This window comes from Vigna angularis, chromosome 7, assembly GCF_016808095.1.
Source record: "Vigna angularis cultivar LongXiaoDou No.4 chromosome 7, ASM1680809v1, whole genome shotgun sequence".
Lineage (NCBI taxonomy): Eukaryota > Viridiplantae > Streptophyta > Magnoliopsida > Fabales > Fabaceae > Vigna > Vigna angularis.
Window position 1 is genome coordinate 32,451,975 of NC_068976.1, and position 144,179 is coordinate 32,596,153.

Here is a 144,179-nt window from a genome sequence, read left to right on the forward strand (position 1 = left end):
GGAGTTACTATTCTTGAGTTAAGGGAAAATTATTTGAGTTTATTTTCTTGCATTAAAGATAGACTCTAAGTATATTATTACAAAAAATGGTTATCATAAAACACTTATATTTATTGAATGGATATTCATAGATTTTTTTTTCTTCATTGGTCAATTTAAGTATATATGGTAGAAAGTACGTTTTCCTGAAACCATAAACGTGAAACAGAACAAAAAAGTAAAATAAAAAGCATAGAAAAAGCCAGTCAACATTTTTGCTACTTTTCACATGTATTATTATTATATTGAAAGGAAATAAAATGACAGAAATAAATAAATAAATAATTATTTACAATTGTAGTCATAAAAACGTTAAGGAATTTAATGATTCCACAATATAATAACTGCATTAGCATGTTTAAAAAATTCTATAATATCAAGAGTCGTGACAAACTGAAACCGCATATTGAAACCTGAATTTGACAAGGTTCTATAATTCTAATCAATCACTTAAGTATATCAATTATTTTGACTAATGCGCCAATCAGACACCATAAATTAAAAGCAGGTGGGTTCTGCTTCTTTGTTTTTTTGTTCATAATTACATTTTTCAATACTTATTATTATTAATTATTTATTTTAATATTCCTTGGACACTGTAATTTATTTTATTATTATTATTAAGATAATAAACTTAAATCTACCTTAATTTTATAAATTATTAATTTAATAAAGTGTAATTTGTAATCTTGTGGGTTCCAAAATGTTTTCGAAAGTGAAGTCGAGAACTACTTTTCTACATTTAGTTATTGGTTTTCCTTCGTTATCTTCTATTATTTGTGAAAGTGGAGTAGATGTAAAATTCACCCCAACACTCAAGTTAGTCACAGAATATAATCGGTTATCATTATTAATTTCACAATAAATACAATCACCTACCTCCTTATTTTACTTTTGTATTTATAGGTTTGTGTTTTTGATTAAGGTTGGCCAAGACCCAATAGTTCATAAGTATGTTTTCACTAGTGCAAAAACAACGTATAACGTCATGCGTTTAACATCGAACCACTAAATAGTCAACGTTAAAAATGACTGGTGACATTTTATAAATGCAATTATTAAACGTCGTTTATAATTGTAATTCGACGTAAAAAGATATAAAACGTCGAATGTCCTAGCGTTAGACCTTAAAAGGTTAGTGAATTCAATAAAAATTTGAGCGGGAGACTGAAAATTCATTCACTTTATCTTAGCGCGCGAGACCCTCTTCTCTTCTCAAACTTTTCTCGAACGAAGTTTGACGACCATCACATGTAATCTTTCTTTCATTTGATACAAATGCATGTTAATTAACTACTTCATGTATGATTTTCGTTTGTTTTAACCGATTATTTTCGTGTTCTTGTCCTTCATAGATGCATTCTTCTTTCTCTCTCATGGGTGACGACACTTTATTCCGATGAACCCACCTTTTGAAGGTTAGTTTTTGTTTTCGTTTTGAAGAACTTGTTTGTTGAACTTGTTTGTTGAACTTGTTTGTTGTTTTTTTCTAACTTGTTTATGGTTGTTGTTTGGTTGAACTTGTTTGTCGTTATTGTTTGGTTGAACTTGCTTGTTGTTGTTTGATTGGACTTGTTTGTTGTTGGTTATTGTTGTTTGTTGTTGATCAAAGTTCATCTTTTATAAAATACCAAAAACTTGAAATTTGTTGTTTTTCTGTTTTTCAGATCTCGTAGAGTTGTTAAAAATGATCACAATTAATTAAAAAAAATAAAAAAAAATTGATTAACATCGAATATTGACAAAATTCGACGTCGTATATTGACAAAATTCGACGTTAATTTAACGTCTCCTGATATGACGTCGTTCGCGAATTCGCCGTTAAAAGCCCAAAATATTCGATGTTGTACACGATTTTTGTACTAGTGTTTGTCCTTTTAATCATGTTGTATTTATGAAGAATAATTTACTTTGCACTCACTAATTGGTCAAGTCTAGGACAAAGACCAACCGATTGTATGATATGTTAAAAATAAACAAAACAGAAGTGTATTCTGTTACTGTGTGTGCTTTGTGTATAAATAGACTTTGTATCATTCTTTTACCGTTAATAAAATTTTGAAGAGTTATACAGTTTACTTGAGAGCATTTGCAACCTTTTGATTGGTCTGATTCTGAGTGTGGTGGTCCTCTGCCGTGTGTGGTGGTGGCTGGCTGTTGAAGAGGGTTGAACCCTAGCAGAGCTTCGAGTGCTCCTCTCTCTCTCTCTGATTCTCGAATTCTCTTTCTACATTTTGCTTTCTCTCACTAACACGTGCACACCTTATGTTTTAAGGGAAATAATATCTGAGTATGGGCTTTTACTTTTCTGCCCTTTTATTCTAATATGTTATCAAGAGCATAGGTTGCTGTCCTGAGGTGTGTGGAAAGTGAGTACTGTATTATGGAGGTGTGTGTATCCAGAACTGCAGAAAAGGAGGTTTCTTTGACTGGGTATAGATCAAAGATTCAGAAAGAGTGTAGCAAGAAAGGATGGCTGGAATAGGATGGATTCAGGGGTCACTACCCGTGTTTGATGGCAAGCATTTTGTAGATTGGCGGATCAAGATGTGGGCTGTGTTTGGTTTTCAAGATGTGTTGGAAATCATTGAAGAAGGAGTGCCTGTGTTGAGTGAAAAGGCAACCCAAGAATAGAAGAAAGAACACAAGATGCTGGAGAAACTGGACAGCAAGGCCAGGTTCTTGATGTATCAATGTGTAAGTCAGAAAATTTTCAACAAAATCTCTAATGCAGCCACTACAAAGGAGATTTGGGGAATGCTGATGAAAACCTACGGTGATGGAGACAGAAATGCAAAGGTTAAACTGCAAGCTTTAAGGAGGAAATTTGAAACTCTGATCATGGAGGAAAGTGAAACCGTGGCTGAGTATTTTGATAAGGTCCAGGAGTTGGTGAATAAAATGAGAGCTTGTGGTGAAAAGGTAATAGATGAGTACATAGTAGATAAAGTTCTGAGAACCCTAACTCCCAGATTTGACTATGTGGTGACTACTATTGAAGAAACCCGGAGAAGAGAGAATATTGACAGTGAGGAGTTGCTGCATTCACTAGAGGCTCATGAGTTACGTCTCAATGAACGCAGGCAATGTCAGGAGTAGGCCCTACAGGCCAGATCACAATGGAGAGGTAAAAAAGGTTTCAAGAAAGGTGAAAAAGGAGGAAAGAAAGGAAAAGATTCTCTGGATCAGCAAGGAGAAGAGTTCACTGAATCTGGAAAAGAGAAGAAAACAAAGAATGCTGATGGAGAATGGAAATTTGATAACAAAAAGGTGAAATGCTATAACTGCCAGAAGCTGGGTCACTATGCAAAGGAGTGCTGGAAAGGTGAAGGGGCCAAGAATAAACCTAAGAGGGCTAATCTGGTCCAAGAAGAATCAGATTCAGAGGCAGTAATTTTGATGGCCTATGATGATGAGAAGCAACCAGAAAGCACTGTGTGGTATCTTGACTCTGGCTGCTCAACTCACATGACTGGGAGAAAAGACTAGTTTGTGAGAGTGTAGAGAGTGAAGAATAAAAAGATCAAATTTGCTTATAATAGCAGTTTGGAGGCAGAATGCTCTGGCAGAGTAGCTTTGAGGGGTGAAGATGGTAGAAAAGTGGTCATTGAAGAGGTACTGTATGTACCTGGGTTAAAGACTAATTTACTTAGTCTTGGACAACTACTTCAAAAGGGCTATGTGATGAAGATGGAAAACAATGGCCTGAGCATCTTCAACCAAGAGGGAAAAGAGGTGATACAGGCTGAACTTTCGCAGAACAGAACGTTTAAATTGGTGATAGAGGCAGTAAACCATCACTGTTTTACTACAACAAAAGAGGAAAATGAGTGGCTGTGGCATCTCAGATTTGGACATCTGAATTTTAAAGATCTATCAATGCTAAGTCAGAAGAATTTGGTGACTGGCTTATCAAAGGTGGACATTCCAAGAACTGTTTGCAGGGAATGTGTCCAATGCAAGCAGACCCGTGGCAGTTTTCAAAGGTTTTTACCCCAGAAATCTGCAGAGAAAATAGGAGTGGTGTACTCAGATGTTTGTGGCCCTATGCAAGTAGAGACACTTGGTGGCAGCAGGTACTTTCTACTATTTTTAGATGACTGGACCAGAAAATGTTGGGTTTATCTCTTAAAGAGAAAAGGGGAAGTGCTGCAACATTTTCAGTAGTTCAAAAATATGGTTGAAAGGCATAGTGGGAACAAATTGAAGACACTGAGAACAGATGGAGGAGGAGAATATATCTCCACTGATTTCAGAGATTATTGTGAAAAAGAAGGAATTGTTCATGAGGTTACTCCTCCCTACACGCCTCAACACAATGGGACAGTAGAGAGGAAAAATAGAACAATTCTAAACATGGTAAGGTGCATGTTGAAAAGCAAGGGGCTACCTAGTTTCTTATGGGGTGAGGCTGTGTTGACAACCACTTATGTATTAAATTTGTCTCCAACAAAGAGACTTAATGATGTCACACCAGAGGAAGCTTGGTCAGGAGTGAAGCCAGATGTGAAGCATCTGAAAGTGTTTGGGTCCCTATGCTACAAGCATGTTCCAGAACAATTGAGGAAAAAGCTGGATGATAGAGGAATTCCATTAGTGATGATTGGGTATCATGTTACAGGAGGATACAAATTGTATGATCCTGTAACAGGTACTGCTTCAGTCAGCAGGGATGTGAAAGTTGATGAAACTGGAGAATGGTAGTGGGAAGTTAAAGAAAAAGAGAACCCAACCATTGAGTTGGAGAGTGAACCTGCAGCAAAATCAGAAGCATGCAGGAGGGAGGAGAGTGTTAGGAGGTCTTCTCGGGTTACTCAATTGCCAACCCATTTGAGAGACTATGACCTAGCATATGATGCAACAATCTCATTAGAAGGCAACTTTGTTCACTTTGCCTTAATAGCAGAAGCTGAACCTGTTAATTTTGAGCAGGCAGTGAAGGATGAGAGATGGAACAGGGCTATGCAAGAGGAAATTGGGTCAATTGTGAAAAATCAGACTTGGGAACTGACTGAATTACCTCCTAACAAGAGACCCATAGCTCTAAAATGGATTTATAAGTCTAAAATAAATCCACAAGGGGTTGTGACTAGATACAAAGCCAGATTGGTGGCAAAAGGGTTTCTGCAGAAAGCTGGAATTGATTACGGAGAGGTGTTTGCACTTGTGGCCAGATTGGAGACAGTAAGATTGGTTGTTTCAATGGTTGTACAGAACAACTGGGCTTTACATCAATTGGATGTAAAGTCTGCCTTTTTAAATGGAGACCTGGAAGAGGAAGTCTATGTGGTTCAACCTCAAGGTTTTGAAGTCAAGAGGCACATTGACAAGGTATACAAGTTAAAGAAAGCCTTATATGGGCTTAAGCAAGCTCCAAGGGCTTGGAACCAGAAGATAGATGGATTCATGGGAAGCATTGGCTTTGAAAAATGTGTGTCTGAACATGGAGTATATGTTCAGTGTTATGAGAAGAATGACAGGAAGGATATGGTAATTGTGTGCCTGTATGTAGATGATATGTTGGTTACGGGCAGCAGTGATGAGAGAATTAACAAGTTCAAAGCCCAGATGCTACAGGAGTTTGAGATGAGTGACTTGGGTAAACTTAGTTACTTTCTTGGGATTGAGTTCACTACAACTGATACAGGTATGATGATGCATCAGTCTAGATACATTATAGACATGTTAACTAAGTTTAACATGGAGCAATGCAACTCTGCCATTAGTCCAGCAGAGGTTGGCATAAAACTCGAGAAAGATCCTGAAGAAGAAGCTGTTGACCCTACTGAGTATAGAAGAATGGTTGGGAGCCTAAGGTACTTGTGCAATACAAGACCTGATATTAGCTACAGTGTGGGTTTGGTCAACAGATTTATGCAAAATCCCAGAGTGTCTCATCTGAATGTTGTAAAGCGGATCCTAAGGTATCTAAAAGCTACCACTGAGTATGGAATTCGACTGCCTAAGTATGGATCAGGAGGAGAGGTAAGAGTAATTGCTTACTCTGACTCTGATTGGTGTGGGGACAAGCGTGACAGGAAGAGTACAGCAGGATATGTGTTCTACTCTGATGGGGCACCTATCTCCTGGAGCTCTACTAAGGAACCTGTTGTAGCTTTGTCTTCATGTGAAGCAGAGTACATTGCGGCATGTGAAGCCACTTGTCAAGCAGCCTGGCTTAACTCACTGATGAAGGAGCTGAAGATTGAAGGGATAGGGAAGGTCAGACTGCTTGTTGACAACAAGTCAGCCATTGACCTGACTAAGCATCCTACATCACATGGTAGGAGCAAACACATTGAGACACAATTTCATTTTATCAGAGAGCAAGTCAGCAAAAAGAAACTAGAGGTGGTGTTCTGCAGATCTGAAGACCATATTGCAGACATTCTCACCAAAGCACTGAAAGGGGAACGCTTTCTAAAACTTAGAAAGCAGATCAGAGTTGAAAAATTGGAACTTTCACCGATCAATCGGTGAAAAGGGTTGAAAATTTTGGTTTTCTTCAGAATCATGTTATCTTTACCGTTTTGTTTAGGAGGAGTGTTAAAAATAAACAAAACAGAAGTGTATTTTGTTACTGTGTGTGCTTTGTGTATAAATAGACTTTGTATCATTCTTTTACCGTTAATAAAATTTTGAAGAGTTGTACAGTTTACCTGAGAGCATTTGCAACCTTTTGATCGGTCTGATTCTGAGTGTGGTGGTCCTCTGCCGTGTGTGGTGGTGGCTGGCTGTTGAAGAGGGTTGAACCCTAGCAGAGCTTCGAGTGCTCTTCTCTCTCTCTCTCTGATTCTCGACTTCTCTTTCTACATTTTGCTTTCTCTCACTAACACGTGCACACCTTACGTTTTAAGGGAAATAATATCTGAGTATGGGTTTTACTTTTCTGCCCTTTTATTCTAATATGATATAGGATCTCTCAAGCTTGTTTAGGAAGATCGACCAATTATATGGTACAATAGTTTTATCATATATTTAAGTCAATGTGAAATTACCGTACATTTATCAAGTCATGCATTCATGAACACCTCATGTAAAAATTTAAGAGATAAAAGAAGTCTAATAATAAATGACATGTTCAAATTTTAATAGATATTTATAATTTTGATATCATATTAAATCAATGACTTTAAACATATGAGTCAATAAGAGAGTTACATCTTTATGTGTAAAATAGTGAGTATAAGTTTTAGAGTGTTTATATAAAAGAAATATGATATGTATTTATAGGGTTTAGGATCCTATGTTATTTATGTGATTTAAATAGAGAATATGTTTCTTAGATACATGCTATTAAAAGACATTTAAAGACTATTTAAAGATATAATAAAACTGTCGAGATTTTAGTAATGGATCTTTGTTGAGTCATGCCACTTGACATATTTGGGTTAGGTATATGCATAAGCTCCTCTAGTCTCAAAAATTTGATTTAGCATTAGTGATGCTCTTGATCGTCCTTACGGTCAAGTTATGCCAACTTATAAAGTTTTCAGGTGGATTGGCTATTCAGTCGAGCTTGTAGGTGGATTAGTCATTCAACCAAGCACTTATATCGTTTGACCATTCGGTCAAGCTCTTATATCGTTTGACCATTCGGTCGAGCTCTTAAATCGTTTGACAATTCAATTGAACTTGTAGGTGTTTTGGCCATTTGACCGAACTCATATATCGTTTGGCTATTCAACCAAGCTTGCATGTAAATTGATCATTTGGCTATACTTGCTTGTAAATTGGTCTTTCGAAAGCCATTGTGTAAGAATAAAATTTCCATCTTATGTTGTTGACTTTAAGCAAGCTTAATGCTAGATAGTCGGCTTGGACAGGTTCAATTAGGTGTTGCCAACTTTGAGCAACTTTTATTAGTTGATGATGGTTTGGATATATCCTTGATGTTCATTTTTTGCTAAATTGATGATGACATTTTTAACTTGCTTTTATACTATATCTCTTTATCGTTGCTTCACTTTGAGCACCCTCTTCTAGTATTTTTCACATCATTCATTCTCAATCTTTCTCAAGCTTGTTCTTACGTTTTTGTCCTCTCTTGAAATTGCCTACTATAGACAGAAGTGAACGTGATTAAGGTTAAGACTGATCGACCAGGCTGACCTGTGTTCAAAGATTGGCCAAAAACTAATGAGCAAAAACTTGGAGATGTGCCAACTAAAAGGGATGAAAGAAAAATCTTCAAATAAATCTTCAAGTGAAAGCAGTCATGGTGAAGATTGATATGGATGGCCTTGTCGGCTTGTAACCAAAGATTGGTCAAAAACCTGATGAGTTCAATTCAAAATTCCAACAAGCAAAGGAAGAAAATGACTTTGACGCCAAAAAGACCAACAAGTTTGGGATTTCCAAGAAGAGGTGATCCAGGTATTGTAATGTCAATTTGCTCTTGTTTTTGTGCTAGGATATTGGAATGTCGAGTTCTTCTTATTTTTGTACTCATATTTGAGATGCTGAGTTCCTCTTATTTTTGTACTTAGATGTTGGAATGTCGAGTTACTCTGTTTTCGGTCTAGTGCTTTGTTTGATTGACTTGGTGACTTGCCTCGCTTGGAGGGCTTTTTGCACTTTATTAGGAAATCTTTTCTCAGTATTAAGTAATTTGAGTATCAACTCCATTATCGGTGTCAACTTTGTGATCTTTTTTTATGTTACAATCTAGTAAATTGAGTGTTAACTCTAATTTTTTCTTATATTGCAATTATTTTCATTTTATATAATATAATTTGATTTTATATCTAATTAATCCTAATTTTATAATGAAAAAAAACAATTTTATAAAAATAAAAAGCTCTAAATTATCGTTTATTTTAAACTTAAATAAAATTTTCAGTTTAAAAAAAAGATAGTTAGAAGGTCAAAAGTTCATTATTTTTGCCAAGAGATAACCTACCTCTGATTTGGATGTATTAGGCCCGTGTGACTGACCAGAATATTAGAATGTGTTGTTGGTGGGGATTCATGTTTCTTTAGAAAAATGTCTATATAAGTATTGATGAAAAAGAAAGAACTGTGTTTATGAAATAAAATTTATAGAGATATTTTAATATTTATTGTTTTTAAGTTTTAAAACTGATTTTTTTGTCATGCTTTCTTCAATTTTTTTCATTAAAACTTTTGAATGTACATTTTAATAAAAATATTATATACTATTAAAATTTACAAATAAATAAAAGTAAAATTCTCCAAAAATTCAACAATCATATAAAAGAAAATCAGATTTAAGTTCAAGTTTCTTTTTTTGAGGAAAAAACTCATGTTAATAACTTTTTTTTTTCTTTTACATTACACGTTAATAACTTCAGTGAATTAAAGTTAGCTAATGTAATCGATTACCTTTTCTAATATATGTCAAGTGAAAGAAAGCTAATCTTTTTATTGATTATAAAATGATTCTACATTAATGGTTAAAAGTTTTTAGTGCGCTGTCATTATATAAATTTTTTTATTAAGAAATAAAAAGTGAAAAAGGAAAAGAAAAATATGAAGAAATCATACTAAATTCTTGCTAAAATTACATTGCATTTATACAGAAAAAAAGAACCATTTATGAAAAATAAACATGATTTCCTACACCAAAATCATTTTATATTTTGAATTTCATATACCATGAAAAAGGAAAATTCCTCCACACATTAAGAAGTTGATCATATTTGGAAAATGACATTTAATTTTTACAATTTTTCTTTGAAGGATTTATTATTAATCTTCTTTGACTTATTCCAACTAGATTTTTTTTAGTTTGAACTGATTCATCATTCTCCTCAATATTAGAATTTATCAGGAGTTGCAAAATGGGTCAAGTAGATTTGTTTAAGCCCGACTTGAAAAATAGGTATGGTTAGGTTGGCCTACCAATTGAAAATGGATTGAAAGGGTTGTCATCCGATTGTTTCAAATCTTGGTTGAACTGTATCAAACATTGGTTGAGCTGTATCAGACCTTGGTCAAACTGTACTCGACTTTGGCTGAGTTGTATCAGACCTCAATCGAGCTATCTGAGACTTGGACTTGACTGTTATACTGTGTTAATATAAAATGTCGTAGTGCGAGTTTCAATTTCTTTTAATGAAGTTGGACTAGTGTGTTGGGTTAACTAACGCAAGATTTATATGTCCAATGGTTAGATTTGACGAATCAAATTGATTTAGGATTTTGAGTTGGAAATATTATACGAGCCTACTTATTAGACAAGACTAACATACTCATCCGTCAAACTTAATTCTTTTTACCATCTTAGAATTTTCTTCCTCATCCAACATATCAGTCTAACTTAAAAATTATTTTTAATTACTCCACAAAAATAGTTTCTTTAAATATAAAAATACTATAAAATGTGTTTACTGCGTCTATAGGATAATCTCAATATACTTTATCAAGTATTTTCTATAAGATACATTTGCATTCTAATAGGTGTTATTTAAATTTGTTTTCTATGCATATCATATGTAACAATAAATATGTTACTTATTGAAATTATTTTAACAGTAATTTTACTCTCAGTAAATATATTACTCTTACATGTTACTAATTACAAACATCATGCAGTTTATTTACTCAAAGACACATTTAAAAAAGAAAACGTTAAAAAATATTCTGTATTCTGCAATCAATAAATTGTAAATATTGATTATGGACTAAACCAATCAGAAATTGTAAAATAATAAGGAGACGGTGTTCTGCATGTTTATTTGATCCACAATTACATTTCTAAATTATCATTCTGCAGAACACATATCACAGGGAACAATATTCCGTATACATGTGTTCAAACTTGCTTGATCTAACATTTGTATCTAAATTATTATGATTATGTTTTGATTTGCATATAGGTTACGGAAATGATATGGTTGATCCAGAAAAGCAAAACTGAGTGGACCAGCAATTTTGAGCAACCAATTCTTCACCTCATATATCTCCAATGTCATATCAGACCCCACATAGCAGGTTGTGCTGCTTCCGTAATATGAGTGATATTAATCAAACTTTCTTTCATCACCCTTCATCATTTTCCTCTTCAAAATTATTTACATCACATAATTTCAATTACTTAATATCTTTTCAACTTGAGTCCAATTCATAGTCTAATCAGATTTGTTTTCTTCTGTTCTGGTTTATTAACCTTTGACACCTAATTCAACTATCTTTGCTTTATCCGTTGCATTACTACCACAATTATTAGCTCTGCCTCAAACCATATCATCCAGCTGAATTATTGGAACATCCTTTGTTCTATGCATTCAATGGCTTCTTCCTTATGCAACATCTTCCTCGTACTTTGTTTGCTTAAGGTTCTGGCCTCCATAGGGCCATACCCAGTTGCAGTTCATTCAGCTGGTGATGCTCCAATTAATGTGACAAAGCACTTTTCCTTCTACAATTTCAGCTTCAGCAACAACCCCAGACTAGTCCATGATGTGAAGCTTCTTGGCAGTGCTAAGTTCTCAGATGAAAAGGGTTCTCTTCAAATCCCAGATGAGTCACAATACGCAGACATAAGACACCAAGCTGGTAGAGGGATCTATTCCTTCCCAATTCGCCTGCTAGATCCAACCACCAAGACCCCAGCTTCCTTTCAAACAACTTTCTCTTTTCAACTCAACAATTCCACTGCCTCTGAGCAAGCTGCATATGGGGGTAGTGGCCTCACTTTCATCATTGTCCCTGATGAGTTCACTGTGGGAAGGCCCGGGCCATGGCTTGGCATGCTCAATGATGCTTGTGAAAATGACTACAAGGCAGTGGCCGTGGAGTTTGACACAAGACAGAACCCAGAGTTTGGAGATCCTAATGACAACCATGTTGGCATCAACTTAGGTACCATAGTATCTTCCAAAGTTATCAATGTTTCTGACGTTGGTGTTTCCCTTAAGGATGGTTTTGTTCACCGCGCTTGGATCACCTATGATGGTCCTCAGAGGAGAATGGACATTCGTCTTGGAAGAGCCAATGAAGAGGATTATCCTTCCACGCCTATCTTCTCAGAATCTGTGGATCTCTCTCCTTATCTGAACGAGTACATGTTTGTGGGGTTCTCAGCTTCCACTGGTAACCATACACAAATCCACAACATACTCTCTTGGAACTTCACTTCTGTAAGCCAAGCTTTTCTGCGCTTCCCTTCATCTGAAACCTGCCAGGGTAAGATCTTACTTGAGAATAGTACAGCAGCACCAACTACTGAGAAGTCTTCTAAGAATGAACCACCAAGAAGCTTTTTGATTTTTATGGCATCTGTGGCATTGGCTCTGGCTCTTTTCCTTGGCTTTTACTTCATCAGCAGGCACAGGAGAAATGCTTCCAAGATAAAGACTTCAGTGGAGACAGAGATTCACTTGCCAAGGCCTCCAAACAAACCACGCCGCTTCACATTTTCTCAACTTTCATCTTCAACTCGGTCATTCAGTGAGATAGAGTTGCTTGGCAGTGATTCTAGAGGAGAATACTACAGAGGAAAGCTTTCTAATGGAAGCCAGGTGGCTGTGAAAAGGTTCTCAACTCAGTTTCTCCACACACATGGATCAGACAAGAAGCGTTTGCTGAAGGAAATCAAAGTCATTGGCCATGTTCGCCACCCGAATTTGCTTCCTGTCAGAGGGTGGTGTCAAGACAACCATGAAATCATGGTGGTCTATGACTTTGTTCCCAATGGCAGCCTAGACAAATGGTTATTTGGGGCTGGTGTTCTTCCATGGACTAGGAGATTCAAAGTTATTAAGGATGTAGCTGATGGCTTGAGCTTCCTCCACACTAAGCACCTAGCCCACAAGAACTTGAAATGCAGCAGTGTGTTTCTAGATGTCAACTTCAGAGCTGTTTTGGGTGATTTTGGCTTTGTGCTGTTGGGGGCAGAATCAAAACAGTTTGAGTCAGCAGTGTGCCATGGTGCAGACGTGTTTGAGTTTGGTGTCCTTGTGTTGGAAGTGATAGCTGGAAGGGTAAGGGATGAGAAAGAGGAGGGAAATCCAGAAGAGAGGAACCTATTGGATTATGCTTGGAACTTGCATCAGATTGATGAGAAAGTTAAGCTTGTGGACAGAAGGATGGGATCATTGATCAACTTGGAGCAGGCAATTCGTGTTCTCGAAATCGGGTTGCTTTGCACCTTAAATGAGAACAAAGGAAGACCCTCAATGGAGCAAGTGGTGGAGTTTTTTCTGAACATGGATAAGCCCATTCCTGAACTGCCAAGAACTCGCCCTGTTTCCTTGTTCCCCTATAATAGCGCCAACACAGGACTTTGCAATACATATTCTTGCACTTTTTAGGCAAGTCATGATCTTGGTGAATGATTATGTGGGAGATGTAAGAATAAATGTTGAAGGGACCATTCTTAAGCCTGCAACAATGGATTGGATTGATTTTCCAAATGCTGCAAGTGCTTAAAGTTTGTGTGTTTGTGACATGCTACATAAATAGTGTTGTATTTAGCCTGGGGTATTCAATTTCAGCATGCTTTGGCATTTCTCTACAAGATTCAAAGCTCGAGGTTAGGAGGATTTGTGCCTCCGTTTAGAGTCCATCTAGCTACATGGCAAGTGAAAGATGGTTGATAATGGTAAAAAGGGAAAACATAATCAATACTATTTTTATGAAGAAATGTTAAATTGTATGAATCAAAGCTCAAGTGTACTTTGTTTTACCCCGACCAGTTCTTTAGCCCCAAGGCCATTACTCTGATTATTTTGTTTTTGGTTTGTGCATGAAATTATGATTGGGCTATTGTGTTTTTATGTCAAGGTAACACTGAAAAAGGCAATGAGAATTCTTCTTCTTAGCCTTTTAGTGATGTCTGTCTATCATTTTTGTACAAATTACTACCAATAAAGGGCCTAATATTCAAATCACAATGCATTATGCTTGTATTGATAATTTTCCAACAAGATTGAAGGTACTTTTGTAACAACGAAAATATATTAATTTTAGTGGATAGTTGGTTGTTCCATATAGCATGTAAATCGCATGTAGTTTACAATATGTTTTTTTTCGGTTATGGAATTAAAGTTAGTTGTTTACTAAGTCACATTTGTCTTGAAAGTCTGAAGTCTTCACTTCGTCATTCGTCCTAGCAGACTGTTTGGTTGAACTTGGAGGTTACCTGCAAAAGATATTTCGATGTCAAAGTCAATAAAAGTTCGACAATTCTAACAATTAACGTGTATTAAATACAATCACCTACTTCTTTATCTGAAACTTGTATTTATAAATTTGGAATGAGCTTTAGATTAGCAATAGCCTAGTTACAGTCCAATTAATTATAATCATTATTTGTCTTAAACTGATTTGTGTTAGACCTAATTCTTTTGTAGGTTGATTGTTCGATCTTATCTTATCTACTCGGTCAATGTACAATTGTGAGGTCATACGATACATCTTCGATTTTTAATTGATATAATGATGATTTTATTTAGCTTTTTTATGGTCATATCTATAATATCTTATTGGTGAAGGAGTAGGGATTATGAAGGTGCAATGGAAATTGCTAAAGTAACGAAACAAATTGGAAATTTTTTAGATTAGTGAAACATCTTGCAATGATAAAAATGGGAGATGATTCCTTTTAAAATTATGTTTACACCAATTCAAGAATTACAATGAAACTCCAAATACTAAAGAATCAAGATGTTATGAAATAAGTTTGTACAGGGTGAGACTGCCAGCAGTCAATACAATAACTATATAAACACCAGTTAGCTACTTACAATGTAAACTTAAAAGGAAATAGAAAATAACAGTAACCTCTAGTCATTTAACCTCCAATTATTATTACGATTGCAAGTCTTCTATTAAATGTGCTTGTAGGGTTTCAAGTCGTCATTGTCACAAACTTTGATGGTGTAGTATATTCTAGGCTTAATTACCTACTTAGTTCCCATGTTAGGAGGTAATTTTCTGTTTAGTACCCGGTTTTAAAAATGTAGGCATTTGGTACTTATGTTTTGAAATTTGTATCAATTCAATCTTATCCAGTTAACGGCGTTATAATTGATGCGAGAAATTAAGGACGTTAATGAAGATGCATTCAAACATTTGATAGCTATTCCACCCAGGCTATCATTAACGTCCTTAATTTCTCGCATCAATTATAACGCCGTTAACTGGATAGGATTGAATTGATACAAATTTCAAAACATAGGTACCAAATGCCTACATTTTTAAAACCGGGTACTAAACAGAAAATTACCTCCTAACATGGGGACTAAGTAGGTAATTAAGCCTATATTCTAAAAGAGAATAGATTTGACGACACAAGGCACAAAACATTTGTGATATTTATAATCCTTTATCCATCATAGAGTTACAAAATTGTGGGAACATGGTACCAAACTTTCCACAAAACTCCTCTAATAATCGATTGCAAAACGGACCATATTTTTGGGCAATATTTTTGAACGTGAATATCTCATATTATACTCGTATTCCTATAAATTAGGAGTTGAACATGGGGAATTGCCAACATTCTTTTACTTGGTCCATTTATCCCATTATCAACCAAAACAAGAAGCTAAATATATGAACCATGGTGATAGGTCCTCTGAATTTAACTATTATCTCCCATATATTACAATATATCAAGTCTCTCATCAAAGACCCTGTCTAGTCTAGTCTAAATTAAATGAAATTTTTTAAAGTAAACAAATATGTGCACAACAAATGAGAAAATTTTAATGATTGTCACGACATGGAACCAAGTCCCATTTGCACTATACATGATGCTTAAAATTCTTTGGTGGCACGCCTTTAGTAAAAGGGTCGACAATCATCAATTTAATACTAACGTGTTCAATGATCACTTTCTTTTCTTTAACATGTTCTCTTATAGTTAGATATTTAATTTCAATGTCCTTCAACTTCTACTTCTATTATTCTTAGCTATGAATACCGCAACAAAGTTATTACAATATAACTTCAATGGCCAGCAATTTAGTCCACAACTCTAAGTCCAAATAAAAACTCTTCAACCAAACATTATGTGAGGTAGTCTCAAAACAAGAAATGAACTCAATCTCTATAGTGGAAGTAGCAATCAAGGTTTGCTTTTTGCTACTCCAAGATACAACTCCACAAGTTAGCATAAAAAAAATAATCAAATGTATATTTTCTAGTATCAATGCAACCAACAAAATCTGAATCAAAATAGCCTATCACCTCCAAATTATTAGTTCGTCTATAGATGAGCATGATATCCTTTGTTCCTTTATTACTCTAATATCTTCCCTAAAATTCCAATTGCGGATGCAATGTCAGGTGCAAACTTGAGCATACATCATACTTCTGACAATTAAAGCATATGAAATATTTTTCATATGATCCCTTTCAAGATTAATTTTTGCGCTAACCTAATTCAAGCTTATCACCCTTCACAATAGGAGCTACACTCGATGAATAATTTTTCATATTAAACCTCTCTAAATAACCTTGATGATATAGGTCTTTTGAGACAAACACTAAATACCTTGAGATCTTTCTCTAGGGATCTTAATGTCTATGACATAAGATGCCTCACCTATATCTTTTATATCAAAGTTCTTTAAGAGAAACTATTTCACCTCATATAACATTCCATTATCATTATTTGCAAGAAAAATGTCATCCACATATAGAACAAGAAAGCAATGTTTGCTATTATTAACCTTTTGGTATATTCATTGATCCATGATGTTTTCTTCAAAACCAAATGAAGAAATAACTTCATGAATTTTAAATAGCATTAACGTGAAGCTTGTTTTAAATCATAGATGGATTTATTAAGCTTACAAACTAAATGCTCTCCACCACTAGAGGAGAATCCTTTAAGTTGTTTCATGTAAAACTTTTCCTCTAAGACAATATTAAGGAAGGTCATTTTCATATCCATATGATGTAACTAAAAATTAAAATGAGCTACTAATGCCATGATTACACATAAAGAATATTTTTGAGATACAAGAGAGAAAGTTTCCTTGTAATTGATTCCTTTGAGTGAACCGTTTGACAACAAGTCTTGTTTTATGTTTCTCAATATTACCTTGTTCAGCCTTTCTAAGTTTTAAAGACTCATATATGCATCCAATGAAAATTACACCATTAGATAACTCAACAAGATCCCATACTTGATTAGATGTCATTGAATCCATCTCATCTTTCATAGCATTATACAACAAATTCAAGTTATTAGAACTTTGTCTTGTGAGAACGTTTTAGGATCATTTTTTGCTCCAACGTTATAATTTGATTCTTGTAGATAAACCTCATAATCATTAGCAGTTCTTGATCTTTTGATTCTTGTAGATATTCTTAGTGTTGCTTCACTATCTTGATGAGAAACTTGTTGTTCAATTGGTTCTCCAACATTTATATTTTGTTCCTCATCAACTTGATCTACATTATCATCTTCAACAACTTGTGGAACTCGAATAATTGGTTGTCTAATATGCTCTTGAACTCGAAGAGCATTGTTGACCTACTTGTTTTAATCCCAGCAAGTGCACAAGATCAATTGTAGTACAACAAGTATCGTATCCACAACGACTTATGTGAATATTCAAGTAATCTAAACATGTATGATTTGCTATAATTGTTTCAATGGTGATGTTGTGAATTGTTGAAATGTGGCTCTAAAAAGAGGGGGGCGAGGGGTGAATAGAGTCTGGAAATAAATTCAAAATCTACGTGCACAAATATACAAAGACAAGCGAACTAACCATTAAAAGTAAAAGTGTAAGGAAAGAGAAAATGGACACAAGAGATTTATATGGGTTCACCTCCATACGAGGCCATGTCTACACTCTTAAGCAATCTACTTAAGAAATTTTATAATCAACACCTTTGACTAGAAATGAGTATCACCCTCTTAAGGTACACAAATACAAACTTCTTTAGGCTACCCCAAGTATCGATCTCTCAAGGTATCATGTCTCAATCTTCTCATGTGAACAATAACTCTCAATTATAATGAATAATTAGAAAACACTCTCACAACAAGAGTGTACAATATAGCTCACAGGTTATAGCTTCACTAAGTGAACGATATATTGTTTGCTCTCAACCTAATTCATTAACTATTAATGACATGACAATTTCTCAACACTTTTATCTTTTTCAATTCTCTTTGTTAATCTTCTCATAAGTCTTTGCATTCTTTATATAGTTGCTACATTTGATAGTCGTTGACAATTCAAATTACAACTTTTATCACAATCTTTTTGATATAAAATGATTTAATCAATTTTTTAATTTGATTTTTTAACTTAAATCTTCAACGTCATTTTTCAAGACTTCAATTATAAATATGTTGATGTTCTTCAAGTTCACAATTATTGTGTTAAGGAAACTTTGTGCAATATGTTTCTACATTTGAATTGTTAGAGCATTACTATTTTATATTGAATTAAATAATTTGTTCATAAATATTTTCTAATACTCATTTGATTTGAATGTTTGATTAAAATACTTTCTTCTTTTTAGAATGTAATTATCACAAGATAACTTTCTTGAATGTTATAGCTGATATCATCAATTCTTTGTTTCAAATACTTAGATCATATCAATTCATATTATAATTTAGAAAATAAAGCATTAAAGATAAGAAAGTGGCTTGTAATTCACTCTTCTGATTAAACCATCAAATACCTTAGTGGTCTAATGCTTTGTGTTATTTAGGAACCAAAACTATAACACCCTGATTATGTAGCAATCTTGTGTTTGGTCATAATGACGAGTGAGAAAGAATATTGTGTTTAGTGTGGTATTTACACCTAATTTAGGAAAGTTTTTGGAAAATGAAATACTTGGGTAAGAAGATGCATTAACGTTTATCCTTTATTTAAAATCTTTGAAGATAGAAGGAAATTTTCGGTGCAGGCTAAGGTGTGTGGTTGAAGGGGTATGTAGGATCTTCACGTGGTGCAGTTCTTGCATGTGGGGTTTGTTGCAATTGTGTCGGTACTTTTTCAAGTATTGGTCCAAAATCTACGTCACGTTTGGAACGCTGAACCTTGCAGGCTTTGCCAGGGTTTGCAGTTTGGCAGCAGTGTTTGCAGGGTTTGCGGCTGGAGGTAGTTTAATGCGTGGTTTGGGCTTTTACGTGGCTGGAGAGCGGCTTTGTTCAGGTTTTATTTCATGGGCCAGCTATTGCGATGGTCTTTTTGGAACACCAAGGTCTGCAGCAAATACGTTTGAGGGTTTGGAGAAGTATAACTTCTTTTGAGGTTTTATAATTTTTGGGGCTGGTTTCAGGATTATTATGATTGGGGAAACTATCTTCCTCTCAATCTTTCAAATGTATGAACAGTTATATTTGTCCATCTTTAATAAAGCGTGTAACATTCCTTTATCATAATTATTATTTTTATAAAAGAGATAGGATTTCTGTACTAATTTTTGAAGAAGTTTGGAAGAGTGTAAAATCATTTGTATGGACGTGTTTTATTGACAAAAAAGATAAACCGTTTACACATTTAATTTTTTTTTGTAATAGACTTTATGTGATTTTGAAACATTTGGATTAATGGAAAACTATTTTACTTGGTAAAGGTTTTGGGAATTTGTTTTTCCTCTCTTAAAAGACATATAAAAGGTTTTGACTATTGACACTTTAAAATTTATCTTGTGACATTATGTGTGTTTTTTCTTGGACGTCTCAATCAAGCTCACAAAAATTCAATATTGGAGTATTGAACCTTTTTTAGAGTATTGACAATTGAAAATGATTTTTTCAATAGTACATTGACATTTGTCTTTAGATGATTATACTAAGAATAAGTCTCGAGGTTTGTATACATGTGTATTGGTTTGACATTGATTTATTATCTGATTTACTTAATAAAATTTTGGTGAAAATGTCAGGATTTACGTTTATTTTTTACGTGAAGTATGAAAAATTGTCTCTATTTTGTTCAAATTAAAAATGAGTAGTCATTATCTATTTAATTGTAGACAATTACAACAAGATGATAATGATACTTATGGTGAGAAACAAATAGTGGTGAAATCTTTGGTGGAGCCTAAAGGGCAACATACTATTCAGTCACAGTTATATTTGTGTTGTGAATAAATCTTCTCTTAGTAAGAATCTAGATGTTAGTCTTTGGAGGATGTTAATGGAGTCTGATTTTTTACTTGATATGCCTTTTTTGGAGTATGTCACTTGCATTACTTTATCGAGTTTATGTTATGTGTCAATTACCGTTCTAAATTTTCCAACAAGTGCCATGGTTCGATTGTAGTACAATAAGGTCGTATCCACATGAATTTGGTTTGATAAAACAATAACTTATGATCTATTCAAGTTTGTCAATAAAACAATGATAAAAGTTTGACATATTTAAACAATTTTATTAAATAATGAAAATAAGTTATGCTAATTAAGATACTGGAACTGAACTTGGTTACTCTTCCTCCATTGCACTGCTTTAACTTACTATAAATTATATTTTTTATTTTAGTGTTCTAAAAGTTATCTATAAGGTCATTCTAAATTTATCCTTGGCATTTAGAACATAAGGTTATTAGACCCAATGTGATTCCTCACCCTTTTTTATAACTTATTTACTCTTCATTATGTAATTAAAGGCAAAATGCGTTGTTTTACTAAAATTCACATCAAATTCAAACAAGATAAGTGTCTAAATGATATGCAATTATAAGTAAACTTGACACTAATCGGTTTACCATGATACATTCACCACATAGTAGTTTTGAAACATTCTTAATTCTTTGATGTGTAAGGAAATTCATTTTATAGAGGAATTGAAATTAGCTACTAAATAGATGTTTGATGAGAGAAAAGATTTTAATATTGAAGATCATGATGAGTCTGTTTAAACTATAAGAAAACCAGACAGTGGTCAACCAAATAAAGTTAATATTAAATCCTCCAAAACAAGGACTTCGAAAAAGTAAGTTTTTTAAAAACTTTTTCATATTTTTACTTAGTATATCAAAAATAGATTTTTTTTGCCTGTCATAATATAATTTTATTATGAATTTGATAGGGTACCTGTTTTTTCTTTAATTAAATTTTCATGTACCTGTTTTTTCTTTAATTAAATTTTCATGTAATGATAATAATGTTTAACATAAACATATGTTTTATAGTTGTGTAATTAATTGGTTTATATTAAAATGTGAAAATATATTATAGATTAAATTTAAATTTTTTATCATAATTTTTGTTATGTATGCATATAAAATTGAAATAATGTAATTGACCTATTTAGTTTAAATTTAAGTTATATTTTTGTATTTTCATATTGTGGACTATTTTGCCTTTTAGTATGTAGTCAGAGTAATTAGTCTTCAATCTTTCCAAAATTAAGAAACTTTTATATTTTTAAATAAAAGTTAAATATATTTTTAGTTACTTTGTTGCGAAAATGAAATTCGTCCTTGTCTCAAATTTTAGTATATTTTAATTCTGAAACTTAAAAAATGAATGAATATAATTCTTTTAATTCAATTACATTATTTTTTATTGGCTTATTATACGGAAAGTTGATATTAAAGCGAGAACTTGTTAAACAGTGTTGTCAAACAGTATAAACAATTCAAATGTTAGTTTGAAACATGTTTAACACATAAAGTAAAATTAAAATAGTTGGATTAAAATGACTATATTAATTATTTAAAATAAGTTTGAAGACTAAAATATATCAAAATTTAAATAAAAATACAAAATTCTAATTTTACATCAAAAGTTCATAAATTAAAAATATACTTAACCCTTTAAATATTATTTACAATACAACTAAAAAATAAATTACACTCATTGTTTTATCTGAATTTATCAAACTCCAACACACTCTTTATTGATTTCAACAAATGAAACTAAAAAGAAATTTACAAGACAAACATATGAAGAGGACATTGTTATATCATCATCTGCTGCTGATAGAACAAACTTGATCCATGACAGGTTCCTCAGCCTTGTATATATATATATATATTCTCCCTATTGATCTTTCACAGCAAACATGACCAAAACAAAGAGTAATGGATAGCTTATTGTTGTGAGCACCCAATTCACTACCAACTGGGACATCAAACACACATTGTGTTCATCTACTTGCCATGCAACAGCAATCCCTGCACTTTGTATTCCTTTAAACAAACCACTGTACCTGTATACATATTTACATAACTCATTTACTACCTCTTTTAATTCAACAACTAAGGCACATAGAAGAATTAAGCACTGTTTAATGATGAACTTTTTATTCAACTCACAAGTTATTAACATCACTTTCAATTCAAAATCTCAAAATTTTAAGTTAAAAATAATGTCGATTCTTATGTTAATTAAACTCAAATTATATATATATATATATATATATATATATATATATATATATATGATTTTTTTAATGAGTATTCTCTCTAAAGAAAACCCATCAGATGATAACCTGATGCAGAACCTCTGCTCAATAATTTGACTAAAATAGTGTATATTAATGATGATCATCAATCCATGAACTAGCTCCTAGAATTTATTCAAGTGTCAAACAAAGTTCTAGAAAGCATATTTGGTAAGTCTATAATTGCATTTGTTGTGAAACACTATTATCGGATATGTGAATGTTCAGTTATCAGAAGCTATGTTTAGAGATTTAGCATGATAGGAGTAAAATATGTATAGGGATTACACTAATATACTCTTGTATTAAACGATGTTAATAACTTTATTAACACAATTCTCAATAATATTTCATGGGAATTACGTTATTAATCTACCCGCAGACACTACTATAATTAGTCTGAACTAATTTACCTGCTGAGGATCTCAGAATCATCAGCCAGGGCTCCAATAACCCAATAGACCAAGCTCTGGAACATGGCATCTAGCAATCCAAAACTAAAGTACAAGACAAAAGGTTCAGCAAATCCTGAGTGCTTAAAATCCAACTTTTCTGGCAAAACATTGGAGTTGTACCTAAGCTGATTAGCAAGTGCACCACCCCAAATTGCAGTCCCAAGAACACCAACCACCACAACTCCCAGCAACCCTCTCACCCTTCTCCTCTCAAAGCTGAAATCCAGCAGATAACCAATTCCAACAGAACCCAGCATCTGAGCCCCCCAATAGAACACACTGCTGAACCCTCTAGTCCTCAAATTAAACAGTGCTCCATTCACATCATTGAACTGGTAAGGGTAAAAGAAGTTGCTGGACCAAGCTGCGGGAACCATAAGAAGAACCTTCCAATTGGAAAACAACTTGCGAATTTCCACACACTCGGTGGACACATTGGAGTACACCATGCTGGTGCACCTACTCCCATCATCACGAACCACTTTGCTTGCAGGCAAGATGGCCAACGACAAGAGGGTCCCCACTGACATAAAGCACATGAAACCTATGTAGGTTCCATCATTCACAGAAGCAGCCTCACTACGATGGTAGTTCAAGATGAAAGGAATCATGCCACCAATTACTCCACCCATGTTGAAGATGCTCCAGAAAATAGATATGTAAGTGCCTTTCATCGGTAACAGTTGTGATAATCAGTATCTTCAGAATATTAGTCAAAAAATCAATATAAAACATTTTACTTTTTATTTCGTAACTGGTAACATAAACATGTTTTCTGACATTTTCCTAAGATAGACGACGACAGATTCTCCTATTTATAGATCTGATGTAATGAAACTAGCATCTTAAGGAGTGTTTGAATCATCCTTTGAAGCACTTCAAGCATACATTCTCACTTTTTAAGGCAGTAAACACAAAAGCAGCTGTCATACCATATCAAGAAATAAATTTTAAGTCTAATCCAATCCTACAAGATCAATTATTTACAAAGTTTCAAACACATATAATTGAGTCAAACCATAAAGCGAAGATTTCTTTCTACCTTTTCTATTGGTTGGAGGGTAAGATGTCATGATTGCACCTTGTGCTGCCCACAAGAGGCCTGCTCCTACACCAAGGAGAGCACCGGAAAGAATGGCAAAGGCTTGGTGGTGGTGATGGTTGTAGTAGAGTAAGGAGGATGTGTAGAGGACGTAGGTGGAACATCCTGCGAGAAGGGTAAGGTGAGGTCCTAGGATGTTGTAGATGGCGCCGCCAAGGGTGCCAAACAAGGAAAAAGTGGTGTAGAGGGCAGTGAGGGAGTTGTTGGAGGCAGTGTGGTTCAGTTGGCCTCCACCACCCATTCCTGAGAGAGCGTTGAACATGCCCGGGCAGCAAAAGCAGACAACACCAACGAGGATCACTTGAACTAGTGGCGAGTTGTACCTTAAAAAGGGTAATCGTGAACTTTTACAGGTTTCAGATTGTTGGACTTGGTTGCTTGATTCTTCATCTCCATTGGAAACCATTAAGAAATGAGTTGAATTTGGTGCCTCAGTGTGCAGTGTTATGTGTAAGTGTGTGAGAAAGATAATGGAGTTTTAGACACATGCTGATATATATACAAAGGAAATAGAGTATAAGGTGTAACTAAACAATGTAACTCAAATTATGTAAGTTGTTCTACTCCTACTAATTTCAATGTTTGATTAAAGACTTCTATTACAACTTAGTAGACTTTCTTTGTCGATCTATAACCATTATGTAAGTTATTACAACATAGAATGTGGTCTTTTTATATTTATGATGGTTCAAAAACTGATATAAATCTTTTTTTAACGGATATAAAAAAGTCTTATTCGAATTAGTGTTTGTAATTCTAGTTTAGAAGGAAACAAGAATACTAAGAATAGAATTAACAGAAGATAGAAAAACATAAAGTAATGTCATCAGAAACTTGATAAATTAAATCAACATCAGTACCTTATTCCCTTCTCTAAAAGCATTCCATTGCATGCATTATCTTCCTTACAAAGTTTGCAAAAGGAATAAAAAACTCGATATCTGTCACGGAATCTAATTCTATAACAGTAAGATTGTAACCTCAATTAATACCCAACCCAAATGTTGAAGAATATAATCAATAACTCTACTTTGGAAAATTGGAAAATTTGATTGACCATGCCCCTAACCTACAGAAGAATGTGTACCGCATATTCCCTCTTTCCTCTGCATTTCTTAACTTCACATATTTATCCAATGAAATGTGAACAGATTATCATCTATTTGTGAAAATTTTCTTCTTACTATTTAAATATAAGATAAGAAATATAACTGATTTCAAGAAGAGTATTGGTATACTTTATAATATACCTTTTCGAAGTCTTATTTGACTCTGTAAAACAGTCTTGTGCCATCTAAATATAAATATAGTAATATTATTTGAATGTCATGTTGGTAACATAATAGCTAAACTTAAATATGAAGATTAATTTAATGAATTTTTCAGTCTGTAATTAAGAATGCCTAACACATACACACTTACAAATTCTAGGCGAATCTTATATTGGGTAAAAGTGATTAAAGTGAACAGTAAATAAATAAAAAAAATCATAAATATATTATCTTAAAAGTTTTGAGTGAAAATAAGTTTTATTTTTTTACATTAATTTTGTCCCTAATATATTGATGTCAAATATTCTTTTTTATTATACATATATTAAAATAAATTATTTAATATAATAATAATTTTTTATCTCAAAAAACTAGAACATCTATTTTTTCTTTAAGGTACATTTTAATTAACATGTCTCTAGAATTAGTTTTTGACCTTAAAATCTTATTTATGAATTTATTTTCTGCCATTTACTTTTTCTTTGTTTCAATTGAAGAAATTAAAATAATTCTCTTGTCATTTTGTCTTTATTTTAAAAAATATATAATTAAAAACTGACATACCAGTTTTCTAATTATAATATTATATTTTTAAATTAGGATAAAGTATCCTTTGTTTTTTTCTTTTTAATTTTTCCAAAGTTCAAGTTTCGTCTTCCATTTTTTTCAAAAGTATTATACTTTTGTCCACAGACATGTTTTACAACTATTTATCATTGTCATCAAATCTTAACTATAGTAATTTTGAAGACTAAAAAAAAATTCTGAATTAAAAGAAAATATTAGGGTAATTTTTTCATCGAACGAAAACCAAATTTAATTTTTTTAGAGAAACAAAACCATGTTTTATCTTTTTAAATCATTAATAATTTTTGGTAGTATTATATTTTATTCTCAAAGCTGGTTCACCAGCGAAAGTTGTTGTAATGAGTAATCCTGCTCTAACTGTTGTGGTGTTGCTTCCTCTGCTCATCCTCTCAGCACCATTGCTGTGCAATCTTTAGAACCCAATTGTTCGAAGAAATACCCTTGACATAAAAATGCTATCTTTCGCAATAACCATACCTGTTGTTCCAGTAATCACCATTAACAAATGGAAGCAGAGACATCTGCAAAGGCTAAGGCAAAGGGTTTCAGCTTCTATTCACCATGACAGCCTCAGAGTCCTCGAATGGGACAAGCTTTGCGATGTAGTCGCTTCCTTCGCCACCACTTCTTTGGGTCGTCAGGCCCTCAAGGTCCCTTTTTTCAGCCTTTTTTCCTATGTTTGGTTGGGTTGAGTTGAGTCCATTGAAATTTATGCAAATGGATGAATGAAATAATATTATATTTAATTGGTTGGAGTTCAAGACCGAGTATTCGTTTAATTTCTTATGCCTGTTGAGCTTTTTGGAAAAAGTTTGATATTGAATGAATTTGGTTTTGATTAGAATTGATTTTAGAGGGAAGAAGCAAGGGAATAGAAAAAGCTCAATATACGATCTCTGATTAAACACAAAAGCTACTTAAAGTTACTTCAACTCAAAATCAATTTTGGATTCATTAACAATTCTTCAACATGGGACTGATTTTGTGAACATTTACTTAAAATTACGATAGCTGATATTTTCATCGTGATTTTGAATGACTCAACATGAAACCAAACATTTAAAGTTGGGATAGAATTCATTTTGCTCAAATAGATTATGCATGTGAAATGTGTGTTAAATTAACCTCAAGAACGTATTTAACGTTGAAATGTGAGCACGGTGTAAAAATAATAATTGCTGGTGTAAAACAAATAGGCTATCTAAACTAAATAATGAAATTACAACTTTTTCCTATTTTATTCCAAATTTTCCCATTCAATTACATTCCACTTTCCGTTATGTTTATGTTTAAAGGGGGTCCGAGGTCTCTGCTCCACTTGCTTGCTCTCTTCCTGTGTAAAATGATTCAGATCTCCTTCCCTGATCGGTTCATCGGAGTGACCTCGGCGGAGTGACCTGCAAGGAAACACTCTGACACTCAAGTTAGTGGGGGTGTCTTCCAAGGTCTCCTATCAAATTAGAAAAAATCAAATGTACCTGGTCATTAGTGCTGTATTTATAGGCTTTGTAATCATCCGGCCCATTGGACGTCATTTAATGCCCTTTAATGCAATAAATCTTGTGCCTAATCATTCGCTAACGTCTTTATATCCGGCATAATGGGCCTGATATTACCCATTAATTAGCTATAAATGCCTTTCGCACGATATAGGGGTTACTCACCTTTAATACACATTAATGCCATTAACTGCCTTCCGATCGGTTATTCACTGCTGCGTTGGTCACCTCCGGTGGATCGCCCTCAACGCCCAGTACCGATCGTCCACCTTATATAGTACACGTTAGATATGTAAACATGTCTTATTCCATATTATGATGTCGTGTGTTCATGTGACAGGACCAGCTATGGTCTCTGAATCAAACTTTCGAAGAAAGTCTTGCCCTTCTCGAGGAAACCAATGCTGCTGTTGAAATGCACAGGCATGGCACTCTCAGATTGCACTTGGGGCACCTTGATGCTATGCTGGTCAGTAACCAATGTGTATAAATTGGTTCCTTTTATAGTTATTATATTTAATATTTGCAATTAAACACAAAACAGTTCTTCATATTTCTGTTTTCTTTTCTGCCAAGTTGCTAATCAAGGTTCCTGTAGGTCAAAACCGCCATTCAACATGCCCGGAGAAGTACACCAGTGAGTGGCAGTGAGGCACGGGCCATTGTCACTCTTCTGCAGTGTGCTGAAATTTTGCAGGGTGATCTCAAGGCTGCAATTAAGGAAGACAAAGATTGGCATGGTCGTTTCATGCCTCTTACAGAACTGGTAAATTGAGATTTTGAACGTGTCATTCATGTATAATTAATGTTTCTGGCTTTTTTCACTCACCTAAACATGCTTGCAGATATTGGAATTTGTCATCAATCGGTCCTTAATTAAAGTGATAGAGCAAGTTGTTGATGAAGATGGATCTATTAAGGACTCTGCGGTTTGTTTCATGTCTTCTTCAAGTTTCCCCTTTTGTAGTTCTGCATATTGTGACAGTGGTTAGCCACTCATTTTATTTGGTTTGAGGTGGCATAGATTTTCATAAAATTTTTTTAGCATTCTTTTGTAAACATTTTCAAAGAAGAGAATACTTTAGCTATGCATCTTTCTTTTCTTGTCATACAGCTGACTGTCAGTTTTACATTGTTCACTTTATGCAAAAGAATTTGTAACATAAACACATATTCTTCTTAGAGTCCAGCCCTTAAACATTCGCGACAACAAGTGCAAGTGATAGAGAGAAAGGTAACTCTTGTTTATTTTTACTATTTTTATTACTGTTGGTTCTGTACATACTGGCTCCACCAAAGATGTATATAGTTTAAAAGTTTTTAGTTGAGATTTAGATTTGAATGTTTGACAAAGAAATTAGTCAACAGAAAGATTTATTTATGGCTATCTCAGGTATTTAGATAAAAAATAGAATAGAGAAAAAAAATTAGCACTCTGTTATAGGTAAACTTACACTACTGGTCTATGTGGATGTCATGATTATTGTAGGAGTCGATGAAACAATAATTTGCTTTAAATGAAAATTTGGTGGCCTAATTTGAAATGAAAGATCAAGTAAAACTTCAGTATTTCCTAGGAGTAGAGGTTACTTTTCAAAAAATGGAATTCTCATCTCCCAAAAGAGAATTTGTACTTTATCTCCTCAAAGAAATAGGTAAGTTGGGATGTTAAACCTCAAAAGATGAAATATTACTTATGCAGTTAGTGTGGTAAACTAATTTATGCATGGTCCAAGAGAAAGACACATGCAAACAGTTGACAAAATTCTTCATTACTTGAAGTTAAACCTAAGAAAGGGAATACTCTTTAGGAAAAGACAACACTTTGACCCGAAGATATTTACTGATGCAGACTATGTAGGTTCTCTTATTGGCAAAAAAATCTACCTCTAGGTGTTGTAGATTTCTAGGAGAAGTTTGGTGACATGGGGAAGCAAAAAAATAGAATAGGGTATCCTGTTCTAGTGTAGAAGCTGAATTTGGATCCCATGCTCAAGGTGTGTATGAAGTACTCTAGATGAAGATCATATTAGATAACCTTAAAATAAATGTTGACATACCTATGCAATTGTGCTATGATAACAATTCAGCCATGAACATTGCTCACAATCAAGTACAACATTACAGGACCAAAAATATTGGAATTGATAAGCACTTCATCAACAAAGATAATCTTGACAGAGGTATGATGGTTACAACCCATGTTCCTATAGGACTAGATTTTAGTTAGCAAACATCTTTGCTATAGGACTCGCTCAGGCAGATTCTAATATCTTGTAGATAAGTTGGAAATTATCTATATTCATTTATCAACTTTAGGGGGAGTGTGGTATATATGGGATCAGTAGGATAAAAATATTCTAATATCTCTGTATAATAATATGAAAAAATATTCCTAGAATCTGCACATTCATTCCAACAAATTTTATTTATTTTTTTAAGAAAATGTGATTGTTGCATATAGAGTTGAGGATGTAACTAGCTGGATTGTATTAATAAAATATTTCTTCATTCCCTCCTACTATTTAAGTGTTTTTGAAAATTTCCTTAAATGATCCAAACCCAGTTTCAAGTCGACATTCAAGTCCTTAGAACTAACAATGGTAAGGAGTACCTCCATAATGCTCTCTGTTAGAGATATAAATGTAAACATTCAGTTACTCAGCTGGAAGTTAGTAAGTTATTTGTTTTTCTGTCTGGGGGTAAAGAAACCAGATCTCACGTGTTGTTATGAATTAAAGCACTATACTCCTGTTTCATAGTTGGAACACAATTTGGATTATTCATTGCCTTTTAACACTACAAGGCTGATTAAAAACACTGAAGGATGAATTTTAGGATTATGAAGACTGGATTTAGATCGTGTTTGCATAGAGTAACTATTAGGAGGCTTTGGTAGAGACTTAGATTCTGATTCATTAGATAGGGTATCCAAATTTTAGGTGAGAGAAAACAGAGAAAGGGTTAGCAGGAAGAGAATGGATAATAATTGCATTGAATGAGAAAGAAGATACAAGCTGAGCATATATAGGCTCAACAAGAGGCTGCAACAGTAACTAACTGATCATAGCACTAAAACAGATATCTAACTAACATCCAGTTAAATAACTGAATGTTTATATTTATATCTCTAATGCTCTCAAAGATAAAGAACTAACAGTCCACTCAAGGAAAAAGAAAACTAAAACTGAGGCAGAAATGTGCACACTTATGAGGCAAAACCTAGATTCTGATCAATATTCAGAACCTAAAAATAATCACTAGGTAACACATTTTCTCGGTTCTCCTTCAAATTTAATGTTGATGAATTGGACTTAATGATGAGTTCATAAATGGAAATCAATAAAATGAGCAAGAGTAAGCAATTCCAAGAAAAATAACATGACAAAATACTTACTCCCAAAAATAGTTTTTAGTTTTTTATTTCTGATTTTGTATATCTTGGGTTCGTAATTAAGTGATGCTTTTATTTTATTTTCTTGGTGTAATTAGTAGTTAGTAGAGTAGATGTTTACGGGCTAATCCAAGCAAATGCAAAATTTCGACCAAAGAAGAGAGGCGTGTACTTGGAGGTTCATGGTGTAAAGAGAAGGCAAGGAAAACGTGACTACTTGGAGAAATAATGACTACTTGGATCAAAGAAAGAATAGCCCAAGCGTCACACATACCTCTCTAATTTTCGGTGCAACCAAAGGGGAATTTGAATTTTTAAAATTCAAATTTCCCTCCATACATTTTCCTCCAAGGATTATTAGTTTAGGATTTGCACTTACATTTAGATTTGATTTGAAAGATAGCTTCTCCTATAAGTATCCATGTTTCTTCTCTTGTAAAACACTTTTGATATATTGAATTGAGAGAGAATTCTTGACAATAAGCGTGAAGGAAGTTCTTTGAGTTTTATCCTGATTCTTAGGAGTCAAGTGGTGATTCTTCACATGGAGCTTGTCTTGGAGAAGCATGAAGTCCTTTTCCTCTTCTACAAGTGGTGCTCCATTCTCCATCTCTTAAGTGTTCTCATCTTTTCTATTTGTTTTCTCATTTCCATTTCCACCATTATCTTGTTCATTCTTGTCATGTTGAAGTTCTTTTGTTCTTGCTCTACTCATAGATGCAAACTTTCACACGTACATAATTCTATGGATTAAATTCGTGTTTAGTGGTGGACATCTTTGAGTTACTTTGCTTTTCTTAAATCCTTAAACAAGGTTAAATAAATCAAGTTCTCATGCCATTTCTAGCTAATTCATAAGTAGATTCATATCACTTACATATTGCCTTAAGGAAAGGGGTGAGGTCATGCACCCAACACCCAATTGAAAATCGTGAGTATTTTGAGAGGGTTGTCACAAAAATATAGGGTTTTTTGTCACCACCTTGGATTGCACCTATACACCTATGGAATTATATGTGAAAATTGGAGTTGAAGAGAGTCCACCCCTGGACAAGCGATAATACTAAAGACTGGTTCAAAGACTTGTCAATCTAACATACACTTAGATTGTCATTGGTCAGTCTATTAGCACGGTAAGACCATACATGAATGGCCCAACAAGGCACACATGAGAGGGGTAAACCGTTTCTGACAATACCTTAATAAAGCACCGAGAAGAGGGCTCATATCAAGAACTCGACTGCTAACGTAGAAAAATTTTCTGATGCAAATTGGGCTGGGTCGGTGACTGACAGAAAGACAACTTGTGGGTACTGCTCATTTGTTTGGGAGAAACTAGTTACTTGAAGATGTAAGACACAATTTTTTGTTGCTAGGAGTATTGCAGAAGCTGTGTTCAGAGCTATGTCCCGTGGAATTTGTGAAGGAATATAGATACAAAGAATGCTTTAAGAGCTTAACGTCCATATACTAATTATACAATGAGTTTATTATGCAATAATAGAGCTGCCAGTAGCACTGCAAAAGGTTTTGTGCATCTTGATAGAATAAAACATGTGGAAATTGATTAGGAGAACGTTGAATTCAGATTTGGAGTTAATACTGATATAATATTGTTGAAAATTAAGGAAAGAAACCAGAATCAAGGTATTTTTGTATATGGAAATCAATCAAGATTAATACAGTCTGATTTATGCTGTTAATGCTGGATGTAATTAGAATGTCTTTCCTTCTTTATAGCTACAGCAGTTATATGAATAATTATTTTCCTGATTTTTAGGCCAAATTAGTGTACAGAATTATTCTCCTCTTCCAATTTATACCTCACCATTGAACCCGTTCTATATCTGTTAAATATATTCTCTTCTCCACATTGTTGTTATTTTGCAGTGAATTCTTTCGCACACTTAATATGTAATATGGTGTATTAGTATATCTATATTGTCAGACATGCAATATATGTATGTTTATTTTACTTTATAAGAGTTCATTTTATACATTCCATTATGATTATTTAATTCCTATGTTCAGGTAAAACAGCTAATAGAGAACATAATCAGGAGTGAAAGGAGTGAAACCTCAATTCTTGTAAGATTCACTTGACTCTACATGTATTTCTTTTCCGTATAATTGTTTCTTTCTGTGTTGATTTTGTAACAAATCAAACAGGAAATGAATAATGTAGATGGCAGGTGGTGCATAAAAGTTGATTCTAGACAAAAGACAAGTTTTAAGGGTCTATTATTGTCCAGGTGCACAAAATTTTATCAACATAACTTTGATCATTTATTGTTCATGAAATAATGTTTGTTAATAAAGCTAGTATGTACACGTAAATTCCATTCCTTAAGATAGTATTTGTTGGCAGTGGATCAGGAATTGGAAGTACTATAGAGCCACTTTCTGTTGTGCCTTTAAATGATGAGTTGCAGCGAGCAAGAAGTTCAGTGGAAAAGGCTGAAGCAGATGTGCTTTTGACATTAACCAAAAAGGTTATGAATGTCATATTATAAAGATTTTAATGGTCACGTTCTTTTCTTCTCATATGATGTCTTAATTTGTGTACAGATGCAGTTGGACGTTGAAGATATTGAAAAGATATTGAACAGTTTGGTTCAACTAGATGTGGTAAATACCTAGTGGTTTTTTTAAAGTGAAGTGGATCACTACTTTTCATTTTCTCTCTTTATAATCCACCATATGCACTTATTCACCTATGAGATTCATTTTGTTTATGTTACAAATATGATTTGATTACATTAAATAGGGAGATATATTTGATTACATTAAATAGGGAGATATGATATAATTTGATGGGAAATATCTTACCACATATTTTCCATTATTAGATATTGAATTTTGTTTATTATTATTGTACTTCTTCTTCGTTATAAATAAGAAAACTCGTGTATAAACAACACAAGGAATTCATTATATTTCTTATTGGTTTGTTTCTTCTTGCTGGAAGTTCTCGCGTTGACTAGAAAGAAATAAGGTAGATTCACATTATATTAGTAGGTGCAAACCTCACCTTACAAGTTGGTTTTGTAAGGTTGAGTTAAACTTAAAATCTACTTCTTAACAGTCCCTTAAGCCACAGGTCCTAGGATCTGAACTTGAATATGATATCATGTTAAGAAGTGGACTTTAAGCCTAAGTTAATGTCTAGTCACCCATTAATATCTAATTCTACGCACGAGATGTATATGTCTCGGTGTGAGGGGGGTGTGTTGGAAGTCCCATGTCAGCTAGAAATAAGGCAGATTCACAGTATATAAGTAAGTGCAAACCTTACCTGACAACCGATTATGAGATTGAGTTAGGTGACATTGTATTAGAGCGATACCATCTTCCGCCACTTCATTTGTTACTAATCCTTTCAACATAATATCAAAAGCCTAAAATGAAAGGAACTAAAATCCGAGCTTTACCTATGGGTCACCAGCTCTAGGATCCAATGTCCTACAAAACTAACTATTTACATAGACAAAGACAAAGACAACACGACCAAAAACAAGACTTAGGAGACTAGACAACTTCTGTGCAATTTTTTAAGCTTCAATTTTTTATACTAGGCTTAGTTTCCACATATGCTTTTAGGATTCCACAATATTTTTCTTTTGAACAAATTTTGTGTTTGTTCTGATCACTTTTTATTGCATCTGACATTAAGAGGTCCAATGGAGTTGACTATACTTATGACTGCCCTTAAAATTACTTATGACTATACTTAAAATAATAGTGTTAGTGTAAGTGTAAACTTAGAATTTACTGCCCCCATGGCTACCCCACTTAATTGCTTACAGACTAAAGAGCTTGCTTTGGTAGGTATATTTGATGACATGATAATCTTTCTTATTGTTGGAAAAGACAGTCATTAATGTGGATCCTATTATGCAGATTAATGCTCGTGCTACTTATGGACTTTCATTTGGAGGGTCAAGTCCGCATATATTTTTGCCAGACAGGAGCAGCGCTTCTACTACAGATGCCTTCTCAAGGAGGAATGAAAATTCCTATGGACCATTACCCAAAAAAAGGGAATGGAAGTTGTATCTTTTAAAAGCTTATCATCCTCTTTTGCTCCATAGGCATAGGGAGAATTTGCGGAAGACCAAAAAGGACGTCAATCTTGCTACATCAGTTAAGTCAAAGATGCCACATGTTAAGTTTAAAGAAAAGGGGCTGGGGGACTTGAGAGGAGATAAACACTACATACTAATTTATACTCTCTTGATAGACTTAGTGAAGACTACTATCTCCCTAGGATTATATGTGATGCAACTAACGCCTATGAACACTAAACGTGTTTAAACATGTGACACATGAAAAATATATTTCGTTAGTGCTTTATTGGGGGATGCATTTAAGAAAATGTATTTTGAAAAACAGAAAACCACTGTTTTGTTCATATTAATTTGTGTCCCCTATTTATCGTTTTATTGATGAATGGATGGGAGAGTGGTTTCTATTCCTTGGTCGGAAATCTTTGATAAAAGGCATTCGTGTTGATTGTCTGTAATATTGCACGCTTTTCAATCTAGGTAGGCTTAAAAAACAAGGTCTTCCTGATTGTTGCTTATATTGATCAATTACTTCCATTTACCTCTTATTTTCTTCCCAAGAGAAAATTTCAGGAAAATTTTTGACAAAAGGAATACATCATAAAGAGGAGAAATGTAACTTGGGGTTTTAGGAAATTGCCTTAGGGTTCTTCCACTGAAAACAATGTATATGATATTTTATTTTGTTTTTCTGGACATTTGATATGCTGTTTGAAACTTTGAATGTTTTTATTTTATGTGCTTATCATGCATTTGGTGATTACTCATGATAAAGTACTTCTGCTAGTCAGGATGGCACAGACAATGCCCTACCAGTAGCAGTTGATTTTTTGGTGTCTAAGAAAACTCGTGTTATAGTTATAACTGGTCCTAATACTGGTGGTAAAACCATATGTTTGAAGACTGTAGGATTGGCTGCTATGATGGCAAAATCAGGTATGTTCATTTAATTTAAATTATTGAGAGCCTATTGATATTTAACCTTTGGTTTCTTGACATGGTTTGGTTTTTTTGCTGGACATGAATATCCTGTGACATCTTCCTCAAACCTGGACATGATAATTTGGAGGGGGAGTGAATCATTTGATTTGTGATCTAATTTCAATTAATTCACTGTCTTCTCATTCATGAAATATACATCATAATAACTTACAACCTCTTATATTTTAAAAGGAATAAGTTAACTATTTATGTACTAGGTGTATTTTAAGAAATTTGTAGTTATAGCTTGCTAACATATTCCTTCTAAAAGAATAAGTGTATGCTAGCAAACTCTATACGCCCACCTGTTTTTTAGGAGTATTCTTGATATAAACTCATGACCTACTATTCACCAAGGTACAACTTTACCATTGCAATAGGAAGCAGATGCTCACAAAGATGTTGTTGAGTTTAATGTTGGCAACATGGGAATGGCTAATATTTATTCCCAAGGTTGAGGGGGAGTATTAGAAATCAACCCCTAATAAATTATAGGAGAATCACTATTGTAGTTCTTCAGAGAGAGAGAAAGGAAACAGAAAAAGGTTGTCTTTCAACTTGTCTTAGTCTCAGACCTAGTTGTCAATGTCTCAGAAAAGGGCTACCTACGGAGGGTTCTGATCAGTGGAAAGTTCTGACTAACAGGAAGTTGAGTGAAGTGTCACCAAGTAAAAAGTTGTCAGGACATCACCTCTTAGAGACGAGGCTCTAATAGGAAGTTCGGTATTATGTGGTGCTTAAGTCTCACATCGAGTAGTATGGAATGTTTGGTAAAATATTTAAGTGTTTGGTTCTTCCCCTTTAATAGTTAGGGTAAGTTCCTCAAGTATTGGTGTACTTATCAGTATACCATTGTTATTCATGAATACGTTATGTAGGATTAATTTGTGAAATCATATATTTGAATCAAATAAGTGTTGTGTTTGTTCTGTTTAAATATTTGAATTTTATGCTCAGAATCTGCAATGTTGCAGGTCTCTATGTTCTTGCTTCAGAATCTGCAAAAATTCCTTGGTTTGATTCTGTTTTTGCTGACATTGGTGATGAGCAGTCCTTATCACAATCTTTGTCTACGTTCTCTGGCCATTTAAAGCAGATAAGTGTAAGTAATAATGTTTTAATTATGTATAACTTAAATGCTGAAGACCCTTTCGTTATGTTTTTCAATTTCTGTTATTGCTTATATATTTCATACCTCTATGCATAATAACAGAGCTATGATTAAATTGATTGACTTAAAAACATTTCAGTTTAGTGTTATCAGTAAATTTTGAATGTTGATATTTTCAGGTTATGGTAACGAGTGACAATTTTCCTTAATTATTTTCAAAATTTGAAAGAAAATCTTATTTCGCCTTCTAATTTTATCTTGCAGCATATTAAATTACAGGCAACGAGCCAATCGCTAGTGCTACTTGATGAGGCATGTATTTTTTGAGTTTAATTAACAGTTCGAATTGGTAATGTCATATACGTATGTGATGGATAGTACTTTGTTTGCAATTGTTAGGTTGGTGCAGGAACAAACCCTCTTGAAGGAGCAGCGCTAGGAATGTCATTGTTGGAATCTTTTGCTCATGATAGTTGTTTGTTAACTATGGCAACGACTCATCATGGTGAATTAAAAACTCTAAAATACAGGTAGTCATTACAAATGAGAACAGCTTAAAAATATTGATTTTGGATATACTACATAGAATTTTCTTCGCCTGTAAAATAGAGAAAGATAAACAAAGAAATAGAATCAAAATCATTGGAAACAAATTTTAGTCTAATTGGGATGTACCCATCTTTTCAAGGGTGCAAATACCTAAATTCGACTCATTGCCATTGCAACTTTACCCAACCAACAAATAAGAAATTTCACATCATTAAACAACTAAGGTCAATAATAATGAAATTCTTTTATTCTTTTTAAATGATTGGCACCATTATAATACTTGAACTATTGATGAAAATAAAGAATTATTTTATTGATAATCATTACACCAATTACATTCCCTTAATCTCTATCTAGAATAATCAAAACCTCTAATAAAGGAAATAAAAATGTGCTGAATTGAATAGGAATATTTTTTAAGATATGTTTTCCTAATTACTATGGTGATATTAAAAATACTTTCTCTCCTAATAGTCTTCTAGTTACAACACTTTCCCACAAGTTGGTAGATGAACATCAACCATGTCCAACTTGCCTAAAAGATCCTAGAATTTACACGGAAGAAGCCCTTTGCTGAAAATGTTTGTTATTTGCAATCTACAGGAACATGATTTGTAACTACTAGGCCCCTGTCAAGATTATCTTTGATGAAATGCTTGTCAATTTCAATATATTTGGTCTTATCATATTGGACTGAACTATGGACAATGCTCTTGGTTGACTTGTTATTCATAATACAATTACATAGGATGTCAATCCTTATTTTAAGGTCATCAAATATGATCTTCATTTGAAATCTTTCACACACCTTGAGCAAGGGCTTGAAATTCAGCTTTTGCATTAGAAGAATATAGTTTATCCTGCTTTGGAAGATGAATCCCTTATTTTTAATACACAACCTATATTCCAAGGAAATACTTAGATTTTCCTAGGTCTTTCATATTAAATTGGGCTGCCAATTTCTCCTTTAAAGCCAGTTTCTATGTTTCATTATCTTTTGCAATAATCATGTCATCAACATAGACCAATAGTAGTGTAAGTTTACATGTAATGGAGTGCTTTGTGAATATAGTATGAACTCCTTGGTTTTGTTTATATCATAAGGAAACCATTGCTTTTTGTGAATCTCCCAAATCATGCTCCTGGAGTTGTTCAAGATCGTGTAAGGAATTGTTTAGGTGGCACACTTTTTTCCTTCCACTGTAAGCTTCCGATTTGGGAGAGATTCCCAAGTCTTTTATGATGAAGCCATATTTGGGAATTTTCCCATGTTTTTTATGTTCCTTGTTGGCTTATGACATATGTTTTGTTTTGGACCTTGGATTCCAACAGATATAACACACTCTATATAGTGCACACTGCTCCTTATTCAAGAATTCAAATCTTATGTAAGCTTTTTGTGTAGAGATAAGACTATTGGTCAGGTGTGGGATATATAAAACATCCTTTAATACAATAGACTATCACCATTTGCAACTATAATAAGTTGTTATGTAGTCATTTTGACATATTATACATACACTATCACCATTTTGACTATAATAAGAAGTTGTGATTAGTTGCTCCTAAATCAAGAATCCAAACACCCTAAATCAACGGGTCAATAGTATTGAATATAATCTTACCTTTCATGGGTAGGGTATATGATATAAAGGACTTAGTCATTGATTCAACATTTTTTTCTCAAGTGGTTAATTTCCTCTTTAGAAGCCTTCGTACCAAATATTGAAAATTACAAGACAAAGAGATAATAAAAATCCAACCCTTATCGATTTGATTACTAAAAAAAAAAAAACTATTTTTCAAAAGAACCAAATTAGGATCAAATAAGACATCACCACCCCCTTGGTGTTCAAAAAGTCACAACCACTGTATCTATGGAGGCGGTGAGTGAGGCACACCACCAACCTTAACAATTGTTAAGAAGTGGACTTAAGCGTAATTGAACCCTACAAAACCAGACTTTAAGCGTAATTGAACCATACAAAACCGGCTTGTAAGGTAAGGTTTGCATCCACTTATATACTATAAACTTGCCTTATCTCTACTCGATGTGGGATTTCCAACACACCCCCCTCACGCCGAGGTATATACATCTTGAGCGTGAGACTAGACATTAATGGATAGTCCGATAGCGGCCTGATAATGGGTGGCACGATAGGCCCAACAAACAATAAATCTCGCTAGGATAAGCTCAAACTCATGGCTCTGATACCATGAAGTGAACTTTAAGCCTAATTGGACCCACTTATATAGTATAAACTTGTCTTATCTCTAGTCAATGTGGAATCTCCGGCAACATTGATGATGAACAACGACAATGACAGTTGATAACGAGGCAGAGGAATCAAAGCTCCCAAGATTGAGAGCTCTAATACCAACGTGAATTATGTAAGAAAGTAAAGAATTATTCTATTGATAACCATCACAATAATTACATTCTCACCGTCTCTATTTGTAATAAACAAAACCTTTAAAAAAGGAAATAAAAATATACTAAAATGAATAATAAGAATATTCTAAAGTTTTTCTTTTCCAGATTAATTACTATGAAGATATTGAGAATATTTTTTATGCTAATGATCTGCTAATTACATGAATAATTCACTGATAATTCTGAACTTCTGTACAAATGGATCAGATTTAATTTAAATCCATTGTTCGGATGTTTGTTTTCTATGCATCTTTTCTTCAATGCGTTTAAAATATATGATTCTTTTACTTGTATTCTCATGAAAAGTACAAAATCGTGATCTCTAGTTCTGCTTTGACATTTGACTTTTATTCATGAGCAGTGATGAAGCCTTTGAAAATGCATGTATGGAGTTTGATGAAGTGAATTTGAAGCCAACTTACAAGATTCTGTGGGGTGTTCCAGGTAAGCACTCTCTGACTCATGCATAATGAAAATGAATTCAAATTTGTTTATGCCTTTCACTTGTTTTCTAATATCCTGTTGTATGTTTGGATTCATCTCCTTTGTGTGTATGTTTGTGTTACGATCCTCTGTCAGAAAAGAAAAGAATAGGACCAAACATACACCAAATATTCCTTGTATTATTCAGTATGCCACAAACTCTGTCAGAACAAAACGAGATGCTATGTTTGGATTCATCTCCTTTTTGTGTATGTTTGTGTTACTTTTCCCTTTTTCTTCTTCTAACTCTCTAGAAAGGAATGTCTTCCAACATCTCATCAACCTCCAGAATAGATTCTCCCATCTTTTCTTACAACATTGATTATATTGAGAAGATGGACAGCTCTAACTATTCCAGTTGGTATTCGACACCGGGTTATGGTTAAGTGGGTTGAGCTACAAATCTCGTCTTACTATCACTACTGAATTCATTCCTACATAAAATCGTGAATTGCTTTTGTTACATGGAGCATGAGTTGCTTTTGCATTCAACAACCCCACTTTGTTTGGGTATAAGGACAAGATGTTCATGAACACTATAAAGGTCTTACAGACAAGTACTCGTGTACATTACCACTTTGTAAAGTGTGAATAGGGACACCAAATTGATGGTTGATTTCATTAAAAAGGGATTGATAAGTAGAAAATAATTTTGAACATCTTTAATTGAATATAATCACATGCAACGGGAACAGTCTTCTATAGAAGTAACAATATCTTGACTTTAATATAGAATCAATCTAATAAATCCTAATATCCACCGCTACTATATTTACAAGATTCTAGCAGGATGAAATAAAGCTTGAAGTGGTCATCAATTAAAACATGAGTGGTTCTTACAGTTCAGAACGACTTACATCTGGCTCAGAGATTCAACTGATGGTTTTTAAACTAAAGTTTTAATTGATTATGGATCAAATGATCACCACTTCGTAATACTCAGGATGGTTTGCACCTAGTACTGCACTTCAATTGTCAGTTTGCTAATGATTTGGAAGGCTGGACCATACCGGCTGATGGACCAGTTTCTGGTTTAAATTTTATGTTCTAAACAGGAAGTTGCATATTCAATGGACCATTTGAAATGTGGTAAGATGTAGTAGACACTTAATGTGTATAACTCGAAAAGAGATTTTCATTGTAGGGCGCTCAAATGCAATAAATATAGCTGAGAGGTTGGGACTACCATCTGTTGTTGTAGATACTGCTCGTAAGTTATATGGTTCTGCTAGTGCAGAGATAGATGAGGTATGAGTACTCTGAGATATATCTTAATTATATTTATTATTTGGAAATGGTTGTGTATGATATTCTAAGAGCATGATGTTTATTTATATTATTGTTTTAAATTCAAGTAATGAATTGCCTCCATATATTTACCACATTATTAATTCTAATTTTTTTACCTTGTATTTGGATAAGAAATTTCCCAATTTTTAAGATATTCAAATAGATTGAATTTGAATTGATCTCCCTTCAAATTGTTTCATTTTAAAAATGTTTTGTTTGGATAACTCAATTCAATTTCCTGAATATTAATTGCCTTCTTTGAATAGAGTATTTCAAGTACCACCAAATACAAAAATTATTTATATATCAAATAATTGTTAAAAATTAAAATATATCAAAATTGATTATCTTTTGCAGTCAATTTTAGTTGATGTTATTTTTTGGTCAAACTTCGTCAAGGTTTATTTTACTGATAGTCGTAAAACTTTTCCTTGATTAATATTAACCAATATTGTTTTCAGTTTATGTCGAATACAATTTAGGCTGAAATCAGTCAAAATTATTTTTTGCAAAGTTGATGATGATTGGGGTTTTGTGTCAACTTTTTTATCAATGTCAAGTGGAAAATTTCTCCAATCAACATTGGTAAAAAAGAAATCCTAATTAATGTTTGCTGAAAACTTTCTAGTTAACATTAGGGAAAAAAAATAACAAACTATTGATAACAAAATAACATATTTGTTGATAAAAAAATCACTGCAAACATTAACCAAAAAAAATAATCACAATAGACATTTGTTAAGAAGTAAGGTGAGATTTTCACCTACTTATTTACTATGAAATCGTCTTATCTCTAGTCGATGTGAGATTTCACCTACTTTTGCTAAAATAGGTTTTAACCCATAGCTCTGATACCATGTTAAGAAGTGGACTTTAAACCTAATTCAACTCTACAAAATCAGATTGTAAAGTGAGGTTTGAATCTATTTATATAATATGAAATCTCTTTATCTCTAGTCGATGTGAGACTTCTAACAATATCAATTGAAAAAAAATTAATTCACAACCACAATAAGTTAGTCTCTCTAATATTAGCCAAGGAAAACTCTAACTAATGTCAAGCAAGAAATAATAATGGTTTATAAAAAAAACGTTCTAACAACTTAAATCATAAAACAACTCCTAGTAACCTCAATAAGAAAAACCCAGGTCGACATCAACCAAAAAGTAGTTATCTCGACAATCTCTCAATCTTAGTCAAATGGATGATGTCCAAAACCAAAATTGGGCTGAGGGGATAATTCGAAGAGTAAAGTGGAATTTGAAATTATATAACTTTAAACAATCCAATTACTTTAATGGAAATTCAATTTCTTTTGAATTCCTTACCCAGACAGCGTATTTTACCATAAAGCATTTCAAATTCTTTAAAAAAATGAATTACCCTATTAATTGCCTATTCAAACACGCTATTAATGTATTGCAAATATTATAGTTGTTTTAACGTAGTTTATTTTTCATCTAGGTAATAACTGATATGGAAAGGTTGAAACAAAATTACCAAGAGCTGATGGATGAAGCGCGTAATTATCTGATGTGAGACTCTTTGCTTTAAAAAATATTAAATTCATTGCATGCTTTATCCCCGTATTTGTATTTCATGCAATATTTAAAAGAGAGGTCATTTCCTGATTACAACATGGGCACTTATTTCTGTATCGGAGTAAGCTCATTCAATTGTTAATGCATTCAAGGAAAAATGGATCAGGCTATCGTATTTACATCTTGCTTTAGTTGTGGACTGTTATTCTTTTTCTTTAGTTATTATCAGAATTGTCAATGGTTGTAATAAGGCTTCCATCTCTCTGTTTTAATAATTGGGGAGAATTTGTTAGACTAACCACCTGTAGGTTTTGTTAACCTGGGTTCTCTTCTATGCAATGGATGGAAATGTTGGTTAACGATGAAGGATTCATTTATTTGAGCATTGAACCAACCATATATTTAGTAACAGTAATTGTTAGTAATTAGTAATATATGCAAGAGTCTGTGTTATATATTAGTATTACTCGTAGATAATCCATTCAAAAAATTTTATTATGGAAATATAATTCTAGTAAACTTATTCAGATTCTTTAGTAGGGTCTTATCAGATTGCAAAAATGAGGAAAATGAGGATATCATCTTCCCATACTTGTATTATGACTAATTGTGCACAAACCATTTAGAATCGACTTAATTTTCTTTACTGATTCATTTCATGCCACTGGGTACTGCAGTTCTTTGCCTTAGCTTGTAATAATTAATTCTTGAAGATAATTATTAACATAATCATGAACAAGATCCACCATACCTTGTTCCTGATAATTATTAACAAGACCCATCTTTACGTTGGACTTGGAGCATATGTAAGTTTTTAATTGGTAATTTTCTTAGTGTTTTCTTTTTGTTTGTAACTGTAGGCACTCCAGAGGACTTTACAATAGTCTATTGAACACCAGAAGGAAGATTGTGAAACATAGTACTGATATACAATTAAAGAAGATGAGAGATGTATCTGAGGCTGCGGCAATGGCAAGATCCATCCTTCACAAGAAAGTGAGGGAGTTGGATGTATCAGCTAAGCAACCTCCACAGAACATTAAAACTATTAGCAGCTCTCATTTATCAGCAACCAACAAAAGCCAAACTGCAGCAAATAACAGAGAATCTGTTGTTGCTGATAGAAATACAGCTGCCGTAAAAGTTTTTAGTCAATCATCATCAGGTTCAGGTATGTGCAAAGATAATGAAACATTAGGGGTATAGAAGGAAACCTAACTGCAATGAGTTAATATATTTAATTTCTTGCATCTGAATTAAGAGTACTGCTCTAGTTTATTTTTACCTGCTGATAGCACACGGTAAAGTTATGCTGTCTAGTCTTAGAGTGAGGATTAGAATCATAGAAATATTGATGCAAATGTCATTCACCTTATTGATCTTGCAGATAAATCTAAGCCTCCCAAGGTTGGTGATAGTGTTCATATCTCTTCCCTTGGGAAAAAAGTGACGGTTTTAGAAGTAGATTCATCCAAAGGAGAAATTGTAGTTCAAGCTGGAATCATGAAGTTGAAGCTGAAACTAACTGACGTTCAGAGATCATAGAAGTAGGGAAACCATGACCAATGTCATAAATGAGTAAGTCTTTTCTGTTTGCATAGGATCATATGGTGTGTCTTTTTCTATCTGCATAGTAATAATAACCACCCTGCACCACATGAAAGTCCATATATTAATAGAAATTATGCAGCATCAAGTTTCGAGAATTAAAAGTTGATTTTTTATAATTTTTATTTTAGAAATCAGCACATTTTGTTGTGCAACTAAGTATAGACGGGGCCTTGGGCCTTACTCCATCCCTTGATTAGAGGTGGGTAAGGAGACCAGTCTGGCCCACTTAAGAACCAGTGGATCCCATGTTTTAAATGAACCAGATAAGTCTGATCTTTGAAATAAATGGCCTTCATTTGTTTTTGTATTGGATCGCCACAAAAGCCCCTTGATAAACAGACTAGTCCATAGACTCAATGATAATCCGAAAAAATGAAAAATATATCAATTTAAAAGAAATTTGTTTATTTTTTCTTTCCTTTGTTAGGATAAAATATATCAAACTAATATCTACTACATTAAAATCTATCAAGTCAAACTAAAATCTACTAAACTCAACAAAATTTCCTTTTTTAGTTTATTACTTATGTAATATTTTCATCTAAAATGCTGCAATATCAAGTCCACGGGTTTAACAGACCGAGCCTGTAAACTGATTATAATTATGCTGATTTCCAAAAACGAGTTTGTTATCTGTAAAGTCTGCACACTTAAGTATGGGTTCAAAAATTTGGATCTATATAGCCACCCTTTTCTGTGATGAACCAGCAATCCCGAATGTTTTTGCTATTAACCGAAGAAACATGAATAGTTTTGTATTGCATCTCTAGTGTGGTATCTCACATGAGAATCCTTTACACAAGTGCATCCATCTTGTACTAAATGTTAACTTTTAACTTATTAGAAGAATATATATGTAAGAAGAGAACACTAGACAATTTGATCATAGACTGCGACACCCAAACGGTTTTATTATTTTTATTTTTCATCTTTAACAACCCTTACCCTCTAGAAGTCCAAAATATATGTTTAACTTATTTGTATGCCCTTGAAAAGGGAAAATGTGCATTGAAAGTGCTATCATACGATGTGGCGTTGGAGGAAAAAAAGGTGGGGGGATTTTCAATATCAGAAACTTCAGTTCCTAGATTTAGCCGGATGTGTCAAACAATACAGTTTTGCAATGTCATCAGCTGTGCAAATAGTTGGCGTGCTAATTATGCAAGGTACATTTTCTTGATGATGCATACAAAATTCTATTGACTGATCTGCAATTTAAGCAACTTAAACTGTTTATGGTTTTGTCTCGTTGTCAGACTGTGAAATAAAGAAGAAAACAAGCTATTCAGTTGAAGTTGTGAACATCACATGGTGCTTGCTTGGTGGAAAGAACAGTGACAGGTATTCATAGAAAACAAAAAGGTTACGGTATTCTACCCTTTATTTCTTTTCACTTTATATTGAAATGAGCCCTCTTATTTTGTTAGGTGCGATTTATTTTTGGTACTGCTGATCGTATTATCTATAGAAATGAACCCCTTTGTTTTGTATTGTCTATTTTAGGCCTTTTTTGACACTGATGGAGATGGAATGTCCCTACTCTCTTGAAGAAGATTCTACCGGATTCCAATTATGTGATTGGATTCCTTTAACTGAAAAAACACCTTCCACGCCCTCCTTACAAAATCAATTTCTGAAAGGGGATCATGGCGTGACTGTAGAAACGCTTTTTTATCTGCTATAGTACAATGGCGATAACCAAGTCAGAATCTAGGATCTTGTACAAATCATCTCGATTCCCCAACCACTAGCCCCACCCTTGTGGCTTAGAAAGATTGAGTGTGGTAAAAACACAAGGTTGATGTACAAAACTAGTTTTCTTTTTTCCAACACAGTTTTGTGTAGGGTGTTTGTTTCTGCATCAAAATGTATGAAATGCAGTTTTTTTCATAAGCAACCTAGTGAAGTTTCTTTTTGTTCTTTTTAAGAAATAGAAGTGATTTTACCTTCTCAAATGCATGTCCAAACACATGTAATTATTGTAGTTTATTGCCCCCATCTACTGATTTAGTTTTAATTTCTTTTTGTGGTACTGTCAGGGAATAAACGGAGTAATTTTGTTGCTATTGCAAGTTGCAACTAGGCATGAGATACAGTAGCTTACTGGATCCGAGCTTTAAAAATATTTTCTTAAGAAAATGGCCAAGTTGGAAAACAATTACCTACTTGACTTTAACATAAAATAAAGTTGATCAAATTAAAAATGCAAAAGATTTTGAATTCAAAACTTCCACCAAGTTGGTGGAACTTCCTTCATCAAGCACTAATGGGTAGCTGAAAGGAAATCACCAACTAAGAAGGAGAAATTGATATACTATGCTTCTGTTCATGCAACTGCTAATGCCATGTGTTGCTTGGTATTTACGATTTTGTGGTTATAAAGCTTCAAATTTTACTGTCATTTTTCATTTGGGCATACAAGACTGTAATCAGAATTTTTGTTTTCACAAAGCTCAAGAGTCTTTCGTTTGAGTTGTGTTTTAGTTTGTAACAGAGTCACGACAATACCTTTTTCCACAAGATAATTAGTTAGTGGAATTAACTTTATGTTTTGAATTTGCATTGTGTTTTGACTTGGCTTCCTAAAAAATATTGCACATAACGAGGTATTCCAGCTTTACATCACACGCCACTAATGGAATTTGCTTTTGTACTAGTCCTTGTACTTTCTGCCATTGTTTATTTCTGCTGCATCATACACCACTACTGTTATCTTGCACAGATTCAATTAAATTTTCAAGCTGTTACCCATAGACCATAATTTTGAACATTTTACATGAGGCAATAGACATTAGTTTAAATTCTCAAGCTGAAAAATTTGTTGATTATTCTAAATTATACAACATTACCTGCAACAGTAGCAGGCATCAACTTCCCACAATAGGTAGTGACATATAAATATACATTCATTAAAATAACTAAATGCTTTAGCATCATACCATTCACTATAGCGTACTTTCTCTCTGTTTTAGTCTTGTATGTTCCTTGGATTACTGGTATGAAAAACTAGAGTGGTACTCAAGTTAAAATGTACTTGTGCTAGAAAAAGAAAACACATTAATTTTGCACAAGTTTAAGATTTTAGATGGATTGGACAATTCATAGAAGAGATTAAAATATTATCTTTTTAACTTAAAATTTCTAAAAAAAATAATGTAAATCGATCTGTTTATGCATAGTTTATTTTACTCATTTATATTTAATATAAAACGTCCATTGATTTTTTTTGCAATTAACAATTGTTGATGAATATAATCTTTTTATGTGTAAAGATGAATTGTTCACAACAAACCATTGTTGATGAATATACTCTTTCTATGTATAAAGAACTAACAACAATGATCAACACTAAGAAATTGAGTTACATAATTTTCCAAAAATGTGGAATACAAATTGGATTATTTTTCGTTAGGGCATTATATAGGGATGTCGTTAACAACTTTTTTTAATTATTGCAAAGGTATTTTCCAATTTAAGTATAATTTATTAAAAAAAAACAAGTAGATATTTTTATTATTGATCACAAATGTCCTATTTTATTGAATGAAAAAATTAAAGAGTTAAAAAAATTCAAATTAAGAGAGAAATAACGGGAATAAATTATTAAAAATCAAATATTTAAAATAACACCTATTTTTTTTTTAAATTTAACTGGAAGCAATAATTAAATTAGATAAAGAAAATATATTTGGAAAAAAATAAAAATAAAGAAAAAATTAATATAGAACAATTCTTTAAAGGTAGTTTAATTCAAGAATTAGATATTGATTTTATAAGTTAGAATTGAATTGTATAAAAAAATATATAAAATGGAGAAAAGCATCTATACCCACAATTAATTTAAATTAAAATATTTCTCTATTTTTAATTTTAATGCATTTTAAATCAAAATTGAAAACATTCTTATTTTCTCGTTTCACGCAAGAGAGAGACAGGGAACAGTCTACATTTTTTTTTCTAACATTATTCTTATTTAAATATTGTTAAAAGAAAGTATTAACGTTCTTCTTTACGTAATTCCATTAACTTTATATTCCGCCTTCTTAGTCTTAGGACGAAATTAACTCTCTATTTTGTATCAAACTACTATAATTTGCTTTAAAATTATTAAGCTAATTTAGTTTTTAAAAAGTGTGATATTATATATAATTATTTGATTTTTTATTTCTAATATGCACACATCTCGGAAATGATTTTTGATGTTTTATTTTAGCATTCACAGAATATTCTCTTTGCATCTTCGTCTCTGTTGAACTTCTTTTCACCATCAAATGAAAAAAAAAATGTATTATTTTCTATGGAAACTTTTTAAAATAATAAAAAATGTTTTTTTTTATTAATAAACTTTTGTAATAGTTACTGCTAGATATTCTTTATAGTCGACGGTGATATCTCACATAAGTTTTATAAAAAAAAATAAAAAAATACTGAACCTAAACGGAATATCGTTATTTGCGTTTTTGGTGGTGTGCAACATGACAAAACAGAAAAGAAAAAAAAAACAAAATATCTTCTTTTCCGGTACCAATTACATCTAATAACATCACAAGTCACAAATAAAAACCCATATTTATGCCATAAGTCTAAGTCACTCAAGCCTTCGAATAAAATTTGACCTTCTTATATATTATATTATGAAATTGTTTAATTTTAATCCACGGATTATCTGTCTTTTATGTGGGAATGGATGGTCGATGACCACTTCATAGTAAGATAGAATAATATGTTTAAAAAATAATAAGTCTTTGTTAGAATTGTTTTGATCCCATATTAAAAATATATATTTTAAATCTAATTTAATATCACCAATCACTATTCAATTAACCATTTATAAGAGTTCTCAGATGAAGTTTACATGCCATCAAATATTTTGCAGAAGTTGCATTGTTACACATATCTTACTAGCCTACACGCTAACCCATTAACACAATCAACCAAAGTTTAATTAACCATGTACCAGTCTATAACCACAAACAGAAAAATCAACCTACTTTAACACCTAATTATCCCTTCCAATTTCAACATCAACATGGTGTTTGTTCAATTGAAAAACTTGAGCAATGTGAGTGTCAGCAACCCCAGCACATCCACACTCAAATGTAACATCCAAGAAGTAGAGCATGAAAACAAGAGCAAAGGAAGTGCAGAACACTGGAATTGGTCCAAAGAGCCACATGAACAGAGGGAATGAGAAGTAAAAGGCACGCAAGCCAAGGGACCAGAAATAGCTGCCTCTGTTCACAGTGGTCGCAACATACTCAGCTGTGAGCATTTGGTGCCTCACATTTGAAGTCACTTTCTTGAAGGGCACGTTGATAAGGATACTTGCATGGCTATAGTACCTTATGGACTGAACATTCAGCAGAAATGCCAACAAGAAACACACCAATATGGAAAAGAACTTTATGGACAAACCAAGGTCGCTCCTGTCCCCAAAAACCTCAGACACCACGGTTTTCTTCTCATGCCCACTGCTCATCAACACAGCAATCAGGGAACTCAACATTATAGCTGTGGAAGCCAAAAGGGTCGATGCCATTATGTTGTTCCTCAATGATTGCACTGCTAGAACCCCATTCTTCGATACATCCTTCACACAGTATCATTCAAAATCAATTAATTTTAAAGCAAAATTATTGATTTTTACAGTAATTACTTTAAAAAATTATAGCAAAAGACTTTCTATCCTTGACCTATACCTCAAATAAGAAGAAGCAGGTTTGTGTGACTTGAAATCAAATGCACAGATAAAGCTGATGCTGTGTAAAACAAGGTCTAACTAAGACATGCAATGAGTAATATATACGTTCCCAAAACATGCGATGAGATTCAAGGTATATCAGTTTGAACCCAGAAACATAATTTTTGAAATTACGCAAAACCCAAGAATCAAAATCGAAACTTTTGAGCACCCACTGCACATACCTCCATCATGGCCTGGACCCAGATACGGCGATTGATTGCATTGACACCAATGACTGTTTTGGTGGGATGTTTCATGACTCGGTAGAAGAGCCAGAAATGATACACCGACATCATTAGTAGGCCACCAGGGACTAGTATGAAATCCAGATCCTTCTTTTCCATTGAATGACAATGTGTTAACGAATCTATTAACAAACCAAAGGGAAATGGCACACAGTAGAGATACAGAACAGAAAATGGATTTGGAGATTGAATGGTGAGGAAGATGAAAAAGTGATTATGGAAGATTGAAGAAAGAGAGGGGAAGTTGTACACGGGTATTGCCGTGAATGTATGGAAAGAAAATAATGAAATTTGGTATATATAGAACTATCAAACACATGGAGGAGTTATATGTCATGCACACCCACGCACCCAATCAAACACATGCCATTCCATTTTGACTCCCTATTTTCTAAAGTCATAATTGAATTCGGGTATAAATGAATTCAGGTAATGTCTGTATAATAAATATATATATTACTTAATAAACAATTTCAAAGTCATTAATCTATACACAATAATAAAAGTTTCATTATAATAAATAACTTTTGGGAAAATAAGTTGTTATTTAATTAAGTTGTTACTTAATAATAACATTTAAATTATTGTTTAACTTTAAATATATTTTGAATTAAATATTTATTTAGTTTTTAAATTTTATAATACAATTTAATTAAAAATAAATAGATATAATTTTTCTAATTCAATTACCTTAAATTTGTTCAACATGACATTGTATCTCAGATTGTCAGATTAAATTATTTATATCATTTTATACATTTTAGTCAAATATCAATACAAAATGTCATTTAACATTAAAATAAAAATTAATATCATCATGTTAGGTATGAAAATTTTAAACAAAAATAAATTTCAATTTTACATTTAAAAATTAAAATATATTTAACCAGTATATTTGTATATCTATACACTTAATATATATTTTTATCACACGAAATAAAATTTAATATCTCTTATTCAAGTACTATCTTTTCATTATTATTTTTTTCATTAATTTTACTTAACATGGGTTAATTTTTGTAAAATGATTTTTTTCTTGCTTTTATCAATAAGCCAAGACTATTATTACTTGACAATGAGTAATGATAAAGTAATATATTTTTACATTCATTTATTCATAGTATAAGAATTAAATGATTATAAAAAGATGAATTTTTATATTTTTTTTAAGAAAAAAAATAAAGGAATATAATATAAAATAAATATAGAAAAAATTATGTATGGAAATATCATTTGACATTTACAATAGTGATCCTGGCATGAGACATCTTTCTTCCACCTCCAACTGGCTGTCAAATTTCTAATATATATATTGAATGTTAATGATAGCTTGTTGAATTGTTTTGTATTTGTTCTTCCTCTTTTTATGGTAATGTGAAAGCTTGTTGTGACGACATAGGAATGCCATAGCCAATCCACTAACTTTCCCCACAAAACACTAATCTTATTAATCACTCTTTATATTCTCTAAAATTTTCTGTTTAACAACATTTATGCTATTTATTCTTTTCAAAATCAAATGTTACTCTTTACTTAATAATTAATATTGTCTTAAATTTGTTAATAGTTACAGATGTTTTGAGCACGTAACCATAGTAATGGTTACAAGTCAGTTTCACTTTAATTACTTTACTTTTCACTTAAAACGATGACTGAATAATCATTTCTGAGTGATTTAAGTTAATTATTTATTACATTTCTTTTAATGTATTTAATGTGTTATTATATTTTGTTCTCTTTCCTCATCACTATTTTCACTCAATGTATTAATTAAACCAACGATATAATCAGGAAAAAGAATTATTTTATATTTGGAATTTAAAAAATGACGAGTAAAAATTAACATTTTTTGTTGAAAAATGGACAACTAACAAAAATAAGAAAAGGAATATGTATTGTCTTAAATATTTAGAGAAAAATTTATTGTATTCTAACGAATCCTTCTCTCTTTTTTATCAATACGTCTCTCTTTTTTAGATGTGACTTTTTGACGTTTAACTAAACAAATAAAAAAAAAAGGTAACTTATACAATTTTAATAAACTGATTTATTTTTTCGTACAATATCTTTATCATTTTCACATTGTTTTACATTGAAAATATCACTGATAATAATGTATTTTCTCTCTTTATATAAAAACATCAATTATTTATTTCTTATAAAATAATTTATTTCCTCTCTATATAATAGAGTATTAACTTTTCTTTCTCCATCCAAATGCTTGTAATAGAGTATATGAAGTGTATTTTCTTTTATTTCAATGAAAATAAGTTTCTTTCTATAAAAAAAATATAATTGGTCAAACAATAGTTAATGTAGTTTTAAATTTAACAAACAATAAACAAATTTTGAATAAAAAAGCTAAGAATTAAAAAGGAATATTGAGAGTAACTAAAAGAATAATTGATATTTTGTTAGAATGACAGTTAATAGAAATCATTTTTTTAAATACTGCACTTAAAAATGATAGGGAATAATTCATTTACCCTTAAATCTTTAATATTTTAGCTTTTCAATTTTATTTTCGATCTCTTGATGTTGTCATTCTTGATATTTCTTAATTTTCTTTTCATATATATACCTCTACGTAAATGTAATATGTCTTTTTCTATGTGTAACATGAGCGAATGATTAAAGTTCATGGGTGAGAGCATTTCAAATTAAATATATCATTTGCTAGTTATATTAACTTTTTTTTTAAAATATACAATCATCTTAAAGCATAAAGAGTTTAAGCATGACGTGAGTTTTCTTTCAAATATTTCTTAGAGGCTAAAATTTGTTTATATATATATATATATATATATATATATATATATATATATATATATATATATATATATATACTAACGTTGTGTTTGTTTGTATGGAATGTTTTGTTCATGATTATTCGTGATGAGAGATTACATAGATTTTGAGTCTTCGTATCTTAACTCAATTTTACGTTGATTGAGAATGAAATGACCAAAATGTCCACAGAGACTTTATCCGATTCCAAGCTCTCACCACAAAACGCTACGAGCTATATCCGATTATCTAAGGACGTGTATTTGATTACGAGACAACGTATTGGATTCTACAGGAACTCTATTCGATTACAGTCCCTCTTATTTGGTTTCACAAAGGTGTATTTGAATTCACCTTGCGTTAGTTGATTCCAAACGCGACTTATTTAGTTCCAAAGTCCTTTATTCAGTTACACGAGCTTGGATTAGGTTTTTACAATAATTTTTACAATTATAGATATTATTAATAATTACCATTTTATATTACTTTTACTAATAAGAACATTATGATAATCTTTAATTTCTATCAATTAAATTATTTTTTTATTTATCATATTAGTCAAATCCTACACTAATGTTCATAAAGTTTACTTCCAAATCCAGTTCCACTCACCTCTAAATATCCTAAAAAATAACAATCCACTCACTCTCAAATCTCATCAAATGTATTTACTCTCTCCTCCAAATCTATCCTATAAAGCGAGCACATCTAATTAATAAATATATTTACTTTTAGAAACAAATACACTTCACCAAATTCAAGAAAAAAATATATTAACTTTTTTAAAACGAAATATTCCTTTTTACTTAACATCTTTAAATTGTTTAACAATTACATATCAACAAATAATCACCAAATATATAGATAAAAGTAGTATAAGCTTACAATTGTGATAATATTATTTATTTTTCATACTTATCTTATTCTATTTTAATAACATTGTTTCTCTAAAAGCAATGTAGTCTCGTGTAAAATTGCTATCATCTCTAAAAGCACTGTATACATACAAAAGACTAATTAATGGAGTGAGTTTGAAGTTACTTTTGGAATTTGGATTTTGACTTTTGCATTTCTTCATTAAACGGCAAGATAGGGTTTTTGCTTAATCCAAATCCATAAAGTATTATATATGTTCCCATGAATAATTTATGTTAATGGATTTTTACTTAATTGAATGGTGGAGCTATTTAATTTGGTTACGTCTAATTTCTATTTTGTTAATGCTTATCTAACTGTGCTTTTATATGCCAAGAATGGCTCCCACACTGCATACTCATGTCATTTTATTTACATTTTCTAATTTTTTTCAAATTATTTAATAAACACACTTTATTAAAAAAAATTATCTTATCATACAAAATGATATAATAAATATGGTTAGAATCAATGACATTTGAATTACTAATATTTTAGAATTCAGTTGGAGATCTCAGCTTAATTAAAAATGAAATTAATTTATAATAAATAAGTGAAAATAAATTTTGGAAAAGGTTATTAACTCTTTAAATAAATATAATTTTTTCATATATATTAGTGTACTAAAACTAGAAATAACAACAAGATCGGGTATAGATAGTATTATCCGGTATTCCTATCCACACAAAAAAAATCATCCGCTACCCATTTAAAAAATGTTTGCGAGTATTTTAAAATTCGTGGATATTTTTAAATATTTAAAAAATTATATTTTATAAATTTTTAAAATAAAATTTAAATAAAATTACAAATAATATATATAATATAATATAAATTAAATTAAATATAAATTAAAATTTAATATAATTTAGTTTTAATTTTAATTAAATTTAACTTAATAAATATTAATTTAATTTTTTATTTTCTTTTTTGATAGCGGATACCCGGTATAAATAGTATAATGCTTACATCCGATCAATTTATAAGCAGTTATTAAAATATCTATTAGACATTATCCGTAGATAATAAATGTCCGTAGATACCAACTATATTATATCCGTAAATACTTCGTAAACACAACTTTTTTTGTCATCCATAAACTAGAACAATGTATGGTTAAAGAGAAAATTCATTTGGACTTTTTAAAATATGTAAAATTATTATTTAAGAAAGACTAGAATTTATCTTCAAAATCATAGTGTACAATTTTTATCAAATAAAACTATCTTATCATGCAAATGCCGTAATAAATATATTTTTATCAATATATATTATCTTCATGAACAAATAAAATGACAGAATTGTTTATAATATACGACGATCACGATAAGAAGACACCACGTAGAGAATTTTGTCTGAAGTAATGATTTTATATTCTTAAAATTATAATTGATGTGAATATGATAATTGAAAAATCAATTTTAGGCCTATTTACAAATACTTTTTCAGTTACTTTTTCATATTTTTCGAACACATTTAAAATTTTAAATTAAATAAATAAGTGAAACAGATAAAGAGAAATAACTTTTCAAGAAATAAAACATAGTAAAAAATCATTTTTATAATTTTCAAAAACTTCAAGAATATACATTTGTACTTTAATTTTTTATGTATGATTCTAATTTTTTTAATTTTAATTTTATTATTTTAACTAATTAAATTACTTTTTAACAACCTTTGGATGAATATGTTAAAATAATAATCTAACTAAAAGTTTAGACATTTTTAATGTGGAGATTAAATTTTCGAAAAATTAACACTGTATATCATAAATTAAAGAAAAAAAATTATAATTTTAATAATTTAAATGTATATTTGTATTAGTTAGGAAGTATATATTTTATAGGGTTAAATATGTTTTTAGTCCTTTAACTATCAAGCGATTTTGGGTTTAGTCCCTATTCGAAAGTTTTGTTCATTTTAGTCCTCTTAGTTTTGAAACTCTTATAATTAGTCCTTAAAATTGGACGACGTTAACTTTTTCACAAACGTGGCAAATTGCCAAGTTGCTTTTCTTTTTAGAAATTGATTGCCACGTTACTGCTGTCCATTCCAAGCTCGTGAACGTCCAACCCTTCGTCGCCGGTTACCGCTTCGGCTCCGTCACCGTCGCACACAATGGAAGTCCAGATAAAGAGCCAATTGCCCTGGGATGAAATAGCTGATTGAGAAAAGTAATAGAATTACCTGGTCCCATTGTGGGTGCAAGGGTTTGTGCTTGAGGAGGCGGCACAGATGCATATGATGATGAGGACAGATTCTAGGCAAGAGATGGATTACCCATGTTTAAAGGGTGCATTGTAGCTGAAGGTATTGGCTGAGCACCTTGCAGAGATGACATGGAAGGAAACTACAACCAAGGAACACCAATCTTACAGCATCAACCCAAACGAGCAATTAATTAGTGACTTAGCGTAATAGAAAGTCAGCATATCAAATTTCAACTTTCCAGTATTTCCAAAGCCAGGTGATTAGAGAAAAATATAGTAAACGAATATATACCACAATACTTGCCGATAAAAATAGTTTAGGATAAAGTTGCAAACTTAAAAATCGAATTGTAATAGTACCATCGCATTATTGTATGGATGGCATAGATGTGTAGATAACAAAGGAAAGATATCATAATTATTGATTTGATCTAAAGAAATCAATCGAAATCATATAAATTCGATTTGGTGTAATTAGGATCTGATTTAGTTTCATTCTTTTTTTAGATTAGATACCACCCCAAAATTGGGAACCGTAATCACAACGGCAGAGGAGGACTTCCTCGACCTCTCTCAGGCCTTCAGTGATTTCTCCGCATGTAGCAACGACATCTCCGGTGAGCTGTAGCGCCTTGCAACACTCCCATCATCGGAATGCGTGCAGAAGAACAATATATCTAGAGAAGTGGAGCTGAAGCCCTGCACGGGTTTCCTGCAGAGGGAGAGCTTCTCCACGGAGATTATTGAGAGCATTTTGCCAGAGGATCTCTAGCTGACGGTGAAGATTTGCATTGACGGCCTCCAATTGTAGTTGGTGGCGGTAAAGCGCTCCGCAGCGGAGAAGCTCCGGCTGCTAGCGAAGAACCGCGCCAACAACCGAATTTTGATTGCGGAGTCCGGCGCATTGCCTGTTCTTGTTCCTCTTCTCCGTTGTAGTGATCCTTGGACGCAGGAACATGCGGTAACCGCGCTGTTAAATCTATCTCTCCACGAGGACAATAAAATGCTGATAACCAATGCAGGAGCAGTGAAGTCGCTGATTTATGGGTTGAAAACGAGAACGGAAACTTCGAAGCAAAACGCGGCATGCGCGCTTTTGAGCCTGGTGTTGGTGGAAGAGAACAAAAGCTCCAACGGAGCCGAAGCGGTAACCGGCGACGAAGGGTTGGACGTTCATGAGGTTGGAATGGCCAAAGATAACGTGACAATCAATTTCTAGAAAGAAAAGCAACGTGACAGAGAGTAAAAAGGGAAGTTGGCTCGCCGTTTGCCACGTTTGTACAAAAGTTAACGTCGTCCAATTCTAAGGACTAATTATAAGAGTTTCAAAATTAAGAGGACTAAAATGAACAAAACTTTCGAATAGGACTAAATCCAAAATCGTTTGATAGTTAAAGGACTAAAAATATATTTAACACTATTTTCTAATATTTATACTAAAATTACTATTTCACACATATATATATATATATTAATAATAATAATAATAATAAGTATTATTATGATCAAAATTCATTAGAAATATTAAAAATTCGTCGATAATAATTTTTTAATGGACTTTTGATAGATCAAAATTACCAGTAATAGAATCGTTGGTAAATTTATCGATGGAATTTTAAATTCGTCGATAATTAAAAATATTCATAATAAACAAAGAAAAAAACCATCAGTAAGATCTATCGGTAAATACCGTAATTTGGTTCATCTTTTTTCTTGTCTCTCCTTCTTCTTTTCTCTTTTAAGGTTCAATTTTTTTCTAGACTCAGGCGAGACCACAACCCTTACAAAGACCTACTACCGCATGGCCCTCCCACCGCATGAACCTCCCACGAGAACCACCGACATCTACACTAGTCATCACCGCGAACCTCGTTGACGCATGATGACCATTTCTAACACCAGGTTCCACCATGCGCCTTTATCATTAGCGTTTTCTTTGTTCGCAATGGGATGTTTGTCAGAGTCGTTGATCTGCTCTATCCTCCTCCAAGTCGCCGGTGCAACTATGTGTATCAGCCATAATCACACGTTTTGTTTCCATTTTTTGAAATTTGAATCTTCCAGTTGTTGCTTCTAAAAACGATAGGATGGTGATGAAATTTTTATTCTGTGTGAGTGAGTGTTTGAAAAATGGAGGATTAAGGATGAAGAATGAAAAATGAGGTGTTTATTGGAGATGGATGACATGTTTGAAAATTTTCTCAACAAACTTTGAATGAAGGATGAAGATATGGTGAACTGCAAAGTGGATATATGAGAGAAAATTTCACGCTCCGACAAAAGAAAAACTTATCGATAAATAAAATAATTATTATTATCAATGATTTTATAGACAGAAAAATACACCGATAAATTATCCACCAATAAAATTCATTAGTAATTGAAATTTCAAAATTCATTAATAAAAATGATTGATAATTTAAATCTATCGATAAATTTATTTTCGTCGATAGAATTTTATCAGTAATTTTAAAATTTTTTGTAATAATATATATATATATATATATTCAATTAATTAATTCATTTACACTTTGTATAATTAATTAAAATAAGTTTTTCCTTACATAAGATACCATTTTTCTACTCTCTTTTCATATAGCTTATTTTATGTTCTTAACTTTTGGTCAAAAGTTGGATTGTAGGTTGGCATATTTGTTTTAAAGTCTTAAATTTGCATAACTTTGGCTAAAGATGACAAGGTAATCAATTGAAGAAGAACAAAGACAACTACAAACAATATTAATCAAAATAAATGATAACCCTGAAAATAATAATTGTTTGCTAATTCATTTATTAAGTAATAATGAAGATTGAGTTAATGATGAAATTATATTAGAGTCACCAAAATAACCAAAACAATTAAAACAAGAAGAAAGAAAATATTTTTTGGTAATTATTTTAGTCGTGAATGTTAAAAAGTCAGAAAATAAATTAGGAAAGTTACTACACACAATATTAGACTAAAAACAACAGTGCTTATTGTCTGACAAAAAAAAGAGAGTAGAAACTTATTAAAATGAAATCCTTGCATTTGGTTATTCTTAGTAGTTTGTTTAAGAAGTTGAATTTATTTTTAGAAACAAAGATAGAAAATAAAAATAATGATATACCCTATTCTCTTTTAATAATATTTTCTTAAAAAGGGATCTGGTTGCCTAATACTTCCTAAAACGTTTAAAATATAATTTTTATCTCTATGAAATTTTAATTACAAGAGTAGTTCACTATATTAATATATTATTCAATTATTAATAAAAAATTGTTACCATGTTTATTATAATGATATGTATGTATTAAAATTAATTATGAAAGATATTAATATATTATATAAATATGTAGGTTGATGTTATTATTATTTACATATATGTAGCATCTTTTTCAAACCAATGCAATATGTGATTAATATATCTCTGATTCAAGATATTTATTTTAATTTATATTTATATAAAGAGAGGGAAAATATGATTAAAAAATAATTTAATATATGTATATATATATATATATTTAAAAGAGTATTTTAAAATTTAAATTAAAAAAGATAAAGTGTGTTTTCATTCAAATATTAAACTGTCTCAACTTAGTGCGTGTGTGGCTAATGTAGTTTTTGTGTCAAAATTCGATATAGTACATAAATTAATATTTAAAAAAACGATATAATAACAAACAAAATAGTTATATATCAAAATTTACCTTATTAATACCATAAAGTTTCATGGTAATTAAATAAATATGTAAATATGCATTATATACTATAATATAAAAAGCACGTTAAACAATATAAAAAATTGTATATAATAATTTTTGAAAGATTTTGGACAAATTAATATGCATGAGACAAATAAACAGTTTAAAATTGTTGAATTTTTATTGATTGATTAAATGCATGAAAAATATACTTTGACACATATAATTTTTTTTTATATTCATTTAATACTATACTTCCTTATTTTTTTACTTTCTTTTTTGAAAAGTTACAAAAATTCATTCTTTTAAGACTATTTTATCTTTTGTTAAGTGTATCAAATGGATGTATTACTCTTACTTTCTCTAAATGTATATTTTAGCTAAGTGTCTCACTTGTATAAGTGTTATTTTAAGAAAATAAATTTATCTATTGTATTTCTATATTCAAACATGAAGGTTTTGCTACCTGAATTGTCCTCATCAATGTCCTTTAAGATAACATTGAGAAAGACAAAAACAATTTTCTATAATTAAATAATTCTTTATTTATAATAATTATTAAATTTCATGTTTTTAAATGAATATATTACTTTAAAATAAATTAAGAAAAGTGAGAGCCATTTTATTAAAAATAAGAAAATTTGGGCTTCATAAATATAAATTTGTTCCTGCTTCTTTTTCGTGGCGTCAAATCTTAATGAAATCGTAAAAAGAGGTATGAGTTAGCAAGAAGAGATTAATCATGATAATTCTTATAGATGACCCATATATTCCATGAATGAAGAAAATGAATAAATTTACATTGAATCTCACTTCTCCTATGTATTTTTCTAAGAACAAATGTGTATGTCTATTTTAACATTAAAGACTGTGAATATTATTTCACCAAAAGAAGTTTCCAAAAGATCTGTCACTTTCTATATGACCTGAAACTTTCCAAAAGAAGCTTTCTGGAATTTTTCAAATAAGATTTTTGAAATCTGATTTTTGAAACAAAATTTCTAAAATGCATGAAATGCTTTCTGGAACAAGCTTTCTCGAATAGAATTTTCAAAATGATTTTTCCATAACAACCGTGCATGAAAACACATAAAACATTGATGTGAGGTGCAGTGATGAAAAATGTTTTTTTTGTTGTTGTTATTGTAAGGTTGCAGTTAGTAATGTAGAGATGCAGGAAGCAATAGCCTGCAATAAAAATGTCTGGTAAGTATTGGACACGTTTTTTATTTAGGCAGTGGCATTTTTAATACGTAATTACCTTTTGCTGTCCATTTATTTTTTAATATACTTCATTTTATTTTTGTCAAAGTTTATTCCAATAATATTCTTAAATACTATTTTGGCTTCATTCAATATTTTAAAATTTTGTTATTTAAACAATTAATTTAGTGCATAGATTAGTTAAACGTGTGGATTGATAATTGAACCGCATGAACTGATTTATTTTAAACATATAAAACTTATATTAAAAGACATCGTTTGTTAAAATAGGTAAACCGATTTGACCCGACCCGATCCACCAAGGGTTGGTCACTTAGTGAACCAACCCAATCCGACTCATTTATTAGTAAGTTGAAAAAATTCGAATCTGACTCGACCCACTATGGATTGATGAGTTAAATGGGTTCACTCACTTAATATAAGTTTTTCCCCATCAACAATATAATAAAAATAATAATATTGAAACACAAAAATAATAAATAATTAAATTAATTAGATGAATTATTGAGTCAACCCGGCTCACCACGGGTTCTACCCAGGTGAGCCAGGTTGAAAACTAACCTACATAAAAAAATTACATTTTTTTCAAACCTAACCCAGCTCAAACCCGTGGTGGATCGGATTGGTTCGCGGGACTACGTTTAATAAATCAATCTCAGTACATTTACATTAAACCAAACATTAATTTAGCAGTAAAGGGAAATATATGTGAAAACCAACCCCAATTATTTTTGTACACATGGCATACCCAATAAAGTTTCGAATGTTTCTTCCTACACCTCAAGAATTTCAGCCTCACCTCCAACTTTTCTGATAATGCCATTTTTGTCCTTTGACCGATCAAGATTCTCTTTTCCCCTATTTTTAAAACGAAAACGTTTCTTTAACAACGTTTATTTGCCAACGATTTGACAACGCCACATGGCGGTTGTCGATTGGCTGAATTTGAAAAAGAAATATATACAATTGATCAGGCGAGGGTATTATCAGAAGGGAAATTTACGAATTTTCTTTCACGCTTTCCCTATTCTTCTTTCATTTGCAGTTACGTTCTCTCATCTCTCTCGTTCTCTCATCTCTTTCGTTCTCTCATCTCTCTCGTTCTCTCATATCTCTCGTGTTCAAACCCTAAAGCCTCACCTTCTACTGGATGGTTGGTATTGTGCCTTCTTGCTGTTATGGACGTCCGTCTTATGCAACATTGAAGCCGTCTTCAACGTCCTTGTCGAGCATTAGTATTGTGCCTTCTCGCTGTCGTGGTGTTTTTTGGTACTGCGCAAACCCTAACCATGTTCTCCAACATTGGCGTTTTCGTGTTGTGCGAACCCTAACCATCTTCTTGACCATTGTTGTTTTGTTTATCTTATAACTGCAGGTCCAATGGCAGCCCAAAAAGGAAATGTAAGATGAAATGTAATTTTTTTTTATAGATGATGTGTTATCCTTTGAGTTTTAGTTAATAATCATGTTTTGTTAATTTTGTGTAGTGGCGCCTTCGTACCTCGATGGATTCATCCACCATTGTTGAAATGAATCGCTTACTAGGAAACACTCATGTAGAGCGCATTAGGATGACTCCATTTAGGTGGTGTTTGCATATTCTAAGCCCTTTGGAGGTCAATTTGAAATTATTGAAGGTGATGATCTGCCGCTGAGCTGGGCACGATGTTAGTTTTAGAGTTAGTCAACAATTGGTCCCATTTACTGTTTTTGATGTGTTCATGAGTTTAGAAATAGGTGGTTTAGACATCCCTTTTGATGAATAAGTAGTGGATTGGTTGGTCAAATGTTTAATCCAAAAACCACTACTTTGAAGGAGCTGATTGACATGTTTAATGTGATTGTCCAGGATCAAAACATTAAGGTTGATGTAGTATGTATGTTATATATATATTAATGTGTTTGGTTGCATTTTATTTTCCTAGGAAGTTTGTCTATGTTTCTAACATGCCTTGTGCAGTGTTAGATGACTTAGACAATTTGTGTCTATACGATTGGGGCACCGGTGTATACAAACATATTGTACATAATTTAAATAAATGTATGAAGAAAATAATGTCGGGAGCTATCGCCCAGTCACTGAGTCTTAGTGGCAATGTGGCCGTGTTGCAGGCAACATGATTTTATAATTGTTTCACTCAATAGAATGGACAACATTGTACAATATGGGTCACTATTTATTTTGATATTGTAGGCTTTGGCAGTTGAAAGACTTTCTTTGCATGGTCATGCTTCTCACAGGAGGTTCCCGTGCATATTGCGATGGTTCCCGTATAACTCAAGGACAAAAAAAATTGAACATATCTTTCAGACCGGAGGTGTAAGTCTTTCAACCTTTGTTATATATTTTTTCGTAATTATTGATGGTCGTATTTCACTAATTTTGTTGTTTGTGTTTGGTATAGTTAAATCTCGAGTGATATGTAAGTAAGCAAGATCGTCAATTGCCCGAAATCCGTGCTATTTTTCACATGGATGACGGAGGGATGAGTGAAGGATCGTTTCCTGAACGATCCAAGGTTGAGGAAGCAGATGATGAAAGCTCCAATGACGACACTTGGGAAGCAGGTGCTGAGGAAAGAATGAGGAAAAACAATAAAAATATCATAACATTGAATGCCAAGATTGGAGTTCTTATGAGGGAGTTAATTGAAATTTATCAAACTCCAATCTTTAATGAAGAAGCTGCATGTGGTAATGATGAAGAAGGTGGTGGTGGAGGTCATGAAGCACCTGCAAGTGGAGGTGATGAAGAAGGTGATGGTGGATTTGATGAAGAAGCTGCTGGTGGAGCTGCTGAAGACCCTGCAGGTGCATTTAATGAACAACCAGGAGATGACGAACCTGCGCATGAAGATGAGAAAGTTTCAGCATCTCATCATCCAAGTGTTTGTATTGAAATTGATGATGATGGTGATGATGATGAAGGGGAGGTACCATTGGCGATCCCCCCTTTGCACAGTTTTGTTGGTGATCCAACCACTATTGTCGATGTTGACCAATTGTACTATGCAGTCAACGTAAGAGACACTGTACACAGGTAATTGATGAGAATTGTATTTATCATTGGTGAAAGGTGATTGTTTCTGATTGAATAATATTTATTTTTTAGGGTTGTATGTGAAATAATTGGTCAGACCTTGAGCACAACTTCATGTTACACTTTAGCACCAACCAAATACGTTGATAACACGATAACTATTATGTGACATTGCTTTATGTTTAATGTTGGTGGTTATGTTAATAATTTGTACAATTTTCATTGCGTAGGTGGTGTTATTTGCTACTACAATTGTACAAATTTGGTTTATGATTGCACAATTTCTGTTTAAAAATAAATTGCTTATTGTCATTTAATGTTGTATTGTTTAACTTGTTATTGTATTTCTTATTTGGTAGGCTGAAAATCTTCAACGATTTTTTTGCATCTTGTACAATAGACTGGAAGGGAGTATTGGACCTTTGTCTGTTGAATAAGCAAATATCTCATCCCAACCAAACTTGTAAGTTGTTATAACCATTGTCTTTAAATATTTGGTGTTGTCATTAATGTACGTTGTGAGAACTACTATATGTTGTGCTTGTATTGTTTCAGACATGATTGTGGAGTTATAATGTTAAAAGCAATGAAAATTTGGGATGGAGAGGACAAATAGAATGGGAAAATCATGCCTCAATATACGAATGTAAGTATCATTATGATTGTTAGAAATATTTGATGATTGTGTTAATTTCTAAAGTGCAAAATGTTGATTTCAGAAGGAGTTGCTTGGAATTAGAAAGAAATATGTATGTGAGTGGATCCTCGACAACGAGAACATTAGAAGAATGGAAGCGCTAGCGGAATATGGAATGTTGTAGGATTGTTTCCATTTGTAGAAAATTTGTTTGTATTTAGAGGAAGATGGATTTTTTCCAATAAGATTGTTATATGTACATATTGTAACAAACAATGATATATATGTACAGATTGTAACAAACAATGATATATATGTACAGATTGTTATTGCAATAAGATGATAGCTTTCATGATTACTTTGTGTAATGTCATTTTATTTACGTTGTGTGTGTTTTGATGACAAAGGAATGCGCAATATTAATAAGTCTTTTAAATTAATCCAATGGTTTACCAAGTTCAGTGAACTCCTGAAACATGTGGAGGAAAAAACCACATAGGTAATCAATTACAACTGGCTGGTAAACGATTACACGAGTAAAATTTGTCTTTTGTACACACACTTCAACTACAGGAGCCACCTATGGTAACCTGGGTGACCATGGTCAAAATTTGTAAGTTTCTTACATAAGTCCAGTGGTTTTCACTTGATTTTGTTGTTCAAATGTGAGTTGAGGCTGGGAAGTAATGTTTGGGCACCCCATGATGGAGGAAACGAACAATGTTTATGAGATGAGTGATAACAGTTGAAAAACTGTTATTTTCATGCTTAAAATTGATATTAAAAGCAACCTTTAGACTTAGAAACTAGCTTGAAATCAATGCTTTTATCTATATTTTCAGAAATAAGAGAGCTGGACAGGTTTATGCTTGATTTAAGTGTTTTTGTGCAGGTTTTAAGGTGAATTTGGTGAAAGAAGTGAAGAAGGAGAGAGATGACATTAGAAAAGACAAGAAAGAGTGCAAAAAGAGAAGTCGAAGGCACCGCTCAGCGGCATTTTACCGCTGAGCGGCACTCAGGAGGTTGCGAGAGTCACGCTGAGGGGCAAAATGGCCGCTGAGGGGAAGAAAAGAAGACGCGCAACCACCGCTGAGCGGTATTTACCGCTGAGCGGCACTTTTTGGGCTTGGGCTTTTGTAATCTTTTGTAACTCTAGAATAGTATATAAGGACTTGCACGTCCTAGGGTTAGGGATCTTTGGCAGAAACGAGGCAAACACTCTCTCTTCCACCCCTTTGAAGGAGGATCTTGGATGCTCTGGCTACCTCTTCACCTTTATTGGGTTTATTCTTTCATTCTTTCATTATTGTTCATCTAGGTTCACCATGAATATGGTGAACTAAACCTTGTATGTTTGTTGGGGAATCAATGTAATCTCTTGAAGCTCTCATATATGGAATTTATGCTTGCATCTTAATTTAAGACTTATGCTTTCTTTCATCATTAGTTAGGGTTTTTCCTCTTTGCTCAATGCTTGCATTGTTTAACTCATTCTATTGCATGATTATTGGTTTTGTCGATACGGACACGTACGGGGAAGTCTAGATCCGGGGAATTTCTCCCAATATTATACTGACAATATTCTATTGGTTGCCTTTAAGCTCCTGCACTCATGAACTAATCATTAGGAATGCTAGGAATTGTATGAACTATTTGATTAGGGAGAAGCCATCTAGAATGGTACATTAGAGAGTGGCATTAACAATGATGATTTGAATGTGGAATTTCTAAAATGTATGAGAGTGGATGAGATGAAATTGACCCCCAACAACATATTCATTCATATAATCCATTGAAAGTGTTTATCTTTTGTCTTTGCCATTGATCAATTCATGCATACATGTTTAGTTTTCGTCTTGCATAATATAATCCAATTATTTCGTTTGTAAGTCTTAGCTAATCAACAAACCACACAACTAAACTAGGCCGTGAGTCCTTTGGGAAGAACGATACTTGGTCTTACCAAGTTTATTACTTGAACGATTCGGTCATACTTGCCGATTGTGAAACAAGTTTGTGACATCATATTTTGGTGCTTACAAATTTGTCCATCAAGTTTTTGGCGCCGTTGCCGGGGACTCTGGTTTAACTGGTTAATTTGTGTGATTATTGATTATCTTTGACTTATTTTTTTATTTTTAATTTAAATTTCGAATTTTTTTTTATTTATTTTTTTTTTCTGTTTATATTTTACAGTTTGTATCTTATTTGATTTGATTTTATTTTTTTTTATTTGATTAGATTAGATTTTATTTGATTTGACTAGATTATATTTGATTTGATTTTATTTGATTTGATTAGATTAGATTTTATTTTATTTTATTTTACCTTATTAGATTAGATTAGATTTGATTTTATTTTATTTTATTTTATTCTATCTTATTTTATTTTATCTTCTGAATCTTTTATCTTCTGAATATATATCTTCTCCTATATCTTTTTGTGCTAACAAATATTTTCTAGAGTTTTGTGCCTAATGTTTGCAGGATGCAATTCGGTCAAGAATTTAACTATATGGGCACTCAATTCTTCCAAGGTCAACAAAGGAAAGCAAGAGATCTCATCTTTCAGGCAAGGCATGGAGGAATCATTAGGTCATGCATGGGACAGATATAAAAGCCTATTAAGAAAGATTCCCACACATGGATTTGACGAAGTGGAAGTAGTCCTAATCTTCCTTGAAGGTCTTGGTTCACAAACCAAGATGATGCTTGACGCCTTAGCAGGAGGAAATATCAAATGGAAAACTTCAGAGGAAGCCGCAGAAATAATTGAAAACATGGCTACTAATGATAATGAGCTACACAGTGAGAGAGGAGCTCCTATGCAACAAAAAGGAGTTCTGCAGATGCAATCCAATGATGCCTTGCTAGCTCAGAACAAGATACTAACTCAACAATTGGAGAATCTCACAAAGATACTTGCACAACTACCCAAAGAGTTGAAGACTGCTGCACAGGTACAATCCCAGTTGTGCGAATTATGTGGAGGCGACCATATCAATGGTCAATGTGCCTTTTCAGTAGAAGCAATGGAGGATGTAAAATACATGACCAATCAACACCGTCAAGGGAACTACAATCAAGGGTGGAAACCACACCCAAGCATTGGTCAAGGGCAAACTGGGCAAGCTGGTCAATTTAATAAGCAGCAGCAGCAACCAACCTTATGGCAACAAATTTCTATACTTAATGAAAGATCAATAAGGTTGGAAGAAATTCTTCAGCAATTTATACAGAAAACTGAATCTTCTCAAAAGAGCACTGAAGCTGCTATTAAGAACTTGAAGATTCAAATGGGGCAGATTACCAAGCAGTTGGAAGAAAGGCCTGACACGGATTTTGGGGCTAATACTGAGGTTAACCCCAGGGGAGAGTGTCAAGAGCTAGTGAGTGTAAATGTTGAAAAAGTTGAGTTGGAAAAAGAAGAGAGAAAAGAGAGAGAAGAGAAAGAAGAAGAGAAAATTTGTGTGAAGATTGAGAAGGTGAGTAGAAAAAGAAAAGAAAAAAAGAAAGTGAGAGAAAAGAGAAAGAGGACGAGAGAAAAAAATAAAGAATCATATGAAAAATCTCGTCCCCATCCAAAGAAGTATCATAGGAAGAAGGAATTTGAGTGCTTTATGGAAATCTTCAAGAAATTGGAGATTAAACTTCCTATGATTGAGACACTGCAACAAGTTCCTGGTTTGATCAAATTTCTGAAGAAGTTCAGTAGAAAGAAGAAAAAGAAGAAGGAACTTGAGCTTTACTGGGTCAAGCTACTGACGTTAAAAGAGCGCTTGCTGGGAGGCAACCCAGTGATTTACAAACTTTTGACTTTTGATTTGGTTTTGTAATTTTTAATTTGTGGATATTATTTTGTGAATATTTTGTTGGATCCAGCATCTACTGAAGGATGCTAGGTGGTTAAGTATCTACTGAAGGATACTAAGTTTGTAACACCTACTGATGGGTGTTGGTGAGAAGATTTTGCACCTACTGATGGGTGCTGGTAAGTTTGAAACACCTACTGATGGGTGTTGGTGGATTTTGGGTCAGGCTCGTGACGTTAAACAAGCGCTACCTGGGAGGCAACCCAGTTGATTGATTGTTTTTTGTTTGTTTATTTTAGTTAGGGTTTGCATATGCATTTTTAAACATTGAATTGCAGGGAACCAATGAGGGGCATGTCTAGGAGGCACGTAGGTTAAGAAAAGAAGGAGAAGAGCACATCACGAAAGTGCCGCTGAGCGGCAACTTACCGCTGAGTGGTACTCTCGCAGAATGAGCTTTAGTTCCCCTTAGTGGAACCCGAGCCCATTAGGGTATTTTTATACCCTAAGCTGTGCAAATGCTTTTATTTTCAGACTCTTCTCTGCACACACACTCCTACATACCTTTTCAAAGGTTCTCTACAACTTTTCCCTCATCCCTCTTTAGAAAATCTCCCTTCCACTCACTTGCTCACTAGTTTTCCATCTAAGTTTGGGGTTGGGAGAGAGCATCATTGAAGGGGCTGATTTCTTCATTGTGGTTTACTAATGCTTAACAATGTATCTTTTGGTTTTGTGAATTATGTTTGATGCAGGGATGGCCTCCTCATCGAGCAAAAGGAATCAAGACTATAGGATCCAAGAAGCGGAAGATACAGAGGACAGCTCAGACTGATGAGGAGCTGAGATAGCATTTACTGATGAATGCTATCATATGATTATGCTTTTGTGGTTTAAGTTTTCTGAACTTATTTGTTTTCGGTTTTAGATTAGGGTTTGATGTACTCTCTTGAAAACCTGGTTTTGTGTGATGGTTTACTATTAACTGTGATTGTTTGATAAGTAATGCTTGATGATGCTTATTGATTGATTGATGTTGAGATGATGTGCACATTAAATGCTTATACAGGTGATTCACAAGCTTTGTGAACAAATGCAGGATATCATGATTGTGATTGTGAAATTAAGCAGGATGTGTATGTCAAATGTGAATGAGCTTATATGTGAGGTTTTGAGCTCCAGAGTTGTTATTGTTGAATGTTATTACTTTGAAAGCATGAATGATTTTGCCCAGGTTTTCTATGATTGAATCAATTGCTTGTTTTGCATCATATGATCAAGGCCGTGTTGTTGAAACCTTTTTTATTGGCCAAATACATAAAATTAGCCCACTAAAAGAGAACACTTTGTGTTCTATCCTTTGAACCCTTAGCCTTGAACATACACTGAAAACCCTTGATTGAAAATCTTTACCTTGAGTTAAGTAGAAGATCTTGTGTGGTATTGTTAAATGTTCAAGTTTGGGGTTGTTGGGAAAACATAAAAAGCATTGAGCTAAGAGCTAAAAAGTAAGAATATGCAAAGAAAAACGAAAAGAAAAGAAAAAGAAGTAAAGCTCAATGCAATTGCAATTGTAAAAGGCAAGTTGGGAATGAATAAGATGATTGTGTTGTTATGATTCTCTTAACTCAAGGATTTTGCGATCCAGAAAAAACCAATTTTCTTGTTAGCCCAGCCACATTATAAGCCATTGAAAAGTCCTTGTGATGATGCATGCTTGTGAATGTTTTTGATTGTGGTAAAATGAAAGGCAAAGTTCATTCATGTGACATTGTGATAGTAGAGTGAATGAGTGATTACCTCTTATACACGTGTGTGTTGAGTGAAACACTTTACCTAGTGAGGAAATATTCCATAAGCACATGAACATCCATGCTTAATTGATTGATCATTCATGAAAAATAGCATTTGTTGGAATTTAAATGACTTTGTGAACACTAAAGCATGTGCACATCTTGAATGAACTCTTGGTCATAAGGTTGGGTGAAGTTGTTACTTATCTTGAGAAAAAGGATTTTGAATGAGTGAACCATCATATGAATTGGTTGGAGATGGAGTTACATTTTGTTTGCTTGAGGACAAGCAAAGTTCTAAGTTTGGGGTTGTGATAACAGTTGAAAAACTGTTATTTTCATGCTTAAAATTGATATTAAAAGCAACCTTTAGACTTAGAAACTAGCTTGAAATCAATGCTTTTATCTATATTTTCAGAAATAAGAGAGCTGGACAGGTTTATGCTTGATTTAAGTGTTTTTGTGCAGGTTTTAAGGTGAATTTGGTGAAAGAAGTGAAGAAGGAGAGAGATGACATTAGAAAAGACAAGAAAGAGTGCAAAAAGAGAAGTCGAAGGCACCGCTCAGCGGCATTTTACCGCTGAGCGGCACTCAGGAGGTTGCGAGAGTCACGCTGAGGGGCAAAATGGCCGCTGAGGGGAAGAAAAGAAGACGCGCAACCACCGCTGAGCGGTATTTACCGCTGAGCGGCACTTTTTGGGCTTGGGCTTTTGTAATCTTTTGTAACTCTAGAATAGTATATAAGGACTTGCACGTCCTAGGGTTAGGGATCTTTGGCAGAAACGAGGCAAACACTCTCTCTTCCACCCCTTTGAAGGAGGATCTTGGATGCTCTGGCTACCTCTTCACCTTTATTGGGTTTATTCTTTCATTCTTTCATTATTGTTCATCTAGGTTCACCATGAATATGGTGAACTAAACCTTGTATGTTTGTTGGGGAATCAATGTAATCTCTTGAAGCTCTCATATATGGAATTTATGCTTGCATCTTAATTTAAGACTTATGCTTTCTTTCATCATTAGTTAGGGTTTTTCCTCTTTGCTCAATGCTTGCATTGTTTAACTCATTCTATTGCATGATTATTGGTTTTGTCGATACGGACACGTACGGGGAAGTCTAGATCCGGGGAATTTCTCCCAATATTATACTGACAATATTCTATTGGTTGCCTTTAAGCTCCTGCACTCATGAACTAATCATTAGGAATGCTAGGAATTGTATGAACTATTTGATTAGGGAGAAGCCATCTAGAATGGTACATTAGAGAGTGGCATTAACAATGATGATTTGAATGTGGAATTTCTAAAATGTATGAGAGTGGATGAGATGAAATTGACCCCCAACAACATATTCATTCATATAATCCATTGAAAGTGTTTATCTTTTGTCTTTGCCATTGATCAATTCATGCATACATGTTTAGTTTTCGTCTTGCATAATATAATCCAATTATTTCGTTTGTAAGTCTTAGCTAATCAACAAACCACACAACTAAACTAGGCCGTGAGTCCTTTGGGAAGAACGATACTTGGTCTTACCAAGTTTATTACTTGAACGATTCGGTCATACTTGCCGATTGTGAAACAAGTTTGTGACATCATATTTTGGTGCTTACAAATTTGTCCATCAATGAGCAACTTAGGTGAAGTCCTCAAACGTGTGCAGGGAAAAACACCCTGTAATCGTTTACAACTGGCTCGTAAATGATTACACACCTAAAATATAGGTTTTGTACATAAACTTCAACTGTAGGAGCCAACTGTGGTAACTTGGGGGACCATTGTCAAAATTTGTAACTTTCTTACATAAGTCCAGTGATTTTCACTTGATTTTGGTGTTTAAGTGTGCGTTGAGTGTGGGAAGTCATATTTGGGCACCCCATGATGAAGGAAAGGAACAATGTCTATGAGATGAGAAACTTAGGTGAAGTCCTCAAACATGTGCAGGCAAACGATTACACGAACAAAATCTTGGTTTTGTATAGAAACCTCAACTATAGGAGCCAACTGTGGTAACCTAGGTGACCATTGTCAAAATTTGTAACTTTCTTACATAAGTCCAGTGGTTTTCACTTGATGTTGTTGTTTAAGTGTGAGTAGGGGCTAAGAAGTCATGCTTGGGCACCCCATGATGGAGGAAAGGAACATTGTTTGTGAGATGATCAACTTAGGTGAAGTCTTAAAACTTGTGCAGGGAAAAACACCGTGGTAATCGTTTACAACTGGTTCATAAATGATTACGCGAACAAAATCTTGGTTTTGTACAGAAACTTCAATTGCAAGACCCAGCTGTGGTAACCTAGGTGACCATTGTCAAAATTTGTAACTTTCTTACACAAGTCCAGTGGTTTTCACTCGATTTTGTTGTTTAACTGTGAGTAGAGGCTAAGAAGTCATGTTTGGACATCCCATGATGGAGGAAAGGAACAATGTTTATGAGATGAGTAACTTTGGTGAAGTCCTCAAACTTGTTCAGGGAAGAACACCCTGGGAATCGTTTACAACAGGCTGGTAAACGATTACGTGATCAAAATGTTGGTTTTGTACAGAAACTTCAATTGTAAAAACCAGATGTGGTAACCTGGGTGACCATTGTCAAAAGTTGTAACTTTCTTACATAAGTCTAGTGGTTTTCACTTGTTTTTGTTGTTTAAGTGTGAGTAGAAGCTGGGAAGTCATGTTTGGACACCCATGATGGAGGAAAGGAACAATGTTTATGAGATGAGCAATTTAGGTGAAGTCCTCAAACTTGTGCAGGGAAAAACACCCTGGTAATCATTTACAAATGGCTAGTAAATGATTACACGAACAAAATCTTGATTTTGTACAAAAACCTCAACTGCAGGAGCCAACTGTGGTAACATGGGTGACCATTGTCAAAATTTGTAACTTTCTTACATAAGTTCAATGGTTTTCATTTGATGTTGTTGTTTAAGTGTGAGTAGAGGCTGGGAAGTCATGTTTGGGCACCCCATGATGGAGGAAAGGAACATTGTTTGTGAGATGATCAACTTAGGTGAAGTCCTTAAACTTGTGCAGGGAAAAACACCGTGGTAATCATTTACAACTGGTTCGTAAACGATTACACGAATAAAATCTTTATTTTGTACAGAAACTTCAACTACATGAGCCAGTTGTGGTAAGTTGGGTGACCATTGTCAAAATTTTAAATTTTTTGACATATATCCAATGGTTTTCACTCGATTTATTAAGATCACCATTACGCACGAGGTTATCTAATTTGGTATATTCATTTAAGTATTTATCATAAATAATTCGCAAAAGCTTTTTGTAAACATTGATGATGAAAACTTTAAATATTCATAAAGCACTTGAGTATTAAAAACATTACAATATTGAAGTAGCAACACAGTAATCAATGAATGTTCGTAATGAAAGTAATTAACTCTAAACAACCAATTCAAACTACAAGGTTCGTTTTCAAAGCCGCTACGCAAGTGCTGCAGTTGTTCCTCAATGTTCCCAACTCACGATTCCATCGTGTCAAATCTTGTCCCCATGGCCATGTCCATGTTTCCAAATCGCGTTTCGAAGGTGCCAAATCTTGTACCAACGAAGGTAGTTGTTCTATGCGGTTGATGACATCATTTAGTGTTGTAGAAGAACTGCCTTGTTAATTATTCTCATCTTGTCCGCCTTCACGCTGTTCATTGGGGGTGTTCTCTTTGGGAACCCACACTTCCTCATGATTTTGCACATAACCAAATGAGGCTATAACTTCATATCCCATCCTTTGTTTCAACTTAATTTCTGTAATAGGATCACTCTCAGTAGGGACTTGAAAGTGTTCCATGAAGATGGTAATCAAATGAGGATATGGCAGCTTGGCGTTGTCCTTTAATGCCCTTTTTATCCTATATCTGATTAGATGTCCCCAGTTAATCTCCATGGAATTGAAAAGGGCCCACAACAGCATAATATCCTCTTTGGATGCCTGACCAATATTGGTTGCACGAGGAATTAATGCTCGAGTAAGAACGTAATAAAGTCTCCTAGGTTGAACCTTCATTTGTCCTGCTAGTATTCTGCTATGTATGTCAGCATCATCTCTACACATGAGTTGCCTAGCACTTACAGAATCGTAATGCTCTTTCCACTCATCAACAAGACCTCCTTCATAACGAACACCAGTAGATGGGAGGGAAGTGAGCTGATGAAAAAGATTAGGGCTTACTCTGATTTTGACCCCTTTTACTTTGCTTCAAATAACACCGGTATTCGAAATGGACATGTTGCTGTAGAAGACCCTAACTAATTCTGGGTAGAAATGTCTTCTTAAAGACACAAATTCCGTGAGCCCAATGTCGACCAATAAACCGTAGAATTGAAAATTTCTTCCTTCAAAGTAACCATTATCGAGATATTTGCTTTCCAAGATTTCACAATTGAAAAAATGGTTAGCAAAGTTCTCATATTGTTCATCCGAAGAGAAAAGTTCATTGTTTGCTGGTGGTGGGGATGATGGCGGGGATTCTGCTGGACTGCGGCAGCGATAGCGACGACGTCCACCACGGGAAGAAGATGCCCTTTGTTTCTTGCTTGCGCGATCAGCCATTGCAGGATTCTTAAGGTTTTGAGAGGGAGAATAATGTTCGAAGGATACTTGAACAACTTCAACAGTAGGTAGTTAAGTACACGAAACCTAAACTGTGGGACGTGGGGAGAAAAACTTGAAGCGTGGGTAGTTATATGGACGCACCATGAGCTATAATCATTTACAGATTATTGGTAATCCATTACCAGAATGGTTTTTGGCCCAAACATTCAATTTAAAATAGTACCCGCTGTAATTAATGTAAAGCAAACATTTTCAGTAACAGTACATCAAAGGGGTTTTTCATAGTGGTCATCAAGCAATGGATTATCCTAAAATTCATGTATTCACTTAGACAACATTTACACAACAATGTCAATTTAATATACATATAATATACATAGAAGAAGAAGAAGAAGAAGGAAGTTATATACATCAAAGAATGTTATCGAAATTGTTATGTACAGCTGATAACAAAGACATAAATCCAAAAGGAGGCACTTCGAATTGTTGTGATAGTTGGTACGATTGGGATCCAAATTGAAAAACCTCATGACTTTGTACAACATCAGGTATTCTTGTCTCCTGAATCAACACAATTACATTTAGAATACATGTAACAAAATTACGTCATAAATGGAATAAACAACCAATTTAATTACTCACAGTTTCTTCTACGAATGGTGTTTAAGTATTTTTGGCTGAAGCAAATTTCCCTTTTTTGGTTCTTTTCGCAACGGTTGACTTGAACATGGTGGTGCGCGGTCGTTCTTTTCGCTTAACAGCTAAAGGGTTGCGGACAAGTACATCAACACTTGCACCTGCAGTGTCGGGTATTGTACCGCTCACTGAATTGTCATATCGTAGTTCACCTCCATCACTAATGATGTTATTTGTCATGGATGAATTGTATCCAAACCTTTTACCAAGGAAATCAAGTTCTTTTTCCAACTCATTAGAAGCAACTTCCGACTCACAAGCTACCTCATCTATTTCATAGAATCGTTTGCACAAAATTTGGTATCTTTGCATTGTCGGTTCATGATTGGAATTACTATACGCTGCTCTAATGAGTGTGTGCCTTCTACGAATATTTTTGCTCCACCGCCGTAGAACGTATTTGGAGGGCACACTGTAAACATCTTCCTGACTGAATACCAATAGGGAATGGCAACAAATGATGCCTCTAAACTCAAATAATATGCAAGAACATGTGGTATTCTTTGTGAGTGGATCAAATTGCACTTTATAAAATTTATCTACACATTTACCTTCCCACATGCGCTCCTCTTTTATTGTGTAAGCGTTCAATAAGTTTTCCTTTACGGTGTCTTTGATGAAACAATTCATCCTTGACCGAAGCTCTGTTTGCATTTCCTCAAACTTTGCATGTGTGTACTCTACTTGAAATTGTCTCTCGATCGGTGACTAAGAGCCACATGCAACCATGGTGTTGAGGGAGGAGAAGTCAGCTTGTATTTCTTTTTTGGGCCTTGACTCTGAGGGCATTGTCGTATTGAACCACAAATTGTTGAAGTATGGTACTAGAATTGATAAATCCATCAGAAAAAGCATTCATTCCCTCACTTCTTCGAGTTGTTGACATGCCTGCCCAGAAATGATTCCTCAAGTAACAAGGTACCTATTTTTGTCTCTCCTGATACAAATTACATGACCATTCATTCTCCTGCAATCCATGTTTGGTCAGTAGTTCTTCCCAACCATTCTCAAAGTTCGTTGGACAACCACATTCATACACAAGTGCGTTGAGATCGGTTTTGATAGCCACATAATTTTTATAGCCTTGAAATTTTTCTGGCAACTTCTTCATGATGTGCCATAAACACCACCTATGCCTTGTATTTGGAAAGACTTCTTCGATGGCATTCACTATTGCCCTACATTCCTTCAGTGCATTTGGAAAAAACTACTACCTAAATATCGTGCATCGCAACGTAGTCAAGGTTTTTCCAGCTGAAATTTGTCCTCCCACAATTGACCTGGTCAAGGATACACCAAAACCTGTCATTCGACTACCTTTGTGGGAAAAAAATGTGAATGTGGATGACATCCTTCGCAAATTCGTTCCTCCATTTCACCAACCATCAACATCCAAAGAACCAAAGAAGCATTAGTTTTTTTATGATATAATTTGATAAATATTTTCTAATGCAGGTGAAATTATAACTTCCCAAACATGACTTCCCACACTCAACGCACACTTAAACACCAAAATCAAGTTTAAACCATTGGACTTATGTAAGAAAGTTATAAATTTTGTCCATGGTCACCCAGATTACCACAACTGGCTCCTACAATACAAGTTTCCGTACATAACCCAGATTTCACTCGTGTAATCGTTTACGAGCCACTATTAAACGATTACCACTGTGTTTTTTGCAGTAGAACCTTCACCACTTGTGCTAAGTTCATCATCTCACAAACATTGTTTCATTCATCCATCACAAACATGACTACTCAATCAAATTGGCCAATTTATTCATTAATATTCCAAACAAAACCTCATTTTACAATGACAACAACGAAGGGAATAACATTTCAATTAACATTAACAATATTTAACGGAAGCAAAAATGCATCTTTTATAACATTGAACAAAATAGGTTACATTACACTCATTTGTTCATATATGTACAATGTTGTATGACTTTCTTTTAACAAATCAACACAAATATCACTCATTTTTTATTCTAAGCACTCCATTTCTAGTGTACAGAGTCCTAAGCACTCTGCCCTTGTAACGCCTTTGTGATCCGACCCTCACATACGTCTTCATAGGAGATTCGTTGGTGTACATGCCACTCGGGAAAACAAAGCCACTGTTCATGGAGGGTTCTGCACGAGGCATACTCTGTCCACCATCATCTTTATTTCTTCTTCTAGCCTTCTCTTCAGCCAACTGTGCCTCCAGAACAACAACCCTCCTTTTAAGTTCTTTAATTAGATATTTTTGGTCCTCTAAAGCACGCATAAAACTTTCTCTACATTTTCTTTTTTGTATCTTTATTGGTGTTGGTTGGTCATCCTTCTTTTTTGGTGTTGGTCGGTAATGCTTCTCATCCTTCTTATCATTGCTTGAAGCACCAACATAAACATCATCATGAACCTGAAATTTAGCAATATATATCATAGTATGAAAGTTTAGTGAATATATCATAACATACAAAAGTCAAACAAGAAACCACATACTACAACAGTTTCCATAACTTGTTTTATGAAGTTGTCTCCCACATTTTTATTCATCCAATGCAATATTCTAGGAAATTTCTCTATTGGACCTTCGGGGGGGAATGAAATGCTCACAAAACCATACCTAAAAAAGATGTTTATCTTAACATTTAGTCAAAAACAAAATGTAATCCACAACATAAAAAAATTGACATTTTAAATCAATAAATAAAAATTACCTGGAACATGTAAATGCAACCATCAACGTAAATGTTCCTTGTACCTTTGCCTTTCTTCAAAGCATTTGAAGCTTTGCACAAACTACGTAACAAATAACGATAAACTAGACTACCCCAACAATAATTACCCAGACTACTTAAATTGTCAACAATTTTAAATATTATGGGAAACACTCTTCCGCTACGTTTTGGAAATAATATCTCACATATCCCTGCCAATATGTACAAGCTACAAAAAGGAGAAGAAGGTATCTTTTTGTTATGTTTTCTCATCAAAAATTTGTATATCAAATTCAAATCTTTTGTTCCTTTACATATGTATTTCACACATGTACTATTTCCAATTTCGTCCTTTAAGTTAATATTTTCACCATCTGAACTCAACCCCAATCCTAAACAAAAATCATTTTCATTCATATTCACAACTTTATCTACAATTAAAAAACCACTACTGGAATCCACTCATTTAACCAATAACTCACTCAAAATATTCCTACCTAGTTTAACATTACCACTCAAATCTAAAAATCACCCAATGGAGTCTTCGTAATCAGTGACTGGTGCTCGTCTGTCAAACGTTCATTCAAAGTACAAATATACTTTGTTGAAAAAGAGTGACAAACAGTCAATTGAATCAACAAAAACAAAATAAGCAAAAGGGCAAATCCCAAAAGCGAAAATAACATAAATTTAAACACGACATGGAAAACCCAAAGCCAAACCGAAAACGCAATGAAGAAAATGGAGGGAGAACGCATTTACCTTGCTCGACGAACCATGGTATCGGACCTTGCCATTTCGCACAACACCCTAAACAAAGAAGACGACGTTCAACAAATCTTGTAGAGATAACGAAAATGGAGGGAGAGAGAAAATGAAGAGGGAGAACGATAAATCAAGAGAGAGAATGAGGGGAATAAGAGAGAACGTTGATTTTAGATGAAACAGGGTAAGGGGTATATTTCGAATCCCAAATTTCTGAAACCCTACTCAATTTCGACGTCACTTTTTAAAAATAAAAGTAAATTCAAAACGGACCAATGGGCTGGTGACACTTGGCGTTATCAAAATAGTGTTAAAAACTCATCAAAATAGCGGGATCCTTTTAAAAATGGAAGCCCTAATCTCTCTTCTCCCTTAATTCTTGTGCCTCTCTTCGCTCACTATAGTTTGGTGTGATTGGTGGTGCAATCCCTTTCTATGTGTCTTCGTCTTTAGTGATCCTCTTAGAGGTAAGTTTCATTCTCCTTTCCTCTATTTCATACTTGAAATCGATAATTGAAACTAATTATTTGTTATCAATTAGAAATACATAAAAATGTAGGAATTGTAAAATGTGAAAATGTAGGATGAGTTTAAGACTTCATCGACTTTCGAAAGTTAGTTAAGGTCTCACCTTAATTCAAAATTATACAAAGCTTTAATCGACTTTCAAAAGCTAGCAAAACCTTAATGGTGTTTTGAATTATGACAAAGTCTTAACTGGGTTTTGAAAGCTAGTTATGCCTTGCCAAATTACCCTTTTTTATATTATGTTGTTTTTATATTTTATGTGCATTTTAATGTTATATTTTTTGTATTTTTATATTCTATTTATTTAGAAAATTTGTTTTTTAAATAATTTGTTATGTATTTTATAAATTTAAGAATTTAATTTAGTTTTGTTATTTGTATTTATAATTTGTAATTTTATATTTGTTTACTTATTTAAAAATTTATGATTTTCTAATTTTATATTAGATTTATTTTTTATGTTTTTTGTTTTTATAATTTGTAATATTTTTTTATTTATTTAAATATTTTTACTATGTAATTTTATTTTAAATATAAATTATATTTTTTTTCTATTTTTTAAATATTTACAAATTTAATTTTTCTTTGTATTTTATTTTTAAACTTGAAGTTTATATTTGTTTATTTATTTAAGTAATGTTGATTATTTAATTTTTTATTACATATATTTTATATCTTGAAAAATTTTAATTTTCAAATATTTCATAAACGAAGTGAGTGAGGGTAATTGAATGAGTTCGAAGGATTGCATTCAAACTTGGATTTGTTGTAGTTATTATAAGATCTGAAACTACAATTGGTGAAGCCAGAAGAAAGATTGTGAAAGGAGTGGGAAGTACAAGAAGTATAAACCTGATATTCAGTCCAATGTATCAGGGACAAGAAAATGTGAGTATTTGTTTAGGTTAAAGGGCAAACCCTATTCTAATGGAGAAAGTTAAGTTTTAAAGGTAATTTGCGGCTATCACAACCATGAATTAGTTGAGACTTTGGTTGATCATTCCTTTGCTGGGAAGTTAAATGTTGTTGAGCAGTCAACACATGTTGACATGAGCAAGAGTCAAGTAAAGCCTTCGAATATTCTATTAACTCTCAAAGAACATAATGATGCTAATGTGACAACAATAAAGCAAATATATAACGCAAGGTACACAAACGATCCATTGCGATATGGTATGTTACAAGTGAATATTTTTGACAAGAAATGAATCCTAATTTTAAAATGACCGATCCTTTTAATCTAGTCCATATAATGTCTTTTTCAGGAACTAGAGGAAATGCATCTCAAGTACACCAATTAGTAGGTATGAGGGGATTAATGTTGGATAACAAAAATGTAGTTGTTGATAATGATATTAGATAGAGATAAATACATCAAATGGAGTAGATGTTTGGACGATTCTGATGTGGTAAGTGACCTGTTCTGGACACATTTCGATGTAGTGCACTTGTTGAATTCATTTAATATAGTTTTCTTGATGGATACTACGTACAAGACAAACAAATATTGTCTCCTCTTGCTCGAGATAATTGGCGTGATATCAACAAAGTTAACATTCACAACCGCCTTCGCGTTTTTATCAAGTGAACACCAAAATAATTTCACTTGGGTATTGGAAAGATTTAGAGGATTATTTATGACATTTGAGGGCAGTCCACGCGTTATTGTTACTAACTGAGACCTTACTTTGATGAATGTTATTGACAATATATTTCCTCAGACTTATCAGATGCTTTGTAGGTTTCACATTATGAAAAATGTCAAAGCCAAATGCAAAATGTTAATGGATACAGTTGAGACATTGGATGTGTTAATGGATGCATGTGAAAATGTGATTGACTGTGAGAAACAGTCCATGTTTAGTGCTTATGTTGATCATCTTTAGTATGTCTCTACTACATGGCCTTTATTTTCTTTAATACGCCCATCATACTTGGATCATTCCGTGTAAGACATATTTTGTTAAAACATGAACCAATAGAGTTATGCATATAGGAAACACTATAACAAACAGGTAATTATTATTCTTATTTTGTTAATAGGGTTGAGTCTCTGTGCTGAAGCCTGAAGAGATTATTGGGGACTAGTATGAGAGGCCTATGCTCACGTTGGGATGTTATTCATAACATAATTGTCCTAAAACATAACAATATCAATGCGTCGTTTAAAAAGAGTCTTAACCTTATGAGTCAAGCTTATAAAGGAATAAAATATAAAAGACATGTTGTATGAGGTTCGAGATATGCTTTAAGACTTATTGCTGATGAAGTTGAACGAGTGAATCATATAGGATTCGACAATGGACATTGTCAATGCGTTTTCAAATCCACTTACAGTCTACCATATGCTTATGAATGAGCACGATATATGAGTCTGGGATAGTTCCTTTAGGTGAAATTCATATGATGCGGACCTGATTGACCTTCATAAGCGTCAATACCTAATTTCGTCCGAGTAAATAAGATTTGACAAAAATAAATAAAAAAAAGAACAAAAGAATAAAAAAAAGAACAAAAGAATAAAAAAAAAATATTATTTGTTTTACTATTTGCACCCCCAAATTAATTTTTTATTCCTTAATTCAATGGCCCAAAATAATCCCACACTTTTTTACTTCCTCACCACCCCTTTTCTCTTATCATACCCTACTCTCCACATCACCATTCACCTCAGCCTCCATATCACATTCCACATCATCTACCTTTTTCATTTATTTTTTCCACCTCATTTCCTTATTAATTTTTATATACCAACTTTTCTAATTATTCCACTTACATTTTTTTAATCATATCTTCTCCACCAACATATTTTATTATTTCCTTAATCCATTTTCTCTGTCTACTTTTCCACCCCACTTTTATATTAATTTTTCTTACTAACTTTTATTTATTTCATCTACTTTTCTAAATCATATTTTATCCACCACCTTATCCACCAACTTATTTTATTATTTCTTTCATCCATTTTTCTCCATCCACTTTTCCACCCCACTTTTATATTAATTTCTCTTACTAACTTTTATTTATTTCATCTACTTTTCTAAATCATATTTTATCCACCACCTTATCCACCAACTTATTTTATTATTTCTTATATCCATTTTTCTCCATCCACTTTTCCATCCCACTTTTATATTAATTTCTCTTGCTAACTTTTATTTATTTCATCTACTTTCCTAAATTATATTTTATCCACCACCTTCTCCACCAACTTATTTTATTATTTCTTTTATCCATCTACTTTTCCACCCCACTTTTATATTAATTTCTCTTACTAACTTTTATTTATTCCATCTACTTTCCTAAATTATATTTTATCCACCACCTTCTCCACCAACTTATTTTATTATTTCTTTCATCCATTTTTCTCCATCTACCTTTCCACCCCACTTTTATATTAATTTCTCTTACTAACTTTTATTTATTCCATCACTTTTCTAAATTATATTTTATTTACCACCTTCTCCACTAACATATTTTATTATTTTCTCCATCTACTTTCTTTACCTTATTTCTCCACCCACTTTTTATATTATTTCTTTCACTTATTTTCCACACCAACTTTTACTATTTACTTTTTTTTATTATATTTCATTTTTCCACCCACTTATTATATTACTTTTCTTCATCAACTTTCTCCATCCATATCTCTATAAATACCCACATTCTCTTCACTCCATTTTTTACACACACAATTACACAATATCCATCTTTTCTCTCTCACACCAAACCTCTTCATTTCTATCCCAAAACTCTACTTCATTCTTCTCTCCCACACTACATATCTTTCCACACATTTCCTATCTCCCCTATTATCATTCTTCTACACATACCACACATGAAACATTTTAACACACCTCTTCTCCTCCATATCAACATCTACATCTCTTGAATCCTCTATTTTCACTCGCATCTTGATCGGACTATCATTGTCTTCTCATCCAGGTTCTTATCCCTTCACCTCTTCTTTTTGTTTTGAATTATCTTATTAAATTTGGTTTTATTGTTCCATATTTGTTTTTTCTGTTTTTTTATTCTAAATTTTCATTTATAAACGATTTTGTTTCTTATCTCTAAAAAATCAACAAAATATTATTTTAAAGATTAAGCACATGTGTGATCGCTCGCATCGTCCTTGTGCTAAAAACATTTTCTCTTTCTTTTATAAAAAAATACATACTAAAAAAATGTTTTAAAGGTTAAGCGCATGTGTGATCGCTCGCATCGTCCTTGTGCTAAAAACCCTTTTCCCATTCTTATATAAAAATACCAAAAATATAAAATCTTCAAAAACTAAAAACATCCACATTTTCAAACAACAAACAATCTCTCAGCCAGAACTACATGATCCTTGATTCTCCATCAAAAGTGGGGATACGTAGGAGCAAGGCTAGTCCTTGTCAGGTTCACTTCCCAAAAATCCAAAAACATTTCAAAACAAATTTTTGAACAATTTCAAAACAAACTTCTCAAACAGTTTCAAAAGAACTACGTAACCCTGATTTCTCATTCTGAATTAGAATACGTAGGCGCAAGGTCAATCCTTGTCGAGCCCAAAAAACTAAACAATATATTTTGTTTCTTTAGAGTTTTATTTTAGGGGATAGTTAAACATTTTGAAAACCACATCATATTCGCGTATTTAGTTAAAGGTACTGCCTTAGGGCAGACGTTGTAGGGTGCTAATACCTTCCCTACACGTAACAGACTCCCAAACCCAGAATCTGGTTTTTCCTAGACCATGCCTTATCCTTTTATGGTTTTTCCAGGATAAACTATGGTGGCGACTCCTAATCTCTTTTTCAAACCCGTCTTTTTTTGGATCGTCGTCCCGTTACCATCGCTCCTCGATATAATCCTCCATTTGTTTTATCATAACTCGATGCCCTTCTTCTGATTCTGCTAGCTTCCAACGCTCCTGGTTCATATCTGCCTCAAACGACATGGCCATTTCTTTCATTTGATGCCCCGCTTTTTCTACCTGAATTTGTGCTTCCCTTAGTCTTTTCAAGGCTTCTCGCTTATCTCCTTTGGCTTCTTCGTAGAGGTGTTTCCATTGTTTTCCCTCTTCCAACGCTGCATTCGTCTCCTTCACTCTCGTGGCTAGTTGTTTGTTTGCAGCTACAAGATCTTGCTTCAATCGGAATGTATAATCTCTTTTGGCCTTCTGGCTTTTAACAATTTCTTCATAGGCACATGCCTCTTCCTCTTTAGCATTCCTCATATCAACAAAATCGTTATGTGCAATTTGTAATTCTTTTCCCAACTTAGCATTCCTCTCTCTCAGTCTTTCCATCTTCGCCTTCAACCGCTTCATCTCTTCACTCTCTAGGTCTTGGGATGGCCCTTCATTAGTTGGTTGATCACTGATTGGCTTGAAAGGCAATTTGACTCCCTTTACTCTTTCTAGGATCTATGTATGATAACTAACTTTGTCGTCAACCACTCTTAACATTAGATCCTTTTCAGCTCGCACAACACTTTCCCAAGCACTTCTAACTTTCCTCAACATTTCAGTGCAGTGCCCGACCTCATAGTAGATGAAAAATGCCATGAGATAGTCTGGTGAAGGTATCCCTTTCTTGGGATGCCTGAATTGTCTTTGAACCAAAAGAGGGTTGTAATTGATGCAATATCAAGCACCTATGAGAGGTACATTAGGAAAGCTGCCACAATGCTGGATAGACTATTTAATCCCAAGCCAAGGAAGACGCCATTTTACTTTCCCTCCATTCAAGTTAGCAAAGAAATGGGCCCACTCATTTCCTCCTTTGTCTTTAAGCCCTTGGTGCGACAGATCTTCTGAAGGACACCTGAGATTGACTACGCCTTTAAGCACACGTGCAGTTATCCAAGCGTATAGTGCCGACAAACAACAAAGGATTTTCTTCCCCTTCCTTTCGTGACAGAAACTCATGGTTCCATAAACATCGGCAAGGACTGTCGTTACAGGATTCTCCGATCTCATTTTTCTCGCCACGAAGACATCTATTGCAGTGTAGTCCACAAAGTCTTCTATTTTGGGGAATAAAACAATGTCGTACACAGTGAGAGCTAGCACGTCCATGAAAGTCTCCCACTCTTCCTTATCAGCCAGATGCTGCAGGTACTGTTCAAGATATCCTTGTGTCAGTCCACGCATTTGATGCCTCGTTACCAACCTGTCTTCGAGTTCCTTGGGCTGTAATTTTATTATGACAACAATGGTAGAGATAGAGGCGTGATGCTCCAAGTGTTGATACGGCGTGGTACCTTCTAGAGGTAAACCCAAGATATGCTCAAACTCTTCTATAGTCGGCGCCAGTTGGAAGTCCTTAAAGGTGAAACATCTTAGCGGAGAATCGTAATACTGGGCAATGGCAGTGATAGCAGGCAACTGTACTTCCACTTCCATTAGACTCAACAGATTTCCATACTTCTTCTTGAAGGTTTCTCTCTTCATGGCCTTGAGTCTTCTGCCTAAGTTTATTAGCCCTGTTAGATTTCCCCCTTGAATCCTTAGGCGAGGATTCTTTCTTAAAATAGTAGAATTGGTCTGCTGTGTAGTACCGGATCTTGTATCAACTTCCATCTTATATGAGATCAAGTGATTTTAGGGGAAATCACAGGAATTCACTTGATCTCATATAAGATAGAAGTTGATACAAGATCCGGTACTACACAACAGACCAATTCTACTATTTTAAGAAAGAAACCACGCCTAAGGATTCAATGGGGAAATCTAACAGGGCTGATAAACTTAGGCAGAAGACTCAAGGCCATGAAGAGAGAAACCTTCAAGAAGAAGTATGGAAATCTGTTGAGTCTAATGGAAGTGGAAGTACAGTTGCCTGCTATCACAGCCCTTGCCTAGTATTACGATTCTCCGCTAAGATGTTTCACCTTTAAGGACTTCCAACTGGCGCCGACTATAGAAGAGTTTGAGCACATCCTGGGTTTACCATACCACGCCGTATCAGCACTTGGAGCATCACGCCTCTATCTCTACCATTGCTGTGATAATAAAATTACAGCCCAAGGAACTCGAAGACAGGTTGGTAACGAGGCATCAAATGCGTGGACTGACACAAGGATATCTTGAACAGTACCTGCATCATTTAGCTGATAAGGAAGAGTGGGAGACTTTCATGGACGTGCTAGCTCTCACTGTGTACGACATTGTTTTATTCCCCAAAATAGAAGGCTTTGTGGACTACACTATAATAGATGTCTTCGTGGCGAGAAAAATGAGATTGGAGAATCCTGTAACGACAGTCCTTGCCGATGTGTATGGGACCATGAGTTTCTGTCACGAAAGGAAGGGGAAGAAAATCCTTTGTTGTTTGCCAGCACTGTACGCTTGGATAACTGCATGTGTGTTTAAAGCCGTAGTCAATCTCAGGTGTCCTTCAGAAGATCTGTCGCACCAAGGGCTTAAAGACAAAGGAGGAAATGAGTGGGCCCATTTCTTTGCTAACTTGAATGGAGGGAAAGTAAAATGGCGTCTTCCTTGGCTTGGGATTAAACAGTCTATCTAGCATTGTGGCAGCTTTCCCAATGTACCTCTCATAGGTGCCCGATATTGCATCAATTACAACCCTCTTTTGGTTCAAAGACAATTCATGCATCCCAAGAAAGGGGCACCTTCACCAGACTATCTCACGACATTTTTCATCTACTATGAGGACGTGCACTGCACTAAAATGTTGAGGAAAGTTAGAAGTGCTAGGGAAAGTGTTGTGCGAGCTGAAAATGATCTAAGGTTAAGAGTGATGGACGAAAAAGTTAGTTATCATACATGGATCCTAGAAAGAGTAAAGGGAGTCAAATTGCCTTTCAAGCCAATCAGTGATCAACCAACTAATGAAGGGCCATCCCAAGACCTAGAGAGTGAAGAGATGAAGCGGTTGAAGGCAGAGATGGAAAGACTGAGAGAGAGGAATGCTAAGTTGGGAAAAGAATTACAAATTGCGCGTAAAGATTTTGTTGATATGAGGAATGCTAAAGAGGAAGAGGCACGTGCCTATGAAGAAATTGTTAAAAGCCAAAAGGCCGAAAGAGATTATACATTCCGATTGAAGCAAGATCTTGCGGCTGCAAACAAAGAACTAGCCACGAGAGTGAAGGAGAAGAATGCGACGTTGGAAGAGGGAAAACAATGGAAACACCTCTACGAAGAAGCCAAAGGAGATAAGCGAGAAGTACTGAAAAGACTAAGGGAAGCGCAAATTTAGGTAGAAAAAGCGGGGCATCAGATGAAAGAAATGGTCATGTCATTTGAGGCAGATATGAACCAAGAGCGTTGGAAGCTAGCAGAATCAGAAGAAGGGCATCGAGTCATGATAAAACAAATGGAGGATTATATCGAGGAGCAAGAGGAGCGATGGAGATCGATGGAGTTTGAAGAAAGGCATCAGGCCTTGGTGAAGCGAATGGAAGATCACATCGCAGAGCAAGAAGTGACTGTGAAACATTGGAAGGAAAATTTCTCCCAATTGGCAGCTTTGACAAATAGAGCAATTGAAGACATCCCAAGATGGTATTGGAAGCCGAAGCAAGTACTCACTTTTATAGTACGCAAGAAAAGATAAAACTTTTAATTAATCATTGTAAATGGTTGGTAGGCGAGATGAAATCCTTTATTGCTCAAGCTCGGGAATGATATATTTTGAGATCCCTGTATTTTGTTCGTTTAGGCGATGCATTGAACTGAGTGCTTTACATGAAAGATGTGGAACGTTTGTTTGGTACCAACTTGTGTTGATTTCCATAAGTAATGTCGTCACGATCCTGTGATTTCCACCTGTTACTAGCATGCATCATGTTTTTTTTATTTCATTCTCGTCTAATTTAAAAATAATAAAACAGTACAAGTAAGGAAAACAACGACCAATTTTCCGCGACATCCCTACAGGACTCGAGCCAATTCAAGAGTCATGAAAAGCTGGGAAAAATCTCAAGAATCCATCAAAGCTGATGTCAGCCAGTTGAAAGACCAGGTCGGCCAAATCTTGGCTGTCCTAGAATCCCTGAAGACTACTGAGAGTCTTCGTCTGCACTGGTTGGTGGGAATGCCCATTTTTATCCTCCGTTGTTCAACGCTGTGAGCCAATCGGTTCCTTTCCCGTTGTATGGGTTACCCCCGGGTTACACTCCTCCCGTAGGAGAGTACTTAGAAGGAGAGCATGCTTCATTCCCCTTTCCCACAACTGTTAATGTACCGCCAATCGGCACTCAGGGACCTGTCTCTGTGTCGGCTCCCATGGTGAGTACACGGATGAATGAAGCAAACGTAGTTGAAGGAACACGAGTAACTACAATGCCGCACATGATTGCTAATCATGACTCTACAGCAAGGGCCGCATTGCAAACCGCGGTGCATGGGGTAATTAGTGGCGTTGACGGAGCTAAAGGCAGACTGGAGATTCTGGAGGAAAGATTGAGTGTTATTGAAGGGGTGAAAAATTATGGGTTTGGAAATGTTGCAAGACTAAGCTTGGCTCCTGGTGTGAAAATACTGCATAAGTTCAAGGCGCCGGAGTTTGAGAAGTACAAGGGTAGTACATGCCCTAAAAGCCATCTGACCATGTATTGTAGAAAGATGGCTGTGTATGCCTATGATGACCAGCTACTCATCCACGTTTTCCAAGACAGTTTGGCTAGGGTGGCGTTAAACTGGAATACTCACTTAGAGCCATCTTGAATCCGTTGTTGGGCGGATCTAGCTGACGCCTTCGTCAAACAGTACGTATACAACACGCATGTTGCACCGGACCGTCTGCAGTTACAAAATATGGGGAAGAAAGACAATGAAACTTTCAAGGAATATGCCCAACGGTGGAGAGAATTAGTTGCGCAAGTTGAGCCGCCTTTGTTTGACAGAGAGATGGTGGAAATGTTTGTAAATACGCTCCAGCCACCGTTTTATGAACATATGGTGGGGAATGTGTCCGTCAATTTCGCTGACGTCATCATAATTGGCGAAAGGATAGAAATTGGGCTGAAAAACGGGAAAATTGCGTATGGCCCGCGGCTACAAACTACAAAAACACCGGTTTCAATCCGGGAAAGAAGAAGGAAAGGGAGGTGCATGCAGCCTCGATAATGCCAGTGTGGAGAGGTTAGGCTCCCACTCATAGTTATCGACCATACTTAGGCCAACCCCCCTATGCAGCTAACGCCTCGTTCGATCATCAAACTAGGCCTCAGCAACAACAAGGGTATTATCAACCACAGGTGTCCCAACTGAAGCGTGGAGGGCTGGGGCAAACGTGGGTCCGAGTCTGAATGTGGGTCAAAACACCAACCCAAGAAGGAATCAATTTGTTAATTTCACCCCTATCCCTATGACTTACACGGAGTTGTTACCTGAACTTGTAAAAAAGGGTCTGTTGCCATTTGTCCGATGAAGCCTGTACAGCCTCCGTACTCAAGGGGTTATGATGCAGATGCCAGGTGTAGTTACATTGGAGGAGGCATTGGTCACTCAATTGAGCTGTGTGTAGCTTTCAAGTATAAGATACAGGCTCTAATCGACTATGGATGGGTAAAGTTTCAAGAAGTAAGCCTAGCATCGAGGCTAATTCATTGTCCGGGCATGGGAGTACCTCAATAGTTCTAGAGAGGGTTCCGGATCATCTTCACAATCATCTTCCGTATTATTGACAGGGTGCTCAAAATTAGGAGTATCGACATTGTTATTTTCAAAACATTCATCGTCATGTATGCATAATTTAATTATTGGAAAAAGAATAAATAAACAGGAAGAATGACGAATAATGCCAAATGATGATAAAAACATAAACAAACACGACTTGATTATCACATTGAGCACAAAAACTAAACGTCAACCCGTAAGTCATGAATCCTAAAGCCCTGGGTAAAGCTATAAGATTAATTAAGACTATTACATTTTATTCAAATTAAGCATCACGGGTAAATCCAGGATTTCCCAATTGTTGAGTGGGACATCTGGGGAGCAGGCCCACTCACAAGGAGATCCTTCTCTCCCAGTACTATCACTAATTTATCTCCCATGACATATTTCAGCTTCTGGTGCAGTGTGGAAGGCACAACTCCTGTAGAATGGATCCATGGGCGACCCAACAGACAGTTATAGGCCGGGAGGATATCCATGACTTGGAATGTCACTTGAAAGACGCATGGACCGACTTGGACCGGTAGTTTCACTTCTCCCATCACTTCCCTCTTACTGCCATCGAACGCCCTCACAATCATAGAGCTTGGCTTCATATGCATTCCATCACAGGGTAGCTTCTCTAATGTCTCCTTTGGCATGACGTTCAAAGAGGAGCCATTGTCCACCAAGACACGCGCTATAACATGATCCAGGCATTTCACAGAGAAATGAAGAGCCTTGTTATGCCCTTTTCCCTCAGTAGGTATTTCCTCATCGGTAAAGGTGAGGTAATTATTAGCAACGATGTTGCCAACAATGCCCTCGAACTTGTTCAGAGAAATACCTTGCTCCACATGGGCCTCACTAAGTATCTTCATCAACAACTTTCTGTAAGATGAAAAATGCATGAGCAATTATAGTAAGGAGATCCGAGCGGGCATGCAGTTTAGTTGTTCCACCACCTTGTACTCACTCTGTTGTATGAACTTTAAAAATTCGCAAGCCTCTTCTTCGGATATTTCTTTGTTCTCTCCTTTGTCAGGGGTCTCTTCCGCCTGTACACCCTTCCCTTTCAAGAACTCCTCAGCTTTTGCAGCCATTGTTGCTTCCTTATTGTTGGCTCTTTCTCTTGTCAACTTTGGTGGCATAAAGATTCGACCACTTCTCGTCATTCCCCCAATGCCTGATATGTTTTCAATGGTTGGGTGTGCACCTTTTTCTTCCTCTAACGCAAATGCCCCATATCTCCAAGGGACAACTTTCTCATTTTTGTAAGGAAAGGGGGATGACACACGGATAACAAAAGACGGTTTTCCTTCAGTCACCGGTGCAGGGGTGGTCCTAGTGAAATGGATCACCAACGGTTTCGACAAAGTTACATCTGATTCCCCACCAGTTTGTGTAAACACTTCCTCCTCCTTATCTTCGTGGCATACTTCCATCAAACTTCTGTCAAGCAGGTCTTGTAGAATATCTTCTAATTCAACACACTCTTCAATAGAGTGCCTAGCATCTGGATGGAGTGCACACGCTGTACCCATATCATAATCACCTTCCACTAGACCCGCTTTTAACAACGCCTCGAAAATAAACCTCCTAGAACTCCGGATTGCACTCGCATCTCTTATCAACTCATGTTTTTCGGCTTCGATGGCATTCGTCGAGGTACTCCCATGCCCGGACAATGAATTAGCCTCGATGCTAGGCTTACTTCTTGAAACTTTACCCATCCATAGTCGATTAGAGCCTGTATCTTATACTTGAAAGCTACACACAGCTCAATTGAGTGACCAATGCCTCCTCCATGGTAACTACACCTGGCATCTGCATCATAACCCCTTGAGTACGGAGGCTGTACAGGCTTCATCGGACAAATGGCAACCAGACCCTTTTTTACAAGTTCAGGTAACAACTCCGTGTAAGTCATAGGGATAGGGGTGAAATTAACAAATTGATTCCTTCTTAGGTTGGTGTTTTGACCCACATTCAGACTCGGACCCACGTTTGGCCCAGCCCTCCACGCTTCAGTTGGGACACGCTGTGGTTGATAATACCCTTGTTGTTGCTGAGGCCTAGTTTGATGATCGAACGAGGCGTTAGCTGCATAGGGGGGTTGGCCTAAGTATGGTCGATAACTATGAGTGGGAGCCTGACCTCTCCACACAGGCATTATCGAGGCTGCATGCACCTCCCCTTCCTTCTTCTTTCCCGGATTGAAACCGATTTTTTTGTAGTTTGTAGCTGCGGGCGGGCCATACGCAATTTTCCCGTTTTTTAGCCCAATTTCTATCCTTTCGCCAATTATGATGACCTCAGCGAAATTGACGGACACATTCCCCACCATATGTTCATAAAACGGCGGCTGGAGCATATTTACAAACATTGTCACCATCTCTTTGTCAAACAAAGGCGACTCAACTTGCGCAGCTAATTCTCTCCACCGTTGGGCATATTCCTTGAAAGTTTCATTGTCTTTCTTCCCCATATTTTGTAATTACAGACGGTCCGGTGCAACATGCGTGTTGTATACGTACTGTTTCACGAAGGTGTCAGCTATATCCGCCCAACAACGAAGTCGAGACATAGAATTTTCAAATATATATATATATATATATATATATATATATATATATATATATATATAAACTAATAATAAATAAATAAAAACAGAAAGAAAGAAAGAGAAAGCGAAAAAAAAAATGTCTCATGTGTTTGTGCATTCATGCACCCTTATGACATTACATCATGCAGCTCAAAAGAAGCAAGGGAAATGGTTCTGAAAATCCTTAAGGAGAAAGAGGAGTTGTGGAAAAGGTTAATACGACTTTCGCTTCTAAGCCTTTTTCAATGTTTTGCTCGATATTTGCCAATGTTTCAAAAATTTGAATCCAGGTTATTCTTCTACGATAATGCCTCTGTAGGACAATCGCCGAGCCTAATGATCACTCTCATTCATTCATCCATAGGGTTGTTACACCCTCCACGAGGTTGTTACACCTCATTCACTTATCCATAGGGTTGTTACACCCTCCACGAGGTTGGTACACCTCATTCATTCATCCATAGGGTTAAACCCTCCACGAGGTTGTTACACCTCATTCACTTATCCATAGGGTTGTTACACCATTCACGAGGTTGTTAAATCTCATTCATTCATCCATAGGGTTGTTACACCTCATTCACTTATCCATAGGGTTGTTACACCCTCCACGAGGTTGTTACACCTCATTCATTCATCCATAGGGTTGTTCCACCCTCCACGAGGTTGTTACACCTCATTCACTTATCCATAGGGTTGTTACGCCCTTCACGAGGTTGTTACATCTCATTCATTCATCCATAGGGTTGTTACACCCTCCACGAGGTTATTACACCTCATTCACTTATCCATAAGGTTGTTACATCCTCCAAGAGGTTGTTACACCTCATTCACTTATCCATAGGGTTGTTACACCCTCCACGAGATTGGTACACCTCATTTATTTATCCATATGGTTGTTACACCTTTCACGAGGTTGTTACACATGCGCTTAACCTTTAAAACATTTTTTTAGTATGTATTTTTTTTATAAAAGAAAGAGAAAAGGTTTTTAGCACAAGACGATGCGAGCAATCACACATGTGCTTAACCTTTAAAATAATTTTTTGTTGATTTTTTAGTAAAAAACAAAATTGTTTATAAATGAAAATTTAGAATAAAAAATCAGTAAAAACAATTATGGAACAATAAAACCAAATTTAATAAGATAATTCATAAAAAAAAGAGGTGAAGGGATAAGAACCTGGATGAGAAGACAATGATAGTCCGATCAAGATGCGAGTGAAAATAGAGGATTCAAGAGATGTAGATGTTGATATGGAGGAGAAGAGGTGTGTTAAAATGTTTCATGTGTGGTGTGTGTAGAAGAATGATAATAGGGGAGATAAGAAATGTGTGGAAAGATATGTAGTGTGGGAGAGAAGAATGAAGTAGAGTTTTGTGTGTGTGTGTAAAAAATGGAGTGAAGAGAATGTGGGTATTTATAGAGATATGGATGGAGAAAGTTGATGAAGAAAAGTAATATAATAAGTGGGTGGAAAAATGACATATAATAAAAAAAAAGTAAATAGTAAAAGTTGGTGTGGAAAATAAGTGAAAGAAATAATATAAAAAATGGGTGGAGAAATGAGGTAAAGAAAGTAGATGGAGAAAATAATAAAATATGTTAGTGAAGAAGGTGGTAAATAAAATATAATTTAGAAAAGTGGATGGAGAAAAACGGATGAAAGAAATAATAAAATAAGTTGATGGATAAGGTAGTGGATAAAATATGATTTACAAAAGTAGATGGAATAAATAAAAGTTAGTTAGAGAAATTAATATAAAAGTGGGGTGGAAAAGTAGATAAAGAAAATGGATTAAGGAAATAATAAAATATGTTGGTGAAGAAGATATGATTAAAAAATATAAGTGAAATAATTAGAAAAAATTGGTATATAAAAATTAACAAGGAAATGAGGTGGAAAAAATAAATGAAAAAGGTAGATGATGTGGAATGTGATATGGAGGGTAAGGTGAATGGTGATGTGGAGAGTGGGGTATGATAAGAGAAAAGGGGTGGTGAGGAAGTAAAAAAGTGTAGGATTATTTTGGGCCATTGAATTAAGGAATAAAAAATTAATTTGGGGGTGCAAATAGTAAAAGAAATAATATTTTTTTCTTTTTATTCTTTTGTTCTTCTTTTATTTATTTTTGTGAAATCTTATTTACCCGGACGAAATTGGATATTGACAGCTCCTGCAGAATGGATCCATGGGTGACCCAACAGACAGCTATAGGCCGGGAGGATATCCATGACTTGGAATGTCACTTGAAAGACGCATGGACCGGTAGTTTCACTTCTCCCATCACTTCCCTCTTATTGTCGTTGAACGCCCTCACAATCATAGAGCTTGGCTTCATATGCATTCCATCACAGGGTAGCTTCTCTAATGTCGCCTTTGGCATGACGTTCACAAGGTAGCTTCTAGAATTATGCATTGATCGTGAGTTTGTTATGGTTCAAGAACGATTCAAGAAGTTTAACATTGGAGAAAATGTCAACATCAAGCAGAAGCTAGTACACACTACTCGTCCTGAAATAACATCTATGGTACCTCCTTCGCATGTTCAACATAACACAGTCAACACAAATCAATGGTCGGAGCATCAAGTTGTGGAAGATTCTTTGGATGTCACAATAGCATCTACTTATAACCGAACTGCCTTAACAAGCATTCAGGCAAATTTCGGTGAACTTGATTGTACTTAACTTGATTTATGCAGACGGCTTCACCTAAGGCAACTCAGGAAAAGAAAAGGAAGACCACTAAGGGTCTTCCTCACGTTCACAAGTTGCAGAAGCACAAGAGGAGAACATGGTGCTTAACTTTGATCATATTGCAACCACAATCACACAAACTTAATCAAATATGCATCAACCATTAAATTCAAAAAGTTATATGTTTATGCAACTACACAATTTAAAACAAAATTTAACTAAACATAGTTCATACACAATTACAAAAATCTAAAATAAATAAAGTAAACACTGAAAAGTCTCCATCTGCATCATCAATCACCAAGACCCATCTGGTCCAGCTCTCCACTGACTCTCTTGCTGTTGACTCAGTATCTTGGATCTGGTTCCTCCTCTTCTTCATCACCATCTCCTGCCTAAAGATCATCATCCTCCTCATAAGCACCCACCACATCTACACTCAGGCCATGGTAGGTGCGATGCAAACTAGCTACCGATCATCACACCATCATCAGGAAAATCTGGCATGGCAAAAGATAACTGGTGGATGCTCTCCATAATTGACACCTGGCCTTCCCTTATGATAGCACATCAATCCCGAATGTCCTCTGGCTAGAAAAATTTTGGTGCATGTAAGGACGAGGCACATCCACTAGAGGAGCACGAGGTACTCTAGTGCCTCATCATGGTGAAGGAGCATTTATTGCAGACTGCTCAGCCCTATTAATGCAATTTCTATCAAATAATTTCTTGTTAAGCCTTGATTGAAGCTGCAATCGGATTGCTGATTGAGATCGAATTCCTCCTTTCCTTACATAAGGCTATGATTAAAGTTGGGAATCCTAATTTACACATATCATTATCAACAATTGTGGCGATCTCTTGAGAAATGTAGGCACCAACATCCATATCAATACCAGTTATGATGCCATAAATTAAGTATGACCACTCCAAGTTAATATTAGTAGCATATGAAATCGTGTTGCCTTCACAGTTAGCGAATTTACACATGTTTCATGTATCACAACTAAGAAAGTACATGTCTAAGACTAGATCATGTACTTGAAATGGATGACATTCAAGTCAAAGAGGATTTATCTTTAGACGTCAAACATGTGCAAATTTTGGATCATCAAACTAAACAACTCAGAGGAAAGAGCGTCAACACGGTAAAAGTGTTGTGGAATGAGAGCACGCAAGAAATGACTTGGGAATTAGAAGAAGATATGAGGAAGACATACCCTTATTTATTCTCTTGATAACCACAATTTTCGAGGATGAAATTTTTTTTTGGATGGAGAGAATGTAAGACTTAAAATAAATACGATGAGATGTTTCAATATTTGTTACTTCGCAAGTAATGAAAAATTCAATTGGTAAAATATCCTTGTTGTAATTGTAGTGGTTCAATGCACAGAAAGGAGCTTGGTATAATATGTTTTTTCATAAAAACAAAATTCTGGTGTTGATTACTTAGTGAAGATGAAATGTTTGAATGTTTGAATGTAGTATACCATGGTGAAATCGTGAGAGGAAAAAAAAATTAGCGTGTAGGATTTTAATTACGGATTCTTCGGTGGTTGTTTTTGTTAAACAAATTGATAGCGGTTGATTTTACGTGTTTGTGTATATATTTTGGTGAATAAATCAACTCCTTCACAACTTTTACCTTGTTTTATCCTCAAGTTTAGTGTGTTTTATGTAGTATATGTCTGTTTTTACCTCTAATCTCTTTGTTTGAGTGTGTGAAATAAATGAATAAGAAGTCATTCTAGTGGAGGAAAACAAGGAAGAACTCAAGGAAACATGTTTTGGGACAATAAAAGATCAATTTGAAGCAAATACCCATGTTGGACGACTTTGGAATTGCACAAGAACTTGAATTTTAGAATGTGTTCAAAACTACTGTCGCTAGGCTGCGACTGAGCGCTTTTTTAGAAGATTTTCAGGGGAACAACTTCTGAGCAGGAAACTAATTCTGGAAAAGATGTTTAACCAGCTTTGCCAGATTCAACTTCTTGGTTCTTCAAAACATTTATATTAAGGATATTTTTTTTGTTAGTAGGATAGAGTAATCTTAAAAACCGGAGTTGGTACATCTTTGATCATAGAGCAGCCCTGGTCTGATCCAATAAATTGTGACTAGTTATATGTACTGACGCTTATGATGAGTTTGATTCGTCAAACATTTGTTTCTTCTCCGGTGACCAATTATAGTGATATTTTATTAGTGTACATGATGATGTTGAAGGTCCTGTTGGGATTTGATATAATAGTATTTGATGATTATCTAGTTTTATCATGTATAATCGGGGAAGATTATAATGGCTCGATCTCACAAAATTGACTCATAATGGATAGGTGTAACAGATTGTTCCTGTCATCTAATGTGATGATCATCTCACCTATCAGGAGATAGAAAGTATTCATCTCGAAGTGTCACCTCTCCGCAAGCTCTAAGATCAATCCATGATCGATGCAATCGTAGGATAAGTTCATTAAAGAACCCAACCTAGACATTATGATAAAAGAGTAATATCCTCATGATATAATCCAATTTTTTTTCACTTTTTTGTCATGAGAGATCACCTTGATCTCTCTTAGATCCTAACTAACAACAACAAAATATATAACAAAAAGAAATATAACCAATTAAGTACAAATTAATAGTTAAGTTATGTACTAACCTGGCCTTACTATATGGCAAATGCAATATGTTACGTATAATGTGTAAGAAGCTAGATATCCTGTGAACATATTAGGAATCCACCTTCTCCATCTTGTTGTTGAGCAAGATCCTCCTACTTAACATGCTCATGCTCAACATGCTCTTGCTCAAGATAGTCATCATGCTCTTCAATAATAAATTCCTCCTCAACGACATCAACATTTGTTTATTATATGCATGTTTTACGAATTGATGTTATAGGTCGTCTTTTGCTTTTATCCTATGATGAACTCTTACCATGATGAGTAGACATTCATCTAGTTCTAGCCATATTTGTCAACCAAATATTATATATATATATATATATATATATATATATATATATATATTATAATTAACTAAATATAATATAAACTTAATAAAAAAAATATCCTATTATTAAATTATATCAAATATTTGAAAATTTAAATTTCTCAAGATATAAAAACAATTTATAAAATATATGTAATAAAAAAATTACATAATCAACATTACTTAAATAAATAAACAAATATAAAATTCAAATTTAAAAAATAAAATACAAAAAAAATTAAATTCGTAGTTTTTAAAAAACAAAAAAAGATATATAAAATTTATATTACAAAATAAATATAAAATAAAATAACATAATAAAAAATATTTAAATAAATAAATATAATACTACAAATTATAAAACAAAAAACGTAACAAAATAAATTTAATATAAAATTACAAAATCATAAATTTTAAATAAATAAATATAAAATTATAAATTATAAATACAAATAACAAAACTAAATTAAATTCCTAAATTTATAAAATACATAACAAAATATTTAAAAACATATTTTTTATAAATAAATAAAATATAAAAATACAAAAATATAACATTAAATACACATAAAATATAAAAAACATAACAAAATAAAAAAAACAATTTAGAAACAAAAAATCTAGCAGAAGTTAAAAAAAATAAAAAGGTAATTCAGCAAACTTTAGAGCTGAGGAAGCCAAATACATTTAATGAGTCGAGGCCTTAACCGATTTTCAAAAGCCAAAAAAACCTTACCCTTGTTTTGAATTACTATACACTTCGAATTACTATTAACACTTCGGAGGTCTCATCCTACATTTTCACATTCTACCATCCCTACCTCCTACATTTTTACATTCTACAATCCCTACATTTTTAGATACTTCTAATTCATAACAAATAATTGGTTTCAATTATCGATTTCAAGCAAGAAACATGCATCAAACCATGAACAACATCAGAGAGTATAGGAGAATGAAACTTACCTTCAAGACGATCACTAATGACGAAGACACGCCGAAAGGGAAAGCATCACCAGCCACACCAAACCGCAATGAGGAAAGAGGCGAGAGCACAAACGAACCAAATGGGAGGCACGGGGAAGAAAACCAAAACTGGTAGGACCAACGGGGGAGGAGAGTAGATATGAGAGAGTGAGAGAGTGTGGTGCAGAAAGATTAGGGTTTCAATTTTAAAAACAGGGGAGAAGAGAATCTTGATTGTTCAAAGGACAAAAATAGCATTATCAGAAAAGTGGGAAGTGCAGGTCGAAGGTGCAGGAAAAAACGTTCCTTAAATTTTTATCTTTCGTTTCAGACGTTTTAAAATAATTAACATTTCTAACATAATTTCTTGAAGGATGAATCCGATTACGTCAACAAAGAATTGTCAGAATAAAATTTGATAAAAAAGAAAGAGTAAAACGAATAGTTGTTTCCATTAAATAAAGTCAGAAAGTGAAATTTTCAGAGTCTATATTTATAATAATTCTTAAAACTTACGGAATGAAACTGGTGATATATGTTGCAGAACTTATTCTGAAATCTATAATTTCCCTCGAGCCTTCCTGCCTTATGTTGAAAAACAAAACCAAATAAATGTAAGAGTCACTTGCCAAGACATGATAGTATTTCAATAAAAAAGAGACATGTCCAACCACTTTCGTTATCAGCTACAATCCCAGGAAGAGAAAATTTGTTCAATGTTATCACAAGGGAGAGAATTTGGCAAGTGATGTTGATGTTCCACAGGGAAAGCTGAGAGAATTGAAATTTCATCTAACAAGAAAACGAATATTAACTCTAATTTCCTTCAAGCAAAACATTCATTAGAGTTAGTGCTTACTATAACACCAAATCGATAAAATCATTAAGAAGATTTCATCTCTTCCTATACATATAGAAAATTGAAGTGAAAGAATGGAAGAAACTAGCTGCAGGCTCTAAAAGAAAAAGTTTCCCTCTGCAATTATGTATAGCAGCTAGAAATAATCTAGTATTTTACAAAGGCGAAAATTTACATATTTTCACAAGTTTCTTCTCTCACGGAAGAAACTTGTAACTAGTTACGATCACCGGTAAACTCAGAAATGCACTGAATCACACAGAGAACAAATACCCTATGTTAGAGAAATTAAAATTTAACCTAGAATTGTATGGCAAAACTTGTGACTGAACACAAACAAGTTGAAGAAACTGAGAAATCTCAATGAGAAACAACTGAAGGCCAAATATTTAATGTTCCAAAACTTTGATCCTGTCGAGATAGGAATTCATGCGATCAGAATCAGCAGAAGAGAAATGATCACCGATCATGAGTTTATACTGCTCAAATTTTGATTCCTCACACTTCAAGGCAGCATTTTTACAAGCCCTTATACTTCCTGAAGCACAATGTAACATTTCATATCAGGATTTATAATTATTTTACATGTTAAACATCATATCTTTAGGTTGAAATCACGAATACGGTCAATGGCTAGATGCAATCAAATTGATAAAAAATGTCTAAAAGATTTTCTGAGTTTCATTCATATTACTGTAAATATAGCGCATAAATTATTTAAATAGATTACTTATCCCTCCTAACCCGCACTTCGGCACACAGTCGATGTCACCTCAACAATTGCATATATCATCAAATTCCAAAGCTTCACTCCTCTAACATCCAAAATCTCAATTTTCTGTCATTAGTTATAATGCACGTCTTTTGTTTTCACATTTGGTAGTTTTGTTTTAATAACAAATGCCATCGCAGATTACAACCTCATAGCAAGATAGGGTCAATGTACTAGTTATGAAAATACGAAGGCATTCAATTGTTGTTGAAAAGGTTTTCTGACAAAAGCATTGCTGCACATAACAGTATTCGAAATCGAAATCTGGACCAATTTGTTTTTGGTATGATCCTGGAGGTATTGAAATCCTTCCAAAGGCCTAAACAATTTTTTTTTCTGATACACATGTAAACCTGAGGATCAAACTGAATAGCAACCAAAAAAGCAATAGCACAATGCAAAATTTCCGAATTTCACAATTTTCCTTTCCCGTGACATATAATCTAGCACACCCTTTTTTATTTTTGTCTATCGTTAAACACATTCCCAAAGGAATTAACGAAAAAACAATGAAAAACTATAAGAACCAACAAAGCAGGATTTTTTTTTGTTTACCAGACAAATTCAGCAAATTAAACACGACGGGGCAGTTTGCAATGTTTGTGACCATCGTAATGGCAGACCATACTTTCTGATACTCCTCCCTTGATACCCGAATTATACACACATTGGTAATTGAATTCACATACTTAACTGCAGACAAAAAACAAAAATCAAGTGTCAATACCATCAAAATCTGTATACTAGCATGAACTCAAACAAATTACTGCTTACCTTGGAACGATCCCAACGATGAAGCCAAACCACACTCTCCAAAATTCTCCAAAAGGCTCTCTTTCACAGCTTTGGAGACATTAAATTGTGTAATTATAACAGAATCATCGCCCACTTTGTCTCTATTAGGGTTGAGAAAAACTTCCATCACCATGTATCTGTTTTTGAACGCCACCATGATCCTTAGCGCTCAAGCAAATCGAAAATTCGAATTTCCAGAACAAAAATCACCGACAGAAGAAAGAAACAAAAACCCTAGAAGCTAATGTCCGATAAGGAAATACGGGTCGGGTCCTTTACTGGGCTCTGATTGATGAAGCCCAATAGTGCGTACACGTGTTAACCTGTGATAGGTTACGAAGTTTTCGCGGTGTGTCCTTGTTTATCACTCCACCTAATCCGCGTCGTTTTGAAATTTTGAAAATAATAGTGAGCCAGTGAGTGAGTGGCGCATTTAAAACACGAGAGTCGAAAAGATCCGTTGCGGGACACGTGCACAAACAAATACATTTTATTTTTATTTTTTAATTTCTTTCCACTGTCGTGTTTTCAAATTTTTTTAAGTCCACGTAGTTCAATAAATTTCTAATTTTTTAATTTCATATTTTAAAAGCTTCATAAATTACACTAAACTTTGGCTGAATTTCTTAAATATAAACTTTTAAAGTTTATAATGCTTCAATTCTAATTGAATCAATCCTCAACTATTTAAATCGAAAATTAAAATAAAATTTTCGAGGATAGAAAAGCTTAATTAATTTGACAAAAATTGGAGATGTAAATTTCATATAATTTAAATTAATATAAGTGTTAGTGTAAGAGTTTTTCAAAATAGGAAAAAGGATAAGGTTTAGTATTCTCATTGAAATGTATATATAAATAATTTTATTGTGATTATTATAAAAAATTAATAAAATAATTATGCATGGGAATTAAGATTAATAATTAATAATTAATAACTGGACGACACTAATAGCAGTATCTTCTATGGTCCAATACATTCACTCACATGACTAATTGAACATTTTTTTTTATAAAAAATAATTGGTGGGATGAGAAAGAACGTTGGAGTTAGATCCGATAGTTAATCCAGATTTGATGGAGATGGTGCCACCTGAAAGGACCCGACCCGAGAGTGACATGTTTACATTTGGGTCACAATTTGCCTGAAATTGGACGCGCATTTCCGGTAGTTAGTTTTGTCCTACATTGGTGTGTGTCCCACAAGTGCACAGTGACCATCAGTACCTGCTTTCTATAAATACCCAATCCATCTTCATACATCCCTGCAAATTTCAATTTTTTATAGCTTTTGCTCTGCTTAGGTTCTGCAGAAAGAGAGAGAGAGTGTGTTTCAGAGAGAGATTTTTCTTTTTCTACGTTATCTGTTTTGGGTTTCTCTCGCATCGTTTTTGCAGGTACTGAGGAACAAGTCTTGGCAGCATAACCTTGTTGGAGAGCGTGTAAGTTCATTTTTCTTATCTGGGTTGGTCCAGTTTTCATCCTAGTTTCATCGTCTATTCATATAACTGAATTAAAAAAAAAAAACATTACTTTTATCTTGTATTTTCTGTAATTTGATAATGAGAATTAATTTCTATTCTGGTTTCTCTTTTTTAGGGTGGGGTTGAATTCCTATGTTATAGGAATAATGTTGTTGATGTGGTGGTTTTATGTGCATGGGAATTGAGAATTATGTGTGGGCATATGTTTGTTCCTTTCACATGCTCTCTCTTTTGTTTTCTAACTCTTATGCACTTATTTAAATGTGGATGGGTAATTAAATTTCCGCGGTGGTTGTGTTAATTGTGGTGTCTTATTTTGTTTTGGTAATCTTGACTGGCATTGGTTTAGATCTGCCTCATGGGGATATTCGGTTGGCCTCAGTATAAATGTTGTTTGTCTTATTGTCACAGAGAGGTAGTGAATGAATATAATTTACTTATTATTTACACGCTTTCTGATTTAGAAATTTAACAAAAATCCTTTTTTAATTTGCCCATTTTCTGAACTGCTAAATTCCATTTAAGGCTATGTTTGTCAAAAGCTTGTTAAGTTTTTATGTTCGGTTTAAGATGAAAGCAGTTTTCTTATTTGACACAGACGTTGAGGGAAATTACTTTGTAAGGCTGGTTGGTCATAGAAGGTTAAAGTCCTTACATCTCTTTAGATTCAAGCAAGTCAGTTTCTGTTGAATTTGACTGAATCATGTGTTGTTGTGGTGAGTCCTGCAGAAAATTCAGGCAAGGCCTTCGAGTTGGGGAGTATTAGATTGGAATTCTAGAAGTTTCTGTTTAGACCGAAGAATGGAGGTATATGGCAAACCTATGGTTGCAGCTCCTTCAAATGTTATTTATCTGTCAAGTATTTTGGGCCAAGATGGTCCAGTACCCTGTCACAGGTGCAACTGGAAATGTGAAAATGAACATGTTTGTGGAAACATGTATCGCTGCAAGCTAACAGGGCTGACTCACATCTGTGATAAAAACTGTAACCAGAGAATTCTGTATGATAACCATAGCTCACTTTGTCTAGCAAGTGGTCAAATTTTCCCCCTTACTCCAGCAGAGGAACAAGCAGTGAGAGGTGTTCGCAGAAAGCTAGATGCAGAGAATTCGCCCTCTGATAGCTGTGGTTTTAAGCGTAGGCGTGATGCACAATTTCATCCTTCTCCTTTCGAGAGATCTTTCACTGCTGTCGGTCCTATCTGCAGCCAAGTTGGAGATGGCATGGATATGAAGTAGATATCTATTATATAACTGAAACAGACTCATAATTTTTCTTGTCCCTTTGAAGTTTTTTTACTTTTGTCTATCGGATGAGTATCTAAAACAGACATTGAACAGTTATGGATTATTTATTGGTGGACATGATGTGCCCCCATCTGCTGTAGGAAGAAATCTTTATATTTCTAGTATTAATGTAATGTAGCCTTAAAGTAGCAACTGTTGAATGGGGATTTGAGCAGGGTCTTTCTACGCGCAACACATTTATGACACTTGAATTGACATCAGTTTTCTTCTAAATCTAGTGAGAAGCTGACTGTCATAGCCGTCTACAGAATGTATTTTGGCTTTCATTGCTTGAATTTGATTCAGTCCATTGATAGATGCATACATGAGAAATGTACTTAACCGTAATCCTTTATTAGTTAACCATCAAGTTTCTAGTGTATCTGTAACCATAAAGAATCCCCGCTAATGTACGCATTGCTATTGCTACTGTCATAAGCTTTGTACTCCTTAATTTTGTATGAACAGCAAACAGTTATTTGGTCCTTAGGGTCATATCAATAACCTTGACTTCTGTAGGCTGAGGTTCTCTCCAGTTTGTCATATGAACAAAGTTGTTGGTATGCCATCTGGTGAATTGATTTTGAGTTTGCTGCTTGACTCTTCCTATTTCTGTTGCAGGCTCAAGGGTGATCTAGTCCACATTTTCATTCTTATTCATTTTCTGATATATTTTTCATTCCGTGATTTGATTAAACTATTACCTGTCTGAGGTTACTGTAGCTTGTGCAGGTTTTGAAGCCTATGCTAGGAAGGAGCGTTCAAAACATTGTCTTGCAATACTGAATTAATTTTTATAATATAGAATTGTTCTATACTATCAGTTATTGATAAATGCCTTTTTTTCCTTGAATGAATGCAGGCATTGCGACTTCTGCTCAAATCTTTTCTATGGTGAAGTTTGGAGAAACCAACAGTTATGGGGCTATAGAGTCTAAAGGCTACGTAGGTAATACTAACACTCCAGGATGTCAAAAGTATTGAGACCAGATCATTTATGGTGGTGCTGTACAGATACGGTAGAGATACAAGTAGGGATGATAAAGTAGGGATGCCTAATCTCTGTTATTAATTTTATTTGAAATTGTGGTTGAATTCTATTAAATGATTTAATACTTGTTTGGTAGATGGTGAGGTGACATTGAGCAAATAAAGGGAACATAGCAGCAGCAACATCAGTGTTGAAAAATTGCACATTGTATTCGAGGATGGAAAGTAATAGCTTCCGATTAAAAATGAAGTCTCTTACAAAATTGTCATGTCAATGATTTCTGCCAAATTTTGTACTTGTTATATGTACTAGTCACAGTTGTAATTAATCTTTAATTTGGTTTATAGACAGATGTAGCTTTTGATTCTGATATTTATAAAGCTAGAGGTTGTAATGTAGCTTTCATTTTCCAACTTATACTTGTAGCAGAGCATCCTAAATATTTGAAATTTGACAGATATATTAGATGAGTTATTATCAACAGATTGGTTGATAAATATTTTAAAATAAAATTTAATTACTGGTTATATTAACAAATTTTGCCCGGAGTTCTTTTCTCACTAATATTTATATTGATTAATTTTTGTGGATTGTGGTTGTTGTTTGCACTGTATAAATGCCAGAATTCACTGTTGATATTACCTAGTAGCATGCATTCACCTTTTTACTTAAGGCAACATACAAACACTTGAACCTGTTAGAGGAAAACGAATCAGTGATTGTGGTTTTTGGTTGAGCATAGAAGGTTGAGAGTCTGTCAAGGACAGAGGAAGGTGAAGAATAAAGAAGGCAACATTTGAATCTGCCAAAAGAATGAATAAGAATATTTCAATCAGTTAATTGGAAATAACTTCAGTTTTTAGTGTTTTTTAAATTTCAAAACAATTAAATATATCTATATGCACATTAAGAAAACAATCTACTGTATTATTTTTCAAGTTTTACCACAACCCTTCAAGAAAACAAGAAATATATGTATCATAAGATCATAACTCATTAAAGGTCTCCCAACACCGACTCTCATAATCACATTTTGATTACCCTGATTAAGAAACAAAAACTCCATAAAAGAAAAGAATTAGAACATCATCACTTGGAAAACTTTAACTAGTATTTTTGTAAAATAAGAGTAAAAGATGATCTATAATATAAGGGAACAAAGTGATAATCTTGATCTTTCAACTTTTAAAGAACAGCTGTAAGAAGTGTTTGAAAAAAACTTGTAAAAATGCTTTTTCAAGTTCTAGAAATTTTTAGTTTAATTAGTACTTTAAATTATGTAAACATTGGCTTTGTTGCACTGGTAGTTTTAACCAACTAAAAATATATTTTAATCAGATAAAACAAAAGTATACGAACTTTTTAGACTTTTTAATCTGATAAACTCACTTAAACAAAGGTCTTTAATTATTTTAGCTGATTAAAAAATGTGTTTTAATATATTAAAATGAGACAAATTTAAGGTTAAATTTTATTCCTTTTCAATTTTATAGTAAGAAAATATCAAAGCGGTTTCTGTATTTTTTATTTTATTTGTCTTAAATTGATTTTTATTTTAAAAGAGATGTCCATGTTAATTTTTTTTTAATTTTTTTTATATTTATTTTTTTTTAAGAAAACAAATTTATCACGTCAAACTCACATAATATTGTATTATATGGTTGAACTAAGATAGCTGCATATTTGCATAATATTGTATTATATGATTGAATTAAGATAGCTGCATATTTAATCATTTAGGATATTTTTATATTTAATCAACTTAAATAGGTGCTCGTATTTTAAATATTTTAATTAAATTTATTTATCTAAAAAATTAAATCAATTTGAATGACGTTAAAAATTGTGACGTGATAAACTTAGATGAATTATTTTTATTTATAGTTTTAAAAAACTTTAATTTAATCAAAACACAACATTTTAATTAGGAAATTTTGATTAAAAGAAATATAAAATTTATTTTAATTTTTATTATTATTATTTTTACTTTTATTAATGTTTTGGTCTCTTTGCAAGTCTACGTCGTGTCCACCATCGTAAGCTGATCCTAGGCAGAAACCACCATGGACAAGCCATTTTCAATCCCAAGAAGGAACAAGATTCGTGAAGAACAGAAACCCCAGAAAAGAAATCAAATTGAAACCCTTATCTCAGACCTTAAGATCAGAACAACAACCTGCGAACCACACCCCCAGTTCACGACCATCAAGATGCAGAAAAGCGACAAAACCCCAAGAACAGGAATCACCCAAATTGATCCCAGAAAGAATTTTGGGAAGAAGAAGAGAATTTCCTGCATAAACCACAACCCCAAATCAGAAAACAACACGAAGAACAATACTTCTCCTTTTAGCGGATGAACCGAACAGAGAAGAGGTCGCGCCCTCGCCGTGCCATTGTCACGCTAGTGTAGTGCTGTTGCCGCCAGAGTTCGCCTCTCTCCTACGAAACAACCCACAACCAGAGGAGGAGGAGAAAGTCTCTCTCCTAGCAACGCGAGCTCGTGCCACGGCGGAAGGGGAAGAAACTCTCCCTGAGTCAGAGGTCCAGATTCTCGCCACCGCCAAAACCACGAACTGCAAAACGCCCTCTTTTTTCTAAGGTTGGGTGATCCGAGTAAGAAGCAACAGAGAAATTGAGCTAGGTTTTTCTGGCGAGGATAAAAAGGATGAAGATAAGGGAAAACAATGTTTTAAATTTCGGTACTAGATCAATCATCATTTGAAATTAAAGTTTTTTAAAACTGTACCGCCACCAAAGTCTCTCACCTCAATAAAATTTGCTCGGTCATTAAACTATGTACATTATATTAAAATTTCAGTACATACTTATTTTTTTTATCTGTTTCAAATGAGTCGTATTTTTTTTTAAAATGAACATATTTTATTTTTTGTTAACGAGTCTCAAAAGACATTAAATTAAGATTACTTGATGTAGAGAGAATATATTGATGTTTGTTTCTTATTCACTTCCCTTTTTAATAATATTTATTTATTTTCATTAACGCATTTATCCTAATTAAGGACGAAGTCCAAATTAATTCAACTTTAAAAAAAAAAGAACTTAATTGAGAACATTCATGTTTGAGGCGATCATATCACACAAATATCTGAATTGATTAAACCTATTCAAAAAAGAAAAAAAAGCTGAATATTAAAAAAAAGTTACGATCAGTTACACCTCTTTACACGTGACACTTTTGTAATTGTATCAAAATTTTAAAAATGAAAACCAAATTGAGAGAAATAAAAATAAAAATATCTATTTAAGATTTTTATAAAAAAAAAAATATGACTAATGGAATTATTTAACGTAAATTTAGAAAAACTTAAGCAATTTTAATTAAGTAAAAGTGTTTCAATTTGCAAATTCAGCAATATCAAATATATTTTAAATGATTAAAAAAATTTAACCAACTAAAAGTAACTTATGGCTTTTATAAAACAAAAATTAACACCTATATATATTTTAAGTAAATCTTATCAGTACGGAAACATGTTAACTTATTTACAAATCAAACAACAAGATCATCCATCAACCCAGTTTTCACCAAAAAATCCAACATGGTCCACCTAGATTCCTTCAATATATATACGCACGAATTTTCAACAAAAGCATGGACTATCAGATCCATTCCTTTTGTTAGAGTGTTAAACACTCAAACATATGAGTAAAACTTTATTGAAAATTCTCAAACAAATTTTTAAGCACGGATAAAAAGTTATTAAAAACTGCAAAATTTTAGATTTTCATGGGATTTGAAATTATCCACTTCATTATCTCATATTCCACTTCCATTCTTTTCAAGTTTTTAATCAAGGATATTTTTAGTTATTAAATTTCAACCAAATATATTCATAGAAATAATTATTTATATCATACCCTGTAACACTCTCCAAAATCTTCTACAAAATGGAACTAAAATTACCGGTTGAACAGAGAAACATGTTTCTAATCTTTATCCAAAATGATTCTTTTGTATAGTTGAGAAGAAGAAAACAAAAGGGGTGAAAACAAAGTTACAGATAAACCAAGAAAAACTGCTGAGAAAATTGGAATTCTTTTCTTATCAAACGAGATCATATTATGTACCCAAAAGAAGTATTAGCCATATATAGTTGCTTAAGCCAAAAGTTGATACCAAAATTCCACAAACTCAGAAGTTTGTGACTTTAGCAATCAGATGGGTGGAGTCAATGTCCCAAAGGCTACTTTTTCTCAGTTCCCATTGAAACAATGATAACAATTTAGCGTGTGTTTAAAGAAGTTTTTGGTCAAATTCACTGCTGAAAAGCTTGTCCTTTTCTTCCATGAAAGGTCAATTTTCTGAAGTCACTGCACAGTAGCAAAGCGTGTAGTTAGGTGTAGGAAATAACGAACTAAAAGAAAAATATGCATAATTTCATACACAAGTTTTCCCTTTACGTATTCCCTAGTCAATGTACTTCTACGTAGGAGGAATCCTAGGTCACTTCTTTATGGGATCATCCTATCCTATGCAATCATGCAACAATTTTTCCTACATGGTGGAATCGCAGTTTCTGACACGATTATTTGAAGGAAATTCATGATTCTCCTGTCACAGAGATCACATAGATTAATGTTGTTTCCTTATTTTCTCAGTTCTCCATGAAACAGAAAAGGCAAAGAATAGCTTCTTAATTAGGCCATCCACAATAAAAGAAATGCTAAACCCATGTAGCTGGTATTGTGCCTGATAATTTCTCCAAAGCAACGTAGCAGACATTCTTGATACAAATATGGGAGGGTTACTCATTCTTGGCACATCATCAATTCCCCCAAAAACACACAACACAACCAATAATACTAATCATAGAAAATGACAATAGTGGCATCATGGAAGTTCCAAAGTTTCTGTGTTATTTTGTTTACTTTCTTGTCTTATTCTTTCTCTTCTATTTTCACCATAACAAATAACTGCCCTTATACCATATGGCCTGGCACACTCTCCGGTTCCGGCTCACCGCCGCTTCCGACGACCGGATTCCGGCTGGACTCCGGCCAGATGATCAAACTCACCAGTGTTCCAGGGTGGTCGGGAAGGATCTGGGCTAGGACTGGCTGCACATTTGATGCAACAGGAATTGGCAAGTGTGAAACAGGTGATTGTGGTGGAAGATTGGAATGTGATGGAAATGGTGCTGCTCCTCCTACCTCATTGTTTGAGATAACTCTTGGCAAAGGCAATGAACAAGACTTCTATGATGTCAGCATGGTGGATGGCTACAATTTGCCATTGCTTGTTCAACCAAGAGGTGTGTATGGTTCTGGGGTCTGCAATGCCACAGGTTGTGTCACAGACATCAACAGAGGTAAGATGTTTTCCAAAACATAAGTCAGTGTAGAATTTGGATTCTCTGTTGGATTTTTCTGTACTATTCATATACTGTATTTTTTTAAAATACACCCATTTTAAAGTTTTAAAATATATTAAAAAAAAATATTAAAATCAATGTATTTTTAGTGTTCAGTAGAGGACAACCAAAAAACATCCTTAACAGAATCAGAAGTCTTAATTGTAACATGTTCATTATTAGGTACCAGAATTGCATCTCATTCATCCTGAATTTGATAGGTTGTCCCAAAGAACTTCAAGTAGTGGGTGGAGATGGATACCAGGGTGGTGTTGTTGGGTGTAAAAGTGCTTGTGAGGCATTTGGGTCAGATGAGTACTGCTGCAGTGGAGAATTTGCCAATCCAAGTACATGCCAGCCATCCTATTATTCCACCCTTTTCAAGCAGGCTTGTCCAAAAGCTTATAGCTATGCATTTGATGATGCTACCAGCACTTTCATTTGCAAAGCTTTTGAATATGACATTGTTTTTTGTCCCAACAGCAACAGGTATATGTTTCCACTTCCCATTCTCTTCCAATTTATTGTTGCAGAGAGAAATCCTAACACTCAAAACTGATTCAACATTTCAGAGCTAGGAAACCAAATGCTCCAGTTCCTCCTCTACCACCATCAATTGGATGGCCTGATCAGAAGGTTCAGCAGCAACTCCATTCTTCTTCAGATATTCTCTTGCCCTTTCCAGTGACACTCTTTCTCTTTGTGCCTCTCTCTCTGTGCTTGCAGCAAAGTCTCAGACACTGATATGAGCCAACACCACAAGAGAATCTCAAAGTGTTTCTTCAAACAAAGAGTACCAATAAACGCAGAAATCGAGCAGGGAATGTGGAACACATCAGGATCCTCTGGAAAAATAAATAAATGCAGAAATCATTCTTTCAGCGATTCAGAACCGGATTCATTTACCATGAACTCTAATGTTTGAAAAAATATATATAAATGACAAAATTCATATGAAAAAAAGTATGCCTTGTAAATAATAAAAAATAATTCTTAAACTGATCTTCTAGTAATTAGTTTTCTATCTGTTGGTCTCAATGTTAAAGAAAGTCATGGTCTCAAATATATTGCACATTAATATTCCACTTACTTATAATTTTTTTATCTTATTTTTATATTTTATTTTTAACTAATTTATTATTATTATTTATTTATATTTTATGTTTATTTTATTTTTTATTATAAATATAATTTTATATATATTTAATATAAAAATAATTAATCTCATACATAATTTTTAGTGCAAAATTAAGATATGAAAAACATTCATGCATGTAGCAGCTAATTTTTTTCAGTTACATTAACCTTAATTTAGTCCCATATTAATAATTCATGTCACTGTTTAATATAAGAATATGAATCTAAAGGAAACATACCGTGACAGTTTTTTAAATGAATATTAGTTCTTAACCAAAAAAAATGAAAACTCTAGAGGTTTACTACAACAAATCTAGACATTATTTTAAGATAAAAGGGTTTTATTAGAATACGTTTTCATTTGGAAATTTCTTATAGTATTAATGATCAATTAGAATATTTTCATCCTGATGATCATTTTGAAAGTGTTATTATTGTTATTTTTTTACAATTCTGAACTTTTTCCGTCTATTATTTCAAACATTCCAAACACGACACAACTAAACTTTGATTGAACAAAATAAATAGATTTTACTTTTAGTTTCTGCTTTAACTTCACATCTCTACATAATATAATATTTTTTTGTTTTTAGTCTTTTTTTATGTTCAAAATCGTAGAAAAAGGAAAAAAAATATATAGAAACGAAAAGAAAAAGTTAACACAAATACAAAATTTACATTAAACCTTAGAATCGTACAACCCAAACGTGTCGTAGTTAAAATCGCTCAAATTCATTTTTCATTATTATTTCCTGGTTTGATACTAGCTTTGCGAATTCGAGCATTCCAACTTTCTGAATAGAAAATTACTGTGTAAAATTGAGATGAATCATTCTCTCCATCAGATTTAAAACCTAGAAATCTCTTAATATTGATTTATTACTCAAATTTAGGAGACAGTAGAGTATTAAACAACAGTATATATATATATATATATATATATATATATATATATATATATATATATATATATATATATATATACATTATTTTAAAACTTATATTTGTTTGGTCTAAATCTAAATTAAACCCAGAAATCCAGAATCCATGTTACACGGTCCAGAAATGAAACTGGGGAACTACCAAACCTTGACCTAAACCTTAACAACAGAACCTACATATACATCATCGAATTTTACGATGGTAATGGCATATATCACTTCATACCGCACAGTTGCACACCGGACAGTAACAACGACGCGCTGTACAAGAACATGCAAATAAAGAAACTTTGGATTTATGAGGAGGATCGAAGGGGAAAGGTGGTGTTGAGGAGAGAGTGTGCTTGTGAGAGCTGATCAACGAGTGAAACGATGCGGGCGTGGTAGTCACGCGCCTGCAGCAGCGCTTCGGCTTCGAGGTCACCGAGCTGCGCGCAGAGGCGTTCCTCCGCGTCCTCCGCCACGGAGAGGCGATCCAATGCGGCGTGGAGCTGGCTCCTCACGTGGTCCTCCCTCTCCTTGCTCCGTTTCAGCTCCTCCTCCAGCTCCTCGTTCCGCTTCTTCAGCTCCCTCTCAAACGACGTCGTTTCACCCTTCCTCATCATCACCTTCCCTGCAATGCAATTCACTTTCTAACGCCTCCTCTGCTGCGTTTCTGATTCCGTTCAGTATTTAAAATACTCGATTGGAAGAGTTATAATCAGGTGTGTCCAGGTTCAATGAACCTCACCTTACACATTTCACAAAAATCTCAGATATAAATTTTACTTATCATTTTTTAATAAAATTCTTTAAGATTAAATTCATACTTCATGCATTGTTTTCGTATTAATATGCATAATTACATATATTTACTTTTAATAGAAAATTTTAATAAAGAAACGATGTTACATGATAAATTATTAATTACATATGATAAATATATTCAAAATTTATCAAGTTTTTATTTTAAAAAGAATTGGAGCCCCGTTTTTTATTTCTATTACTTCATATTATTTTGATGTTACAGATATTTACTTCACGAAAGGGACACAGGTATACTCAAATCAGTGTGCACCCATAATTTTATATTATTATTTAATCCATACCATAATGAAAAGTAAAGATAACCAAATGGAGTTATTTTTTATATTTATTTTAACTTTTTTTATTACGTATAAAAAATAGTGTTCTCACCTGGAAAATTCATATCTCATCTTCTTCGGTATACATATGTAAAAGAATAATAATATTAGTTGTTAAGTTTATATTTGTTAATTAAGATTTATCTAATAAAATTTGATTTATCAACACTAGTAATTTTTAACATGTATCATGTTTAAATATGACACTAATTTAGAATAATCTCTAAACCTTTAACTGTTTGTGATGAGATAATATATATAAATGATTGTGGAGAAAGGAGTAACGTGAAGCAACTCCTCACCTCTTCAAAAGTCAATTTAGTTTCATCTTCATCATTCTAATTATTATATATTATGATATATTATGTATCCAACACCATTATTATATACTTTATATGTATAGACTTGTATATATCAACCGGATTGTTCCGTTAAATTTGGAAGAGACTAATTGATAATGAATAAGTTAATCTAAATATGTTAATAATCACATTTAACATATTTAAGTGGTGATTAGATAAACTTTAATAAATTTTGAAAAAAAATCTATAAATACATATAAAAGATATAATTATTAAAACTTTTATGATATTTATTATAATATTAATTGTTTAATAAATCAAATTCAAATATAATGTCTTTAATAAGTACATTTGATCTGTTAAAGGTTATTGAAAATCGACATTGAAATAGAATAAAGATACTTGAAGAATGATAAAAGATTACTTAAGTGGATACTTAATCCTATACATCCAAAATATTATATAATTTATTTCCTCCTAAATTATCAAAAAATTTATATTATTCCTAAGCATATTTAAAAAGGTAAAAATTCTATAACTATTTAATAATAAAGTTTATTGTTTAATCAAATTTAACTAATAATAAAAGATGTGCTGTTAGAAAATTACTAATAAAAAAAATATTTCCTGTAATTATTATTGATAGATTAAATACTGTAAGAACTGAGAAAATTAAAAAAATTGGAGAAGATAATTGTATACACAAGATAGGACCGAGTGGTTTTAAGGGTGATATATAAACGAAAATTTTAAAGTTTCGTTCTATTTTCTGAATACACCATCTTTCTTCAAAACTTTGATCTCCTCTTTTCTCCTCATTCTCTCTAAATTTTCTCACCAGTGGTTCATCTGATTGGCGATCAGAAACTCCCAAGGCGATCCTGAGATCTAGAGCTTCCTATTCCACTGATCAATTTCGGGTTTTAAGTGGGTAAGTTTCGTTTCTTAGATTCTGATGATTTTCTGGAATTTCTGGCATATGCGAGAAAGCCTTGTTTTTTGCATGTGTTCATCAGTCTTCTCTTTTCCTTTCTAACTTCATTCTCGGTCTTTTGGTTGGTCGTTTCTCACCAATCGGCGAGTTATATATGTTCTTAGGATTTTCTGGTGTTGTGAGCAAATGTCTGGAAAGAAAGAAGTTGTGCGGTCCAGTTAAGAGGTAATGGAAGCTAGCTAATTTAATTATGATTTACTATGTATGAAAATACTGTTTGATGTTTCTGCATGTTTGTTAAATTGAATGATTGTATGTTCGGCATGGTTGGTGTGTGTTGTGTTCATGTTGAATGCCTTTCTGCATAATTTTGGTTCATTGGTCGAGTGAATTGTGAGAAAGTGTGGTAGTGAAAATGGGGAAATTGTGTCTGTTGTGAGTTTGGTTTGTATGGAAAATCTGGATAAGTTATTTAAGACTTGTTAGAACCTTTAAGTCACTCAAATTGTACCAAAAAATAGGAAATCTGATTCTCGGTCATTGAGTTTGTGATTCTGTAGAATGGATTGTCAAATCTGTGATGAAACTCTCTTAATGATGTTAGAAAGACTTAGATATTCTTAATTAACGTGTAGGGATGTATATGATATAAGTTTGGAGGATTAGAAGTTGGGTGAATGTAGTGAAATTGGTAAGAATTGGTGTTAATCATAATTTTGCATTCATTCTGCAAAATTATGCAGTTCGCTGAGGTTCTTTCATTGACCGTTCGACTTTTCTTTGGTGCTCGGTCTTAACTAAGTTCTGTTATTGTGGATTCTCAGTTAATGACCGATCGGTCTGGTGTTAATATTCAATTGAATATAGCACTCAGTCTAGTAATAGCTGTTGATTTTAAAATGTGTTCGGTCTCTTTAGTCTTCTTGTTCATGACCTTTCAATCTTAGGTGGTAGTGCTAAGTTTTGTACTAGCATTCGTTCTTGGTAGTGCTAAGTTTTATACTAGCGCTCGTTCTTGGTAGTGCTAAGTTTTGTACTAGCGCTCGTTCGAGATAATGCTCGGTTTTGTACTAGCACTTGTTCTTATTAGCGCTCGGTCTTATACTAGCAGTATGCTAGTATTAGCGCTCGGTTTAATACTAGCATTTATGTTAGTGTTAGCGATCGGTCTTATTAGGTGGTGTGATTTCTTATTAGTTCTTGTTCTTATACTAGTGCTCGACCTCGTACTTGTATTAGGCTTAAATGTATTTTGTTATGATTGGATAGTAGTTTCTATACATAGTTCGGTCATATTGTTGTAACGCTCGATCTCTTAATAGTGTTAGGTTCTATGAATAATATTCAGAGTCAATCATAAGTGTTCGGACTAAACTATAAGTGTTCGTCTTAGATTATAACGCTTGGTCTCGTATTAGTATTTTGTTTAGTATTAGCGTTCGGTCATGTACTGGTACACAATTTTGTAATGGTGTTCGGTTTTGTCATAGATAGTGAGTTTATGTTCGGTCATACACAAAGTTATGTTGTTGTCGTTCGGTTTTTTTCTATGAATGAATATTTGGTCTTTAAATGCTATTTTCACTGTTTGACTCTGATGGCTTGAGATACTTGTATTGATCTACTGTGTATGGGAAATTTTATTGATATTCCAATAAGGCATATAATTCAAGTAAGGTGGAAGAGAATTCCAAGGAGGAATGTCTTAGTGAAATGTGTATTGAAGTGGTAAAGTATGAATATGGAAAGTGAAATCCACAGAGTTCATCCTGATATTATGATGATTACCAATTCTCAAGTAGAGATGGGTAATGCATTATGTGAGAATGACAGGAGGTCCTAGCCCATAGGTTCTTGGGTGAGTTATAACGGACTAACCTCGGGTAGCAGCTGATGGTTTTCCAGTTACTACACCACCCGAGTGCATGAATGGCCTCAAGCTACATATTCATACAATCCGGATGGTCGAGTCAGGAGTTTGGTCTATACATGAATTTTGTGATTGGTCTTAACTATTTGAATGTTCAATTTGTATATGTTTGCTTGTATTCGATTTTAGTGTGTCATAGCATTCAGTTTTGCATTGTTTGAACTTGTGTAAACTGTATGTATGTATATGCAATTAAATTACATTAGCTTACCCTTATTTCTTGTCTTTTCATGTTGTCCGTTCAGTCGTCTATGTCCTTGCAATGATCACCTTATGGGTGTGAGCAGAGTGTGAAGAGGCTTTCTCTGGAGCAGGTGCTGAGCGAGGAGTCTTCAACCTCTTAGGTTAGGACCGTTCGGTTGATACATCTCTTGTTTGCTCTTATGGTTTGTATTCAGTATAGGATTTTAGTAAGTTTTAAATTTATGGTTATTTTAGGATAACTGTAAGTTAATTTTATTTCCGGTAACCGTTCTATTTTATTGTAAATGTAAGTACTCTTAAATATAGTTTACAGCTATATTTTTGGGATGTTACAACTACAGTTGAATATTTTGCATAGGTTAATCTTAAAAAAACCATAATTAGCAAAGTCTCCACACAAAAAATGTATCAACACTAGTACAAAAAGAGGATTTAAACTCACACAATAGGCTTCGGTTTAGGAGCAATCGAAGCCTATTAGAACGCCGTTGCATTTTCGTAGTTTAATCGAACTTTTTTGCCTCGGTTCAAGGGGAACCGAGGCATATACACCATATGACCTCGGTTAGAATTCCAACCGGTGCATAACACCCTTAAAAATTCCTACATATTTGACTTTTGGTCTGACAACTTTTTGAACCATGATCTACTGTCTCGGTTCAGTGGAGACCCGAGGGATACACACAATATGACCTCGGTTAAGTGGGGACCCAAGGCATACACCCTGAAATAGCGAATACTTTTCTCTCTTTATCTCTCATCCCGCACAAGTTTCTGTCATTTCTCTTCACCGCAAAGGAGAGGTTCCCTTTCTCTTTTCCTTTGCTGCTTCGTCGCACAGTGAGAGAAGGCGACATGCGGCATTCGTGGTGGCTCATAGCAGCGCTGGTGGTTGCTCGTGGAGGAGCGACGATCACGGAGCGATGGAGCGGCGAGGTCGCGATGACTATGCGAGGACATTGGTGGTCCTGATTCGTGGCGCAAAGGGGAGGCTCCCTTTCTCTTTTCCTTTGCTGCTTCTCTACACAATGATTTTGCGATTTTGGTGGTGTTGATTCTGCGATTTAGGATTTAGGTTGTTCTTAAATTTTGGGGGTTTCTGTTCTGATGATCTGATTTCTTTTGTGATTTGAGATGTAGGGTTTTTGTGATTTCTTCTGTGATTTTGATGCCTGGGATGGGTTTTGGCTCTTAAATTGGGGTTTCCCGTTTGTTATCTGATTTTGGGTTGTTCTCAGGTTGCGTGGAGAGTGGTGGCGAGGGAGGCGCTGATGGTGGTTGCCATGGGTGTCAAGGTCGCCGGCGTTGGCAGCTCCGTTTTGGCAGACTTAGAGTGTTGAAGATTGGTGGACACCTTGTTATCAAGCTTCTCACAACCGATCGATGGACGTAGAAAAAACAACATAGACGGTGGACGCATAAACCGATCGGTGGACGCATAAAAAACAACATAGACGGTGGACGCAAAAACCGATCGGTCTCGCAAGAGGTAGAAAAGTTGGCGAAACCAAGCGTAAAAAAAATAAAATGAAAAAACTCTACTGCCTCGGTTTAGGTCCCAACCGAGGCAGTAGAGTCCCAGATACTGTCCCGATTCATAAGGAACCGAGGCGAAAACCTACCCCTTTTTGCCTCGGTTATGAACTGAGACAAAAATCCTACCATTTTTACCTCGCTTGTATATGCCTCGATTCAGGAACCAATGTCTATGAGCGAAAATAACCGCTGTCGTTTCTCTTGACTGCACTGGTGCAATTTTTCTAACAAAAAAATTAACATAAATTAAAACGATTTTAAAAAAGAAAAATATGAATATCTCTTTGAGAAGGATAAGTTAATCTAAAGAGAAACTCTAAAACACATCAGATTTCAGTTTTTCTTAATTTAATGACAAAACATATGTGAATTATTAAACTGTGATATTAAAAGAAAAATAAATAACAAATATAAGAAGTAATTCTAGAGAGTAACTTGACTTTAAGATTATTATAGTGTAATAATTGTAAATAAAACAGATTAAGTTTAATGATAATAAGACACGTGTGTGTGTGGTGTTGATGGCTTTAAGCAAGAGCATGTGATTAAGAAAATCTAAAACGCAAAGGAGAAACCACCACCCATTAAAGAAAGGATAGAGTAATAAGAAGCAAAGACACGTAATTAATTAGCATTAATTAATAATAATTAGTTTGAAATGGAAGCTAATGAAATCTAATTCAGCATTCCGCTTGGATGATCTGATTTAATGCCGTCCTATGCCGTTCAGTATAAATTAATTATTGAAAATAAAGTACATTATTATTTAAATCACTGTTTTCTTTCCATGCCATTCCAAAGTGGTTAGTTACTTAATTAGAACATGAAATTATTTTCCACCATGAGCAACTTTATTCTAATAAACAGGTGGAATGCACTTAATTTAAAAACATAAATTATGATATGATGGTTTTAATTTACGTGTGATTACCAATATCGGTTTACGTAAGAGGTATGTATTTGTATTTTTTAATCAAGTGGTTATTTGATGAAGTTTGCAACAAGGTTGCTCAATATCCAAGCAAGTAAAACTATTGCTTTAGGTCTTTAAGGAAAATGGGTTTCACAAAAAAAAAAATATTGTACTAATTAATTGTTTTAGGTCTTCAAGAAAAAGGTTTAAAAATAACTTTTTTCAATAATAATTGCTTTAGATCTAACAGAAAAAAACTTCAATAAAAGTTGAAAATAAATTAAATAAAATTATGATAAAAATATCCCCATCTTAAGTTTATTTTAAACCTTCCAAACCCTTAAAGTCACTCATGTAACATGAACATTAAGTTTCATCTTCATTTTAACATTATAAGATTTAATATTGATTCTTTCTGTATTAATAACATCTCCTTTAAGCATTAGGTTTTTTTTTTATTTAAGTAGTATAATATGTTGTTCAAGTATCTAAGTGATTTTACCTTACAAGTACATTATACGAATTTTTGTATTTGCTAACAAATTTTAAAATTTAAATTATGATGAGTATTTTTTGTTAATAATGAATTTGTTGGTAAATACATCGATAAATTATAATTTATATTATTAAAAGATATTTTTGTCGGTAATATATTTGACGATCAATTCTATTGATAATTTGTAATTCTATTTTCAACGGGTATTTTTGTCGATAAAATAAGCAATATATTTTTTGCAAAGTTTGATAAAAAAAATTGTATATTAAGAGAATATAAGTGAGAAGATAAAGAGAAGAAGAAGGAGAGAAAAAGAAGAAAAGAAGAAAAAAGAAAAAGAGAAGAAGTAAGAGATATGGCATGACGATGCATGCAGTGGTGGCCAAAGTTAGAGGAGGAACAGGGAAAGGAAGACTAAAAGAAGAAGAAAAAGAAGATGAGGACGAGGACAAGCTGAAAGCAATGATGAACAAAACAACAACGAAAATAATGGAGGATAAGCATGAAGAGATGAGATGAAGAAGAAGAAAAAGGAGAAGAAGAAAAAGAAAAAAAAAGAAAAAGAAAACAAAAATGAGGAGAAAGAAGACTTAATCGGATGAATTTTAGCAACGGTCGAAATTCATTGATAAATATTGACGAATATTTATCAAAAAATTTGGAGTCGTTATTAATTATCGATGAATTTCACTATCTATAGGTAAAATTTATCGATGTCTACTTTATTGACAAATTTTTAGATATTAGTAATCCATCGGTAAACTCGAATTACTAACAAATTTATGTAACTAACATATTGTATTTATTAATAATGCACGATTTTTTTACTAGTAATGTTTATATTTATTTTTAAATTAAAAATTTATTTGATTAAGCTTGTAATACAAACATTAAGTTTCATTAATCAAGAATTAATTTTAGCAACTAAAGGAGAGAGAGATAAGGTTGAGTCTCTCCATTAATAATATTTTTTTAAGCACCAGTATTGTTACTTAAGTAACATAGGTTATTACTCAAGCATTTAACTCTAAGATTGAACAAAGGAAAGGTTAAACCATATATCTTCTATATAGAAGTATCATTCAAGCATTAAAATAATGTTCAAGCGCGATGTATATATATAATTTTATGTTATTCAATCAATATACCATATTACTCTAGCAACAACTTTGTCATTCCAGTGAATTGTCACTTAAACACGTTCCAAATTCAAACATCATTCCATATTTCTATTATAAAAATCATTATTTGAGATTAATTTATTAATGATTGATTTATTAAAGTAGATATTTATTTACTCTATTATTTATAATTGATATTAATTGATTAGAGAATGTCAAAGTCAATGACGAATCTAAAAAAATTGAGGTGTCAAAATAAATGCTCACATTTTAGAAATATCAAATATATAAAATATAATAAAATTAAAATTGCTTTTATTTATGTTCATTTATTTATATAGAAAATTATATTTTACAAGTGACAATAGTTTAAAAATAGTGAGATTTGATTATTTTAATATTAAATGAATTTAATATAAATAGTTTCGATATAAACGAGTTTCAATATTTTAAAACACACAATTTCTCTAGAAACCACTTTTTTAGAGTTCTCTGACTTCTCTCTAAGAGTTTTTTTCTTGCGCTCTATTTGAAGATCAGAACTGCTTGAGTGATCATAGTGACGAGATCTTTCAAGTCTACCCGGTCAGCTTCTCCAAAAGACTAAGTTAATTTCTGTATCGTATGAAATATGGATCGAGCGGTTATTGAATAAGGCCGATTGGTCTATCCGTCATTGGTCAACCTGGTCAAATGGTTTAGGCCGTAATTGGACCTACAACGCTAATAAGCTACTTCAAATGGTAATTGGGCTAACACTTAAGTTGTTACTGGGCCAATAGTCCAGTGGATGATAAAATAATTAAAGATATCTAGTTAAAGATATTTGATAAACATAATCCAAAATATTTAGTTGAAGATATTGATAAGGCCGTTTATGGGTAACTAACCGGATCTCCAGGTAAGGTTGTTTTTATTTAATCTATGAAACACTTATAAATACATTGACAAGGCCAAAAGCCAGGTACGTTCCACTTACGCATTATTCACTCTCCACTACTCTCAAATACTCAAACGGTGCTAACCATTCACTGAGTATTTAATTAAGAGCTAAAGCTCTTCAACAACACGCCTAACTTGAGCGTTGGAGTGCCTTTTGCAGGTACATCCCCCCTCGTATTGAAGGTGATTGAACGGTCCACACAGAAGACCGAGCGGTCCAGGTAGAAGGAAGGCAGGCGATCCAGGCATTCGGACACAAGAAAGACGAACGTGTGATCTATATTGCAGGAGAGCGAGCGTTCGATCTACATTGCAGAAAAGCGAGGGTTTGGAGAGCGAGCGACAAAGTTATCCAGGAGCGGTAAAGTCACATGTCTCGGTCCCACAAAATATCTACCGAAACAATTTCTATTATTTTTCTTTGGTCTATCTCGTTTCCTTTGCTTGTGAGTCTTAGTGTTTTTGCATGTGAAGTTTGAGTCTTTTATTAGAGTTTTTGCTCATTAGTGGTTCTAATAACATACCCTGATTATGTTTCTGTTGTTCGTAAGTGCATATGATGTCGTTTGATATATGGAAGCATTTTGGGGTTCTATAAAGTCGTGTAGTCATTTAACAGGTGTGGGAAGCTCACTGAATGATATAAATGTGTTTGAGTATGTTGTGGTTAATGGAAGATATGTGATGTGAGAAGAACCTTAAGGAGAGGTTCTGTGTTTGAGTAGGATGTGGTGAATGCTTGACATTGAGATTTCTTAAAGGAGGTATTATGATATTTTACCAACCATTCAACTCATGTAAAGATGAATGGGTGACAGAGAGAATGACATGAGGTTTTTACTCTAGACTTTTGAGTCTTAGGAGTGGAAGATTAATCTCATGTGTAGTAAGCCGAGTTACCCTAATTTATAAATCTGCAAAGTATAAATACTACCATGAGTGCACACCTTCATTAACGTCTATGTCAGAGCATCGTATCCGGATAATCGAGTCTAGAGTCAAATGATAATATGTTTATATAAGTTATATAATGTTTCATTGTTGAACTAATATGTGATGTATTAAATTATTTATGAAGTTTTTTTTAACACTAGTTCACCCTATTGTTTCTTTTGTTGTTATTTATGTGTTGTTTGTTTCTTCTATGATGATCACCTTATTAGTGGGAGTAGGTGAGAGATAGGTGTTGAAGTATTTCTAGTGGAGGGCGGTGATGGAGAATGTCTTCTTAATCGTCTAGTGATTAACTTTAGTTTTTATAATATAAAATTATTACTATGATTATTTTATTTTAGATAACTATATTAGCACTGACAAATCTATTTTGTTTTATTAATTTTATAATAACTTTTTTTATTAATTTTATAATATTTTATTTTATTAGTGATAAGCTGCTAATATTGAGACGTTAGAGAAAACAACTAAAAGGGTCAAAAGTCTCTTCAAAGCTAAAGAAGTTTCGTCACTCTTTAGAGGAATATCACAAAGTGTGTTTGAGGAATAATATAAAGAAAAATTGATTCAATATGACTATTAAATGTTTAATGTCTCTTTAGGTCCCTATTTTTGTCCAGAATTTCAAATAGGTCCCTTTCTTTTTCGGCATCTCAATTGGGTCTTTATTTTTGTAAAATTGAATCAATTAAAGGTTTTCCGTCAAATTGATCAAACGCCGTTAAGGAGGGAGTGACGTGACATGCTGACAGTGTAATTTTTTATTATGTGGCACTAAAAACGTGACTGAATTGTATTTTTTTAATTTTTGAATTAAAAAATGAAGTGTACAGAGTGGAAATATAATTTAAGTAAGGGCAAATTTGGAAAATAAAATTAAATTAATTTGACGGCTATCACCTGTGCTGCCCCTTCCCCACCCAAAATTAGGGTTTCAGATTGAAGGGAAGGGGGAAAGCTTCATGCGCTGCGAGAGAACATAGGGGCGCTAACTAAGAATGTCTCGTGGCAACTCTTGGAGGCGTGATTAAAAGAAGATAAAGCAAGGTTGCTTCACGGTTTTGTGTAGAAGACGCGATTAGGTAGTGCTACTTGAATCTCACAGGGGAGATCGATGGTGGAAGCGCGAATCGCGGTGGAGCAGGTTCTTGCGTTGACTGGCTGTCTCTCGTAGAAGAAATTTCGAGTTCGATTCGCGAGGTTTTGTCACGGCGGCTTGGGTTTCTCTGCGTTTTCTAGCTTGGATTTGATGCAGGTTTCTGATGCGATGATGGAGGAGATGATGTCGCTAACTGGTGGTTGCAGCGAAGCTCGCAAGGAAGAAGCAAGGGATCTGCGATTTAGGATTACATGGCAATATGGATTTTCTGATTTCTGGGTTTGCAGGTGATGAAGATGATTTCTGGGTTTGCAGATGAGGTGATGAAGATGAATGTGCGGCGACCATGGAGGTTGGTGACAACGGCTTGTGGTCCGACGAGGATGATGGTGGCGGCACAACGTGGCTGACGGCGGCATTGGCTAGGTTAGGGAATTAAGGTTTGGCGGCAGCCTGTTATAGGATATTATTAGTAGTCAACCGAACGGCGAAATGTAGGAAGACGCCGAGCAGTGAGGGAGAAGAAGGGAACCGAACGACTAAAGGCGGTGAGGCTACCGAGCGAGGCCGAGCAGTGAAGAACAAGGAGGACACCGAACGGCTGAAGCACGGGAGCCGATCGGTTGAAGATTTTCCAATTTAATTTGATTTTCCAATTCAACACTTAATTTAATTTGATTTTCCAATTTTGCCCTTACTTAAATTATATTTCGACTATGTACACTTTATTTTTTAATTCAAAAATTAAAAAAAATACAATTCAGTCACGTTTTTAATGTCACGTAATAAAAAATTACACGGTTAACATGTCACGTCACACCCTCCTTAACAGCGTTTGATCAATTTGACAGAAAGCCTTTATTTGATTCAGTTTTAAAAAAATAAAGACCCAATATAGACTTCGAAAAAGAAAGAAACCTATTTGAGATTCTAAACGATAAAGAGACATTAAACCACTATTAAATAAATAATGATGTCTTGTAGGAGAGGTAGTATCATATGAATGTATAACGTAAGTATGAAATTTGTGGATTTATGTAGATTCTAAGTTTTATCAGTCATATACAGAAAAACATGAAATGGTAAAAATTGATAAAAAAATTTAATATGAAAATATCAAATTGAGATTTACGAAAATCTCTCGTCTCAATTAAATGTGTGAAAAGTTATTTTATTATAATATTAAATAGGTCTAATAATAATAAAAATTATAACAAGTATAAACATTTGAAACTAAATTTATATCAATATTTCATGTATAGTCACAAAAGAAAAAAAAGGAATATATATATATATATATATAAATTTTGATTTAATCATAAATAACTAAATAAATATTATTATTTTTAAGGTTAAATATATTTTTCGTTATTTATTATTATAAAAAAATGTGTTTTATCATTAAATTAAATTTGTGTTTATTTCTAACAGTGGATTTGATGTGATAAAGGAGGTGAAAGTTAACTTGTTTGAATTAAAGAAAAGACAGTGAAATTTGAAGAGAAATAAGAGAAGAATTTATGAGATTAATAAGTAATGTGATGGATGTGATAAATTAAATTATTTTATAAATTAAAAATGATTTAATTAATAAAAATATAAGATTATTATTTTAGCTTTTTATATAAAAATAATTTAAATTAAATTTTAAATAGTGTAAATCATATTATAACGGAATGTGAGTGGTTTTTTAAACTGAATAAAATTAATATTGAGAAAAATATATTAAATTAAGATGAAATAAAATTTTAGGGATTAGTCTAAATAACATTAAGCAATATTTTGACTTTATGAAATTATTTTAAATTGAAATGTAGTAAAGGAAAAAGGAATATAAATGTGAAAAAGCATTAAAGATAACATGGTAGTTGTGTTGAAGGGAGCTGACTTTCCACTCAAATCTTCTTATTCCAGTAAAATTACTTTCTTTCCTGCTCTTCTAAATTTATTATTGTATACCCTCTCAAATCAACAAATACAAATACAATATTTATTTGCATTTCCATACTCTATTGGAATAAATAGGTAGAAATAAACATAGGTAAATTATAAAATATTTTGTCTATGTATTTTACGAAAGTCCTATAAAATATTATTTTCTACACACAACATGTAGAGTTTAGATCACAGTCAATTCTAAATTTTCTTTGTCACATGTGAACCAATTCACATGTCATTTATTAAAGAAGATATTTTACATGACTCACAAAAAAAATGTAGAAACAAAATACTTTTATAATTTAATTTATAGACAAAACATGTAAGGGCCTGTAAATGAATAAGAGGTCATTGGGCCTTATGTGGGGCAATCAAGTCCATCAGCCTAAGGCCAGCTTAACCTTAGGAAGGGCTTTTCAGAGTTCTTTTTCACTTTCATGAGCTTTTTCCCTTTCTCTCTCTAAAACCCTTGCCCTAAAGGTTTTCTCTGACTTCTCTCTAGATTCCCAGCTCCTTGAACCATAGGAATTCGATTTTGGTGCTACCCAAGTGTCCGCGGAGTAGAGGGCTTCATTTCTACCGAACGTCCTCTTCATTCCGATCGGTAAGTCATTTATTCCCTTCTCCTTCACTGTCCTTGAACCTAGGGCATGCAACATTACTGTTTGCATGTTACTAGTGGATTTCGTTTTCGTACGTTCCGCCTAATCAAACTATAAAAGTTGCTGCGGTCACCACTTTGGTGGTTTGTAGGGGCAGGTTGAGTTCTTGTGTTGTCAAGGGTACTGCTAGGGCAGTTTCAGTAGTTGTGCTTAGAGAAACCCAGGTAAGGGGAGCTAGTCATATATTGTTTGGACTGTATTATGTGTGTGTTTGAATAAATTGTGATTTATTTTAGGTTTAATAGGTTCGGAGGTCCTTAAATTTGTGGGTTTGTTTCAATTGGGTCCTCCAATTTTGAAAGTGATCAATTTGGTCCCTAATTTAACAAAATTGAGTCAATAATACCCTTTCCGTTAAATATAATGGACGACGTTAACTTTTTAAACATGTGGCATGTTGAGGCATCCTTTTATTTGCAGGTGGCACAGTTTTATTTGAAGGATGCTTCAACATACCACATGTTTAAAAAGTTAATGACATCCATTGCATTTAACGGAAAGGGTATTATTGACTCAATTTTGTTAAATTAGGGACCAAATTGATCACTTTCAAAATTGGAGGACCCAATTGAAACAAACCCACAAATATAGGGACCTCCGAACCTATTAAACCTTTATTTTACTGTTATGTTATGTTTTTGGTGATGCGCATGTTGGTTTGTATTATTGGATGTGTAACAGTAGCATAATCATGGTGTACTGAATGTTTTTGACTTGGATGAGTTATTGGTTGTACTGGGTTTCAGGTTTGGGGTAAGAATTATGATAAAATAGTCAATATGGATAGTTACAAATACTATTTTAGATTACTGTGAAGGGAAGTGTAATATTGGAATTGGGCAAATTAAGTCTAGAACCCCATAGGTAAGTTTGTATAACTTAAATAAATTAACTGGGAATTGCTGAGAGTACTTTGTTGCTAGGATAGAGGAACCTTAAAAACCTGAGTTGGCACATCCGTGATCATAAAGCAGCCTTGGTCTGATCCAGTCAGTTGTAACTAGTCATATGTGCTAGCGCCGAAGGTGAGACTGATGCGTTCAGACATTTGATTCTTCTCCGATGACCAATTGGGCAAGTTGGGCTAGTATAGATGAGAAAATTAGAACTGGTTAGGGTCAGAAAACTGAGTAAAGTCATTAGCAACAAGGTAGAATGGAAATTGGGTCCTTAGTTTAATAACATTAGAGTTTTAATGAAAAGTTTGGTAGTGATTACTTTAGAATCATGTTAATGTCACTTTAGGAGTGCCTAGACAAGTTTAACTAGGTATGAAATATGAGTTAGGGGCATTAGAAGTTGGAAGAAAGGTCTAGAAGGGGTAAGGAATGGTTGAGTAGATAATTCTGCAGAAATTTCGTTCTACTGATTATGCAGAGTTGCTATGCGAGTTGTCTCGCATAGCGAGACCCTGTAGAGGGTGCTCACTGTTTGGGAAATTCGCTGTGCAAGCTGGTGCGTTGTGCGAATTACCAGAGGGTGATGCTCTCTGTTTATGGACTCGCCATGGCGAATCCTCTCGCTATGCGACTGGTGGTGGTCTGGGATCACTGCCCATTTAATTCGAAGGGCGAGTGGGGCGCATAGCGAGAGCTTTGGGGAGGTTGGTCTCTATCTGGGTTCTCGCATAGCGACCTGGCTGCGCTATGCGAGAGGTTTGAAGTTGTTGATTGGTACCAGACAGAGTGTAACGCAGCGGAATAAAGCTTAGAGTAGCAGAAAGCGTGTTCGGTCACCTTTTTAAAATAAATTGGTCTGTTTTTAGAAAATCAATTTTCTTTCAGAAAATTGATCGAACAGTTGATATGCGTAAAGGATAAAAAATGTAGGGAATACAAAATCACACGAGTAATTTTTATACTGGTTTGATTCAACAGAATCTACGTCCAGTCGTTAATCACTATAAAAAGTGATTAACAGTTCCACTAAAAAGATGTTTCACAGATTACAACAAATAGTGAATGAAACAGATAAATAAACCTTCCTTCGACGAACGAACCAGAAGAAGAACACTCTGCCAACTCGAAGAGAACCGCTCCGACTATCGACAAACGAAACGCGAGCTTCTCCTATTCACGAGACCAGGTAGAGCACCTTGCTAACTCGAAGAGAGCTTGCTCCGACTATCGACACACGAAACGCGAGCCTCTCCTGTTCACGAGACCAAGCAAGGGAACTTGAACTATAGTTTCTGAGGACTTCCTCTGACAAACAGTATTCTGCAAGAGCTTCTGTTCAACAACAACCTCTTTTTGAACTTCATAGAAACCCAATATATAGCCAACTGTTCTGAATATCTAAGGTTAAGTCCCAACTGCCACGAATAATCGATTATTGTAAGTGATAATCAATTATTCAAGTCCGTTACAGGTTTTTCAAAAATGTGATAATCGATTATATGAGGCGATAATCGATTATTCCTGGATGACTGTGTGATAATCGATTATTGTCATTCCATAATCGATTATTGCAGTTAAAAATGCAAGTTTTACAAAGTTTACAAGACTTTCCTACTATATTTAATTTCTACAAATTGCTTTTAAATAATTCTAATATCTTCTTCAACTAAAACTTCTCGTAGCATCATCAAAACAATTTTCTTCAAGATTTACCAATACTCCTTATTGGTAACAATCTCCCCCTTTTTGATGGTGATCAAAAAATTCAATTTTAAAAGCAATTTTGGCTTACCTGCAAAACATACAAGCTAACAGACAACAACAGAGTTAGCAATACCTGTATTAATTTATACTTCTCCCCTTATATTATTCTTCTCCCCCTTTTTTGATCATAAGCGAAAAGATTTGATGTAAAATGCTCCCCCTAAATATGATCTCCCCCTCAATTAAACAAAGTATGCATATAATCAAGAGATCATTTTATTTATGAAAAGAAGGATTACATTATAAGAAGAAACATAAAAGACAGAATTATAACATAGATGAAATAGCAAGCAAACAACAAAACATGCTAACATAGAACCTATATCTAAAACTCAGGACTAGGAGATCTTTCTGGAGGTTGAAGGTTGAGATGATTCTCAATGTTAGATAGACGAACATCAAGATCAAGAAATTAATCAACCATGTACTCATCAGTAGATTGTTGCCACTCATAAATCTCCTCAAAGTGTGTTCTTTGTGCTAGACTCATATCCTCTAATTGCTTAGATAATCTAGCAAAATGTTCTTCCATGGAGAGTGAGGAGGATGAGGGCATGGTAGATGGACCAGCAACACTAACTGGTTCTGCCATATGAGTATCGATGTCATCATCTTCATCTTCATCAGGATGGTCATCATCTTTGTGAATGAGAACTCTTCCTCTAGTAATGAATCCCATCTGACGAAAGGTAGTATCTCCAATTTCCGAGCCAACAACTGGAATGGCTTGGACAAGTTCTCCTTCAACATTTACACCTTTGTACTCCAAAATCCTAGAAATAAGAAGAGCATAGGGAAATTGATAAGAACGAGATTTTTTAGCTTTTACCATTGTGTCAGCAATGAGAGCAGGCCAATCGATGTGTATGTGATTTAGGATCTCATACAGAAGAAGTAGATCCTGCTCAGAGCATTGAGCATGATTAGTTGCTCTAGGACATAGTATCCAAACAATCGAGTAGTGAATCATCCTTTCTTCAACCTTGAAACCTCCAACAAGCAATTGCCTTCGATTAGTCTGCTGTTCAGGGTGACGCAACAAGGATTGGAAAGTCATCAACCTATTGAAATCTTGAAGTCCTAGATGAACTTTTACAGCATCATCCCAGATGGTAAGTTGGGCAACGTTGGTCCACACATCATCATCTAAAATTATGCAGACACCCTTTACTTTAGTTGATATAATCCCATCTCGATATCTCAAGTTGAAGTAGAAAACTCTTATGAGATCGGGATAAATGCAACCTTTTTGCTCCACCAGATTCGTGAGTCCTTGAACAGCAAAAAGATCTGGAAATTGAAATCCATAGAAACAGAAAAAATCAAGGCGAATATACTTTACCTCCATGATTCTTCTTTCTTGCCAAGAATTAACATAGTCCGCATGTTTTCCTTTATCTGAAATGCACCCATCAATGGTTGCAGGACGTGGTTGAGAGGAAGAGGATGCTCCAACAGCTCTGCGGCGATGTCTTCTTGAATCCGCCATGGAGAAAGTTTGAGGTAGTGAGATTTTGAGAAAGTGAATAAAAATGGAGAGGTTTTGAGCTCAAGATTTGATTTCAGCAGTTTTTGGGTGCAAGAAGTGTCTAATAATCGATTATAGAAGGCTATTTATAAGAAGAATGGAAAAACTAGCCGTTTATGGCCGTTTATAGCCCTTATGGGATGCTCCAACGGCTTTATTTTTGAAACTGTCAGTGTGATAATCGATTATGGCTCAAGAATCACTGCACAGAAATTGCATGATAATCGATTATGCCTGATGATAATCGATTATTCGTTCAAAATTTCCCAAATTTGAGTTTTAAGTTTGAATAATCGATTATTGCCTTGTGATAATCGATTATGAAGCGTTAATTTTAAGAAAATGTGAAAATTTTCATAAGCATTGATCCTAAGACATGTCTAATACTCCTAACTCTCTTCTAAGCTCAAAAAATCTATCCTTAGGTAGCGCCTTGGTGAAAATATCAGCTAATTGATGTAAGGTATCAACATATTCAATTTGACAATCCCCCTTTTGAATATGGTCTCTCAAGAAATGATGTCTAATCTCAATGTGTTTAGTCCTTGATTGCATTATGGGATTCTTAGTTAAATTTATAGCACTAGTATTATCACATTTTAAAGGAATATTATCAAGGAAGATATCAAAGTCTTCCAGTTGCTGTTTCATCCACAAAATTTGGGCACAACAATTTCCAGCAACAATATATTCAGCTTCAGTGGTAGATAAGGCTACACACGCTTGTTTCTTTGAATTCCAGGATACCAAAGAACAGCCCAGAAAATGACAAGTACCACTAGTACTTTTCCTATCAATTTTACAACCACCATAGTCTGCATCAGAATAACCTATTAAACTAAGTGAAGCATCAGATGGATACAAAAGTCCAAAAGAAGTGGTTCCCTTAAGGTATTTTAAGATTCTCTTGACAGCAGTCAAATGAGATTCTTTAGGATTTGCTTGGTACCTAGCACACACACATACACTTTGCATAATATCTGGTCTACTAGCAGTTAAGTACAGTAAAGATCCTATCATGCCTCTAAACATAGTTTCATTTACTCCTTTTCTAGATTCATCCTTATCTAAATAGCATGAAGTACCCATAGGTGTACTAGCTTCTTTGCACGTATCCATACCAAATTTCTTAAGAATTTCTCTACAATATTTTGTTTGGGAAATAAGAGTACCTCCATTCATCTGTTTTATCTGTAGTCCTAAAAAGAAATTCAGCTCACCCATCATAGACATCTCAAACTCACCTTGCATTATTTTTGCAAATTCTTCACATAAGGAGTCATCAGTTGACCCAAAGATAATATCATCTACATAAACTTGTACAATCAAGATGTGTTTTCCTACTTTCTTTATAAATAAGGTTGAATCAACCTTACCTCTAGAAAAATCATTATCAAGTAAGAAGGTACTAAGTCTTTCATACCAAGACCTAGGTGCCTGTTTAAGACCATACAAGGCCTTTTTCAACTTATAAACATGATCAGGAATTTTGAAATCCTCAAAACCAGGAGGTTGACTAACATATACCTCTTCTTTTAGGAAACCATTTAAAAACGCACTTTTCACATCCATTTGATACAATTTAAATTTTATCAAAGATGCATATGCAAGCAACAATCTAATTGCTTCTAACCTGGCCACTGATGCATATGTTTCATCATAGTCTATACCTTCCTCTTGACAGTAGCCCTTTGCAACTAGCCTTGCTTTGTTCTTTGTGATGTTTCCATCCTCATCAAGCTTGTTCCTGAATACCCATTTGGTTCCTATGACTTGATAATTATCTTGCTTTGGAATAAGTTCCCAGACTTCATTCCTTTCAAATTGGTTTAGCTCTTCTTGCATAGCAACGCACCACTTATCATCTTGAAGAGCTTCCTTTATATTCTTGGGTTCTATCCGAGACACAAAAGCTACAGTTAGACAAAAATTATTAAGATTATGTCTAGTAGTTACTCCTTTTGAAATGTCTCCAATGATGTTGTCCAAGGAGAGTCCTCTTGGTTGTTGATAGCTTTTAGAATCAACAGCTTGAGGTGTTTCTTGAAGTTCTGGAGGATAGTTCTCATTTAGATACATCTCTTCAAGAGCTTCCCTCAAATAATCCTCATCACCTGCAATAGGTTTTTTTTGACTCAAGAGGGTTTTCCTCAAGGTCCACAATCTCATCAAAGACAACATGCATTGATTCTTCAATTATCAAAGTTCTTCTATTAAATACTCTATATGCTTTACTGGTCAAAGAATATCCTAGGAAAATTGCTTCATCAGATTTTGCATCAAATTTACCTAGATTATCTTTTCCATTATTCAAGACAAAGCATTTGCACCCAAATATTTTCAAGTGAGATACATTTGGTTTTCTACCATTCAACAGTTCATATGGAGTTAATTTCATAATTGACCTAATAAGCATCCTGTTTAACACATAACAAGCAGTACTAACTACATCAGCCCAAAAATATTTTGGCACATTAGATTCATTCATAAGGGTTCTAGCTAATTCTTCTAATGATCTATTTTTCCTTTCAACAACACCATTTTGTTGGGGAGTTCTAGGTGCAGAAAAGTTATGTGCTATGCCATATTCTTCACAAAATTTTTCAAAAGATTCATTTTCAAATTCTCCACCATGATCACTTCTCAATGTTTTGATTTTCAAGTCTTTTTCATTTTGAATACGTTTTGCAAAAGATTTAAAGGCTTTGAAAGCTTCCCTTTTCAAATTTAAAAAGAAGGTCCAAGTGAATCTTGTGTAATCATCAACAATTACAAGAGCATAGTAATTTCCACCAAAACTTTTAATTCTAGATGGACCAAATAAGTCCATATGCAAAAGTTCTAAAGGTTTTGATGTTGAAATCATGCTTTTGGATGAAAATGAAGATTTGGTTTGTTTACCTTTTTGATATGCAGTGCATAATTTGTCTTTCTCAAATTTCAGTTTAGGCAAACCAATCACAAGATCTTTTAAAATCAATTTATTCAAATGTTGCATATGAATATATGCAGCTCTTTTATGCCATAGCCAAGGATTTTCTTCTTTAGCAACTAAGCATGTTATACTATGATTAGATGCACTTCCAATATCAATCAAATAAATATTGTTATGCCTAACACCTTGCAAAGCAATATCAGCAGAATCTTTAAAGTAAACAGTGCATTTATCACTTTCAAAAGTTACCTTGAGACCTTTGTCGCATAATTGACTTTTGCTTAAGAGGTTATGCTTGAGGCCTTCAACATATAGCACATCTCTTATAGTCAATGTATTTCCTCCTCCAATGTCTCCGGTACCCATGATTCTACCTTTGTTGTTATCCCCATAAGTCACAAATCCTTGCTTTTTCTTCTCAAAAGAGATGAATCTTTTCTTGTCACCGGTCATGTGTCTTGAACATCCACTGTCAAGATACCACAATGACTTCTTTGACTTAGTAGATTCCTACAAAACAAATTAGCAAGAGTTTTAGGTCCCCAATTTGGCTTCCAATATTTTCTGAGTCAGCCATTAGACAAATATTGGCTTCTTCATCTGAATCACTTGAGCTTGTTGAGCTAAATGCATTGTCTTCCCAAGCTATGTAAGCTTTCTTCTTCTTTGGGAATTTCCTTTCTTTCTTTTCTTCACTTTTCTTGTTCTTTGGACATTCAGTTTTCATGTGCCCTCTTTCTCCACATCCATAGCATTTAACACTTGAAGGAGATTCTTGATTTTCTCTCCTTTCTTTACGAAATTTGTCCTTTCCTTTTGCCTTCATAAACTTGGCAAATTTCTTTATCATGAGGCTCATGTTCTCTTCATCATCAGAATCATCATCTTCAATCCTTTTAGAGTTCTTTCTTTTGGAGATCTCGGACTTGAAGGCTAATGTCTTTCTTTTGCCTTGATCTTCTTCAGCCGTCAATCTTCTCAACTCAAGCTCATGCTCACGGAGTTTCCCAAACAAAATTGGCATCGACATTTGAGTGAGATTTTGAGACTCAGAGATGGCAGTCACCTTTGGTTGCCACGACCTGTCCAATGATTTCAAAATTTTTACATTCAATTCATTAGTATCAAAAGTCTTACCCAACCCTGTCAAGTGGTTCACTATGTGAGTGAAACGTTTTTGGACATCAGAAATTGTTTCTCCAGGTTGCATTCTGAACATCTCATACTCCTGAATGAGAGTGTTCTTCCTTGCACGTTTCACGTCCTCTATTCCTTCATGTGTGACTCTAAGAACTTCCCACATTTCCTGTGCTGTCTTACATATTGAAATTCTATAAAATTCATCAAGCACAACAGTAGATGAAATAATATTACGAGCTTTAATATCAAACTGGACTCGTCTATTTTCTTCATTAGTCCACTCAAAAAATGATTTTTCTACTTCTACACCTTCAACTCTGTTTTTAGGAATATAAGGACCATTTTGTACAGCTTCCCAGATGCCTCTGTCAACAGACCCCATAAAAATTTCCATTATGACTTTCCAGAACGCATAGTTATCACCAGTAAAAAGTGGTGGTCTGTTAATAGAAGCACCCTCGGCATATACTAGGTGTTGGTTGTGACCGACCATTTTCGCAAATTTTCAAAAACTATCAAAGCAAGCTCTGATACCAATTGTTGATTGGTACCAGACAGAGTGTAACGCAGCGGAATAAAGCTTAGAGTAGCAGAAAGCGTGTTCGGTCACTTTTTTAAAATAAATTGGTCTGTTTTTAGAAAATCAATTTTCTTTCAGAAAATTTATCGAACAGTTTTTATGCGTAAAAGATAAAAAAATGTAGGGAATAGAAAATCACACAAGTAATTTTTATACTGGTTCGATTCAACAGAATCTACGTCCAGTCGTTAATCACTATAAAAAGTGATTAACATTTCCACTAAAAAGATGTTTCACAGATTACAACAAATAGTGAATAAAACAGATAAATAAACCTTCCTTCGACGAACGAACCGGAAGAAGAACACTCTACCAACTCGAAGAGAACCGCTCCGACTATCGACAAACGAAACACGAGCTTCTCCTATTCACGAGACCAGGCAGAGCACCTTGCTAACTCGAAAAGAGCTTGCTCCGACTATCGACACACGAAACGCGAGCCTCTCCTGTTCACGAGACCAAGCAAGGGAACTTGAACTATAGCTTCTGAGAACTTCCTCTGACAAACAGTATTCTGCAAGAGCTTCTGTTCAACAACAACCTCTTTTTGAACTTCACAGAAACCCAATATATAGCCAGCTGTTCTGAATATCTAAGGTTAAGTCCCAACTGCCACGAATAATCGATTATTGTAAGTGATAATCGATTATTCTAGTCCGTTACAGGTGTTTCAAAAATGTGATAATCGATTATATGAGGTGATAATCGATTATTCCTGGATGACTTTGTGATAATCGATTATTGCCATTCCATAATCGATTATTGTAGTTAAAAATGCAAGTTTTACAAAGTTTACAAGACTTTCCTACTATATTTAATTTCTACAAATTGCTTTTAAATAATTCTAATATCTTCTTCAACTAAAACTTCTTGCAGCATCATCAAAACAATTTTCTTCAAGATTTACCAATACTCCTTATTGGTAACAGAAGTCTGATGTATGCTACGACTTAATTCGCTATGCGAATTAAGGTGTGCGTTGTGCGAGATCCTCTTGTCTCGCCTTGCGAATAGGATGCGCTGTGTGACTCCTGTTGGGACAAGTCTCTTCTTTTGATATCTTTGATTGGATCAATTGCGTGGAATGCATAGTATGATGTGATTTATGTGGGAAGTATGTGAATGTATGAGATATGTTGGATTCACTGTGATAATATGATGGTATCTGGTTATACATGTCTTGGGTTAAGTTTCAAAGTGACAGTATGGTTCATGGACGTAATTCCATGATCCTCAAGGAGAGGATACATGGTGGTGCCCTGGTGGTGTGTAGAATGATTGCATGGTAACTCAGTTTTGGGGGTTTTCCTGAAACTACAATGATCAATCATTCTCAAGTAGAGAGGATTGAATCATGTGGTGAGTAGTAGCAGGAGGTCCTAGTCTTGGAGGCTTCCAGTATGCTCTAGGGCGCGGAACGGACTAACCTCGTGAGTGTGGTAGGGTGGAACCCATTGGCAACGGCTTTGCAAAGCAGTAGAGGCCACCACGAGTGCATAACCCGCCATAGCTCAGTAATCATTATAGTCCGGACGAGTCGGTTTATAAAGTAACAAGTCTTGTGATGTCATTTTACCATGTTTGAGTGACTTCTGCATGTAGTGTGAGGTTGAATAACATGTTTTTTATATCTAGCTCACCCTTGCTTGTTTGCTTGCTTGTGTATGTTTCTTTTGCGATAATCATCCACTTGGGTGGGAGCAGATGGCGAGAATGTTCTTTTGGAGACGGCCTTGGAAGTGGAGGACAATGTTGTTGCCTAGTCTCCTTAGGATGTTATCGATTATTGTCTGTAGTTTGAAATACTGTTTCCTTTTAAGTTTACAGTTTAAATCTTTTTGGAGTTGAAATTTAATTTCTGAAGTTACTTTGAGGATAATTGTAATCCTTAATTACTCTTGACTGCTTTCTTATATTATGCATGATGACGTCTTTATTATATATGCTTTTCTATATATTTTGAGACATCATAAAACACATTTTTTTTATAATAGTATGTGACCGAAAATTATATTTAACCTTTATTTTTATTAAATATTTTAAAAAATATATGTATGATATTTTTGTAATGATTGATAATATAAAAAAATTATACTAGCATTATTTTGAATTAAATTTAATGTTGTATTATAGTTTTACCTTCCTGGATGCATATGACAATTATCTTTTAGCGTGGTTTATATGCACTTTCCAAATAGAGGATAAAAAATCGGAAGGATAAAAAAATGTATTTTAATATTACAAATGTTTACGATAAACTTTTTAAAATTATATTTTTGGTACAAGTTTTTGTTATTGAATAAACTCATTCGACTTTTACTAAAATTAATTTGTAAGATTTTTTATATTCTTAATTCGTTCCAGAAAATTATTATAAAATCTTAAGATTTTTTATTCTTATACATTAGCAAGCAGACATAAATTATAATACGATATTAATATTTATTCATGATAAATTTAACGAGAATATATTTTTTAACATCTTTTTCTCAATTTATCTATTTATCTTTTTTTATGTCACACTTTCGTGATGGTTGATTATCAAAAGAACCTTAACCCTTTTTATAAATCAACGTCCCTCGTCTTTATTCTATCTTTATTTTATTTTTATTATAACTTTTTATATAATTAATAGGTCTTTATATCTTATTAAGTCATATAATATTTTTAATGAGTCACTTAATAAAATTAAGGTTTAATTGTTTATTTAATCCTTAAATTTACAATTAAGTTTCAATTTCGTTCTTTATTTTAAAAAAAGTCTTAATTTTGGTTTTATTTATTTAATTACACTAATCAAATTTATTCTGTTAATTTTGTATAAACATAATTAATTCTATGGTGACGTGGCAAAGAAGTTTGACTTTTTTTTTCTCCTCTCTACTTCTCAGACATGCGCCATTCACTGCTAATGTTTTTAAATTATTCAAAAAGCCATTTCTTTACTAAACAAGGTAACGTAACTTAAGCACCCAACATTAGTTTTTTCTGAAATTTTTTCTACCAAAACATCTCCTATTTATATTTAAAATTTCTACATATTTAAAGTTATATAATTATAATTTTGACGAATTATAAACAAATAATAAATTTATATTTTAAATTGAAAAATATTGAAATAAATTTATCGAAGTTTATTAATATATTTGTTCAAATAAATGTAAATTAAGAATGAATGAAGACGATTATCACTACAAAAATATGCAATTTTAGAAGGGGTTTTTTTTAACATTACCGGGGGTTTTAACCCCTGGTAAATATGTTTCCAGGGGTTACAGGAACCATTGAGAAAACTAGCGTCACAAAGGTAACGGAGGTTTTTTTCCAATTTCCAGGGGTTTTGGGAACCGCCGGAACTAACCGGGGTTCGTCAAAACCGCCCCTACTAACAGCGATTTATTAGAAACCGCCGACACTCACTATATTCTACAAACTGTACCTTTTCCAGGGGTTTTTTAAGAACCGCCGGAACTAACCGGGGTTATAGAACCGTCGGAAGTAGCTGAGTTCGAAACTTTCTAGGGGTTTCTTAAGAACCGCCGGAAATGCATGCAGATTTGTTTTTTTGGAATTGGAGAATTTCGTAATTCTGATGCAGCAAAGACCTATCTAACAGTGTCAATAAAATGATATTAGAAATCTACAATAAAATCAAGTACCTCTCAATAATACTAATGATATTAGAACATTATCTGTTTCCTTATATTTAGCTAAATAAAATCCATTTATTTACTTCTATATTGCAGCTGTGTAAATAACAATTACTAGGAAAGGATTTTCATGCTGTAATTACAATATTCTTCAAAATTTTCAGAAACATATCCTTATTTGCATTTGACAATGTATATATAGCAGGAAGATATCTACCATTCTCGTTAGGCCACAAATCTGGTCTTATACCCCAAAGTTGTAAGTCTTTTCTTGCCTTTAGATTGTCTTTGCATTTATTATTTGTACTATCATTCAACAATGTAAACAATATATTATCACAAACATTTTTTTCAATGTGCATAACATCTAGATTGTGGTGCAATAAGTTATCTACCCAATAAGGAGGGTCAAAAAATATACTTTTCTTTCGCCATTGTAGAGTCTTTACCTTAGGACGATCAATTGTGCGTTGTCTTTTTGACCTTTCTTCAACAATAGGTTCTTTCCCAAATTCAACATGAATATTACCAAGTTGTTGTAAGATATCATGACCTGAGATTGCCACCGGTTGGCTTCTATTTTCAATAGTTCCATCAAACCTCATATGAGCCAATCTAAACCTATGTCTTCCATCTAACCACCGACGATGACTTATAAAACAAAATTTCCCACCTTTGACAAGCTTCTTAGGAGTAGATTCAAAATTACATCTCGGACATGCCAATCCTGTATGTGTGTTCCTCCCAGATAAGGTTCCAAGTCCTAGAAAGTCACTAATAGTCCACAATATGGTTGCACGCATATCAAACACTTCATTCCCATATGAATCAAAAGTTTTGATGCCAATGTTCCACAACTCCTTCAACTCTTCTATTAATGGTTGTAAGTAAACATCAATATCGTTGCCCGGTGCTCGTTTTCCAGGAATGATCATGGAGAGAATGAATGAACTTTGTTTCATACACATCCAAGGAGGAAGGTTGTATGGTATGAGAACAACTGGCCAAATACTTTGATTGGTGCTCAAGTTGCCATATGGATTGAACCCCTCAGTAGCTAAACCAAGTCTCACATTTCGAGGGTCTAAGGCAAATTGAGGGTGCATGAGGTCAAATTTCTTCCATGCTTCAGAATCTCTTGGATGTCTTAACATGCCTTCATCCATACTTTCTGATGCATGCCATCTCATATGCTCAGCTATTTTAGATGATAAAAACATCCTCTGTAATCGGGGCTTCAAAGGAAAATATCTTAACACCTTTGCAGGAATCTTCTTTCGCTTATTAACAACAACATCATCATCAATTGTATTTCTCTTTTTTGGCTTCCATCTTGATGTCTTACATTTCTTACAAGAATCTCTATCTTTGTCTTCTCCAACATACAACATACAATCATTCGGGCAAGCATCAATTTTTGTGTAATGAAGACCAAGCTTGTTAATGACTTTTTTGGCTTCATAGAATGAATTTGGAATTTTAGCATGTTGAAATGCATCTGCTAGCAACTCTAGTATCATGGACATAGCTTTGTCACTTATTCTGCATAGACATTTGATGTGATACAACTTCACCAAGAATGAAAGTTTTGAATATTTATCACATCCTTCATATAAATTTTGTTGTCCATCTTGCATTAATTCAAAAAAATTTGTCCCATCATGACTTCTAGCATGGCTTGACTCTGCACCCATCTCGTCATCATCCGTCATGTCGTTGTTAGAGCAATGATGTGCAAATACATCATTAATCATTTCACACATATTATCATTAATTTCAACTCTTCCACCATCTTCTTCGACCATTACTTGAGGAGCTTCAGCCATTACTTGAGGCGCTTCGTCATTTACTCTTCTCTCCCCGTGTAGAAGCCACACTGTATACCCTTTTGGAAAAGGTTTAATAATTAAATGATCATATACTTCTTCACGAGTTTGCCATTTCTTAAAATTGCATTTTTGACATGGACATATTATCTTTCCCCTGACACCACTATTAGTTAATGCAAAGTCCAAGAAGGTATTCAATCCTCTCATATATTGACTTGTATTTCGAGGCATGTCTATCCATGATTTATCCATTAAAACGACCTTTGTTCATGACATGAGGATTGAAAGGTTAGAATAAGTGACGATATTCAACGAAACACTACATAAGAATTCATAACTAAGTAGTTCCCCTACTTAGTTATGAAATTGTTGCTTGGAATAATTTAATACTAAGTAGTACACCTACTTAATGTTAAAAGTAAATTGTTGCTTGGAATATTTTGAATTTAGAGATTTAGATGTTTGGTATCCAAAAAACAAAAAGCAGTGATAAAAATAAATGAAGAAAAATAAGAGTCATGAGTGATCTCTAAATTAACAGAAGGAGACAAAGCACTACTTCCTATAGTTGTATTAACATATTACAATAAGTTGGGTTTCCAAAGACAGACTTGTCTTCACATACCATATTTTAGAAGCTAAAAAACAAAGATCAAGGTTTAAAAAAATTAAGAAGAAAGGGAAAGAAATACCTCTTTCTGGGTTTTCTTACAACAACATGAACAAAAGGACATTTAACAGCTAGGCATCATCACAATTCACAAGCTTAAAGGGACCTGGGACTAACATCTGCACATGTACTTCTGCTAAAAGTATGAATTGGTTAGATTAAAATTCAAAAAAATCAAATCTGTAGAACGAAAGAAGATATATTTAATAATTAAAAAAATAGTAAAAACATCAAGTACACAATCAAAACCTCAAACACCACATGCCAGTAACAGAGAAACTATAATTCAATTGGCTGATGTTGTTGCACTGAACTGGAAAGAGTAAAACAATAGGTCATGTGTCTATATTCAGGTTAGAAAACAAATTATAATTCAAATTTAATCTAATACAACATTTTCCTTTTTCTTAAATTTTAAAATAAGATATAAGAAAAGAACAAAATATCAATGAACGAACAATATGAGAAAAGGAAAAAGGCATTTTACCTGAATCATTTAACACACATAAATAGGGGAAACCAAAGATTCCTAGACTCATAAAAGTAATAATCCATGGAAACATATGCTTTAGTAACTTTCGAGTTTTCAAAAACTAATGGAAAAGGTTAATTAATATAACATTGGGCTTCTAAAAACAACAAATGCAATTATACAGTAACATTACCATATAATTCAAATAATGTATCTAACGAGCAACACGTATAACTCAATAAGTATACAAGTCTCAAATTCAAACTTTTTTAATGAAAAAAAATAACAAAAGACAATAATAGTTTTCTGCTTAGCAATCAAACTCTACAACTGCAAGATAAAGGTAAAGAGAACATTTAAAGGCAAATAAAATAATTATAGAGAATTTGAGAAAAGGTAGAAATGAAAAGGACAAAAACCTTAATTCAGACTGAGAGTAGCAAAATGTTTACATCAATATTGGAGCTAGCATTACCGAGAGCATTACCAATAGAAGTCGATTACTGTATTTATATATAAATATTAAACAGAAACACAAAATATATATATATATATATATATATATAAAACATTTTTATATTTCCTCTAATATTTCTATTTTAACGTTTTCTTTCAAGTGTTTTATTAACTATTTTGAAATCTTAATTTTAAACTTATTGTTCCGAATTCAAAGATGCAGTTAGAATTTGAAATTCTGTGAAACATAAAAAAGTTGAATGACTCAGATATAAATTTTAAAAGATATAATAATTTTACCCATTAAATTATATTCTCTATGGCCAAAGGTGTGTATTATGGTATCAAACTAGCATGAGGTGGCTACTTATACTTTTCATAACATAGCACACATGCGTAGTCACTCACAGTAATTGTTGTACTTCAATTTCAGACAACCCACAACTATTCTAAGCAT

At 33.7% G+C, this 144,179-nt stretch overlaps 11 protein-coding genes across 17 annotated transcripts; 5 read left to right on the top strand and 6 right to left on the bottom strand.

Annotated features, from left to right (window-relative positions):
* Nucleotides 1-11,138: 11,138 nt before the first annotated feature.
* LOC108336339 (L-type lectin-domain containing receptor kinase VIII.2) lies at nt 11,139-13,898 on the top strand. Its single transcript, XM_017572758.2, has one exon. The coding sequence runs from the start codon at nt 11,283-11,285 to the stop codon at nt 13,314-13,316; it is 2,034 nt and encodes a 677-aa protein (XP_017428247.1). The 5' UTR covers nt 11,139-11,282; the 3' UTR covers nt 13,317-13,898.
* Nucleotides 13,899-21,758: 7,860 nt separating this feature from the next.
* On the bottom strand, nt 21,759-24,427 carry LOC108337778 (UNC93-like protein 1). The gene is made up of 3 exons (XM_017574371.2): nt 23,880-24,427; nt 22,796-23,504; nt 21,759-22,148 (listed from the first exon to the last, which is right to left on the bottom strand). Exons 1-3 carry the CDS (start codon nt 24,343-24,345, stop codon nt 21,980-21,982), a joined length of 1,344 nt encoding a protein of 447 aa, XP_017429860.2. The 5' UTR covers nt 24,346-24,427; the 3' UTR covers nt 21,759-21,979.
* A 1,701-nt stretch (nt 24,428-26,128) lies between these two features.
* On the top strand, nt 26,129-46,740 carry LOC108338232 (uncharacterized). Of its 2 annotated transcripts, none has more exons than XM_017574994.2 (22): nt 26,129-26,448; nt 27,638-27,766; nt 27,896-28,063; nt 28,143-28,226; nt 28,481-28,531; nt 32,723-32,779; nt 32,861-32,943; nt 33,060-33,183; nt 33,260-33,319; nt 34,592-34,834; nt 35,547-35,691; nt 36,711-36,838; nt 37,112-37,159; nt 37,247-37,377; nt 40,192-40,274; nt 41,458-41,561; nt 43,069-43,139; nt 44,006-44,316; nt 44,533-44,723; nt 45,753-45,922; nt 46,013-46,118; nt 46,260-46,740. In XM_017574994.2, the coding sequence occupies exons 1-19, from the start codon at nt 26,251-26,253 to the stop codon at nt 44,688-44,690; spliced, it is 2,376 nt and encodes a 791-aa protein (XP_017430483.1). In that variant the 5' UTR covers nt 26,129-26,250; the 3' UTR covers nt 44,691-44,723; nt 45,753-45,922; nt 46,013-46,118; nt 46,260-46,740. The 2 variants fall into 2 exon arrangements, with proteins under 2 accessions (XP_017430483.1, XP_017430482.1); XM_017574993.2 differs by having other exon boundaries at nt 46,013-46,097.
* Nucleotides 46,741-49,526: 2,786 nt separating this feature from the next.
* LOC108337633 (uncharacterized) lies at nt 49,527-51,028 on the bottom strand. Its single transcript, XM_017574198.2, has 2 exons — nt 50,682-51,028; nt 49,527-50,346 (listed from the first exon to the last, which is right to left on the bottom strand). Exons 1-2 carry the CDS (start codon nt 50,841-50,843, stop codon nt 49,756-49,758), a joined length of 753 nt encoding a protein of 250 aa, XP_017429687.1. The 5' UTR covers nt 50,844-51,028; the 3' UTR covers nt 49,527-49,755.
* A 13,007-nt stretch (nt 51,029-64,035) lies between these two features.
* Nucleotides 64,036-65,179, top strand: LOC128197890 (uncharacterized). The gene is made up of 4 exons (XM_052880738.1): nt 64,036-64,132; nt 64,247-64,604; nt 64,964-65,067; nt 65,160-65,179. Exons 1-4 carry the CDS (start codon nt 64,036-64,038, stop codon nt 65,177-65,179), a joined length of 579 nt encoding a protein of 192 aa, XP_052736698.1.
* A 10,577-nt stretch (nt 65,180-75,756) lies between these two features.
* Nucleotides 75,757-100,827, bottom strand: LOC128197726 (uncharacterized). 4 transcript variants are annotated; one of them, XM_052880140.1, is made up of 6 exons: nt 100,675-100,827; nt 100,520-100,584; nt 100,004-100,132; nt 79,591-79,638; nt 76,067-78,527; nt 75,757-75,985 (listed from the first exon to the last, which is right to left on the bottom strand). In XM_052880140.1, the coding sequence occupies exons 1-5, from the start codon at nt 100,793-100,795 to the stop codon at nt 78,096-78,098; spliced, it is 795 nt and encodes a 264-aa protein (XP_052736100.1). In that variant the 5' UTR covers nt 100,796-100,827; the 3' UTR covers nt 75,757-75,985; nt 76,067-78,095. The 4 variants fall into 4 exon arrangements, with proteins under 4 accessions (XP_052736100.1, XP_052736101.1, XP_052736098.1 ...); XM_052880141.1 differs by lacking the exon at nt 79,591-79,638; XM_052880138.1 differs by lacking the exon at nt 75,757-75,985 and adding an exon at nt 78,629-78,751 and having other exon boundaries at nt 77,960-78,527; nt 78,829-79,638; nt 100,520-100,827.
* Nucleotides 100,828-100,960: 133 nt separating this feature from the next.
* LOC108338301 (probable ribonuclease P/MRP protein subunit POP5) lies at nt 100,961-102,660 on the bottom strand. Its single transcript, XM_017575096.2, has 3 exons — nt 102,409-102,660; nt 102,190-102,327; nt 100,961-101,400 (listed from the first exon to the last, which is right to left on the bottom strand). Exons 1-3 carry the CDS (start codon nt 102,584-102,586, stop codon nt 101,252-101,254), a joined length of 465 nt encoding a protein of 154 aa, XP_017430585.1. The 5' UTR covers nt 102,587-102,660; the 3' UTR covers nt 100,961-101,251.
* An 848-nt stretch (nt 102,661-103,508) lies between these two features.
* On the top strand, nt 103,509-106,589 carry LOC108336409 (uncharacterized). Of its 2 annotated transcripts, XM_017572853.2 has the most exons (4): nt 103,509-103,871; nt 104,512-104,554; nt 104,643-106,245; nt 106,328-106,589. In XM_017572853.2, the coding sequence occupies exon 3, from the start codon at nt 104,715-104,717 to the stop codon at nt 105,150-105,152; it is 438 nt and encodes a 145-aa protein (XP_017428342.1). In that variant the 5' UTR covers nt 103,509-103,871; nt 104,512-104,554; nt 104,643-104,714; the 3' UTR covers nt 105,153-106,245; nt 106,328-106,589. The 2 variants fall into 2 exon arrangements, with proteins under 2 accessions (XP_017428342.1, XP_052736931.1); XM_052880971.1 differs by lacking the exon at nt 104,512-104,554 and having other exon boundaries at nt 103,510-103,871.
* A 4,404-nt stretch (nt 106,590-110,993) lies between these two features.
* LOC108336831 (pathogenesis-related thaumatin-like protein 3.5) lies at nt 110,994-112,670 on the top strand. 2 transcript variants are annotated; one of them, XM_052880422.1, is made up of 4 exons: nt 110,994-111,524; nt 111,788-112,055; nt 112,139-112,202; nt 112,293-112,670. In XM_052880422.1, the coding sequence occupies exons 1-4, from the start codon at nt 111,032-111,034 to the stop codon at nt 112,308-112,310; spliced, it is 843 nt and encodes a 280-aa protein (XP_052736382.1). In that variant the 5' UTR covers nt 110,994-111,031; the 3' UTR covers nt 112,311-112,670. The 2 variants fall into 2 exon arrangements, with proteins under 2 accessions (XP_052736382.1, XP_017428770.2); XM_017573281.2 differs by having other exon boundaries at nt 112,139-112,670.
* Nucleotides 112,671-113,549: 879 nt separating this feature from the next.
* Nucleotides 113,550-114,299, bottom strand: LOC108337775 (protein RESPONSE TO LOW SULFUR 3). Its single transcript, XM_017574369.2, has one exon. The coding sequence runs from the start codon at nt 114,247-114,249 to the stop codon at nt 113,941-113,943; it is 309 nt and encodes a 102-aa protein (XP_017429858.1). The 5' UTR covers nt 114,250-114,299; the 3' UTR covers nt 113,550-113,940.
* A 26,081-nt stretch (nt 114,300-140,380) lies between these two features.
* LOC128197891 (uncharacterized) lies at nt 140,381-142,121 on the bottom strand. Its single transcript, XM_052880739.1, has 2 exons — nt 140,745-142,121; nt 140,381-140,428 (listed from the first exon to the last, which is right to left on the bottom strand). Exons 1-2 carry the CDS (start codon nt 142,119-142,121, stop codon nt 140,381-140,383), a joined length of 1,425 nt encoding a protein of 474 aa, XP_052736699.1.
* Nucleotides 142,122-144,179: the final 2,058 nt, after the last annotated feature.

Excerpts from the sequence above, each read along its gene's own strand:
- LOC108336409 (XM_017572853.2), top strand. The coding sequence starts at position 104,715 with ATGGAGGTATATGGCAAACCTATGGTTGCAGCTCCTTCAAATGTTATT.
- LOC108337775 (XM_017574369.2), bottom strand. The coding sequence starts at position 114,249 with ATGATGAGGAAGGGTGAAACGACGTCGTTTGAGAGGGAGCTGAAGAAG.
- LOC108336831 (XM_017573281.2), top strand. The coding sequence starts at position 111,032 with ATGACAATAGTGGCATCATGGAAGTTCCAAAGTTTCTGTGTTATTTTG. Across the intron at positions 111,525-111,787 it reads TGTCACAGACATCAACAGAG|GTTGTCCCAAAGAACTTCAA; the intron begins GTAAGATGTTTT and ends TGAATTTGATAG. Across the intron at positions 112,056-112,138 it reads TTTTGTCCCAACAGCAACAG|AGCTAGGAAACCAAATGCTC; the intron begins GTATATGTTTCC and ends TCAACATTTCAG.
- LOC128197890 (XM_052880738.1), top strand. The coding sequence starts at position 64,036 with ATGGATGACGGAGGGATGAGTGAAGGATCGTTTCCTGAACGATCCAAG. Across the intron at positions 64,133-64,246 it reads TGACGACACTTGGGAAGCAG|AAGCTGCATGTGGTAATGAT; the intron begins GTGCTGAGGAAA and ends TCTTTAATGAAG. Across the intron at positions 65,068-65,159 it reads ATCTCATCCCAACCAAACTT|ACATGATTGTGGAGTTATAA; the intron begins GTAAGTTGTTAT and ends GTATTGTTTCAG.
- LOC128197891 (XM_052880739.1), bottom strand. The coding sequence starts at position 142,121 with ATGGCTGAAGCTCCTCAAGTAATGGTCGAAGAAGATGGTGGAAGAGTT. Across the intron at positions 140,429-140,744 it reads GCACAATTGATCGTCCTAAG|CATGAAAATCCTTTCCTAGT; the intron begins GTAAAGACTCTA and ends TTGTAATTACAG.
- LOC108337633 (XM_017574198.2), bottom strand. The coding sequence starts at position 50,843 with ATGGAAAAGAAGGATCTGGATTTCATACTAGTCCCTGGTGGCCTACTA. Across the intron at positions 50,347-50,681 it reads GGGTCCAGGCCATGATGGAG|GATGTATCGAAGAATGGGGT; the intron begins GTATGTGCAGTG and ends TACTGTGTGAAG.
- LOC108338232 (XM_017574994.2), top strand. The coding sequence starts at position 26,251 with ATGCTATCTTTCGCAATAACCATACCTGTTGTTCCAGTAATCACCATT. Across the intron at positions 28,227-28,480 it reads GATCTATTAAGGACTCTGCG|AGTCCAGCCCTTAAACATTC; the intron begins GTTTGTTTCATG and ends TATTCTTCTTAG. Across the intron at positions 37,160-37,246 it reads CGCTAGTGCTACTTGATGAG|GTTGGTGCAGGAACAAACCC; the intron begins GCATGTATTTTT and ends TGCAATTGTTAG.
- LOC128197726 (XM_052880138.1), bottom strand. The coding sequence starts at position 79,245 with ATGAATGAAAATGATTTTTGTTTAGGATTGGGGTTGAGTTCAGATGGT. Across the intron at positions 78,752-78,828 it reads GTTGCATTTACATGTTCCAG|ATAAACATCTTTTTTAGGTA; the intron begins GTAATTTTTATT and ends CTAAATGTTAAG. Across the intron at positions 78,528-78,628 it reads GAGACAACTTCATAAAACAA|GTTCATGATGATGTTTATGT; the intron begins GTTATGGAAACT and ends GCTAAATTTCAG.
- LOC108336339 (XM_017572758.2), top strand. The coding sequence starts at position 11,283 with ATGCATTCAATGGCTTCTTCCTTATGCAACATCTTCCTCGTACTTTGT.
- LOC108337778 (XM_017574371.2), bottom strand. The coding sequence starts at position 24,345 with ATGGTTTCCAATGGAGATGAAGAATCAAGCAACCAAGTCCAACAATCT. Across the intron at positions 23,505-23,879 it reads CCCTCCAACCAATAGAAAAG|GCACTTACATATCTATTTTC; the intron begins GTAGAAAGAAAT and ends TACCGATGAAAG. Across the intron at positions 22,149-22,795 it reads GATTCTGAGATCCTCAGCAG|GTACAGTGGTTTGTTTAAAG; the intron begins GTAAATTAGTTC and ends ATATGTATACAG.
- LOC108338301 (XM_017575096.2), bottom strand. The coding sequence starts at position 102,586 with ATGGTGGCGTTCAAAAACAGATACATGGTGATGGAAGTTTTTCTCAAC. Across the intron at positions 102,328-102,408 it reads ATCGTTGGGATCGTTCCAAG|TTAAGTATGTGAATTCAATT; the intron begins GTAAGCAGTAAT and ends TTTTGTCTGCAG. Across the intron at positions 101,401-102,189 it reads TAATTTGCTGAATTTGTCTG|GAAGTATAAGGGCTTGTAAA; the intron begins GTAAACAAAAAA and ends ATTGTGCTTCAG.